This window comes from Gossypium raimondii, chromosome 7 (assembly GCF_025698545.1).
Source record: "Gossypium raimondii isolate GPD5lz chromosome 7, ASM2569854v1, whole genome shotgun sequence".
Taxonomy (NCBI): Eukaryota; Viridiplantae; Streptophyta; class Magnoliopsida; order Malvales; family Malvaceae; genus Gossypium; species Gossypium raimondii.
In genome coordinates, this window is record NC_068571.1 from 48,464,796 (window position 1) to 48,606,187 (window position 141,392).

Consider the following 141,392-nt stretch of genomic DNA (forward strand, 5'->3'; position numbering starts at 1 on the left):
TAAAATTTATAGAATTTTTGATTCAGCCAATTAGTACAGTTTATTAGTTAAAGTCTCCCCTGTTTCACCACCTGACTGCCCTGACCTCTAGTCACTAAAAATAAGTTTTCTCACTGTAGGATTTTCATATGAAGTTCTTACTTGTTTCTACAGAAAATAGACTCAATGAGAAATATATACATATAAACTATAACTCATAACCATTTTTGTACAATTTTTAATGATTTTCTAAACTCAAAACAGGGGACACCAAAAACTGTTCTGACCCTGTCTCACGAAAATTCACATATCTTAAAATATAAAATTCCTTTCGCTACACCGTTATTTTTCCATGAAAATAGACTCAACAAGCTTTAATTCCATATATTATTCACCCTATAATTCATTTTATACTATCTTGGGTGATTTTTCAAAGTCACGTCACTGTTGCTGCCTGAATTCTGTTTCTTTGCAAAATTTCATCCTTTCATGATTTCCATACATAATTTATCACCTAGACTCTTAGAACAACAAATACCTTCATACTTAACCATTTTAATAACCATACATCATCAAATACTTACACACCATTCTTTAGCAAAATCATAATCACAAACATTCAAAATAACTAAATCACTATACATGCCATAACTCAAACGTGTTTCGATATAAAATACCGAGCAGTTGTGGTTGATAGTGTGGACGATCTCCGACTTCTTTAGGATCCTTGAAGTAGCTTTGCAATACTATAAGAGAAAGAGAAATAAAAGAAGTAAGCATAAAGCTTAGTAAGTTTACTAGCAAATAAATAACAATATTTAACTTAAATAATTAAACTCAAATATCTATATCTCTAGTTTACTCTTTAGTTAATCTCATACTAGTTCTCTTGCTTGTTTACTTAGAATACTTGTGTACATAACTTACTCAACTCTTGCTGCATCGTTGAACATCAATTGATAGTATAATAAGTTCTTAACTCTTATAACTTACCTGAGCTTGCCATTTATGCTTTAAACTGAACTTTCATGAACATAATTCGTTTACAAGCCCGTTGAGCTACATTGGAATAATAAGGATACTCGGGTCTCTTCGATAATAACATGCCAAAGCCATGTCCTGACATGGTCTTACATGGGATGTTCTCATGTTAGTGCCCATGCCATGTCCCGGACATGGTCTTATAGGGACATCTCATCTCGGTGCAACGCCATGTCCCGCACATGGTCTTACATGGGACCTCTCGTCTCGGTGCCCATGCCATGTCCCAGACATGGTCTTACAGGGGACCTCTCATGATCTTAAGGATGCCAATGCCATGTCCCAGACATTGTCTTACATAGGATCTCTTTACCCAAATGTCATGACATTCGTATCCAGTACCATCCTTATGTATCAACGGGACTTTTAAATTTTAATTCTCCATCATTTCATGCTTGGATCATCATCAAATAAATTCATAAAATAAATTCATAATTGCTGGAAATTAACAGCATTAATAATAAATATTGAAATATTGCATTTATTTACCGTAAACTTACATCGGTATCAAATATAGTCCAATTCAACAACTTAGTCTTCAACTTTATTCTTCCCTTTGTCTAACCTCGAGTTTCGTTCTTCTTGATCTAAAATAGCAAATTTAACTTATTTAATACTCACATTCAACAAAACAACCCTTGACTCTAACTTTTTCAAAATTACAATTTTGCCCCTAAACTTTTACATAATTACATTTTTGACCCAAGGCTCGGAAATTAAACTTCATCCCTTATTCTTATGTTTTATGACATGATGAACATTTTTCTCTTCTATGCCAACATCAAATTCCCACTCTAACATGTACTTATGAACATTAGGTATTTTTACCGATTATGTCGTTTTACTTGTTTTTGCTTAAAATCGGCTAACAAAAGTTGTTTAACATAATTTCTAGCTTCATATTCTATCATAAAACATCAAAATAAACACTTTTCACCTATGGGTATTTTTCTAAATATAAACTCTAGGTTAAATTATTGCTAGAATCAGCTAAATTAAGCTACCGGGATCTCAAAAACGTAAAGAACATTAAAAACGGGGCTTGGGATCACTTACTATCGAGCTTGGAAGCTTGAAAACCCTAACTATGGCTTCCCCCTTGCTGATTTCGTTCACCATGAAGAAGATGATGATTTTTGTCATCTTTTTCCCTTTTAATTCTTTTTATTACTAGATTACCAAATTGCCCCTAACTTAAAAATTTTCTATTTCACTTATCTCATGTCCATTTTTGTCTACTAAGTTACCAATGGTCTAATTACCATATAAGGACCTCCAATTTAAAGTTTCATAACAATTGGACACCTCTAACATGTAGAACTCAACTTTTGCACTTTTTACAATTTAGTCCTTTTGACTAAATTGAGTGCCCAAACGTCGAAATTTTCGAACGAAATTTTCACGAAATCATTTTGTGAAATCATAGACCATAAAAATATAAGAAAAATAAATTTTTCCTCATCGGATTTGTGGTCCCGAAACCACTGTTCCGATAACCTCAAATTTGGGCCATTACAAGAATTAACTGAACTTGCCGCAAGAAACTTCTAAGAACTTGAACTGAAGCATGCCGGATACTATATACTAATGTCAAACATATATGCAGCCTCTAACAGATGGCCAGAAGTAGTGAAGTTGAGACAAAATATGAAAGATATAAAATTGAGAATTCAACATTCAGCGTGGTTGAGCTCGGTAATGAGGTTCACGGCTTCCATTCAGCTGATTGAGTGAATCCATACTGGCAAGAAGTTTATAGGAAAGTAGAGAGCTTGGCAGCTGAGATTAAGATGGTAGGGTATGTTCTGAACCTTTCATGAGTCCTGCACGATGTGGACGATGAAGATAAAGAGCATATTCTAAACTGTCACAGTAAAAAGCTAGCTATGGCATTTGGAATCATGAAGATTGATCCAGAAATGAGCGTTCAAGTTACAAATAATCTACGCATCTGCAATGATTGATACTCAGCATTCAAGTTTGTCTCTTATGTTTATGGGAGGAAGGTGGTTGTTAGAGATGCATATAGGTTCCATCAGTTTCAAGATGGAACTTGCTCATGCAATGATTATTGGTAGCAACCAAGGCTGAACTCATGGGCGAAGACATAGGGGTAGGCAGACGCCTTGGTCCCTCAAAAATGGTAGATTTACCATTTAACTCTTTAAAATTTTTATGAAATTACATATTAGTATAATGGTAAAATTACACTTTAGCCTCCTAATAATTTATGATTCTTGTCTGGCCCTCTACAGTAATTTTCTAGCCTCGTCCTTGGCTGAATGGAGACGAAGACAAAAGGGGCAGGTAGAAGCCTTGGCCCCTCAAAAATGGTAGATTTGTCATTTAACTTCTTAAATTTTTATGAAATTATATGTTAGTATAATGATAAAATTACACTTTGAACCCCCAATAATTTATGATTCTTCTCTGGGTCCTTTGCTGAACCCTGCATCTTAGCTTTTTGAGTTTTCAATGTTTTAAAAGGTGCACTTTTGAGTGAACTTGAACAGGCAATTTAATCCCTTAACTTCCTTGAAGAGCTGATTCTTGGAGAGGATGAACTGGTTGAGCTGAATTTCATCACTACTCAATTTGGTGCTTAGTTCAGAAAGACCTTAGCCTATATAAGTTGGCGATATTATGGTTCTATTCTTGGAAATGAATTGTGAAAATCTTACTTGAGTGATAATTTATGTTAGGAATAATAATGAATTTAGCCCTCAATATTTATTTATTTTGTTAATTTGGTATTTATTTTTTTAGCTAAACTTAATCATTAACCTTTAAAAAAAATAGCTGTAATAATCCCAATTGTCCAGGCCTGCATACGAGCCCAACACAACAAAAGTAATGGCTGGATACGTTAATAATGACCAGCTATTAATACATTGCTTCCAAGACAGCCTTGCAGGGGCAGCATCCAAGTGGTACAATCAGTTGAGTCGTGCCACGATTGGTTCATGGAGAGACTTGGCGCAAGCATTCATGAAACAATATAGTCATGTGACAGACATGGCTCCTGATAGAATCACCCTTCAGAATATGGAGAAGAAGCCGAGCGAAAGCTTTAGGCAGTACGCGCAGAGATGGAGGGAAGTCGCAGCCCAAGTTCAGCCACCGCTCTTAGAAAAAGAAACAACCATGCTGTTCATTAACACACTGAAAGCCCCATTCATTACACATATGTTGGGGAGTGCCACAAAAAGCTTTCCCGACATAATCATGAATGGCGAGATGATCGAAAATGCCATAAGAAATGGAAAGATCGATGCTGGAGAGAGTAACAAGAGGTCAGTCTCAAGGAGAAGAGAAGATGAGGTGAACAACATGGGTTACTTTAAATCGATTCATTGTAAGTCACCAAGAAAGGTGGTCGCTAACCAAAGAAGGTTCATCGAGACAGAAGTGATGCAGGACAAAACTGAGAGGCCCGATTCACGCCAATTCCAGTACCATATAGGAAACTGTATCAAAATTTGTTTGATGCCCATGTTGTTTCTCCTTTTCCTGTGAAGCCTCTACAACCTCCGTATCCCAAATGGTATGATGCGAACGCGCAATGTGAATACCATGCGGGAATTACGGGACACTTGATTGAGAATTGCACTGCCTTCAAGAAGCAAGTTGAAAGACTCATTGACATGGGTGTTGTCAAGTTTGGTGACTCATCAAGTGCAGAAAATCCATTACCCAATCATGATTGATAATGAGGGAATGCAATGCTTTCTGGTCAGATATTCGCCTGGGAGGTGTTAAAAATAATGGGACTGCAGAGGAAACCCCTATATTATTTAGAGTCTGTTAGAGTAATGTTCAGAACACACTTGTTGCTTTTAGCCTAGAAGCAATAAGAACTTCTTTGTGAAATGGGCTCATGTCTGAACATTATTATTTTAATGAAACATTATCACAATCATCTTTTTCCATTCTTTTGGATTTTTTTTCTACCAAACCATTCATTCATATTATTCATACATTCTTGTGTACATTTTTTGGTACCTACTGTGGGTCCTTAGATATCAATGACTTGAGTGACGCTGTTACAAGCTCAGAAATCTCCTTTTCAGCGAGACATGGGTTAGAGAGATCTCATGACTTTGAAGATGTCATAGATCGTAGCTTATCTTCTGATTTGTTAAGGATGATAAAGCAGTTTTACCTCAGGAAGAGACAATGAAGACTGTGACCTTGAGGGAACATGTATGACTGAAGAAACAAAGCAAGACCTTATGAGTTACCCTAGGAATTCAATGATATCTTCACATGGTCATACCCGGATATGCTCAGAGAAATTCCTTTACTGGGGCAATGTCTTTCACTTTGGTTTATCATAGTTTTGCTCATTGAAGTCGAATTGTCATTTCTCTACATTTTTATCCCAAGAGGAAGATCCAAAGGCTCGTCTTAGAAAATTTCACAAGGGGGAGCAAATCCTTCCTATACAAAAGGATTTTAGAGGAAGATGAATGCCAAATTAAGAGGGTCCATATGTCATAAAGAAAGCCTTTTCTGGGGAAAATTTTGATCCTGAGTAAGATGGATGGTAAAGATTTGCCAAGCTCTGTAGACTCAAATTCCATTCGGAAGTACTTTTCTTAAAAGGTGGGACCAAGGTGAAACCCTACAAAGGGGCTCTTTGAGTCAAAAAAAACCGGTGAAACCTACAAAGGGAGCCTTGAGTAAAAAATAGAGAGGCTAAGGTGAAAACTCGCAAAGGCGCCTTAGACCAAAGGGATTTGAGTTGAAAACCGAAAAGGCGGCTCAAATATTGATCGAATGGGGCATGAAGTAATCGAGCAGCTCAAATCTTGATCGAATGGGATATCTGATGGTCTTGCTATACCAGAATCAGCAGGAAAGGGTATGCGACATCTTGGGGCATCGATAGAGTATGGTAGATCTCCTAAACACATGTCAAACCCAGAAGGGTCTTCAGCAAGTTTGTCCAGAGGAGTTCAAGCTACGATATCTGGGGCACCTAATCCTTATACCATTTTTGTTATTCTTGGAACACTTCATTCATTTCCAAGATACACATTTCTTTGTCATTTATCTTTATTATCTTTGATCACTTATTCATTTCAAGCTATGCTCAGAACCAACTCTATTCTTATCCATAATCTTTTTTGCAAGCATGTTGCATTAGAATAATGATTAATGGACTAATAAAATTTTCACAAGGGAAGTTTTGCATATTACTCTAGAAGTTTCTGAATAATATAGGAACCTCAAACAGGACTATTGTTTAGAACGCACTAGGTTGGAAATCTGATAAAGAAGAGTCTAAATTAAGACTATCCCTTTGAATTTTCTTGTCCAACAAATGGCAAGATGTCGTGTTGGTGACAAAGCTTCAATGAACAAGCAAGCAATGATCACCGAATAATAAGAAGAAGTTGTTCTTGGAGAAGAATTCTTCATTTGTGCATGGGCATTTGGTATGACACCCTGGGAATGGTATAAGAGACCAAAAAGTTTCGCATTCTGTATCCTTGAATTGTGATGGCAGAGGATTGAGAAAAGACCGAATCTTTTTACTCTTGGGTTACAACAGGAGAAAGATGGTACATATTTTGCATCCCAGTGGATCAAACTTGGAGGTTTACAGTGGGGGCAATCTGGTTAAGTGTTTTTCGGAGATGCTAGCTGAGCAAGAATGTGTTATAGCTCATTAGTGAGGAAACCTTAATAAACTTGGAGTAATAATAACTCAAACGTTAAAATATCATCATCGAAAATGACATTCTGCATTCATTCAAATGTCATTCATACATGTCTAGTTAGGAGCATTTGATTCATTATGTTCATGACATCCTAATCATTAGGCATAATTAGGTTCATAAAGTGAATTATACAGGTCATGTTCCACACAGAACAGATCGGTGAAATCATAAAGCATTGTCTCCCTGAGCAACAGCAGAGCAGGTTGAAAAGTGGCAGATCCTGTCTTCCTATATTGGTAGCGAAGTGGATCGAATATACAGATCTTGTCTTCCCATACTGGTGGCGAAGTAGATCGAAGAAAACAGATCATATCTTCATGTACTAGCGTGAAGTAGATCAAAGATACCAGATCTTGTCTTTCCATACTGGTGGCGAAGTAGATCAAAGAAAACAGATCTTGTCTTCATGTACTGGCGTGAAGTAGATCAAAGATACCAGATCTTGTCTTCCCATACTGGTGGCGAAGCAGATCGAAAAAAATAGATCTTGTCTTCATGTATCGGCGTGAAGTAGATCAAACACAATAGATATTGTCTCCCCATACTGGTGGTGGAGTAGATTGAAGAAAGCAGATCTTGTCTTCCCATACTGGTGGCGAAGTAGATCCAAGAAAGCAAATCTTGTCTTCATGTATTGGCGTGAAGTAGATCAAAGATAGCAGATCTTATCTTCCCATACTGGTGGCGAAGTAGATCCAAGAAAGCAGATCTTGTCTTCATGTATTGGCGTGAAGTAGATCAAAGATAGTAGGTCTTGTCTTCCCATACTGGTGGCGAAGTAGATCCAAGAAAGCAGATCTTGTCTTCATGTATTGGCGTGAAGTAGATCAAAGATAGCAGATCTTGTCTTCCCATACTGGTGGCGAAGTAGATCCAAGAAAGCAGATCTTGTCTTCATGTATTGGCGTGAAGTAGATCAAAGATAGTAGATCTTGTCTTCCCATACTGGTGGCGAAGTAGATCGAAGAAAGCAGATCAAAGATGGTGGATTTTACCTCCCTGAGGTTGCAGTGGAGTACATTGAAGCCAGTAATTCTATCGCCCTGGGCAATAGTGGAATAGATTGAAGATTACAGATCTTATCTCCCTAAGCAGTAGTGGAGCAGATCAAAGATGGTGGATTTTACCTCCCTGAGGTTACAGTGGAGTACATTGAAGCCAGTAATTCTATCTCCCGGGGCAACAGTGAAATAGACAGAAGAAATCAATCATATCTCCCTGAAGTTGCAGTGGAGTGGATTAAAACCGCAGATCTCATCTCTCTGAAGTTGCAGTAGAGCAAATTGTGTCAAGTTTTATCCTAAAATTGTAGCAGAACAAGTTGAAGCTATAAGACTTATCTCCCTGAAGTTGCAGTGGAGTAGATCAAAGATGATAAATTTTGTTCTTTCGAGAAGCTACAAAGTATGAATCCTATCTCCCTGGCATTTCAGTGGAATTGATTGAAGCACTAAGTTCCTATACCTCTGAAGATGCAGTAGGAAGGAATGAAGCTACTTAAAGAATAGAAGCACTGGAGAAGTCAAGGCTCAGTAAGACCAAGCACAATTGGGCTCTTGGTCTTTGCTCTATTCCCGTTACACGGCAACGAGCAAAGAGGGGCGGCTGTAATAAGCCCAATTGTCCAGGCCTGCATACGAGCCCAACACAACAAAAGTAATAGCAGGCCCAATAAACGAGCCCAATACTTTTCAACCCAATAATCCTAAGCCTAGCCCACAAAAAAAATAGAATAGCAGAAGCCCTAGCTTCGCCCAAGACTGCAAAGAATCGGCACAGCAACGGCTTCCGCGCATCACGCCCGTTGATCCCGTACATCGTGCCCCTCACCGCCGCGAATCTTGCGGCTTCCACATACGCATTACCTGCAGCAACGAACACAAATACGCCAACAAAAACAGAATAGAGATTCTTTTTAGATTTGGGGGTTCATTTGTTTTCCATTTTCGGCTATAAAAGACCGAGATAAATCTGTAAATGAGGGGGATTTTTAAGCTTAAACAGAGACAGAAATAGAGAGAAAAAGAATATGCAAAGAAAATCAATAGAGAATAAATCAACATCGTTTTCTTTTTAAGGTGTTTATTAGTTTTTTTTAATATTTTAGAGTTATTTTCCTTTTCCGATTTGGTGTTTAAATTTACAAAAAGGAAATAGGAAGGTGAGGGCCTACTTTGCCTTCGAATCGGCTCCGAAGAGGGTTAAAAAACCCAGTCCGGCGAGCCTCCGACCACTGGTTGCGGCGAAACCACGGCGAACGGACGGCGGCGCAAGGGATTGGGACAAAACCCTAGCAGAGAGCATTTGAAATTTTTTATTTTCTTTATTTTTTCATTCAGTTTCAAATGTCTTTTTGGAAGAAAAAAAACTGTTTTTATAACAGCACAAAACGGCGCCGTTTAGGTAGCCATGACCCGCGCGGTGACCCGACCCGGAGGGGAGGATCCGCGCGTCCTGGCCTTGAGTGGGAAATTTGCGTGTTTAGTCCCTCTCTTCTGCAACGCGTTTCGATTAACCCTTTTCACATGTTTTAAATTTGGGGCCGCATATTTTAATTTTGTTTTAATACGGTCCTGTGCTGCACAGCGTTTTGGGAAGGTGGGAATAATTTCCCTTTCGATCCTCCTACTGCTGCGCGCATCTTAATTTGGTCCTTATTTAATTCCCATCTTTAAATTTGGTTTCAAAACTTCGTTTATTTCTAATTTAATCCTTAATTTGTTATTTTTCTTTTTATATTTTTTTAATTATGTTATATATTATTATTATTATTATTATTATTATTATTCTTACTATAGTTATTATTACCATTACTATATATATACACATATGTATACTCTCTACAATAATATATACATACATTTTTTAAAATGATTTTATAAACCCATGCACCTTACATATATATATTTTTATTATTATTCTACTTGCATAACTTTTACATATTTTCATATGCATTTATATTTTATATAGATATGCATTGTTGTAACATATTTATTTCCTATATTTTATAATTTAAAGCATACATGCATTCTCCGTTACATATACGTACACATTTTTCTTTATTATTTTATATATTTCATTATTTTATATACATATTGTGCATATACAAGTATTTAAATTCCAATACATACGTATTTCCATGACTTACCAATACATGTACTTATACTTTTTCTTTTTTGTAAATATATACACATGTACATTTTAAATTAAAGTATTTGTACCATTTTTGTACGTGAACCTTTAAACATAACTTTTGGGAAATATATTTTGGTTTTGTCAAAGCATTAAAATCGTTTTTATTTTTTAAATATTTGGCATTCATGATTCTCAAGAAGGATCGTGTCCTAACTTAGTGGATTGCGATTATTTTTCGATGAATTTAGAAAGCCAAGTATTTGTTTTGTAATAAATTCGCAAATTTTAAATAAAAGCTTATTCTCGGGAATTCAAAATGTTGGGTCCTAACTTACTGGTCATGACATTTTCTTCTCGAGATAAGAATTTTCAAAAGCAAAGACAATATTCGGTATTTTGAAGATTTAAAAATATTGTGCCCTAACTCACTGGGTGTGGTGTTTTATTTCTTTGAAATAAGAATGTCTTATCGTTTTAATCCATTCATGAAATAAAAAGATTCCTTTTAAAATCTTTTCAAATTTTCGACACCAAGGCATTTAAAAAATCAATTTGGTACCAATTTTGGGCGTTACGAGGGTGCTAATCCTTCCTCGTGCGTAACTGACTCCCGAACCTGTTTTCTCAAATTTCGCAGACCAAAATTATTTTTAAGGTGGGCCGATCATACCTTAATAAAGGATCGGTGGCGACTCCAGTTTTTATTTTTTCGAAACTAAAATTTTTATTTAAAAAAAAAAGCGGTTTCGACAATAGTCAAATCGTAATTGTTAATAGAAATGCTAACTAAAATATGAATTTTTTAACGATGTTGGTGTGACAATCTGTATGATAGTTCACATATACTTCATGTTGACATGATACTATTTATTTTATATGCCAAGTCAACAAAAAACTTTTAATTTATAAAAACTTCAAAAAAAAGTTGCATTAAGAACACATGATTGTCATGCGGATTGTTATGTTTAAAATTTAACATTTTAATTACTATTTCTATTAAAAACAAATATATAGATGTTAAAATTTAACTCTTTTTAAAATTGATGATCAAATTTGACTCTTTTAAAAAGTAAATGATCAAATTTAACTAAAAATTTTAAAAGTCAAATTGATAAAATATATAGATGTTAAAAGATAAATTTGTCATTGTATTTTAATATTCTATTGAATGGTAATGAATAACCAATAAGACTTATTGATCTAGTAACAATAACTTAAATAGAATATATGTTCGTATATAAATGCCTAATAACTTAAATAAAAATTTTAAATAATCTAATAATTTTTAAAATTATTTTTAGTCCAATTTGATACTTATATTTGACAAAAATATATTTGGGTATTCAAAAGTAATGGTGTTAACTTTTAATATTTAATTCGATTTTTAAGGTTGATTTAGTAAACTTAATTGCTAATATTATTAGGTTTGAATTTTAATAATTTTAATAATAGAATAAATTTAGTATCAATTGTGAATTTGTTTAATTTTAATATGTAGGTAGTTTAATTCAGACTTTAAGGTTGATTAAGAAAATTAATTGGTAATATTATTAGTTAATTATAAAGTTTTATCAAATTAACTCTAAAACCTAAAGTAAATAATAAAAGATAATATTATTATTTTCATGTTCCAAAATAAATAACTCTTCCCAAATATAAATATCATAAATTAAATAAAAAAATTAACTTTCATAAATCGAAAGATTGGTACAAAGTTGACTTCAAGGAAGATTCTGAGCCCAAAACCAACCTCAACGGTGCACCTTGCGCCGATTCTCGACGGTGCCAAAAGTTTTTGGCTATGTCAGGCAAGTACTTTGGCACTTTTGTCTCTAAACAAAACAACCTTTGGAAGATATATTCTTTGCTTGTTTTACTTCGGTGGGGTGACTTGTCCTAAACCAAAGGCTTTTACTAAAAAGCAGGACTTTTTTATTTTCTAAAAAAAGTTAAATTCTGCTATTATTCTTTATTTTGTAAAATTATAGATTTAGTCTTTATATTTTAATTTGATTAAATTTAGTTATTGTATTTCTTGGATCGGTCAATTTTAGTCTTTGTATTTCTCAAATTTTAAAATTTTAGTATTGATCCAAAGCAGAGTTATTAAACCTATTTGTTTAAATTTAGCCACTAGTTTTGTACTATGCGTACAATTATAAATTTAGTCTACATTCTTCGATGAATCGTTCTAAGTTTTGAAATTTGAAATTTTAATTTTAACTTAAATGATGGTCGTTAATCTACTAATTAAATTTTTAATGAGTAATATGTAAAAATAACAAACTGACATAATGTTATATATATGATATTATGTTTGCTGTATCAAATTTTAATGAATTTAATGTTTATCATCTGGTGGGGACTAAAATTTTAAATTTTGAAAAGTATAAAGAATAATCAAATTAAATTATGAAGCTAAATCCAAAACTTTCGTAAAGTACAGGGACTAATAACAGAATTTAACCTCTAAAAACACCCATTTTTTGACCAAAAAAGAAATGGTGGTTTGACGTGTCAAGCCTACACTTCCACTCCATCCCTTTCTTCCTCCTCTCTTTCCTTCGGCAGCACAGCCAAGAAAATATCCTTCAATTTCGATTGGACGTCATCTCAAACTCAACCTATATTTTCTCCTTTCTTCTCTTCCCTTTTATCCTTAATGAAACTCGTGTAGCTTAAGACAAAACTACCCACAATTTTTTGTCTGGAAAAAGATATGGATGTCTTATGTTCTTCTTCATTAGCAATTCATTTACATTCACGTTCCATATTTCCTTCATCACCTCCACGTTTCCCTTTTCGTTTCCATCGAACTTTTTATTACAACAATTCAATTTATTCTTCTTCTTCAAGTTCTTGTTTTGGTCTCTCAATCTCTCGTTGTAATAACTTTGTTCATCATGTTAAACACCCTCATTCTTTTAAAAGAAGAAAAGCCATTCAAATTTCTGCTGTTTTTGAGCGTTTTACAGAACGAGCAATCAAAGCCGTGATCTTGTCTCAAAGAGAAGCCAAATCTCTTGGTAAAGACATGGTTTTTACCCAACATCTTTTGCTGGGTTTGATTGGTGAAGATCGTGACCCTAATGGTTTTTTAGGGTCAGGTTTGAAAATTGAGAATGCTCGTGATGCTGTTCGTAGCATTTGGCAAAGTAGTAACCATGGTGAGGATTTGGGTAATAAACAACAAGGGTCTATTGTTTCTTCAACGGATGTACCGTTTTCCATAAGCACAAAACGGGTTTTTGAAGCTGCTGTGGAGTATTCAAGGACTATGGGTTATAATTTTATTGCCCCTGAACATATTGCTATTGGTTTATTCACCGTTGATGATGGAAGTGCTAGTCGTGTCCTAAAAAGGTTTGTTTTTTTTTTCCCTTTTAAAATGAACAATTTTTATTTTTATTTGTTAATGGAACATATATATATATATATATATATATATATATATATATATATATCATTAACATGTGCTGTATTGCTCATGAAAAGCATGGATTCCGTTGTTTCATTATGATATTCATGCAAAGGGGCATAGTTCTTACAATTTAAAGAACACATTTGACTTTGTTTAGATTTTTTATGTCATTAATTTTGTATAAAATTTGATTCTGGAGACAAGTTATTTGCTTGGTTTCTGCCAAGTGATCAAATATGCATGAGCATTTTCATTTTGGTCTGAAAGACGCTGCAAGTTTCATGTCATTAACTTTTGTGCTGAAAATCTCAGATTGGGAGCAAATATAAGCTTCATAGTATTTGATAGTTAATTCAGAAGCTCATGAAAAAGCATGAATTTTGTTGTTTCATCATGATATTCATACAAAAAGAGCATAAGTTCTTACAATTTAAAGAAATTTATGTCATTAATTTTATATAACATTTGATTATAGAGACGAGTTATTTTTGCTTGGTTTTTCTGCCAAGTGATGCACATCTGCATGAGCATTTTGGTCTAAAAGACAAAACAAGTTTCATGTCATTAACTTATGTGCTAAAAATCTCAGATTGGGAGCAAATATAAATCACTTGGCAGCTGAAGCAGTCACCAGATTACAAGGGGAGCTTGCAAAAGATGGTAGGGAACCTTCATTATCATCAAAAAAGATGAGTGAAAAATCTTCATCTGGTAATGCTGCTGTTTTGAGGTCCCCTGACAAGACAAAAGGTAGAAATTTGATCTAATCCTTATCTTTTTGTATAGTTATGTTTTCTTTTAGAATAACAGAAGGTAATGCTTTGTTCCTCATATGTAATTGTCAGGGAAAAGTGCTTTAGCTCAATTCTGTATCGATCTTACAGCCCGTGCAAGTGAGGGACTTATTGACCCTGTTATTGGCAGAGAGACTGAAGTTCAAAGAATTGTACAGATACTTTGTCGCCGAACTAAGAATAACCCGATTCTTCTTGGTGAAAGTGGGGTTGGTAAAACAGCCATTGCTGAAGGACTTGCGATTAGTATCGCACAAGCAGAAATCCCAGCATTTCTTTTGGTCCGCCTCTTCACAAATCAATCCAAATGCTTCTTGTCATACTTCTATTGAGGTTGTGTCTTCGAAGTGTATTGATTTATTGCTCTTACTGTGCACAGAATAAAAAAATAATGTCCTTGGACATAGGACTGCTCATGGCCGGTGCGAAGGAGAGGGGAGAATTAGAGGCACGTGTTACTGCTTTGCTAAGTGAGACAAAAAAATCAGGTGCCTACAATGAGGAGTTGCTTTTCCGAGAGCTGGAATCTATTTTATTGTTTCTCTCATACTTGGTATATCTGTTCTTCAGGTAATATCATTCTTTTTATCGATGAAGTCCACACGCTTATTGGATCTGGTACGGTTGGCCGTGGAAACAAGGGATCTGGTCTTGACATTGCGAATCTATTGAAGCCTGCACTTGGTAGGGGTGAATTACAGGTAATTATTTCTCAAATTGTAATTTTCACATAGAACCTAATATGCCAAAAACATAGGCATGATGTTTACTGCAGTTATTGAAGATGACATATAAATTGGTAAAAGTACCATGGAGGTTCCTATATTAGAAGTTAGATTGCATTTTACCTCATTTACTCAGAAAATGGGCAAGTTAGCCCTTCTATGTTAGATCAAAGAGTAAATTGGTCCTTTTAGTTAAAATTTTCATTCATTTGACCAGTTTTTAACAACAGAAATGAATGAAATTTTTAATAGAAGGACTAGTTTGCTCTTTGATCTAGCGTATAGAGACTATTTTGCCCAATTTTTATGTAGAGGGGCCTCCATGGTACTTTACCCATATAAATCAAACAATAACGTCTTTAACACATCTGGATTACTTCTTGGAATGAAAAGGTGGGACCCTTTTTCCTTCTAACGGAGTCCGATCCCTTTTCTCGTAGAAGGCTTTTTTATAGGAGTAGACATTGTTTTCTTCTTATTATGGTGCATTTCTTTATCAAGCACTAATAAACATCTTTTGCAGTGCATCGCATCAACAACTATAGGGGAATATAGGACCCAATTTGAAAAGGATAAAGCATTAGCACGAAGATTTCAGCCAGTATGGATCAACGAGCCAAGTCAGGTTGTTTTTAATCCAATCTATACTAAAAGTTACTATCTATTTCCCTCTTTCCTTATTTGGATGTAATGTGCTACCTGATAGGAGGATGCAGTCGGGATACTGCTTGGTCTACGCGAAAAATACGAATCTCATCACCACTGCAGATACACTCTAGAAGCAATCAATGCTGCTGTGTACCTATCAGCAAGATATATTCCTGACAGGTATCTTCCTGATAAAGCAATTGACCTCATTGATGAAGCTGGTAGCCGAGCTCGTATTGAAGCATTTAGGAGGAAAAGAGAGCAAGAAACTGATATTCTCTCAAAAGCACCTAACGATTATTGGGAAGAAATTAGAACTGTTCAAGCCATGCATGAAGTGGTAATATCTTTGACCTTGTGTGTACGTTAGCTTCTGATGTGCTTTAAGACCCTAACCTCCTTTCGACAATTCTGTCATGAATAGGTCATCGCCAGTAGGTTGAAAAACGATGCTGGTGCTTCCGGTGTGGATGATTCCAGTGAACTCCTAGAATCTGAATCTCCTTTGCCTTCTACTTCAGAGAACGATGAGTATGTTCCTTTTTTTTTCTCTTGCCGGGTCATGTTGAAGGTTAGATATATTAGCTTCTTGGTCGTCTAGGCTTCGTCCGGTTTCTAACTAATTTTTTTCGAGGTGATTCTTTCAGACCTATAATGGTGGGACCTGAAGAAATTGCGGCAGTTGCTTCGATTTGGTCAGGGATACCAGTGCAGCAGCTCACTGCAGATGAAAGAATGCTTCTAATTGGCCTTGATGAGATGCTTAAGAAAAGGGTTATTGGTCAGGACGAAGCTGTTGCTGCCATTTCTCGAGCTGTTAAGAGATCCCGCGTTGGCCTAAAGGATCTTGATAGACCAATTGCTGCAATGATCTTCTGTGGTCCAACCGGGGTCGGCAAAACCGAATTAACAAAAGCCTTAGCAGCATGCTATTTTGGGTCGGTAAGGCTTCATGCTATTCATTCCTTTTCTTTATTTGTCCCATTAATTTACTTATGAGCTGTGTAATTTTAATATGTCCTAGATGGTAATGTCTAAGGTGAGATCTTGTTATAGTGGGATATTGTGGAATCCTTTTAAAATCAATGGTTGAAATAAACAGGTAGAAAAAGATATACCAATCCATTGTTGATCATGCCATGGAGGATTTGCATTGAGAAATGTGAATTGACCTTTTAATGCATTCAACCGATTTCAACACTAAAGAAAGAGAAAAACTGATTTCCAGAGAAAAACTAACATATTCGGCAACCGATTTAACAGGTTCCAGGTCACCAATACAATTTTTTAGTTTTTGACATGGTTTGATCAAACAGTTACAGTCTTTTCATTTCTGTCTTTTAACCAAAACTGTTGATTTTAAAAGGATTCCACTGGAATCCGCTATAATGGAATTAAAGATTCCACCATCCTAGATACTAGGCATGATAGGATACCCGTTTATTTGAAAATGTTATGTAAGGTTTGTTTTTTGGGCCCCATAACACTAAGCTATCTTTTCTTCCGTCCTCTAATGCCATCATTGCAGGAGGATGCCATGCTTCGATTGGACATGAGCGAATACATGGAGCGACATACAGTGAGTAAATTAATAGGATCACCCCCTGGTTATGTCGGTTATGAAGAGGGAGGTATGCTTACGGAAGCTATTAGAAGACGACCGTTCATGTTGTTATTGCTCGATGAAATAGAGAAAGCCCATCCTGATATATTCAACATCCTTCTCCAACTGTTTGAAGATGGTCACCTCACAGATTCACAGGTTCGTTCGTTGTAAATTGAACTTGTTTGCGACATTATCATCATCTATACGCGGCTGATATTAGTTGGTTATCGATGTCTCTCATTTGAGATTCTGTTAATCAGGGTCGAAGAGTTTCTTTCAAGAATGCATTGGTAGTTATGACGTCGAATGTGGGTTCTTCTGCGATTGCAAAGGGTAGACGTGGCTCCATTGGTTTCTTGCTCGAGAATGATGAATCTTCTTCGTATGCTGGAATGAAGGCTCTGGTAATGGAGGAACTGAAAGCATATTTCCGTCCCGAGTTACTCAACAGGATTGATGAAGTAGTTGTCTTTCGATCTCTCGAGAAACTTCAGGTTTGTGCTTTTTGTTGATTAAAGTAAAAGTACCCTGAAGGCCTTCAGATTGCATTTTGCTTCCTCTATTTAAAAAATAAGCAAATTAGTCCCTGCACATTAGATTAAAGAGCAAACTGATCATTCTGTTAAAATTCATCCATTTCTACCTTTAAAAATTGGTCCTGTATGTTAGCATGAGGTACATGTAGCATGCCATGTGTTACTCTCTAGTTATTCCGTCAGCTACATTATTTTTTAACCGTATAAATGGATGGAATTTATAACAGAAAGGACCAATTTACTCTTTAAACTAATGTACAGGGATTAATTTACTCATTTTTTGAGTAAAGGGTTAAAATGCAATTTGACTCCTAGTCATATTCTGTGTGCCCCTGAGATCCATGCTACATAAATCTCTATCACTTCGAACTTGAAAATTTACCGGGATCTCGGATTATGTTATACCAATATGCTGTTGGTCACATCTATCCGGTTTCTTTTCAGATGCTCGAGATTGTAAACCTGATGTTGCAAGAGGTTAATGCTAGACTCGTGTCACTGGGAATCGGTTTAGAGGTGTCTGAATCAATCAAGGACCTCATTTGTCAGCAAGGCTACGACCAGACCTACGGTGCACGGCCCCTCAGGAGGGCGGTTACCGCAATAGTCGAAGATCCCCTAAGTGAAGCCCTCCTGGCTGGAAATTACAGTCCCGGTGAAACAGCCGTTATCGATCTTGATGCTTTAGGAAACCCCATTGTTACAAGTCGATCAGATCGGAACATCAGCTTGTCTGATACAGCATCCATCTTCTAGTTGCTTATTCCTAGTACTGTACAATTCCCCGAATCTAATCCGAAATTCGGGAATTCATGTAATTAGGTTTCGAGTTTCAATATCTGCAACTCATTTCTCTATTCTCTGGTTACAATATATTATTTGATGATGTAAATAATGTAGGAAGATTTTTTGGGCAGTTTATGGTATATATTTGTACACAAATAAACCTTCAAGTTGTTAAACTATACATATGGAGAATATATTTCATTTTCTCATCACTCTTTGAACTTATTCAATTTTTAAATATTTATAAATAATAAATAATAAATAATAAATAATAAATGTGCATTTTATGATTGCATTTCACATAACAAGTATTATATTATTTTTATTGTTTCTATATTTTGTCATTATAATAGAAAATATCTTCCACAAATGATGTATGGACCATGATCTTAAATAATTTTTCATTTAAAATAAAATTATTTTCATTTATATTTCAACAAATTAATTGTAGATTTAATAATATAATATTTACTTTTTATATGGATTTGTCCTTATTCTCCTACTTTTCCTATATTCAGAATTTAATTTGTTTTATTTTTAATTTTAAGAATTTAATTTCTCTATTTTTTAGATTCAAAATTTAAATTCAATTGTTAATATTGTTAAAATTCATCCATTAAATTTGCTATTATGACATTTTAAAATGATATTGTAATAAATATTAATTTAACAAAAGAATTTTAATAGTATTAAGGATTGAAGTTGTTGCATTTTAAATCTAAAAGTAGGATTAAATTCCTTAAAATAAAAGTAAATGGATTAAATTCCAAATTTACCAAGTGTACATAAACTTGAGCATATTTTAACCTTTAATGAGGGAATAGTAATTTGTTTTGGATTTGGTTAACTTGAGATCAAACTTTCTTTATCCAAGCTTGGTTTAGGTTCGATAGAGTGCATTTAGTTGGACGATTAATATTAAAAATTAAAATTTATAAATAAAATTATTTTTTAATAAAAATGTTTCTTTCATAAAATTAAAACTTTATGTTAATTTAAGTTTTAATATTATAAGTTAAGCAGATAATAATTTAATTGTGAGAGAAAGAAACAAAAATTCTAAAATGATATATTAGTAAATTTATTAAGTAATTTAATTAAAATAAAAATAAAATACTACTTCTAAAAGGTTTAATATATAGATTGGATAACTTTTCTCACATTGGCCCATAAACTTTTTAAAAAATTATTTTATTTAAAATAAAAATAAAATACGATTTTTGAATATATTTTATTTTTTGTAATTTTAACTTTTTGGATTTTTTGAATTTTTATAATTTAGAATATTTCTTAAAAATTTAAAATTTTTTGAATTTATTTCAAAAATTTAAGGTTTTTAAAATATTTTAAGAATGATTAAAGATGAATCCATGTCACCAACAAAAAAATGAATCCATGTGTTGTCTCTTTATTTCTTTACATGTCATCCCATACTTGTCTACATCAACAGATTCTTTAAAAAAACTATGTTAGTATAGAGACCAATATGTGTAATGAATGTCAACATTAGAGATCAATATGATCTAAAAAGAAGATTATGGGTCAATGTGAAAATATTTATCAAGTTCAATGGTCAATTTATATATTATGCCTTAAAAAACTAACGGTATTAATTATAAGGACCGAATTGTATAACGGATACCAACCTTAAAACCGATTAAAAAAATTAGGAGCCAATAAAAAAAAGGGCTAAATTTAAGGGTATATTAAACTTTTTTAAAATAATTATCTACTTTTAAAATAATATTCCATCACTATTAAATTAACAAAATTTGACAAAGGATAACCTAAAATTCTATAAAGGATGAGTAACAATAAATTTTAAACCTAATTTTTATATTATAGGGTAAACTATAAATAGAAACGCCGCTGGGTTTTTAGTTTGTGAAGTCGTAATGGCCAAACCTTCATTGCCTTCAATCAAACTCAATTACACCGCCATCAAGCAAGATCCACTTGATTCCCCGCCGCCGTCCCTACCTCCCCGGTTACCGATTCCGCCGCCGTTAGCGGTGGTCAAAACCGAACCAGAACAGCAACAACCACAGCAAGAACAACTACAACTACAACTGCAAGAACAAGAACAAGAAGAACGACAACCCCATTTATTAAAATCCATTGACGACCTCACCTCCTTCTCCACTGCAATCCAAGCTTTCAAATATAGATTCGACGAATTAACCAAACACCTCGATTTCGTTAACCAAGCCATTGGCTCCAAATTCAATGAACAAAGCACTCAAATTGAACCCCAACCTTCTCCCAAATCAACGCAAAAAGTACCCAAAACAGTTTCTCCTTCGGTATCCTCGCGTTATGGAATTGGAAACCTTTGCGAAAGGATGCGTAGCAAAAGAGTACGTAAATATATTATTACCCATTTATCAGATATCCCAAAGCTTCGAGAAGAAGTCCCTGCGGCCCTAAAGCTTGCACCAGGACCAGCCCAATTGGTTTTAGATTGCATTGGGAGGTTCTTTCTATTAGGCAAAAAGGCTCAAATCAAGGTTCCTTATATACCTTTGGCAAGGCAAGCCTCTGTTTTGGTTTTGGAATTTTTCCTTTTGATGATGAGAGGTGAAGGTGGGTTTCTAATTGCTGCAAATGTTAACGTAGAAGCACGGAAAAGAGCTGTTGAATGGCGAAAGAGGTTGATTGGAGAGGGTGGTTTGGATAAAGCCAATGAAACTGATGCAAAGGGTTTGTTGCTTTTTGTTGCTTGTTTTGGGATTCCTGAAGTGTTCAGTAATGAGGATTTGGGGGTTTTGTTTAAGTTGGCTAATCTCAGTGGCATCTCGGATGCAGTAAAGTGCTCTACTTTTCTTCCTGGGAAAATTCCAGGTAATTGCTTTTCAGGTTCCATTGATATGAATTGCTTATAAGTTTATGAATTTTTTTGGATGCTACCAATGTCATCATTAATATGGAGTGACATTGTTCTTATATGGTAGTTAACACTGTTTAGATTAAGGTTGGTAGAGCTCCGCTCAAGCTTGATAGAATGAAATTGAACTATTTGAGTTCACTTGCACGATTTATATACTTGTTGAGGGGCTGACATTTTCAGAAGAAGTCTTTGAAGTTTGAAATATTGTTCTTCAGGCAGGTGGCCGAACTTCCAACAATAGTAGCTCTTGTCCTGTGTCAGGGTCTTCTGTCTTTTTTTTTTTTCTTTTTTTTTTGTCTTTTTATTGTTGAGGGTGCCTAGACTCCTTCAGGGAAGTCTTAAAAGTGTCTCCACTGGGCAGTCAGCTCAACCCCCAAAAATGGTAGGTGTTGTCCAAGTGTCAGGTTTTGTCTCCCTTCTTTGTCGAGAGCCCTGAAGGGTTTGCAAAGAGGAATGCCTTGGTTGGTGAAGATACGACTTACAAGGCTCACGAGTGAGGTATCAGTATAGTGCGTAACATTAATTATGTAAATCAAATGCACGGGGTACTTGAACCATCAACCTAAGGGATATACACCACATACTAAGTATGCTACCATTTGAGCTATGTAGCTCAAGTGGTACCATTGTTGGGGATTCGGCCAACACTTCGAAGATTTTTTCCAAAGAAGTTGGCCCCTCAACAGTAAATGGGGCCCCAACAATGATAGGTATTATCCCCGTGTTGGAGGAGGCAGACAAAACCTTGAGACGAGGACAATACCTACCATTGTTGGGGGTTTGGTTGGCTGTCCAGCAGACGACACTTCGAACACTTCTCCCAAAGAAGTCGATCCCCTCAACAATACTCAAACTTGAGTTTGAGCTCAAGTCCATTCCATATACAATTTCATTATTCCTAAGTATTGTCTATCCTAGTTTCAAATTCTAACTATCCTTCTCATGATAATTACCCTTGTTTTCTTTGCGGTTAAAATCAGTTTAGGTAAGATTATGACCCTGTGGATTTTACAAACTTCACAAATTAGTTTAAAATTATATTGCTACTATGGTAAATACAAATAGGGAAATCAATATGGGTAGTTTCACTTACTATGTAACCTTATAACTATTCTCTAGCTCAAAAGTGGAATGCCATAGAGAAGGTGGCTTACAAATGACAAGAACAGTACAAAAATGAAGAATAGCCTTTCTTGGTGTGCTTTAGAATCTGTTTTTGTCAATTAGTCGGCTCTGAGTCACCCTTTGATTTCATTATATTCCTGCCTGCCTGGAGATCAGTAATTAGTGTCTTTCTTATTTCAATCTCCTTGATTTAGGAGAGGTTTGTGATATCAAGTGAAAGTAGAAAAAAAAGTCACAAAGACTGTAATTAATCGTTTGAAAACATTGTTTCTGCCCCACCTTTGTAAGTGTCCATAACAAGAATTCTCACAGAAATCGGACAAATATTAATGGCGAACTAAATATGATTGCATCTGATTAATGTAAGACACTTTTGTATGCTACAGATATCATAGAGAGTATGGTGAAGAATGGGATGCCTTTCGAAGCTGTTGAGGTTGCTTCGATCTTTGGGCTTGAGGATAAATTCTCCTCTAAGACAATGTTGACTTCATTCTTGCAAGAGTCTACAAAAGCATTCGAGAGGGCAAAACGAGAAGCGAATAAGTCCCACGTGGCGCTGGTATGGTCCTTTTTAATCTCTTGTTCACACAAATGATCTTACATGTTTTCCCATCCTTAAACATTGCATTTACTGTATTATGGCCTTTTGCAGAAAAAGGCTAATGAAAAGCAATTAGATGCTCTAAAATCGATAGTCCATTATTCGGAAAATCGTAGTATTGATGCAACCGAGCTTCTTGGTTCATGGCAAATTAAAGAGAAGATAGTGACGTTGGAAGAAGGAATTGTTGAGCTAAAAAAAAGGATTGAGGAGAAAAAAATGAAGAAAAGAAAACGGAACGAAAAGGGGTCATCAAGTACAGTTAAGAGCCAAGAAGTGAAGCGATCACGGTTGGCAACCGAAGGGTCCCCTTTGCCAAAATCTGAAGCAAATCAGTTGTGTGAGCAACCGACCACTATTCTTTCCGAAGGCGATGCTTTGGTCCCTATTTCTAGTAATGCCAACAATTCTCCTGTTACCTCAGCTGCCCCACATGGATCAACCTGTTGTTTTCCTGAAAATGAGATAGCCCAGATGGGAAAGGCTAATGAAAAGCAATTAGATGCTCTTGAATCGATAGTCCAGTATCCGGAAAATCGTAGTAATGATGTAACGGAGCTTCTTGGTTCAATTCAATTTGAAAAGAAGATAGTCAAGTTGGAAGAAAGAGTTGCAGAGCTACATAAAAGGCTTGAGGATAAAAAAATAAAGCCAAACAGAAAACTGGATGAAATGGGAGCAGTTAAGAGCAAAGAAATGAAGCAAACACGATTTGCAACCAAAGGGTCCCCTTTGCCAAAATCTCATGTAAATCAGTCACATGAGCAACCGTCTGCTATTCTTGCCGAAGGCATGAAGTTATATGATGGTTTGGTCCCTAATTCTTGTCATGCCGACGACTATCCTGTTGCCTCTGCTGCACCACATGGATCAACCAATTCTTTTCCAAAAACTGAGATGGACCAGATAGGAGGAACCACCAATGTACGAAGCGGCGGTATCAGTGGCAATGGTCTGCCATATAGATGGCAACAAGGCTATGTTGCACAATCTACATCCAAGTGGTTTGCTGATTTATTTGGGTCATCACCATCTATAGAAGGCTTTGTTGGTCTGCCAGATAGAACTATTAGGACATTGGCAGATCTATATCGGTTTGCCGATTCTTTAGGGTAAAAAACAAGTCTTATATCAGTAGATCTCACAGGACCGGTACGTTGTCGATTGTCACCCTTGCTATATGATTGCCTAGTTGTGCAGTTCAGTTTTACTTTCATAGATGGTTTCTATAGGTATGATCTCAATGAAGGCATTTTCTCTCTGTTTGATAGCCATTCTCTCGAGTCTGCCTTTTCCACTTGCTTCAAAGTCAATTAGATGGGTTTGGATTGGTTAGATTGATTCCGGTTTGATCAATTTAGATGGTGTCAATTTGAGTTTTAAACGTCTGTTTCAAGTTTGGTTTTTTTATTTTTTTTTTTTTTTTTTTGTGAATTACAATAATAAGGCCAAGCCCAAACAACTAACCTGACTTGAATTCAGGTCACACCTAAAGCGGTGAACATTCTTGACCATCATGCTATCACATGGGGTTCTAAGTTTGGGTATTTTTAGGTTGAAGTTATTTTGAGTTTGAATTATTCGTATTTTTCAATTGGGCCATTTCAGGCGTGATTCTCAAATTCATATTATTTTAGATATTTATTTGAGTCATTTTAGTTTCGGGTCATTTCGAATTTAAGTAGTTTTGGGTTTGAGTCTTTTTGGATTGAAGCCATATATGATTTGGGTATTTTATAATTAGATTGAATTAAGTTGAGTTTGAATCCAAAACTGATTCCAAATTTTGGTCAAAATTGACAAATCTAATTATAAGACACTAACATAAACATAATTAAGTAGAATCATAATACAAAATGATATGAACAAGACAAGAATTCAATTCAAGTGCAAGAATATTAAAGGGTAAATGTCAAAATCAGTCCTTAAACTTTTATATAATGTGCAATATAATACCTTTGCAAAGAAAATATCTAATTTGATACATGGATTATATTCTGTGAAGTATCAGTGTACCCCCGAAGCTTTAAAATCGTTTTAATAAATAATTCCATTTGTCGTTATAACTTATGTGATTGATTTTGGGTTTTGAATATGATTTTTACAGGTTGATTAAATTATTTGATATTTTCATCTTATAAAACTCAAAACTAATCATATGATGACACGTATTTTTTTATTCGGTATGGGATGAGTTATCTTTATACATATATCACATTGCACATTAAATGAAAGTTCAGGGGTAAACTGTGACGTTAACCCATTATTAACAAATTCAAACCTATTTTCGACCCAGACCTTTGAACCATATCAACGGTTCTTCCTTTTGGCGGGATTCAGAGAAAGGTTCAAAAGCCTTGTTGCGTTTCTTACTTACTTATGCAGTAATTCCATTTTCCTCTATTTTCCGCAAATTACTACAAATCTTCAAGGGTTTGCAGTAATTTTATTTTCCTCCATTCTCTTTCTTTCTTCTCCACAATTGTGTTTCTTGGAAACCCTTGAAAATGGATCAAAGCGATAAGCTGAGACTCCTTCAATCTTATTGGTATTCTCCAAGAAGACTCCATGACAGTCCCACTCGATACGATTTTCCGGTACAAATGAATTTCATCTTTCTTCTTTTCTGGGTTTTCTCCATTATGTTCTGTAAGTTTCTTGAATTCATTTGTTCTTCATTAAGGGGGATCGGTTTTTACCCAACAGAAGTTTGATGGATCTTGATAGAGCTCACACTCTGTTGACCAACAAAACCACCGACTTCAAATCTTCTAAATGCAATGTACGTTCTTCACCATTCCTTTGTGTTTCTGAAAATGAAATTTATTGATTTAGAAATGGCAAAAATCTGGAGATGAAAACTTATGGGTTTTTTTAGTTTTCTCTTCATTGATGGCAGGAAGTGTATCAACAGAAACTGATTGAGAGTCAGTCTTTAAATTCTGAAGGGAAAAGGATTATGGTTTTAAGAGGAAGCTCAAAATCAAGCACAAAATCCATTCGTTTCGTTGATGAGTTGAGACAAGAAATGGCTGCCATATCGGATAACAAGAGCAAACAGGCTCCATATCGGTCCATCCCCAAGGTTTTTCCTAGAGCTTCTATATGTAGCACAAAATCCCTTATTTTTTTCCCGAACTCTTCATTTTTCCTAGAGCTTCTATGTGTAGCACGTCTGACACGTATAAGGAGTATCATCCAGAATACCTAGAAAAACTTAAACAATCAAGTTCATATTTTCTTCAATCTACGGGCTATCTTTTAACTTTAGGAGGAACTCTCTCTCTCTCTCAGTAAACTCGTCACATTTTAACTTTTAGTGGTTCAAAATTTTCAACTTTTGACATCTTATTCTTTAAAATTTATTATAGATAAAAAAACTGAAAAAACATATTATAAAGACTTTCAATGGAGTAGTTTTTAAATATGTTTTTACAAAAAATAGTGAAAGTTCAAAAAATTTGACTCCAAAATTATCAACTGTGACATTTTTATCATTTTGTTTGTTTCCCTATAGTAGAATGGAGTAAGCTCCAATGTTGGGATTTATAAAAGTTGATGGTTAGGTTGGTTTTCTTGAAAAGATGATCCTTTCATGAAATGATCTATGTTGCTTAGGCTCTTTAGAACTCGTGTGTGCAAATATGTATATGAAGTTTGATCCACCAATTAATGGGGAAAAAAGGCACCCGTATGGAACACATCTGTATTTGAAACGAACCTTTGAGTATCGATGACATAGGAAATGATAGGACTGAGCTTATTCCATTCGTTGTTCGATCCGGTGTGTGGTGCAGGCAGAAATGATAGTTTTCGATGCACCGGGGCTTATGGATGACTACTATGTGAACATCATGAGTTGGGGCAAAAACAACGTTCTAGCTGTTGGTTTGGGTCCAACACTGTACTTATGGAACTCAGTAGACCAGAGGACACACAAGTTGTTCCATGTTCGTGAAGAGGACAATTGGCCTACAAGCATAACCTGGTCCGAGGAAACCCAAACTCTAGCTGTTGGATATACATGCTCCAACCTACAGCTCTGGGATGCTGAATCTTCGAAACTCGTCTCTTCTCTCTTTCTCTATTCATTTACCGTATCAGAGCTCTTAGAAGGTTGCTTCAAAGCATTCATCATGTATCTGTTTACCTGCAGATTAGGAGCCTTCAAGGTCATAGTGGAAGGATAGCATCCACCGCATGGAACGGCCACATTTTAACATCGGGAAGCCGTGACAAGTCCATTATCAATCACGACAGTAGATATTCTAACTATCGAAAACTAGATATTTGAATAGTTTGTAAAAATATCCATCATACATTATCTTATTTGCAGTTAGAGCACGGAATCATTTAGCTTCCTGCATTAAAAAGCACTCCGATGAGGTGTGCGGTTTGAAATGGTCGAATGAAGGTGATAGGTTGGCAAGTGGAGGCAGTGAAAAGCAGTTATACATATGGGAAGCTTCCAAAATGAGTTCATCGAAGTTTCTCCATCGATTCACAGATCATTGCGCTGCAGTCAAGGCCCTTGCTTGGTGCCCATATCAGCATAATGTTCTTGCATCAGGAGGAGGCTGGAATGATAGGTGTATTAGGATATGGAATACACAGAAAGGAATCTGCATTCACAGTATTGAAACTAAAGCACAGGTAAAAATCCATCTGCATTATTCGGTTCTTTTATTCAACTATTAGTAATTTTCTGTAAAATGAGCAGATTTCTGGACTGGAATGGAACAGACATCACAGGGAGATATTGAGTAGCCATGGATACAGCACAGGGGAGGATCAAAACAAACTATGCCTCTGGAAGTACCCTTCGATGACAAAAGTGGGGGAGTTTGGGAACCATGAGCCCCGAATTATCAACCTATGCCAGGTTTTTAACTATTCAAACTTTTAAGAATCCAGTAGGAAATTTGCATGAAAAGAAATTTGAAGTTTCTTGTATTTTCCTGTTGTAGAGCCCTGATGGAGTAACTGTTGTATCGGCTGTGGCAGATGAGACTCTTCGGTTTTGGGATGTTTTTGGACCCCCTACCACTGGAACTTCAATGGCTTCGGATCTTCAAGGTCTTTTCTCTTCGAGGAATTCTCTGATAAGATAGGAATAGCATCGGAGCAACAGTTCACAACGTGCTGGTATGTAAATTATTCTGTTAATAAATAGATATAATCAAACAGCATGCTTAACATTTTTACAATCAAGCAAGCAATGAAACTCTAGTATTTTGACTGATAACAATACATCCTCAAGCATATGAAAAAACATTTGGAAAATACGGTGAATACCTGAAACTGAATGTCAAAATTCAGTCATGTGGAAAAGATGCATGATCAATGCCAATGTACGACACCAAACACAACAAATCTAATGATCAAGATAAAAATGTAATAAACATGACATGACATTTCAAACACATGACATGTTCAATTAACATATTTGTGTTTAGGATTTCGGCACACTGGTGATTGAACATTGCTGACCTAAAAAAATTACGCAGGAATTTCACAAAAATGGCAGTACTTTATTGAAACATTACTTGATTTTCTACATCAGGGTTTAGCCATCCAGTATAGATACAAAAAAAAAGAAAAGGATTTCTATTCTGTTGGCGGCACAAACTAACCTCTACATAAATTTCGAGCATATTATAAAGACGTACTCACATGGTGTCCTAATACCATTGTTGTATGTTAAATTCATTCAGCCTCTGAATCATCATTGTCATTATCTACGTACATCTCTAAATCATCATCATCTTCTTCTTCATTAGTCGGTTTGCCCTCTTCTTCTTCTTTTCTCCTCCTCTCTTCCTCCATTTCCCTCTCGGCAGCTCGAGCCTTTGCTTTTTCAAGTCTAGTATTAACTGTTTCCCAAGATACAAGCTTCTCCATGAACACTGATATATAATCTGGTCGTCGATTCTGCCAGTAGAAAAGATTTACGAAGTTTTACTCACTTGACAACATTACATTAGAAACCAACAAATAAATTCTTCATTGGACAAGTCCAAGCAATTAAAAACTAATGAAAATATTACCTGAAAGTCAAGGTAATAAGCATGCTGTTGACATAGAGCATATCACACCAATAAAATTAGTCTTTAGTTAAACAAAGAATTTGGGAATAATTTAAAAATCGAATCAGTAGGGAAAAGTAAAATTAAACATGTAGTACCTCCCAGACATCAATAGTGAGGAGTGGCTGTAGAAAAGAAATAGATGATAATGTTAGATGCATTGAACTAACAAATATAATAGCCTCCCCAGATTGCTTTCTATATTAGCTAATATAGAGTAAAAGTACCACCGAGGCCCTTGTACTAAGAATTGGATTGCATTTTGCCCCCTCTACTCAAAAAATGGGCAAATTAGTCCCTGCATGTTAAATCAAAGAGCAAACTGGTCCTTCTGTTAAAAATTTTATCAATTTTTATTGTCTGCTCTTGTACGTCAGCATAAGATGCATGTGGCAATCACACCAGCTTTTATCAGTATAAATGGATGAAATTTAATAGAAAGGACCAATTTGCTCTTTGATCTAACGTACAAAGACTAATTTGCCCATTTTTTGAGTAAATGAGACAAAATGCAATCTGACTTCTAACCATGGTACTTTTACCGCTAATATACATATACAGTTGTAACATGAATTATGAGTGTAGAGCAAGGATACTCACAAAGTAGTCCCAAACAAGGGGATTCACAGCATTTGGACTTTTCACTATTACAAGCTCTTTATCCTTCTCTGATGGCCAAGGATTTACTGCATTTTCCACATCAAGCCTATTTGCTTTGTCTGCATCAACGCATTACGGTCCAAATTACATTAAGAACTAGAGAATTTTAATGGAAATAAGTAAAGATGCCATTCTAAGTAGTCACCTACATGCAAGCCAAGCCCAGCCAGAACCAAACTGAGTAGCTGCAGCGGCCTTAAACTCTTCAATGAATCTTTCAAATGAACCAAAATCTCTTTCGATCAGATCTAGAAGATCCCCAGATGGCTTTCCTCCACCACCTGGTTTCATTGATTCCCAGAAAAAATCATGGTTCCAGGCCTGCAAACGGGTTGTAAAACTTAAAAAGAAAAACATAATATGAAATTTGAGATTCACTAATGCTTATGACATAAACCTGTGCAGCATTGTTGAATGCAGGGAGTATATCACCCTTGTTGTATGTAACAATGATAATGTCTTCCAAAGACAACCCTTCTAGATCTGTTCCTACAACTTGCTTGTTTAGGTTCTCCACATAGGTTCTGTGATGTTTTCCCCAATGATACGCCAGGGTTTCTCGGCTCATATGGGGTTCCAATGCATTCTGAGAATATGAAGAAATAACAAAATTTTTAACATTCTTTGCATTATTCTTTTCATATTTGAATTGAAGTTGGGAAATGAACATTGACAAATGTTCTAGATGCCTCTAAACAAAGTAGCAGATAATGTCTCCAGCAGGCAGTAACAAGCTTAGCAATGGGGTCCTTTTTTGTATTTTGAGATTGCAACTAAAAAGAAAGTTCCAATAAAAACAATATTAGTTGATACATGATGGAGGAGATGGTGGTGGAGGACAGTTCACCTGGCAGATAGAACCATAGGTGGTCAAGTATGGTGGTAAAGAGGAAGAAGCAGAAGGTATCAGTCGAGAGAGCGAGGGGGCAAGAGAGAATATAGTGAGTGTCTTGGCTGATTCCTGGGCTCCGAGGCCTTATAAGGAGTGTTGTCAGCCCCTTCTCGAGGTTACACGTATCTTTATGCTAATGGTTCGATCCTATTGATATTCCTCATCCTAGGTGAAGGCTACCCTATCAGGATAATAAGTAAACGCAGTGTACGGCCGTAGGCAAGCCACCTTTGTCAGGGGTATGGTCCCCGGACATGTGCTCGTCTTACTCTAGGCCCGTGAGGTAGGGGATCCAAGTTCTTGGTTGGTGGGATCTAGTTTTCACTGTTGGCCTAAACTTGTAGGGGGTTTAGCGAGTTCTTCGAGTGCTAGCGAGTGCGGGTGTAAGAATATTAATAAGAAGTAAAAGTTTTGAGATGTTTACCAAGGGATATGGAGGTGCCTTCAACTCATATGTTGCCGTTATAACATTTGAAGCAGCCTTCCTCACTAAACGTCTCTGTAAACAAACAAACAGCGTCTTTAGCTAAGAATGAGACCATGGGGAGAAAACAAATGACGTATAACTAATGCATCTCTTTCAAAAAACTAGAAACCTCTTTTATCATTGAAACATTTCATCGAACATGAAGGATACATCACTCCACATTCCATTTTCACAACTCAAAACTTCACTAAACAGAAAACAAAAGAAAGGAAATACAGTAGAAAGAAACAGGGAAAGCAATGAAGCAAAGCAAAACCTGGGGTTTTAGACATGGGTAGCTACGAGTGGGTAGGCGAAGCCCTGCTTTTTAGCAAGTTCCAAGATTAGTTAACATTAACAGAGGAAGATTGTTAATAGAAAAAGAAGCGGATAACAATGGTGGGAAAGTAGTAGGACCGACTAACCTAGCGAAGGAATTGTGAAGGTTAATGAAGTAACCATGGAAGTAGTTGCCGCCATTCTTCGAATGAGTTTCGTCGGGTTTCTTTTGTTTTTAAGGAAAACTCATACAATGTAAGTAGAGAAGAGCGAAGCGAGATACGAAAGCTTGAAAGTTTAACTGCGATATCAGCAGCAGTTTATCATGACCGCCACGTCACGTGGTGTTTCGGACATGCTTTGTCTGGTTGTACATCCACTACTTTGAAGAGCAGGACGTAGTTGTACTAAATTTATATAGTACTGTACTGCCTAACAAAATAGTACCGTACTGCCTAACAAAATTCCATTCAATTCAAAAAACAATTTAAAATTAAAGTAATCGAAAAGAAAAAATCAGTTTTTTTAATTAACTTAAATTAATAATTTAATTTTTTAATTAGAGTAATACTTGAATTTTATAACTTGAATAATTTTAAAAATAAATTGATAAAATTCAACTCCCAAATTAATCGAAGGGAGTTATTCGATTTTTTAATTAATTTAAATTAATAATTAAAATTTTAAATTAGAATCATACTTGAATTTTACAACTTAAATAATTTAAGTAATTTAAAAATAAATTGATGTAAATATCTCTTGAGTCCCTAACAATTTCATAGCACGCTATTATTTTGTTTATCATACTTATTATATATGCTATTAAATTTATGTTTTTTTAATTTAGAATTTAGTTATATCGTCAACAAGATTTTAATATAGCTAGTTTAATTTGTTTTAATTCAACCTTAACAAACTTATTCAACGCGACTTTAATTTCAAGTCACTCAAATCAATTTGAAAATAATTCAAATCGAGTTAGAATGGTAAAATAATACTCATCAATTCGACTAAGTCAAAAAAATTATTCAATTCAAACAAACACTTACCCTTAATTATTATACTACCAATATGTATGATTGGAAATGGATTGAATCATTTGGACCAAAAATTGATTGGTATATTAATCAAGACAAAGGGATTATATCGATTAAATTAAGAACCACTCAACAAAAACCGAAAGTCGAAAAAATTAACTATTGAACTAGTTGAATAAATTTTATAAAACTATTAATATTTATTTTTATTTTTATAATTTTCATAATTTTATAATTATTTATTTAATTACTATTAAATCGTCAATTGAACAGTCCAGCTAAAACCTCTTATTAATATAAACCAAATGGAATTATTAACAAAAATTAGGAACCAATTTGAATAGGCATAATTACTTATTTGGCCCTCCAACTTTATAAAAAAGAAGTCATTTTACCCCTTCATTTAATTTTTCGCTTCTTTTAGCCTCGAAATTACATTTTTTGTAAAATCACCTCAAAATAAATTCTATGTCGTAGTTCACGACGTCACGTGTACGCCATGTTAGCAATTAATTAATCTTTAAAAATTTAAAATAAAAAATATTTTTATACTTTTAATAATTTTAATAAATTTCAAATTTTTAAATTTCTAAATTTTAAAAATTAATCAATTCTTGAGGTGGCATCCACTTGTATGTCATGTTAATGAAATTAACAGACTTTAACTTTTCATTTATTTTGAGGTAATCTAACAAATAACATAAGTTCAAGGGCTAAAAGAGTGAAAATTTAAATGAATTGTTAAAATGATTTTTTTATGTAAAGTTGGAGTGCCAAAATAAGGAATTATGCCAATCTAATATTACTGTTGAACTCTGATTTTGATTTTTCCAGGTTTTTTGTTACCTTTGACCACACATTTTGATAGAATCACCATTTTATTGTTAAAAAATGATGTTACTAACAACAAATAATTCCATATACAAAAGCTTAGAAGGATAAAAAAGGAGTGTATGTGTCAAAAAATGTTCGAATCTTTCATCAAAAGCATTGAAGTTCCCTGAGTCTTATGACTTCCATGGTTTCATCGGATATGCTCCGATAACTTGCCGGAAAAAAGAAAATCAGTGCTCCGATTTATGCCCAAATCCGTTTACGAGGCGCAAGATCCGATGTTTTTATTTCATCTATCTTGGCAGCTACAATGAAATCATTCATGCTCAACCCTCCTGCAATTCAAGCAAATAATAAGTTGACTTAAATTGCTAGAAGGTAATTAAAGGAGAGACAGACAGTAAGTCGGAGAGTTCGGTTTTACCAATCGAAGCAGTCCACAGTTCAGCTCGGACTTGATTCGGTCCTTCCAAATGGAGGCTCGGGAAATGATCGGTAGCTTCCGTAACCTTATAAATCCGATTGATGAGTTCAACTCCGGATTTGAAATCTCGTAATTTCCATAAACACTGCAGTTTAAGTCCACCTTCTTCATCTAACAGCCTCCATCCAACAACCTACGAGAAAAAACATTCCTATTTTTCAACACCGATACAAACAACTAAAGATGCTTATACAAGATGTTACCATTAGCATCTTTCGGTCGTCTTCCCCGAATTAAAAACTTGCTTTAAAACGATGTAAGATAGATCACCGGAGAAATTTCTTTTCCTACAAATAAATCGGAGTTTTCAAGCAACTACTATAAAACTTTATAACATGAGTTTTCGATCCGGAATTGTATATAGCTATACAATAACTAAAGATCCTTATACAAGATGTTACCATTAGCATCTTTCCCGGATTAAAAAACCTTGATTTAAAACGATGCATGATCGATCAGTGGAGAAATTTCTTTTCCTTTCACTAAATCAGACTTTTCGAGCAACTAATATACGACTTTATAACACAAGTTTTCGATCCGGATTTGTTCATAGCTAAACAAACAACTAAAGATGCTTATACAAGATGTTACCATTAACATCTTTCAATCGTCTTCCCCGGATTAAGAAAACTAGCTTCAAAACGATGTATGATCGATCACCAGAGAAATTTCTTTTCCTTTCACTAAATCAGAGTTTTCGAGCAACTAATATACGACTTTATAGCCCAAGTTTTCGATCCAGATTTTTACATTAGCATCTTTATACAAGATGCTTATACAAGTTTCCGGTCCGGATTTGCTTTAAAGGATGCACTGTTCGATCTCGGTCGAAAACTGTTTAAAAGGAGTATTAGACTCTAGCAGGAGATTTGCAGCACTAGAGAAACATGTTATAAGCCATGAATTTCCTTTTTACTAAATCAAAAGTCTTCAAGCTACTAATATAAGACATGAATTAAGGTTTTCTAAGAGCTTTTCTTGGATCATAAGATTGCATTGGGTAAAAACACCTCTTCGGTATCTCTCAATTTCGATATTGAGCAAATATATCCCTTTAAAAAAAAAATCAAAGCAATTTAATCATTGTCAATTTCAAAAATGAGTAACTAAGGACAATTAATCACAACAATTAATGCTTTCCTCGGTTGTACAATATTTTAATTGATATATTAACACATTAAACTCTCAACGTTTACATATTCTATTAATTCGATCCTAATCCAAAAATTATCTGAAAAAATATAAAATTTTAAATATATAAAAATTCAAAAGAATATTTAAAAAGGTTAGCTTCAAAATATATAGAAATAGACAGAAAATTTTGAAGGTTAAATTTGTTATTATATCAATCAAAATTATGTAAAATTGAAGAAAATCATTAATATTGTGATTAATTGTCTCACTTTTAAGATTGATAGGGATTAAATTGCTTCAATATTTTTTAGAGGGACCGAAATTGAGAGTGACTAGATTGCATAGCAGAATTTTGACATTATGAAACATGAAAAGAAGAAACATAAAAGTTCTTATGAATTCGTTTGTTTCACTGAAAACAGCTTCAAGAAAATAATTTCTGAAAAATAGATTGATTTTCTAGAAACCTTGATATTTTCTGGCATTTAGATGATTCTGAGTAAAATATTTTTGTTTTTTAGTAAATTTTCCTAAAATCATTTTCTAAAATTGTTCTTAGTAAAACAAATACAACATAAATATATTTGTTACTAAATGTTATAGTAGCATCTACTTTTGACAATAAAAAATTATTTTACAATAACTAATACCATATATAACTTTAATAATAAACAATGCCTAATTAAAACTTAATTTAAATTAATATATATTACATATACGATAGTGGATAGTGACACACTAGAGTTGGAAGGATAATTAAAGCTAGCATAATTTAAATAAATACTTATTTTTTATATAATTAAAATATTTATATTCTATACTATAAAACATTTATTATTAAATATTTATAAATTGTAATATATATTTATTACTAAAATATTAATATTAATATTTTCAATAATAATTAAGAATATTATTTAAAATTTAAATTTACTATTCTCAAGTTTTAATATTAAATAATTTATTGAAGTGTTGAATTATATTAGTAAATAGAAATAATTAAATATGTATGTTTAATAATATTGAACAGATTTTAATATTTTAAATATTTTTTAAAAATTATTAATATGATAATATTAAGTTTGATTTAAGTTAGATTTAAGTTAATTTTATATAAAATAAAATTACTCATAAATGAGTTTTTTTAAAAAAATCTTGTGTTTCTGAAAATGATAAATTAATTTATAAGAAAAAGATTTATTAACTTGTAAGTTATTTTCCATTAATCAATCTATTTTTCATAAACCAAACACAAAAATTGCAAAATACATTTTCCATAAGCCATTTTGAGTGAAACAAACTCGGACTAAATTTCAAATTCTAAATCAGATTGCTGCTAATAAAGAAGATAACACTTAGAGCTAAAGCATGAACAAAGCTTACAACAAAAACTAAGTAAAAAATCAAGGTTAAAATATACCATAACTCTCTATACTTTTCAAAATTTAATATTTAATATTTGGTATTTTTATTTTATTTTATTTTTATTTTTATTTCCAATAATTTAATTCTCTAAGTATAACAAAATAGTTTTAATAATATTAATATTAACCTAAATTTGAAAAATAGTAAAATTAAAATACTAGAAATAAAAGTATAGGACTGATTTCCAAATTTACGAAGAGTTAAAGAAACTTATTATACATTTTTACCAAAAAAACAATTCAATCCCATTGACCTCAATTCAGAACATGATGAAAAGCATTTGAAAAGAGGGTAAATTGCAAAAAATCACCTTCTTCATTAGAGCCTTAGCTTCATCCACCGACAAGGGAGGCTGTAAAGGAGAAATAGGAGAGCAATCTTGCTTAGCAAGAGAGAGAGCTGATGCATTAGGGATAAGAATCTTATGCTCTGTGTCGACGTTTCCCAACACTTTCTCAGCAAATCCACTAGCTATCTCCGCTGGGAAAGGGTCACGTGCCCCGAAATCACCCAAAAAGTCAGGACCTAAAGCTCGAGTTCTGAGGGAGACTCGACTCTGATTCTGACTCTGAGTGGTTGGGTAAGGAAAAGCAGTTACTGGGCGGTGGCCTGGAGAAGAGAAAGGCGGAAAGGGAAGGCTGAAGGAAAGGTGTGCGGCGGCGGAGGCCATCGGAAGTTGACTGTCAGCCTGTGAGACTGTTTGTGGCGCAGGCTTATCCGGTCGTTCAAACTGATTGCCAACCAATCAATGTGTTAGTGGCTAGTTGCGCGTGTTATAATCGTGTCCCTGGGTCCTTTTCTTTAAATTTATGGATAAACTACATCAAAGTCACTGAACTATTAATAAGTTTGCATTTTGGTTATTAACTTTAAAAAGTTAAAAAAATAGTCACTAAACTATTTGGAAGTTTTCATTTAAGTTACTGGGCTGTAGACTTGCTCATGGGAAGCCACCCACCCAAGCTTGAAAGCCCGCCCAAAAAATGTGAGGATTTGGATAAAATACGAGGCTTGAAAAATGGGCTTGGATAAAATTTAAGGCCCGCTTTCTATAAGGGTCAGGCCTTGGTTAAGATTTTTTTCCCGAGCTTGGCCTGATCCAGCCCGAATATATTATGTTATAAATAATGTCATATTAATTATATATGTTAAATAATATTTTTATATATTTATATTAAATCACTAACCAAATAGCAATTAAAACTCATTATCCAAAACCTAAAAAAAAACTTACCCAACTAAATACCCCTAACCCAAATTATAAAATTTTATAAATTATATCTAATACAATAAAATATTTATTTGATTTTGTTAATATTATAAAATATTTATTATTTTTATGGAACCTCTTTTTTAATATAAATACTTTTTAATGTATTTTTAATGCGTTAGAAAAAAATTAGCTTTTTTTAGTACATTTAGTGTAACATATTTTTTAAAAATTTATTTTTAAGCAAAAATTAATCTTAAAAAACTAAATATGACTGGACTAGGTTAGGCCCGAATTTACTTTTCTTAAATTGGGCCGAGCTTGGGCAAAAAAGTAAGTATATTTTTCGTGTAGGGCCTTGGTTTGGAAATTGGTCTAGATACATTGCATGAACCTGACCCGACCTGGCCCATGAGCACCTCTACTGGGCTGTTAAAATCATTGTTGTATGGCGTTTTCTATTCGCACCACCTGCATCAACCGAAAGCTTTTATTCCCCTTCTCTTCTACGATTAAGTTTTTTTTCTATGAAACAACTTTGAACTTCACAAATTTGAAAACCAAAATTCAAGCAACTTTCTTCTCTAATCTCCAACACTAACCAAAAATGAAAATAATCGAATAGTTAAGTGACTATTTTGTAACTTTTCATAGTTAAGTGACCAAAAAAGAAATTTACTAATAGTTAGGTGACTACTAATATAGTTTATCCTTTTTTATAACATATTATAATTATTTCTTATTATTTTTGCTGGTTTTTAATATTGACATATTTGATATTATCGTGAGGTTGGGGACCGCGACCCACTCTTTTCCTTTTTCTACCACAATTTTCTTTTTTTGTTCGTTTGTGACTACCATTTTCTGATTTTTTTTTCAATTAATATTTTAGAGTAAAAATAGTGGTAAGCATATTTAATAAGTTCGAGTATGAGAGTAAAATATTAAACAAATACAATATATTTTATAAATATAAAAATAATGTTTAATATAATTATTAATGATATTGTTACAACAATAAAGTTAAAAGAAAGCATTTGGGTAGATTATGGGAAGGTTCATATTGTATACAATGTGGAGAGTCACATAAGATGAAACTTTAGAATACGTAAAGAAGTTAGTTGAAAGTTTTTGTATGGTGATTGTATAATAAGTAGTTAAATTGTTATGTCCCTTTACTTTGGTGCTCAATGAAGGTATTTGTAAAGGGAAGTTGACTTGGCATGGGTCTCAATCATCTCTATAAAAACAAATGATAGAGTAGCAGGTTGTCAGTTAGGAACGTTGATGGAGTCGATATGAGATGACTAGATATAGAGATGTTACGCTCAAGAAAGTGATGGATTGATGGGTGTTGATAGGTGCTCTTCCTTATATTTTTTTTTTTGTTTTTTGAGGATTGCATGGGCCCACTTTATATGATATGACGCTCGGTGAGGTTGAGCTTCGCCAAAAATTCTATCGTCAGGTGTTGGATGATGTAGATTGGGTGAGGTTGATTTTATATTGGTGTCTTAGTAATTGTGTTTGGCCCTGAGAAGATTCTTCTTATTTCTTTCTTGTTTATTTATTGTCCTTCAAGGTATATTATTGAGCATACTTATAAAGTTAAACTTAAAAAAACTCGTTCTAAGCTTGCAACTCTTTATACTGTCGAATTATAAGCTTGAAATATTGTATAACTCATAAGTCTTGACAATACCCTTCATCGTGATGATTCTCAATGTATTAGAAGAAAATTGGAAGTGCATGCTTGTTTCACCATCGTTGAAAATGTAGAAAGGATGGATGATAAGCTTTTACAATGCTCTTGGTGTCCAGAATTGCCTTGGTGTTGATAATGGATGGCTTTTTGGTATTCTTATTCTTGACGATGAAAGCTCCTTAAGAGTAGAGGCATAGTTTTTTGTTTGTTTCCACCGACGACGCCAATTATTTTAACATTTAAGTTATACAAAATATTTGGATAGATTATAGTGATAGTTCACGTTGTATATATGATGTGAAAAATCACTAAATATGAAGGTTTAGGATATATAAAGAATTTGAGAAAAAAGCTTTTGCAAAGTGATCATATAATAATCGACTTACTTCTTATGTTCCCTTTACTTTGGTGTTGGAGGAAGGCATTTATTAGAGAGAGGTTGTGTAACGACTCAATTTTTATTGGTGTCGAAAAATTCGAAAGCCAAATTTAATGAATCAAATTATTAAATAATTACGTGTAAAATACGGAGTTGAGAGGTCGAATTTGTGAGTGAGAGTGAATAAAATCGATAGTACAAGGATTAAGTTGCTAAAATGTGAAAAATGAAAAGATTTTGATTTAAGCTTTATGACTGTCCTTGCTTGGTAATTAGAGATGCCCTTGGAATTAATTACTCCATTATAATAGTATGATAGTGGGATTTAATGGTTTTCTTTCATCGTTATCTATAGCCATCATTTGAAAAGAAAAATTGTATATGTATGAATATTGATGGATTAATGGCTTAAATAATTTAGTTAAACTACTAATTTATATACATTTTTATATATACATATATATTGCCGTGAGCGGAAGTGTGGCGAAGCCTGGAATTTTTTTTTTGAGTTGGAATTAGATTATATATTTTTACGATAGTAAAAATATAATTTTATTATTTTAATAATCACTACACCAAAACAGGCCTTTGGCGGCATCTTTTGTGGCGTTTGATAGACAAACGCTACTAAAAATCGACTATTAGCGGCGCTAATCCTAAAACGCCGCAAAAACCTGAACACCTAGTGGCGTTTTCTAAAAAACGCCGTAAAAGAACATCATTAGTGGCGTTTATATGTAAGCGCCGCAAAAATACCTTAACCAAAACGCAGCGTTTGGTTTTGAGGTATATTAGTATTAGTGGCGTTTACGAGAAAACGCCGCTAAAGAACAGTATTAGCGGCGTATTACAAAAAGCGCCGCCAACATCTTAACCAAAACGCACTGTTTGGTCTTGAGATAGATTAGAGTTCGTGGCGCTTATTATAAAGCGCCGCAAAATATTGGGATATGGCGGCGTTTTGAGAGAAATGTCGGTAGAGGTAAGAAATCTGAGGAAAAAATTTCAGCAAAACTGTACCGTTTTATTTTTTCCTATTATTGCTTTAGTGGCGCTCAGTAAAAAACGCCACAAAAGATACGGATTTCGTGGCTGTTGTTAACTATAAGTAACTAATTTGCGGCGTTTCCTTTATAAACGCCGGAACAAAAATAAGCAAAACGGCTTCGTTTTGTTTCATTGTATTGCTTTAGTGGCGCTTTGTAGTAAACGCCGCAATAGATAGGCTTTAGCGGCGTTTCTTTTAAAAACGCCGCAAATAAATTTGCAAAACGGCTTCGTTCTACTTTCACTATATTCCTTTACTGGCGTTTTATGATAAAACGCCGCAAATATGTCTGCAATACGACGACAAAACGACGTCGCTTTTGATTGGATCTACTGGTATTAGCGGCGTTTTTTGAAAAAGCGCCGCAAAAAAGAAATAATATATTGCCATTTCCGTATTAATATTTATAAATAATTGTATGTGGTTTGGGATTTTAGGGTTCGTTACACAATGTTTATTATTTTAGGATTACAGTTTTGACGATATGGGTTTAGAGTTTAGGTTTACAGCTCGGGGATTTGTGTTCAAGGTTTAGAGTTTACATTTCAGTGTTAATATCAGGTTAGGCAATTTCCGGCTTATAAGACAATGAAATTTAATGTTTTAGGGCTTCATGTTTATGGTTTATGATTTAGCGTTAATTATTTATGGGTTATGATGTTGATTATTGCGTTTTAGATTTAGGGTTTGTACGATTTACAGTTTAGGGTTTAATGTTGTGGCGGTTTTAGGGTTTTATACTATTTTGATACAAAAGGCAAAAAAAATTCGAATACCATGTTTTTTACTTCTTATTATGTCATTATTAGGTTCAGAACCGACAGGGTTTAGGGAAACATATATATATTCATGGCACGATATCATGTATGATGAAACAATTTAATATTGTGTATGAGGTAGCGTACGTTATCAAGATTTCCATAACTGAGAGCATAAAACTAAAATTGTAAGACATTATTGGGATGGTGTCAATAATTTATAAATTGGAATGTTGATAGTATTTAAATCATACATATATACTTACATATATAAAATGGATTTTTTTTTTAAATTTGTAGAAAAAAAAAAGAATATGTTAAATCTGAGTCATAATTTTAAACTATTTTAATTGAAATGAAATTAATAATTTCATATGCATCAATTTAAAAAAATGTCATAACATTTATCCAATTTGAAAATCCACTAAAAAAAGAAATAGTTATAAATATAGACATATAAAATATTATTAAAATTGAATAACTAGTGGCGTTTTAACTCAAAACGCCGCAATAGGTAGGCTTTAGAGGCGTTTATTTTAAAAACGCCGCAAATAAATTTGCAAAACGGCTTCGTTCTGCTTTCACTATATTCCTTTAGTGGCGTTTTCTGGTAAAACGCCGCAAACTTATTTATCAATTTCAATATTGATAGTATTTAAATTGAGAGTATTTATAAATTTGAATATTTATTAAATATGTATAATTGAAAAACATGTATTAAATCTGTGCCATATTTTAAAATAATAGTATTGAAAAAATTTAATAATTTCATATTAATGTTTCAATTTAAAAGAATGTCCAAACATTTAACCAATTTAAAAATCAATTAAAATTCAAAATGCTTAAAAATGAGGTGAATATTTAGTGGCGTTTTTAACCAAAATAGCGCAAACGGTAATTAATTATTGAACGACAAGTGGCCTTTTCACGGACGCGTTTAGGGTTCAGTGGCGTTTTTGCTCAACGCGCCGCAAATCCGTAAGATTAGTGGCATTTTTTTTAAGCGCCACAAAAAAAATTTAATTAAAACGGTGTCGTTTTGAGGGGATATCAGATTTGGGGTATACCCCCGCAGCCAGCCCCAAATCCCTTTTCAGCCAAATCCCTAAGTCTTTCTGCGATTTCCCCTCATCCTTCCAAATCCCTAAGTCTTTCTTCGATTTCCCCTCATCCTTTCTTCATCTCTTTCACACTTCTGTTATTAAGTTTCGATTCCTAGCAAAAAAAACCATTAAAAAGGGTCATTACATCGTATTTGTTGAAATCATTTAACATTATTTGCGGCAAAGAGGAGGGAGAACGTGGAGGAACATCATTTAAGGTTCGAATGTCTGATTGTGGTCTTTATACATTGGGTTTTGTCTTATTTTTTACTTTTATTTTGCTTTTTTATTGTTTGGGGATACTGGAATTTAAAAAATTTTATTTTTCGTGTTTAGGGCTTTCGGTCTTCGACTGTTTCGTTCATCTTCCTGGAGGTACATTACTGCTTCGATTGTTTAGATCTCGTGTGAACGGTTTCATTGGTTTCATCGGTCTTCAACGGTTTCAGATTTCTTCATCCTGCTGAAGGTACAGAACTCATGCTTTTTTTATTTCAGATGCTTTCATTATCAGTGTAACGGGTTAAATGGGTTGGACTAAATGTCAATATTCCATTTATTCTCTGTTGGTTTCAGTGAAATAATTTGGTGCTATTTTTTAGTATGAAATTTTGATGTCTACTTTAGGGTTTACTTTAATAATTTATAAAATTGTTCTGTTAAATGTGATGCAGCCGATTACATTCCCATGTAATGAATTGGATATATATTGTTAAATCTTTTTAGGCCATGTTGTTATTTAGTCTGATGAAACAGTAGTGTTCCATGTACAGCAGCTTCTGTTTGTTTGTTATACTTGTGTTTCATCCATTTTCTTAATGTACTGTTGGAATATATATATAAAGTACATTGGATTGGGAACTGTCATTTACCTTCTTATACTTGTGTTTTTGAAATTATATAGATGCGTTTCACCGAACCCATTTCTCTCTAAGTATAGTTTAATTTGCCGAATGAAAATATGTATTCTGTTCTAGAACCAGTGTTATGATTTACTACATATTCTTGTTTTAAATTGTAATCCATCCATACTATGTTGCTATGGTATTGTATCCCATTGTGTTGATTTAACATGTTCAATTTCAAAATTAGGCCAGCATGGAACACATAATTTTGAATTATTGTTTTGAGTTATTATGATGGTTTTTTATCTTAATTTTCATATGGATTAAATCCAACCTCTAATTTACGTTTTAATATTTTACTTAATTGTCTATTTTCATATGTTTTTCTCGAGTTACTTACTATGACTATTTATTAATTTAATAATGTGTGTTAGAATATAATGTTGGGTTCTGATTTCATTTTGTGGTTTGTAAACTAGTAATTGCTTTTTAAACTTTCAATTTATGGTTTGTAAGTTGATTCATAATCAGTCCGTTCTGATTTGCTTAAATCGCAAGATGTACCTCATGTGTTAGGTTTTATTTTCCATGTTAATATTTTCCAGCAGCAACTTAGAAAGGAATATGTAATATGTTCGTGCAAAAACGCAATCATTTGTGCAAGTAACATAAAAAATTTTGGACGGAAATATATATATCATAAATACGATAATTTATATTCTTTTACATATTACATATATTAATATGGACATGTAAACTGTATTTAAATTTTGACATAATAATAACATTTTAAATTTTAAAAAGCTTGTAAATGATAATTTAATATCTATTAAAACCAATAATTATAAGTATTGTTTTATTTTCTATATAAGTTTTCTAAATTTATAAGTTTTGTAAATAATTATTCTAAATTTATTAGTATAAAAATTTAGTAGTATTAAATTTATAAGTTTTCTAAAAAGTGTTCTAGATTTATTATTAATAAAATTTGTAAGTATCAATTTTACACGTTTTGTAAATAATTATATTTTTTTAAAAATTTAAATATTTTATTTATTTAAGATATATATTGTTTTAATATACATAACCAAAATAACTCCAATTTAACAATCATACGATAACTTATAAATAATTTTACAGCATACATAACATTATATATAATAACATAATATATTACATAATACATAATAACATAATACATAACTTATATATAAGCTTGTATAACTTACATAATAACTTTCATAACTTTTATATAATCGATAATACATTACATAATACATAATAACATAATACATAACTTATATTATAATCTTGCATAACTTACATAACAACTTCCATAGCTTAATACACCACTTAAATAACTTACACGTACATAGCTTACATAATATATAAACATATATAGAAATGACATAAATTAAATAACTTACATAACTTACATAAATTAAATAACTTACATAACTTACATAAACTTGCATAAATTAAATAACTTACATAACTTACATAACCTACATAAATTAAATAACTTACATAACTAACATAAATTAAATAACTTACATAACTTACATAAATTAAATAACTTACATAACTTACATAACTTACATAAATTCCGTGGACTTACATAACCTACATAAATTAAATAACTTACATAACTTACATAACCTACATAAAGTAAATAACTTACGTAACTTACATAAATTAAATAACTTACATAACTTACATAACCTACACAAATTAAATAACTTACATAACTTACATAACTTACATAAATTAAATAACTTACATAAATTAAATAACTTACATAACTTACATAACCTACATAAATTAAATAACTTACATAACTAACATAAATTAAATAACTTACATAACTTACATAAATTAAATAACTTACATAACTTACATAACTTACATAAATTCCATGGACTTACATAACCTACATAAATTAAATAACTTACATAACTTACATAACCTACATAAATTAAATAACTTACGTAACTTACATAAATTAAATAACTTACATAACTTACATAACCTACACAAATTAAATAACCTACATAACTTACATAACCTACATAAATTAAATAACTTACATAACTTACATAAAATAAATAACTTACATAAATTAAATAACTTAAATAACTTACATAACTCACATAACCTACACAAATTAAATAACTTACATAACTTGCATAAATTAAATAACTTACATAACTTACATAAATTAAATTACTTACATAACTTACATTATACATAACCTTCTTAACTTACATTATACACGACTCACATAATTAATATTATACACAACTTACATAATAACTTTCTTACATAACTTACATTACTTACAGTACTTACATAATACATAATACATAACTTACATAACTTACATAATACATAAAAATATATCATATCACAAATTTTCGTAATTCTGCTATGGTTATAACTGGCGTTTTAACTTACTCGTCTTGTATCATTGTCAACGTCAGACTTCAAGAATTAAGAAATGGACCGGTCTTGGATGAATTTGTCAAGGGTTAGCAACGATTATCGAAATGGAGTACAGTATTTTCTAAATTTTGCATTTAAATATGCAAGCCAAGAGAACATGATTCTTTGCCCCTGTAAGAAGTGTGTCAACATATACTGGCATTATCGTGAGGTTGTATACGAGCATCTAATTGTTGATGGGTTTGTTTGGGGTTATAAACAATGGTTATTTCATGGAGAATGCCCGCCTAGTACTTCCTCTTCAACGATGGATGTATCTTATTCTGGTACTGCTTACCATCAGTCTGATAAAGGGGATGATATGGAAGGTATGTTGCGGGATGCATTTAATATGCACAATCATGGTGTCCAGTCGTTCCCATCGGACTTTGTGGCTTCTGATGATTGTAATATTGGGAGAATTGCTTTTACCGAACTGGGAAGTAGTGTACGTCACGAAGAGCCGAACGAAGAAGCGGCGAAGTTCTACGCGCTACTTAATGACATGAACGACGAACTGTATGAGGGATCAAAATTTTCAAAAATGTCTTTCTGTGTTCGTCTTTTTCAATTACAATGTTTGAGAGGGTGGACCGGAAACTCTTTGACAATGCTGTTAGAGTTCTTGAGAGAAATGTTTCCTTTTGCAAAAATCCCTCAGTCATTCAAAGATATGAAGAAATTGATAAAAGATTTAGGCCTTGGGTACAACAAAATCCATAGTTGCCCAAATGACTGCATGTTGTATTGAGGCGATCGGAGAAATCAACAGTGCTGTCATGTATGCGGCCACTCCCGTTGGATAAGTAAAAACGCAGAAGGTGGGAACGACGATGAAAATGATGCACAGTCAATAAAGAAGCCAGTCAAGATTTTACGGTATTTTTCGCTGATACCGAGGCTTCAAAGGCTTTTCATGTCGTCGAAGACTGCAGAGTCTATGACGTGGCACCATGATGGACGAACCGATGATGGATTATTAAGGCATCCGACAGATTCTTTAGCTTGGAAATCATTTGACAATAAATTTCCAGGCTTTGCAAGCGATCCTAGGAGTGTGAGGCTTGGGCTAGCATCTGATGGATTTAATCCTTTCAATATCATGAGCACTGCGTACAATACTTGGCCAGTAGTGCTTGTTCCTTACAATCTGCCTCCGTGGATTTGCATGAAGCAATCTTCCCTTATCTTATCTATGATTATCCCTAGAGAGAAAGGGCTCGGGAATGATATCGACATTTATTTACAGCCACTTATTGAAGAGTTAAAACCATTGTGGGCTGGTGTTGAGACATACGATGTGCTGAGAAAGGAGAACTTTAATTTACGTACAGCTTTGATGTGGACCGTTAATGACTTTCCCGCTTATGCTAATTTATCCGGTTTGAGTACCAAGGGTCGTTATGCGTGTCCTTGTTGTGCTGTACAAACATGTTCGCAATGGTTGTACAATGGGAAGAAGTTCTCTTACATAGGACATCGTCGGTGGTGGCCGGAAAATCATAGATTTAGATTTCAGAGTTCTGTATTTAATGGTACTGAAGAGTTTAGAGAAGCTCCTTCGCAGACTAGTGGCTCTGAAATCTTGTTCATGTTGGAAGATATGAATTTCATTTATGGGAAGATGAACCAACCGCTAAACACGCAAAGAAATAGAAAATCAAATGATGAAGCTGATGATGACTCTGATGAAGATGACGATCCTAATGAGGTAGACTTGTGGAAAAAAAAGAAGTATTTTTTTTAGTTGCCTTATTGGGAGCATCACCTTTTACGATACAATCTTGATGATATGCACATTGAGAAAAATGTCTGCGAGAACATTGTGGGTACAATTTTGAATGTCGACGGAAAATCAAAAGACAATCTTCAGAGTCGACTTGATTTAGTCCAAATGGGAATCCGACCTGATCTTCATCCCAATCCACTTCCAAATGGGAAATATCGGTTGCCGCCTTCTATTTTTTAAATGTCGAAGACGGAAAAAGAAATGTTCTGCACGGTGTTGAAGGATATAAAGGTTCCAGATGCGTATGCATCAAATATATCTCGATGTGTTAGTGTTAAAGATCGAAGATTATATTCGCTAAAATCACATGACTATCACATCTTGATGCAAGATTTACTGCCAGTGGCTCTACGATGTTGTATGTCCAAGAAGGTGACGTCTTGTATAATTGAACTATCCAACATAATGAAAGTCATTTGTGGCAAAGTTTTGGATGTTCAAGAACTTCAGAAGGTACAGGATCGAGCCGCTTTGACTTTATGCAACATGGAGAAAATCTTCCCACCTTCCTTCTTCACCATTATGGTTCACTTGATAATCCATCTCCCGCACGAAGTAATTCTTGGCGGACCCGTTTTCTATCGATGGATGTATCCCATAGAAAGGTGTTAATTAAAATTTTTAAAATTTTCCTTCATTCACCTCTATGCCTTTAGTTTCAATAATTAAGAAATGTTGTATATTGTGTTTAGGTTCCTATCCAAATTAAAGTCTTACTGCCGCAACAAGCGATATCCAGAAGGATCGATTGCTGAAGGCTACTTGGTAGAGGAATGTATGACCTTCTGCTCAAGATATTTGGAAGATGTTGAAACAAGGTTAAACAGACCAAATAGGAATGTTGGACTCACGGACCATAACTTAGCCGATACTTCCAAAGTTTTGGAGAACCAATCGGCAAAGTTGAAATTGCAGAATTAGATCATTTATCATGGGTACAAGCACATCGATATGTTCTGTTTCACCACGAATCATTAGAACCTTTACGGAAGTAAGTTCTACAAATTTGATAAATATTTATCAAACTAATAACTATTTATCTTCTAACAATGTGAAGATTTTTTTAACATAGTGAGTACAAACAAATATTGAGATCTCGTTCGCGCTCCTGAAGAACACAACATCGAGATATCAATAAGATGTTTACAGAATCTTTTTATGAATGGTTAAGCCAAACGGTATACAGTTGGAGCTTCCGCTTACAAATAATAATGTTTTCTCATAACATTTTTAATTACTCAGTTTACTTTCCGTTCAATAGGTTTGGAGTGGGAAGAACGTAAACGACGAAGTTAAATGGCTCTCCCAAGGTCCAAATCGAGTGGTTAAAAGATATAGTGCGTTCCTCATCAATGATTGATTTCATACAAAATATCGCGAGAGGTTGAGGAGAACACAAAATTGTGGAATAGTTGTCAATTTCGCAATTACAAGTTATGCTAGTGCTAGGGACAATAATCCTGCCGAGGAAATGTGGAATATTTCGGACATCTTCTCGACATAATTGAGTTGGATTACTACGGCAAATGGAAAGTTGTCTTATTTCGAGGTGATTGGGCCGATGTTAATACAGCTCATGGAATTAAGCAAGATCAATTTGGTTTTACAATGGTGAATTTTGACCGATTGATTCACACAGGACAACAACTGATAGATGAGCCGTATGTATTCTCATCTCAAGTCAAACAAGTTTTTTACTCAAAAGATCCAACTGATGAGGGTTGGTACGTTGTACTCCGTAACATCCCTAGAGACTTGTTTGACATGGGCAGTGGAAGTAGACATAACATCGACGACAGATCAGAAACTTTGCCCTTTCCAGAACAAAACTTAAACGACAATATCCCTAGTACTAGTGCACAATTTCAATGGGTTCGTCAGGATACCGATGAAGATATTTACGAATAATGATGTAGTAAGATTTTACGATTGTTTATTTATATGTAATATATTATAATTTAAATCTTGGTCTTATTATATATTTGAACTGTTTTATATGTGCTGATATTGTTGTAATTAGTTATTAAGTTGTCAACTATTTTATGTGTATTGCAGATAAAATGCCTAGAAGAAAAATTCTAAGGGGAAGCATTACGAGGAATGATCCTAACTCGACAGAGACAAATAGTACTGAACAGCAGACAGCAATTGGATCTTCGAATGTTCCGATTACAGCTGAGGATCCTACAGAAGTTGTAACACCCCTTACCCGAGACCGTCGCCGGAATCGAGTACGAGATGTTATCCAATTTAACTTACCAATTCGGAGTATAAAAAAAATTGCTTTTAAAATTAAATTCACTGTTCATAACAAAACTGTCTACCTGCGTGACTTTCCCTAATTTAATTATAGCTCGAGTTACAGAACTCGAAATTTAAATCGGTAATTTTTCCCTGAAACTAGACTCATATTCCTACTTACCATAAAATTTTCAGAATTTTTTACTTAGCCAATTAGTACAGTTTATTCATTAAAGTATCCCCTGTTTCACAGCTCAACAGATCTGACCTCTTGGCACTAAAAATCAATTATCTCTTTGTACAGAATACATATAAGGTTATCGTTTGTTTATTTTGAAAATAGACTCACTAAGAAATCTACACATATAAATTATGACCCATAATTCTTTCTGTACAATTTATAATGATTTTTCAAAGTCAGAACAGGGGACTTCAAAAACCATTCTGACCCTATCTCACTAAAATTCAAATATCTCAAAATACAGAATTCCTTTGCCTACACCGTTTCTTTCATATAAAAATAGACTTGATAAGATTTAATTCCATATATAATTCACTCTCTAATTCCATTTCTACTATTTATGGTGATTTTTCACATTCACGTCACTGCTGCTGTCAAAGAAACTGCTTCTTTGAATTAGTTACCATTTTAACATACATAACACCAAAACATATTCTTTAATAGCTACTTCAATAGCTAATATTAGCTATATCATTTGAACATGCTCAAAATGATCAAGACTCTATACATGCCATAGTTTAAACATTTTGAAAAGCACATAATACCGAGATGATTATGATAGTGTGATACGAGCTCCGACGATCCCCAATTCGATCAAGTTCAAATCACTATAAAACAAAGGAAAAGAAGAAAGGTGTAAGCTATAAATAGCTTAGTAAGTTACATGTAAACAATAATTACTCATTTAATAATTAACACTTTTAACATATAACTAATCAAAACATTTCTTAGCAATTTCAATCACTTACACATGCACAATCTTACCAATTCACTTGCATATACATTTTCACACTTAACATTTATCACATATGCTCAATTCTTTCAATTGTACCTGCATACACACTTCATTTCATATTCACTTTAACCCATCATTAATCCCGTTGAACACTCGGAATATACACAGATACATAGAGATTTAGCACATAAGTGCAACACTAATATGTAGCCAAAGCTACCACTGTTATGTAGCCGAAGCTACCACTGAAACGTAGCCGAAGCTACCACTGATCAATAACACTGGAAATGTCCACGGGCCTGCTCACACAAGCTGTCAGGTGTCTGCAACACATGCTAGATCACCCAGCACCCGGGACTCACTGTAACACTGTAACACTGATCTCTAGTGACATGTCACTTGTATCCACTTCTATTCCTAAGTTCAACCGGAAATTTACACTTAACACTTTATTTTCAACACTTTATCACTTGAATAATTCATGAACAATTTTCCTTCCACATTCAATATTAATTCACATATCAAATATAATTCACAATTTATAAAAATATAACTATTATTTACACGTAACTTACCTCGGATGCAAAACGACTATTTTTGTAATTTAGTCGATAACTTTCTCTTTTCCCCGATCACTTGCACTATTTCTTCTTTCTTGATCTATATTAACACAATTTAATACATTTTATCAACATTTCATTCAAATACAATTCATACACAACATTTTGGCAAATTTACATTTTTCCCCAAAACTTTTCAAAAATTCCACTTTTGTCCCTAAGCTCGTAAAAATAAAATTCACTAAATTCTTAAATTTCAAACTTCACTAAATCATATTTCATGCTCATAACAGCCCTCAATTTCACAAAATCACAATTTTATGCACACTTTACCATCTTTCAAAATTTAGCCATTTTTCAACATTTTCGTTGAAATTCATCTAGTAAAACTTGTAATTAACACTTCAAACATTCATTATCTAACATCACTAATCAATTTACAATTATATCATGAATGGGTTAATTTTTAAACTTCAATTTCATTTAAATTAAATGGTAGAAACATGAAATTCAAGCATCAATAAGCATAAAAATACGAAAATAATTAAAAACGGGGCAAGAAATCACTTACAATTGAGCTTAGAAAAATCAAGAACCTTAGCTATGGTAACATGAAACTTTCGGCAGCAAGCTTCTGATTTTGAAGAAGATGGACACTTATTTTCTCTTTATTTTGTCTTTTTCCCAATTTGGACAAAAATGCCCTTGACCCATTACTTAGATATTTTTCTAGAAATACCCTTTTGTGTCCATAACACTAATTTATGGTCTAATTGCCACATAAACACTTCCAATTTCATGCAATAATTCAATTAAGTCATTTAATCACTAATTAGACATACTTTGCATTTTTCTCGATTTAGTCCTAAAAATTCAATTAGGCACTAAATCATTAAAATTTTCTATCCATATTTTCACACAATATTTCAATCAATCAGTAATTAATAAAAATTTATAAAATTAAATTATTTCACTTCGGATTTGTGGTTACGAAACCACTATTCCGATTAGGCCCTATTTCGAGCTATCACAGAAGTTCAAAGTAATTTTACGTTTAATTTACATGCGTGTGTTTCTGTTATAGTTGATTTATTTTTCAAATTCTTATATTATAATATACCATTTGTAGCTGAAAATGGTGGGACGCGCAGAGGTCGAGGACGTACGCTACTTAGAAAGTTATACGAGTTAGATCCAGTCGAGCGTGTCAAAGTTGGACGAAACAGTTTTGGTCAGCCTGTTGGATCAGAAGCTCGACTTTTAGCAGGATACATGGGCATTTTAGCACGAAATCCAAATATGTTGCCTATCAACTACGAGTCATGGCATGAAATGCCCGAAAGCAACAAAAACCAAACCCTCAATAATATTAAGGTAACAAAATGTTAATGACATCTGTAATGCTTGGGAAATAGTTTCATTTATATTTACTTTATTAACTTGTGTTTTTTGTTTTTTGTAGGCGAGGTTTGCTTTAGAGGTCTCGGATGCTTACGTAAAGAAGGCATTGGGAAAAAGATGGAGAGACAATAAAAGTACTTTGAAGAAAAATTATTATAAAACAAAAACAACCCTAGATGAGAAATTGCAAAATGTCCCGCCGGGTATGTTGAGGTACCAATGGGAAGATGCGGTTAGATTTTGGCATTCGAAGAAAGGCGAGGTATGACGTACTTCCAAACTATTGTAATTATTTTGGTTTATAGTATTTTCTATTTACGTACTAAAAATTTCATAACGTAGGATCGTGAACAAGTTGGAAAAAAGTGCAGAAACAAAAATTCACCCACACAACCGGGTCGAGAAGTTTTGCATGTGTAGCTCAGACGGAGGTATTTTTAATTTTTTTAATATTGTCGAATATGTATAACTTTCTGTTAAATAATATTTATACTACCATATTGTAGGAATCGTAAATGCGGTCAAAAGTTGGACGCCTTCAACTTTTGAAATTACATAGGAAGAAAGATGGATCTCCCATGACTCAAGTCGGTGAAATAATGGTACGTTTACTTAATAAGATTTGACTTATTTTAGTTATTTTAGTGTTTATTTTCTAATGGTTTAATTCATTGCTTGTAATGCGACTATTGTTATGTTGCATATGTTTTTAATATATAATATTGCGTTCCTAACTATGTAATTTATTTATTAGGAAAAACTAAAGGATAAAAAGGAGGAGTACGAAGCAATTGCTTCTAGTGATAGTTCTGTTCATCTTGAAGACATTGATAACCGGATTATTACTGAAGTTTTGGGTCCTGAAAGGTATGGTCGGGTTCGATTTCAAGGATCTTTTGTTAGCCCAACCCAATATTTTGGATCCAGCTCCCACCAATACATGGCTTCGGGGAGTCAGGCTCAAGCTGAAGTTCAGAGGTTGAAAGACCAGATGGCTGAAATGCAAGCGACCATAGTTGAGGTTCAAAGGAAATATGAAGAACTCCAGCTACAACTTAAAGCAGAGGCGGCAGCGAGGGAAGCAGAAGCTGCAGCAAGAGAAGCGAAGCGAGCCAAAAGTATGATTGAACTCCAAGAATGACTTCAGTTGTGATGAAGATGTTTCAGTCGCAACTTCCGCCTTCATAGTGTATGACATAAATATTTTTATCATTTTAACATTTAACATTTTTGCAAAAATACTATGAATTCACTTTTATTTATTGATATTAATATTATTTTATTCGTTTAATTTGAAATATTATATAAATTTATTGCTTTTGGCTGGTTTAAATCTGGTTACTTTTGATTTGTTGCTACAAGAGGGCTGAAAAAATGAAAAATTTAATATAAAAAAATCTCAAAAATAGTGGCATTTTTGTATAAAAGCGCCGCTAAAGAACATGATCTTTAGCGGCGTTTTTTTCTAAGCGCCGCTAAAGTACATGGTCTTTAGCGGCGTTTTTTTCTAAGCACCGCTAAAGAACATTGTTTTTAGCGGTGTTTTTTCCTAAGCGCCGCTAAAAAACATGGTCTTTAGAGTCGTTTTTTCTAAGCGCCGCTAAAGAACATGGTCTTTAGCGGCGTTTTTGTTTGTAAACGCTGCAAACGTTTGCGACGTTTTCGTTAGAGGCCTTTTCTGCGGCGCTTCTGGAAGCGCCGCAAATACCTTTAGTGGCGTTAAAAAGCGCCGCTAAAGGCCTAAAAAAACGCCGCTAAAGACTTGTTTTGGTGTAGTGAATTTATGTTTTTATAATTTTTAAAGGGTTAGGTTAAATATTTTTATCATTTTTTTAGAGACTAAAATATAATTTTATCATTACTAATTTAAAATTTTATAAATTATAAAAAATTAAAATTAAAATTTTACCATTTCAGAAAAATCGTAGTCCTGGACTACGGTACTGAGTGGAAGAGAGAAAAGGAAAGAAAATTCAATTTTTCTTGGTCTGGACATAAATTCCAAGACAAACAATACATTTTCTTTGAAATTTTTATGGAATCTTAATTATCTAAACTTAGTCCACAAGTGTTAGATTTTAATTATTATTGAGTTTTATTTAAGTTGGGGATGTTAATGAAATTTGGCTTGGATAGAGATGGATTCTTGAATAATGAGTTTAGATTGAGTTAGGATTAAGTTAGAAAATTAAGGAATGTGTTGGTTCAAGTTGAAAGTTTGTTTAAGAAATTGGTTAAGTTTATGTAATAGGGACTCGATTGTTAAAAATAAAAATTTTGGGTTTGTTAATAAATAATGGTTATAGGAGCTTCTTGTACTATATTTATGAAATTGACTTTAAATTCGACCGGGTAAATCATGAGATATGAGCTTTTTAGACATTAGGAATTTTGAAAGAATAAATTGTAACAAATACATTCATGTTTAAATTATCGTACATTATTTTTGAATCGTAATTAATGAATTTTGTATTTAAATTTAATTTTATAGCTAAAGACAACGTAAGACTAAAACAAAAAGAAAAGCCAAAGTTATTGACGAATAATCGTTTTTGGTTTATGCTTCTATAATTCATTTTCATCAACTTATTTATAAATTAACTGGTGACTATAGATGCATATGAAATAAATACCGAGGTAACAATATTTTTCCCCAAAAACTTTGAATTAATTGTTCTGTGATTGTACTCGAATTATGAATGGTTGATGGTGCTTAATAAATATATATATACACATGTATATACTTGATAGATACAAGTATTTGTTCTTGGCACCATGTTGATATTAGTTATATTGATAATAATAACGATCATGTCCCGTTAAATGATGTTAGACGTAGTTCAGTTATAGCTGGTATGTCATAGGATTACTGGTATAGTGATTTACTAGTCATTAGTATTGGGCAATCCGAAATGACAAAATAAACAGTACAGACAAATATTAAAATGTGGGATGATAGAATAAACAAATACTAAAAGTCATCATTGTCGGGCAATCTAAGATAGCAAAATAAACCAGTCTCATTTCCCAGAGGGTCGTGAACCATTCGTTATATAGATCCGAGTGTTTGTCTTAATGTCTATTGTCAGATAATAAAGACCGAAATTAATAAGTAATAAAAGTGAAGATAAATGACATGTTGGATATTGAGTACATAATTATATGAAATTTTGAACCGTTGAAGAAATATTGAATGAAAAAAATGTGGAGAAATTAAATGATTATCGATATAATGATGAAAAAGAAAAAAAGTGTAATATAGTAGAATTTGATGTTTGTTTTGCATATTTGATTTAGCTCAATATTATTGTATTGAATTTGAATTATATTAGCACTATTAAGTATTCAATACTTAGTGTGTGGTTATGCTTGTTTTCATGTGCAAGTTTCGGACGAGAGTTGTCATAGAATAGAAATTGTACAGCATTCCACTCGACAACTCAACTTAGAAATCAATTTGTTGTCTACTTGTAGGTATATTTCCATTTTTTATTTTTGGCATGTACCTAGATTGATTTTTGGCTTGTTGTTTAGGTTGATAATTCAATGTATTGAGTGTTTGTAGGATTTCATTTTGTGATTAGTAGACAATTATGTTAGTTGATATGAGGTTTGCTACACAGAGTATTTAGTTAAGCATGGATTGCTATGATTTGAAGAAGTTAAATTGTGTCTGCATGTGCCAATTTGAGGATTAAGTATCGGTGAAATGTTAGGATAAGTTTTAGGTGTAAATAGGAATGGTTTAAAAACGTGTGGTTTAAGTTAGATTGCCATTTAACCTCAAGATAGAAAGATCATATCTCAGAGATCGTTTGAATAAAATTGATCTTACTATTAAATCTAAAGCTTGATGTCTCAAGACTTACTAAGCTAGTCTCAAGACAACCTCATTTATGTCCCGAGATAGAGTGGCCTCTACCTTGAGACGAGAACTCATTGAAGCTAAAATAAGAAAACAGGGGAGGTTGGTATCAATACCCAATCTCGAGGCATAAGGGGCATTGTCTCGAGACACAACTTTTAGTATCTCGAGACATATTAACATCAAAATTAAATTTTCAAAAATAAAATAAGACCCTGTCTCGAAACACTACATTGAAATTTGACAATTGAGTTGGATTGGAGTCCTAACTTTAAATTTGACACTTCATAACCCCGTAATATAATTAATTGAATTCTAAACATGATGAATGCATATGTGTGAGTATGATAAATGTTTAAATTGAATTGACTGATAATTATGAATTAAAATTTGTGGTTATGTAATAAGATAGCCTAAGATGCTTCTGCAACATAATATGACATCACACATTCGGATCAGGTGTGGGGTGTTACAGGTTGGCTTGTTGTGGGTCCTAGTCATCAAGCACTTTACCTCATAGATACAGATGGTAAAGTGACAAGTTATCAACTAAGAACAGTACTATTGGAGTCGATGTGAGATACTTGGAAACACTATATTTTGGGATTACATAGGTCCACTTAATGTGATATGGCGCTTAGCAAGGATGATATTAGGTTTCTAACAAGACCAAGTTTCGCCAAATTCTACCTTAAAGCATTAGGTGATGTATACTTAGGGATGGCAGCGAGGTGAGGCGGATTTTTGCCCGCCTCGACCCGACGCCAACTCTTAAGAAAAAATTTTGCCATAAAACCAAAATTTAATAAGAGGCCCAACTCCGACCAACTCAACCCAAATTTAATTCAATTTTTTTTTTATTTTGAAGCAAATAAAATTATATTTTTTAATTGTTTTATTTTTTTTATGTTGAAGTAAGTTTTTTTTTATTGTTTTTGAGTTTAGACTTAAAACTTAATAAATATGCATATTGAAAGCAATATATATATCAAATGCATTTTTGTAAATATCTTGGCGGCCTGGATTTACCTCAAACCCGATTTACCTATTTTTCTAATTTAACTTGCTTCGACCGCCTCAAATTCGATTTTTCAAAAAAATAATTTGACTCTAACAAATTGAGTCGGGTCAAAATCCATCGAATTTGGATTTTTTTGCCATCCTTATCTATTCTAGGTAATATAATGAAGGTCGGACTTGGATGTAACAAATATAATTAGGGTCACCAATAGTCGCCAAATTATTGATAAGTTTTTTTTTTTGTCACTCGATTATGAAAAGTTACAAAATAGTCACTCAACTATTCGATTTTGTCTTTTTGGTCACTTGTCATTAAATTGCTAATGGGAATATGATGTGCCAATTTTTAAAATAGGCATAATAGTAATTTTAATCCTTAACATTTATACATTGTGTCAATTTAGTCTTGGTTCTTAATCCTTGACATTTAAGCATTGTGTAATATGGTATTTTTTGGAGTTTTGTTTTCTTTGTGACCCTTTCACCTAAAAAACTAAAAAAACAAATTTATCAGCTAATTTTGATGGAAATATATAAAAAAAATGGAAACACCAAAAATTTAAAACCCTCAATGTCACAAAGAAAAAACGCAAAAAATATCAAATTACACAAGATGTAAATGTTTAGGGTTAATTTTTTAAAATCAAGACTAAATTGATAAAAATTTATAAATATTAAAAATTAAAGTTACTATTATGCTAATTTTATATATTATCTTTTATCTTCTCTTTAGTAATTTAATGGCTAATAAAAAATAATTAAATAATTGAATCATTATTTTATAACTTTTTATAATAACAGAAAAACAAATTTACTTTGGTACGGGTGTTAGTTTACCATATAATTTCCCTATAACTAATAGGGTAAACTATAAAAATAGTCACTTTTATTTCTTTTAGGTTACATGTCACTTATGTTTGAAATATTACGTTTTAGTTACTTACGTTAACGCGTTGTAACATTTTAGTCATTGAGCCATAAATTTCCATTAACGATGTAACGGTAAGCTGATGTGGCACGTTAAATCATCATTTCAAACAAAAATTTCAGGTTAAATTATACAATTGATCTCCATATTTTTTTCGTTTTGAGCAGTTTTTTTTTTCTTTTATGTTCTTTCAACTTTCTCTTTTTTTTCTTCTCCATTTTCTAGTCTTTTATGCTTCTCCCTCTATTTTCCTTCTTTTTCCATCTCTTTTAACATAAAAAAAATTAAATTGCTCAAAACGAAAAAATATAGAGACCAATTGTATAATTTAACCTAAAATTTTTGTTTGAAATGATAATTTAACGTGTCACGTCAGCTTACCATTACATCATTAACAACAATTAATGACTCAGTGACTAAAATGTTATAACACGTTAACATAAGTGATTAAAACGTAATATTTTAAACATAAATGACTAAAATGTAACCTAAAGGAAACAAAATTGACTATTTTAGTAGTTTACTTTAACTAATATTGCATATGATGTCTTTATCTAACAAAAGCTAAAAATTGATAAACTATAAGAAGAGGTCAGAGACAATGGACTCTAGGATTGGGCCTCATGAAAGTGAAGCCCAAACCTACCCTCAATGATTACTGAAAACTACAAAATTTACCTTCTTTCTCCATTATCATCCGTCGATCTTCGTATTGAAAATTAATCGAAGGCACACGCCGGCGCCGAATCTCAGGCTCACCGTTGTTTTCTTTAATTTCTTTTAATTCCATTGAAAAAGCAAAAACCTAAATTCAAAACCCTAATTTGACAAACTTTCACTCTCAACACCCGAAAGAGTGAGAGCATGGAGCAACATGAAGAGCAAGAGCACGAGGTGTACGGAGGGGAGATTCCCGATGAGGAAGGAGAGGTGGACGCTGACATGTCTGGTGGAGCTGAAGACTACGAAGGCAACGAACATGATCTTGAGCACGATCCTAATTCCAACTCCAAGGTCACTCCCTTGTTTCTTGATTTTCTTTTCTTTTTTTTAAAAAAATTTAGCTCTAGCTGAGCTTTTTGTCTAATCAAAAGCGCTTTTTATTAAAATAATAATATTTTTAGGATTTGGAGGACATGAAAAAGAGACTTAAAGAGATCGAGGATGAGGCCGGAGCTTTACGTGAAATGCAAGCTAAAGTCGAGAAGGAAATGGGCGCTGTCCAAGGTTTTTTATCTGAATTTTTGGGTTTTTTTTTAACAACTTCGACATAAATTGATGAAAAAAATTAACTTGTTAATTTTGAAAATAAAATTGAACTTCTCTGTTATAGATTTGAATGTTTATTTTTGGATTATGGAATATTGTGTGTGTGAATTGTTATGTCTAATGAACTGTTATTTCTAATAAACTGATTTGGTTTTACTTTCATTTTCTTGGATGCATATGAAGATTCCTCAGGTGCTTCTGCAACTCAAGCTGAAAAGGAGGAAGTCGATTCGCGCTCGATTTATGTTGGTAATGTGAGGTTTATCAACCCTTTCCAATGTCTTTTTAAATTCTGAATCTTCTTTATTTGTTTATTTGGCTAAATCGTGACGATTACCTTATCTGCTATCTAATTAATGTCTTGATGAATGATGATGAGATTTACTTATAAGCAAAACTGAAATTATGAATCTGCTTTAAGTGTGACTAATAAGGATGTAGGATGAGTTTTACCAGTTTGATCCCTTCAACCTAATTCAGTTTTATGCTTGTGCATATTTTGTGGCTTGAAATGCTTTGTTATGCTATATTGCTTTGACTCTTTACTTGTTTTGAAGAACCCATCTCCATCATTCGTGTCCAACAGATGAATATGGGGATGTGACCTTCATGGATCCTCTAAACACATGGAAAACTAGAAAAATCTGATTTTATCCGTGTTGGACACATACCTTTATCCGATACTCACACCCGAGTTCAAGTAACATAGTTGTTATGTGCATATCCATGGATAATATGACAAGTGATAAACGTACCATAGAGGCCTTTGTACTAAGAGTCCATTTGCATTTTATCCCCTCTACTAAAAAACGGGTAGATTAGTCCTTGTACGTTAAATCAAAGAGCAAACTGGTCCTTTTGTTAAAAATTCCATCCTTTTTTGCTGTTAAAACTGGTCCCTGAATGTCAGCATGAGGTACACGTGACATGTCACATATAACTGTCTGGTTATTTTGTTTGCCACGCTAGTTTCTAATAGTAGAAATGGATGGAATTTTTAACAAAATGGACCAGTTTGCTCTTTGATCTAATGGACAAGGATTAATTTGCCCATTTTTTTAGTAAAGGTGTCAAAACGTAATCTGACTCCTAGTACATGGACCTCCATGGTATTTTACCTATAACAAGTCAATGTGATTTAAACAAATTTGACTGATGTGAACTTATTTTGAGGAATACTGATGCTGCTTTTCATATGCTGTTTTATGTTGTTTGGCTTTTTTAGGCAACTTCTGGATTGTTGAGGTGTACAATTAATAAATGATTCCGATGTAACGTAGTGTAACTCAATGTGCGCTAACCCTTTGTTTCTTTCTATATATCGTTTTAACAACAGGTAGACTACTCATGTACACCTGAGGAAGTTCAGCAGCATTTCCAATCCTGTGGAACAGTTAACAGAGTGACAATTTTGACCGACAAGTTTGGTCAACCTAAAGGATTCGCCTACGTTGAATTTGTTGAAATCGACGCTGTTCAAAATGCTCTGCTGTTAAATGAAACAGAATTGCATGGTCGTCAGTTGAAGGTTTATAACTTGATTTGGATTATTACTTCATTAACTAAACTGCATGTTGATAAAAGTGTGTTTGGTTTGCTCACAGGTCTCTGCAAAGAGGACAAATGTTCCTGGAATGAAACAATATCGAGGAAGGCGACCCAACCCATATTTCCGCTCCCGAAGACCGTTTATGCCTGGTCCTGTTTTCTATCCTCCATATAGCTATGGGTAAGCGTGGAAATATGTTTCTTTGTTTGGTTGTAGCATAAGAAAAAAGATAACTTGATATGTTCAGTAACTCTGCATGCCTTTTTTAGCTAGTGCTGTTGGTTTTTCTATAACCCTCTGTTTTTTCCGCATTAGACGCATGGAAGTGAAACGATCTCCCGTTGCTCAGAAATTATGCCTATTATGATCTCTGCTATCCTGCATTTGCTATGCCTCTAATGTTTAAGCTTTAAGCTTTTTTGCTATAGGGGTTCCAAACCACCTTCCTGACAGTAATTTGATTTGCTTGGTGTCTAGCATTTTTGAATCTTCTATCTGATCTTTGTAATTGTTGAAGGGGCTGATTCCTTCGGGATAAATCTTCGAAATGTCATCTGCCGGGCAGCCGGCCAAACCCCCAATGATGGTAAGATATTTTTCCTGTGTTGGGGTTTGTCTCCCTCTTCTGTTAAGAGCACTGTAGGGTTCATGGAGGGAAAGGCCTCGGTTGGTGGAGATACAACCTGCAAGGCTCAGAGGAGAGGTATCAATATAATGAGTAACAATAATTATGTTAGTCACCTATGTGTGGGAGGATTCTAACCAACCTAAGGGAGGGATATAAGCCACATACTTTCAAGTCTGGTACCACTTGAGCTCGGCTGTCGGACGGATGACACTTTGAAGATTTTTCCTGAAAAAGTTACTCTGCTCAACAGTAATCTGTTGAGACTTGAAAGAATTGAATGCGATTTTTTCCTCTTGATAACCTTGTTATCGAATATATCAACTTTGTTAACCTCATTTTCAGGAGGGTTCCAAGGTTTAGGCGGCCAACCAGATACAGGCCATATTAGGATGGATCTCACGTTGTTGGATGTTGCAAATTTTGAGAAGAGCATTACTTCTAGTTTATAATGGTCGTAGCGTTGGTATGTAGCACAGAGGGAGAAAGTCGAACTGCGATTTACTTACCGAAGGGCAAATATGTAACATGGAGGGATCCGTTCATTTGACCTTGCATATGATTTGATTCATCAGGGAGAAATGAGGCAAACATGCAAATGTTGTAGTGAAATATTTCGAGAGTTTTTAATTTTCTGGGTGTTGATGTGTTTATGTTGGAGATTCTTGTTTGCTAAAGTAACACGACTTTCGCATAGACATTATAAATGCAGAGAAAGGTTAGCAGTTTGCAGTTGCTTGTTGCTATAGTTTCCAATGAATTACTGGAAGTTGAGGGCTTTAAGGGATAAAACGCTTTTGGGGCTCTAAATATGTGCCTCAAATTTTGTCTTAGCTCCTCAATCTTTTTGTCATTGGCTAATTCAAGTTTTTTTTTTTTTGTTTTTTTAGTTTTGAAAAATGATATATGTTTTTTAATTTAAATTTTAATAATTTAATATGCTTTTATTAAATTTAAGAGTAAATATTTTTAATATTTTTATTTTTATATTATTATATGTTTAATTCTTATATGATATAAATATATAGTATAAAAATAAAAATAAATAAGTCTGGCAGGCTTGAGTTGGATTTAGTTTTTTCACAGCTTATATTTTAGATAATATTTTGGCATAATAAATTTAGCTTTTGATATTTATATTTTTTATCAATTTAGCCATTATTCTTTTTTAGTTAAATTTATCCATTAATCGTTCAAAAGAATTTGGCATAATGATGTCGATTAGCGTTTGTATAACAATTCACATGTAATTTATGTTGACGTAACATTATATCTTATATTCTATGTTAAATAACTTAAATTTCATAAAATATTCAAAATTTAAAAAATAGTATTTTAATAAATATATAAAAGTTGATAATTTTTTAAAAAAACATGAGTTACTTGTGGATTAACGTGCAGGCTTTCATGTTTAGAAATTTAATTTTTTTAGTTCATATTTCTAATAAAAATGTAATCTGGCTCTTTTTAAAAAGTTGAATGTTAAATTTAACCCATTTTATACGGTTGAGGGCAAAACTTAGCTCAAAAAGGATTAAAGACTAAATTGACAAAAAAATATAAATTTTTAGAGCTAATTTTATCTTTGTATCAATATTTTTGTTCAAACTTTCTTTTCAAGTATTAGTCTTATTTCAAGCTTGAGAGGATAATTTAGGGTGGGTTTGGAGTGGAGTATAAAAATAGCGGTGGCGATGAGATTAGATATTATAGCGATACTGTAACGTGAGACAAAAAATAAGTTAAACGAACCGTACCGTACCCGCCTATCTAAACTCACCATTAGTTGAATTAAGTGAAACACTTTAACTAGATTGATTTAAATAATGATAATTATTTCATTTAAAAAAATAATTTTTTATACAAATCTTAAACTAATCAACTCACGTTATGATTGTTACAAGAGCAACTGTATTAACTAGATAATAATAATATAATTTCTATTAATTTTGTTGACACCGTTACAGCAACAATAGTTCTTAAAATAGATAAAAGGGTAAATTACACCAACAATCTTTAAATTTTATTTGAAATTTCGTAATAATCATTAATGATATTGAGTTATTATATTTTGATCACTACACATTAACTCAAAGGTTAATAACTAATTTGGCCCTTAAAATTTGTTGAAATATTATTTTAATACATTTAGCATTTTCTTATCAATAATTCTAAAAATTAGAAAAATCTAAAATTATCATAAAATATTAAAATCTTAAAATTATAATATTTGAAATTATAACTAATATTTTTATAATTATTTTAAAAATATGAATTTAAGTTTTTATTAGAATTTGTTGATATTTTTAGAATTATTATTAAGACAAATTCTTAATGTATTCAAATGATATTTTAATAATAATTCAAGGATCAAATTAGTTATTAATCCTTTCGATTAACGTGTCACATTATCGTAGTAACATATGTTAATGCATCAGTGATTAAAATGTAATAATCTAATACCATTATTACCTACTACATAACTTTCAAAAGTTTAGCTAAATGACCAAAATGTAATTTTAAACAAAAATTAGGGACTGTTGAAAAATAATATAATTTGTTAATACGTAACGGGCTTGGACCGATCAGACTTTACTTGACGAATTCCTTAAAAGGGAACCATTGTTTCTCCCTTAGCTTCGCTCCAATCTCCGATTCCCTCCGAATCCAGTTTTTAAGCCATTTTGTTTGTATTGAAACAATTGAATTTCTAAGATTTAATTGTTTTGTTATATCTAGGGTTGGGGTTTTGAAATCATTGAGAGATTCATTGAACTTCACTGTATGGCATTGATCGACTGATCAACCGTAGCTAAAATTGAATCACCGCCTTTTCTCTGTTTTTCATATTTGAGTGAAGGTTGTTGTATCAATGGCTTCCACTAAAGAAAGTGACAACGCTTCCGATACTCCTTCCTCGTAAGCTTATATCTCTTTTGCTTTCATTTCCTCGTCTCGTTTAACAGAATTTGTGAGAGGAATATGTAACATTACCTGCTTTTTGTTTTTTTTCTTTTTGGAATAAATGGATGATTTTTTAGGCCCAAAAACGTGTACAAGGATCCAGACGATGGGCGGCAACGATTCTTACTCGAATTGGAGTTCCTGCAGTGCCTTGCCAACCCTACTTATATCCACTGTAAGTACCAAATTCCTTGTAAATTAGGGTTAACCTGCGAAATTTGTCAAAATTGAGTTCTTTTGCTGTTTGTGTTGTTAAATTCATCAAAGGAGAAGAATTTTTATCAGCTTTATATATATATATATATATAGAAAAAGAACCCTAGACATATCAATTCCGATTCGAACTCCTGACCTGATCATCCCGAACCCCAAACAATTTGACCCAGCTCACCCGATTGACAGGTCGAATGCAACCTGAACTAATGCTTGACCTCATTCCCACATTGGATAGATTTGGCTGTTCATTGTGTCAAAATTTTAGTTAATCTTATTCATTAGTTGTGTTGTTGACTTGTCTGTGCTTCATTCTTTTTTAATTGCTTCAGCTTGAACCCAAAATTGAACTCACACAAAATGACTCTAAAATTTTAAAATCAGAATGGACTTGATTCAGATTGACTGAACTCAAAACCAAGGCAACCCACCAATTGTCAGGTCAAATGCAACCTGAATTAATACTCAAACACGCCGACACATTGGGTAGATTGGGCCGTTCATTGTGTCAAAATTTAATTAATCTTATTCATTTGATGTATTTTTGCCTATGCTTCATTCCTTTTTACTTGTTTTGTATTCATTTGTTGATTTCAGAAAATGGATGCATTCTTCATTGATACTTGCTCATTAATTTGTGATGTAGATTTGGCTCAAAACCGCTATTTTGAAGATGAGGCATTTATTGGATACTTGAAATATCTTCAATACTGGCAACGACCGGAGTACATAAAATTTATCATGTCAGCAACTTGAAAGCTCTCCTTGTGATACTTTAGGCTTGAATTCCTTTAAACTAAAATACGTTTTACTACATGATAAATGATGAGTAATAGCTCCATAATTTATAGTTTCCTCTTTTGGGGTTTTTTATGTGACACATGAACTTAAGTAAAAAGATGATTGCAGGTATCCTCATTGTCTATATTTCCTTGAACTTCTTCAAAATGCAAATTTCCGAAATGCAATGGCACATCCTGCCAACAAGGTTCGGCTCTAATGCTTCTTGCTCATGCTATTAGCCTAATAATTGTTATCACATTGAAATTCATGTTTGTATCGTTTGTATTAAAGGTCTTAGGGGTCCCCTAGTTAAGACCATGAGCTCATGCAAAAAAAGAAAAAAGATTATTATTGACCTGATGCCGACAGTGATAATCATAAAGTAATGCAGTTGTTTTTATAAGGCTCTAAAGTTATTTTTCGTTATATGCTTTGCATCAAACAAGTTGTAGATGTTAAGTGGGATATTTTAGTAAAAAGACCTCTCTAGTCTCTCTCAATTTCGAAATTGAGCAAATTGGTCCCTTTAAAAGAAACCAAAGCAATTTAATCCCTGTCAATTTCGAAAGTGATCAATTAAGGACAATTAATTTTGATTGCTTTTCTTCCAATTGTACATAATTTTGATTGGTATAATAACAAATTTAGCCTTTAAAGTTTACACATTCTGTTAATTTGGTAATGATTTAACAAATTTAGCTTGTAATATTTATGTAAATGTGCAAATGTGTAAATGTTGAGGTTAAATTTATTGAATTTTTTAAAATCTAGACCAAATTGACAAAACATGTCAAGAGCTATATTTGTTGTTATACCAATCAATGTACAATTGACCAAAGACATTAATGTTGTGATTAATTATCCTTAATTGCTCACTTTTGAAATTGAGAGATTAAATTGCTACAATTTTTTTGAGAGGGACCAGTTTTCTCAATTTCAAAATTGAGAAAGACTGTAGAGGTCTTTTTACCGGATATTTTCTGGCATAACACAACAGTATGATTTGATTAACTGGATATTGTCTAGTAAACTATATGCACAATAAAAATTTAATATGTACTACTATTTGATATCAATCTGGTTTCGCATCTACTTTTGGGATGTCTTTTCATTTTTGTACCAAAATTTTATAGGAAGTGGCACATAGACAGCAATTTTTCTTCTGGAAGAACTACCGAAACAATCGGTTGAAGTTCATTTTGCCTAAGCCTCCTCCCGAAGAAGTTCCTACACCTGCACCCCTGCCTCCTGCTAGTGCTCCACCTCAGCAGTCTTTGCCAGCTAGCAATATCGCTATGACTACTGCTCCTCCAGCTCCTGCTTCAACTCATTCTCCAATGCCTTATGGTCTTCCCTCCGGATCTGCTCTTGCAAAAAATGATATGAGAAATAGTGGAATCGATCGAAGAAAAAGGAAGCATGTAAGTTTGTACCTCTAAAATTCTTAACTTATTAGTTCATTTGAGAACTTTTAATGAATAAATGCATATTATATATATATATATTGATCCTTCCATGGAGGACCTTAAAGACCCTGATTCTGATGAATATCACTTTGATTATCACAGGAAAGAAGCTTAAATTGACCAACCATCTATGTTGAAAGTAGCAGGATGTATATTTCATGAGGTAACAGTCTTATGTTCTTATATTTCATAAAGTCAAAGCCCTACTATACTGATTAATATCTAAATTATGTTTTAGTGACTTATAACATTCACATTAGCTATTATGAACTTTTGGTAAAAGTACCATGGAGGCCCTTGTACTAGGAGTGAGATTGGATTTTGCCTCCTTTACTCAAAAAATGGGCAAATTAGTCCCTGTATGTAAGATTAAAGAGCTTCTATAAAAAATTTCACCTATTTCTACTGTTAAAAATTGCCCCCTGTACATAGCATGAGGTATACACTACACGTAATTGTTTAGTTATTTCGTTAGCCACTCAATTTTTAACAATAGAAATGGATAAATTTTTTAACAAAAAGGATCAGTTTGCACTTTGATCTAATGTAAATGGAGTAATTTGCTCTTTTTTTTTTTAGTAAAGGGAGCAAAATGTAATTTGGTTCCTAGTACAGAGCTCTCCATGGTACTTTTACCTGAACTTTTACATTACACCAAGGGCTTGTCACTATGTATGCTTGATTTCTGCGATATATTGACACTGATCAATGTTCAAGTGAAACACAGAAGGCTATTTGTTATATCCCTGCTTTTGCTGCTGTTGGTATTATCACATCAGATCTGTAATAACATAGAACCATTGTGCAGGTTCATTGACCATTACTCGGGGAGCCATTTGCGGATGAACAGTAACACATAGGAAACGGTGGAATCATCTTATTATTGTGGCATTATTGTTAGAGATCATCGCTATACCACCGTAAAAGACCGATTTAGTATTGGGGTAGCCATCGGCATTTAAATCCTTTTCGACTTATTTTGTAGTGGTTACCACAAAGTATAAACTATGATGCTAGATTGAATTTTTAGTGCCCTTTGTCATGCCTTCTAAAAGCTACTATTATTGTTTAAATGCATTGCTTCTTATCATGCCATTGAAAGCTTTGAAGATCATTTCAACTATTACTAAATCAAATATAATTTCGCTTATACATTTTATATTTTGGCATAAATTATATTTTTACTGGATAAATTCATTACCCTATTAGAGCAAAAATAGACCAAAAAAAAAAAGGTAAAATAAAACCAAAACATTCCCGTAACTCTTCTGACAGAAAGTTATGGGAAGATGATATTGCTTTTTTATTAAAGTATGGGCAGGTTGTCTACCTTTTTCCCCCACAAGAGCTTCTGAGAACATCAAAGAAGCAAAGGGGGGAAAAACATTATCTTAGAACAACAATGGCTTCCATTGCCATGTCTGCTTCCTTACAAAGAGCTTGCAGTTCACATCATGTTACCAAGAAGCAACATGCACAAACCAAACCAGCTTATTCTCTAGGGACAAAGCAAGCTATCGATGCTGTCACCATTGATGTTGAAGGTCAGAAAGGCTTTAAAATCGACGAAAAAGATAAACCATCTCCACAAATTAAAAACTCAGAGGGTCTTGAAGATAAGTCAGCGAACAAGTTCGAGATTGAATCCTCTGCTCGGAAGTTCAGTGACGAACGGTGGAAGAACGGGACATGGGATTTGAATATGTTTGTTAGAAATGGTAGGATGGATTGGGATAGTGTGATTGTTGCAGGTAAGCTTTTCCATTAATATTTGTTACTGATTTTGATATGTTTACGAGACTCCATTAATGCAAGCTTTTTGCTGGTTTTTATAGAAGCAAAGAGGAGAAAATACTTGGAGATGTACCCAGAAACTTGTTCAAACCAAGAACCAGTCCAGTTTAGAAGCTCAATCATACCCTGGTGGGCATGGTTCATGAGAACTCATCTTCCAGAGGCTGAATTGCTCAATGGTATTTTTGTTGATAAAAGTATCTTGGAGGCTTGTAGTTGGAGTTAGATTGCATTTTACTTATGTTACTAAAAAATGGACAAATTAATACTTTTACATTAGATCAAATAGCCTGACGAAATAATCAAACAGTTACATGTAGCGTACCACATGTACCTTATGCTAACATGGGACCAGCTTTTAACAGAAAACATATGGATGGAATTTTTAACAGAAAAACCAATTTGCTTTTTTATTTAACTTATAAAGATTAATTTATTCTTTTTTTGAGTAGAGGAGACAAAATGCAATCGATCTCCTAGTACAATGACCTTTATGGTACTTTCACCTATTTTTGTTACTTTTTTCAAAGTTATATAATCATCTCTCTTCATCTTCTTCCATTGAAATTAATCATTGCAGGTCGAGCTGCGATGATAGGGTTCTTCTCTGCATATGTCGTGGACGGTTTAACGGGGATGGATTTAATCGGCCAAACAGGAAACTTCATTTGCAAAACAGCATTGTTTATGACAGTGATTGGTATCGTTTTATTGAGGAAAACCCGAGATTTTGATAACCTGAGGAAGCTTGCTGATGAAGTTACTTACTACGATAAACAATGGCAAGCGTCCTGGAAAGATGAAACTGCAAGTTCTTCAGACAAAACTGGAAACTCTTAAAAAGGTTTACAAATAATTTGGTTAAATTTTTATTTTGTGATTGCCAAATTTGATATGATTTGCAGCCAGAGATGCTTATTTGTTATAAATGGGAATTATGGGAGTTTTAGTTTGGTTGCTTACAATGTTGTAAAACAGCTTTTATTTGGTTAAGTTTCTTTTTACGCAATCAGTGTCTGCATTGTGATTTAATCTTTGACTAAAGAGTCAAATCTTTTTCTTAATAGAAATGTTAATTGAAATATTAACTTTTTAATAACGTTGTTGTGTGTGACAACACACGTTGACAGTATAAATAATTAAAAATTATAAAAATAATAGTATAAAGTATACGCGGATTGTCATGTTCAAAATTTTAACATTTTAACATTTTATTCAATATTCTTGTTAAAAAGATTACAAGGTCAAATTTAGCTAAAATAAATAAAGGCCGAATTGATAAAAATGTAAACATTAAAAAGTTAAATTTATTATTGTGTCAAAAAATACTATAATAATTTGAATCTAGATTACAACCAATTAGATGGTCCAAGTTGGTTTTGGATCAAACCAACTTAAGTTGATTCATTTTGAATTAGGTCATTTTGGGTTCGGGGTCTTCAAATTGAGTTATTTCGATTACTTGTTTAGGTGGTTTGGGTCATTTTAGGTTTAAATCTTTTTTTATTCAAATGAGCCTTGTATCCTATTAAATGGGAAATTTTTCTTAATCCCTCTAAAAAATGATTAATTTTTGGTGCGCTTCAAGTCTATTTTATTGTTTATATTTGAGGTTCAAAGCTATCCATCCTAATAATATAATTTTCAAGGTTTAAACCTACAATCTTTCCTTAGAAGTGCCATGCGTTTTACTATTGAACCCAACGTCAAGGGTGACGCTAGACACTAGACCCCTTAAAATGTAGAATTTCGATTTTGTTCTATAAAAATTATAAAGATATAAATTAATTATAATCTCGTGAAATTACATTTTAACTCTCGTAAAAATATATTACATAAATCCAACCTCTCAAACAAAATTTTGACTTCGTCCTAACATTTATATTTATTGGTAAAAATGTTTTTACCTTAAAAATTAATAATAATATAATTTTAGTAACATGTAATTTTATTTTTATCTGTCAAATTTTATATTTTATCTCCATCTTACTTATGTCCTAGTTTTCGAGTTTGAGTTAAAAAGTGAGTTATTAATACTAAGCTTTTATGATAAGTTTTCAAATCTGACTTAGAATCGAAGGTATTAGATAATTTGTTTGAAGGGCAACCAAAAACATTTAATTTCACGTGAATTAAAGTAAAAGAAAAGGCAAAGGCAAACACTCGTAAAAACAAAATATATTAATGTTTTTATTTATCAAAAGGCGACATTTTTAGATCAATTTAGATTTTTTTTTCAAATAATTTTATTATAGATTTTAATTATATGGCTTTTTCTATACAATGTTTAGAATTATCTAAAGTCCTTCTCCAACCTAAAAATAAGAGGATAATGCACTTCACGCACTCAAACCTACGTCTTGCTGTATTGGTTACAATGACCATACCAAGCTCGTTCTTAACATTTTTGAGCCCCAGACAAAACAATAAAATAGGGTTTTAAGTTCCTTAAAAGTTGGAGAAAATTTTTTTTAGACCCTTTAAAAGTTGTTAACAAAAATTTTGAACCCTTAAAAAGCTAATTTTTTTAGACCCCTTAAAAATTGAAAAACAATATTTTTGTAACAGCCCAATTTTCAGTAGTGTCAGAATAGTGATTTGAGATCACTAAATCTGATGAAAACGTTAGAAAAATTTATTAATTAATAATTATAAGTTCAGTGTGATTTTAGAAATATTTTTAAATTAGTGAATTTTGTGATTTAAAAGAAATTATTAGGCAAATTGGGTCAAAAACAAGGTATCGAGACCTCGATAATATAAACTGAGTTGTAAATATTTTTATAAATATTTACGGAGTGTCATTAGGGTAGTATTAAAGTTTCGTTAAGTATTTTAATGTTCGATGGTTAATTGATTAAAAGGACTAAATTGCAACAAGGGTAAAAGTTTAATTATAGATTAAAGAAAAGTTAAAAGGACTAAATAGGTAAATATGCAAAGTCCCATAAATGAGGCGGCATATGCATGATAAAATTGAGATTTTTTGAAGTATATTATTATTTATTATATTGTAAATTATATTAATTATATTAAATTATTATATTTCAAATAAATAAAATTGTTGACAAATGCATGGTGTATATGATGACATGTGGAAGAATGAAATACATACATATTAGTAATGATTACATATTTACTTATTATTTAAGTAAGAAATATTATATTATTATTTTATTGTTATTATATTAAACTAATTTAATAAAAGAAATAAAAGATAGAAAAGAGAAATGGAAACAGAACAGGCAAACGAAAACAGGGAGAAAGGAAAGAAAAGAAAAGGGAAGGAAAGAAAGAAAATTTGGAGTTTCAAGGTTTCAAGCTCAATTGGTAAGTCAAATTAAGTTATTTTCTTATAATTTTGAGTTTTGGAGTTCTAGAACAAAATATTTCATGGTTTATGTTGAAATTTGGGAAGATGTTATATTTCTAGACATTGATTATGTTGAATAAATGAAAGAATTAGGGGTTAAATTGATTGAATTTCAAGTTAGAATTTAGTAAAGGATTTAATTGTAAAATAAAGTGTAAGTTTTGAATAGTAGGGACTAAATTGAAAGAATCCCGAAATTAGGGATTTATGGTGAAAATGAAGAGTTAAAATGAGTTTTAGTAAGAATTAAGAGAGAATATGGAGTTAGATTGGGAAAATAAAATTAGTATTGATAAGGGATTAAATTAGAATTTAGGTAAAGCTTAGGTATAAATGGAAATGTTTTGATGAAATTGTGTATTAATAATTTTAATTGTTTAATTACGTAGCTAATGTCGTGCAAGAGTCATTGCCGAGAAAGGAAAGGGGAAGGTGATCAAGGAGTGACTCGAGAAAATTTACGGTTAGTATTACCATAATTCGAATTTAATTATTAATTGTTAAAATTTAAATTAATATACATGATAAGAAAATTGAGGTGAGTATCATGATTGAATCGAATGAAATATATATATATATATATACATATTGATATTGAATTTATTGATAGTAATTGTTGAATTTTGAATAATATGTTTAGTAAATAAAAATAAGGAGAATATCGATATTTAATTGAATGAATTAAAAATATGAATTGAATAAAAGTGAATTAAATTATGAATAAGTGTGAATACGTGAATTGAGTATTGACTGAAAAGTGGTTTGATTCGAATCGAGGTATGATTTGTGAAATATGTATTGGTGCTGAATTGTATATTGATTTGAAAGTGGGAAGTGAATTTGAAATAGAAAAATATATTGAATCAAATGGTGATTAAATTGTATAATGATTTGAATTGAAAGTATGAGAAAGTGATTGAATTGAAATGTGATTCGGAAACCCTATTAACTAGTCGGGCTGAGTCGGATATAGTTGGCATGCCATAGGATTGGAAGTGTTCAGGGATACTTCGACCTTGAGTCGATGAGACACTGGGTGTCATACTGTTACTTCGGATAGATTCGATGAGGTACTGGGTACCAACTTACTTCGGCTTTGCCGATGAGACACTGGGTGTCAACTATTGCTTCGAACTATCCGATGAGGCACTGGGTGCCGTACTGGTGTGTTTGGTTGGATCCGTGTATCCGCCAAAGTCCGAGTCATGTTAATAGGGGGAAAATAAAAGAATTGAAGTAAGAAATGATATTGAATTATGAATTATGTGAATATTTGAAGGTATATGGATTGGAAATTAAAAGCAATTTGAATTGAAGTAAATTGATTTGAAATAAGACATTGAATTGAGATGTGAAAATGGAATGTGAGAATTATGGTTCAAGAAACAAATAATGATAAATTTTATGAAATAGTTTTTGGTAATATGAAATGATGTAAAAATGACAAGTGAAAATAAAATGATTTGAAATAGTGAAATAATATGTGAATTTAATTGAATACAAGTTATTGAATTTTATTTATGGATTTAATGTGTAAATTGAGTGTTAAAAGATTATAAGTGTAAAATTGAATATAAATAGAAATGATAATGATTGAGTTGATGAAATGATTGAGTTTGTATGGATTGGAATGAGTTATTAGAATGAGATGTTGAAAATCCAATAAAATTTAGATAGTGAAACAAGGTATGAATACAATTAAATATAAGATTGAAATATTGCTTATTGTTATTAATGATCAAGTTGATTTAAAGTATGAGGCAATTAACGAATAATTGTAGACATAAATTAAATGTATATAAATTATCGATTAAAGTTATTAATTTGAATTATGGTAATACCACTGAGTATTCCCATACTCAGCGTACGGTTGTTTCCGTGCGCAAGTTAGTAGAAAACCAGTGTTCGGTCCAGCATCCAGAGTAATCCCGACCTCAGAGAAATTTAGCGATGTATTTTTTTTTTTATAACGTGGCATGTACCTAAGTAATGTTTATACCTAAGTGACGTATAGGGATTAGTCAATTTGAATGTTTGTATCTATGATATTGCTAAAGGAAGATGTGTGAGTATGTGATAATGTTTGGCTTTTAAAATGGTTAAGTATGGATATGTTTGGTAATATGTATGTTTAGATGATAAATCATGCATGGAAATCATGAAAGAGTAAAAATTTGTAAAGAAACAGATTTCAAGCAGCTACAGTGATGTGAATTTGAAAAATCACCTAGGATAGTATAAAATTAATTAGAGGGTGAATGATATATGGAATTAAAGCTTGTTGAGTCTATTTTCATGGAAAAATAACGGTTTAACAAAAGAAATTTTATATTTTGAGATATGAGAACTTTAGTGAGACAGGGTCAGAACTGTTTTTGGAGTCCTCTGTTCTAAGTTTAGAAAATCATTATAAATTGCACAAAAATGGTTATGAGTTGTAGTTTATATCTATAGATTCCTTATTGAGTATATTTTCTGTAGAAACGAGTAATAACTTCATATGAAAATCCTATAGTGAGAAAATTTATTTTTAGTGGCAAGAGGTCAGGACAGTCAAGTGGTGAAATAGGGGAGACTTTAACTAATAAACTGTACTAATTGGCTGAACCAAAAATTCTGAAAATTTTATAGTAGGAAGATATATGAGTCTAGTTTCAGGAAAAATTTTCGGAATTAAATTTCGAGTCCCCTAACTTGATTTATAATTAATTTAGTAAATGCTGCGCGATTAGACAGATTGCTGTAAATAGTGAAATTAATTTTCAAAACAAGTTTTTATGCTTCGAATTAGTAAGATAAGCTAAGTAATGCCTCGTACTCGACTCCGGAAACGGTCTTGGGTAAGGGGTGTTACAATTTTGGACTCTAGTCTTGAGTCTTGGACGACTGCACCTCCAGACGAACCCTAGGGCGAAGTTATATCAGTTGAGTTAAGACTCAATCAGTAATTTAGATTTTTTTAAAAATTGACAAAAAGTATAGTTTTAATTTTCTTTTAGAAAATAAACTCTTATCTTTTTTTAAGAGTATGTCCATAATGAGAGCTAAGAGTTAAATTAAACGTTTAAAACAAGAGTTTATATCTAGGAAACTCAATCCAATTTATTTATTTATTTTCATTTTATTGGATTTTCTTCTTATTTTAATTATGGAAAGTCAAAGCAAAGAGATCACACACCATACCCAAAATCCAACTTAAAAATAAGAATTAATATTTCACCCAAAAAATAAATTAAAATTTTATATCATGAATTTAATATTTTAATATCTATTTTAATTTGACATTGAATTAATTTTAAGAGTCAATATATATGAAATTATAAAAATTCAAATTTTAAAATAAAAAATATGATAATAAAGACATTTACATTTCTTTGGCATTTTAGAATAAAAAAAGTTATAATATTTTTAACCACCCATAATGATTAACCATTAGATTTTCTCATATATTATTAATATAATTTTTTACTAACAAGTATGCACTGCATTTTCAAAGAGAAAATATAAATTGAATCTTGAATAAAATATTATTAAAAGAATACCCACAATTTCGGAATATAGACAATAATAATGATTTTTTTAAAAATTCTTGATATAACATTGAAAAGATTATTAGTAATTACATTATCTAAAAATAAAATTTCCACAATAATATTAAAAGACACTATCCATCAAATAATTATCCACATTAAAATACCTTTTTATTTTCAATTTATATTAATTTTTTATTTTATATCGAAATAATATTTAAACATTAATTTACCTAAACAAATCTTAAATTTATTTAAAATAAAGAAAAATCATCAAATTTTGGATATACTAAAGGTATAAAATTTTCTTTAAAAGTATAAAATTTTTCTTATATAGTTTAAGCAAAAAAGAAAGAAAAAAACCAATAATTTGAAAAGAAAACTATTTATAGTTTTATATTTCTCTTTTTATACTTTCTTCTCTCTTTCTTCACTATGCCTTTGGTTCTTTCTTTTTTCGGTTACCTCTTTACTTTCAGATGCCAAAACAAACTCCATTATTGAATCCCAAATGCCGCTCCTCTCCGATAATTCCACTTCCTCGGCACGGTTATCGGCCGAGAACGCCGAGGCTGAGCGGCGCCTTCGTGAGGCGGAGGAGCGTTTAAGGGAAGCCATGGAAGAGCTTCATAGACGTCAAAGGAAGGCCGCTTGTGGCGATTCCCCGCCGTGTGACCATGCTGATGACTCTTGTGTGGCCAATGCCATTGGCAATCTTTGTCAAAGCTTTCTCCTTTCTTATGGTGTTAGAGTAGGTATCGGGATTCTTCTTCGTGGTTTCAAACTCGCTAGAGGAAAGTCTTATTCTTCGCTTCTTGATCTCAAGGTTAGGGTTTCTTTTTTATGAAAAAAAATGGATTTTTCTTTGGCTTGTTTTGTGAATTTATGAAATGTTTAGTCGAAATGTATTTGTATTTCAGTTTAATATATGTAAAATGATTGATTAAATGGGTTTAATGTATGATTTATGTACACTGTCTTGTTTGGAGGTTGGAATTTCGTCATTGTGGTTTCCTTAGTTGGTAGACAAATATTAACTATTATTTTGGATTATATTTTGAGGCTATGTATTGTAAAATGTGATTAGATGATTGTTTGGGAAAATTGACTAACAAAATGAGCAAATTAGTCTCTGTAGATAGATTAAAAGTAAACTGGTTGTTCTGTTAAAAGCTTCATCCATTTTCCCCATATGGCACGCCATGTATAATTGTATGGTTATTCCATTAGTCAAGCCAGTTTTTAACAGTAGATTTGGATGAAAATTTGAACTGAAAGGACCAAATTGCTCTTTGATTTAACATAGGACTAATTTGCTCATTTTTTTAGTAAAGGGGCAGAATGCAATATAACTCCTAGTAGAGGGGCCTCCATGATGCTTTTACCGAAAATTGCTCAGATTTTGGGTTTTATAATTTGTCTTTGCTAGGAATGTGATATTAAGAAATGTTGAATTTTTGTTTTCCAGCAACTTGTCTCAGAGAAAGATTTGATTGTGAGAGAGGAAGCATGCCGCATTGGTTTACTTTTTGGTGGCTTTACTGGTTCATACCATGCGCTCCGATGTTTACTGAGAAAACGGAGAAAGAAAGAGACACCATTGAATGCGTAAGTTTGCTATAAATGGCTGATTTGCATTAGATGGGTATCCAATCATGGTTAGTTGAATAATTGAATACTTTTGATTCATGATATTTGACATTGTTTAAGGTGGTGATGGAACAGAATTTTAGCAGGTTGCATTGCAGGATTGTCGATTTTAGCTCTAGATGATCCCAATCGAAGGCGAACACTTTCATTGTATCTTTTGGCTAGAGTAGCTCAGGTACATGAATGTATTTTGAAGTAATAAATTTGCAAAGTGATCTGAGATCATAATTCCAGTTCTCTGATTTACTGTCTAATATTTTGCTTTACTCATCAGTGTGCTTATAATTCTGCGAAATCGAAAAATAAGTTTCATTTATGGGGAAGCCATTGGAGGCATGGTGATTCTCTACTCTTTTCTTTAGCTTGTGCCCAGGTAATATAAAGCTCATTAACTTTTGTGGCTAGATGTTTGTGTTATACATTTTGACCAGATATTTTATCTTTGTACATCAGTTGATAATAAAACATTCATAACTCTAGGAACTGCTTAAGCTAAATTTTAGAGAACTACTAGACATAACTTTTTATATGTGTTCTAGAAATGTAACTAATTCTGTTTTGTTCTTGTGAGATAATGTGAAGTTACCTCCAATTCATTTGCTTCAGAGTACTTTTTTTTTTCCAATTAAAAGTTAGGGTTTGAACTCTTTTTGTCCAATTTAAGCCCTGAACTTGGCAATTGTTCTTGCATTGGGGCTTGAACTTTTTTTTTGTCCAAGTTAGTCCGTGATATTTCCTTGAAAACCCTAAAGTTCAGACTCAATATGGGAACAATTGCCAAGTTCAAGGACCAACATAGACGCAAAAAAAGTTCAAGCCCTAATGTGGAACAATTGCTGAGTTCATGCCCCAACATGGGAACAATTGCCAAGTTCAGAATCTAACTTGGACAAAAAAAAGTTCAAGCCCCAAATAGTGATCCCTAAAATTTAATCTTTTGTGAAGGTTTCTATTGTCTAATGAATCGGAGTTTGCTTCTAAATGATTGGGGAATATATTGCGGTTTCATATCTTTTTTTTTCACTTAATAGTGTTTCGTTGATGCATTTTTCATCATCCTCATTTGTTTTTACCTCATCCCATTTTGCTGATTGATGGTCATGCCAGGTTATGTACGCCTTTGTGATGCGTCCTGAAAGCTTGCCAAAATCATATAAAGATTTTATTCAGAAGACTGGTCCTGTTGCAGCTCCTGTATATAAGGCTGTACGGGAGAGTTGTAGAGGTGGTCCAGTCGATGTTGAATCTATATCAGCCTACTTAAATAGTCGAGGGAAGTCTGATACCGTGAAGGTGGAAGAGTTCCCGTCAATAATTCCTTGTTCTATTATTCATCCGGACACAAATTCTTGTCTAGGCCATAATGCTAAGGCAGCGTCAGCTACATTCAGGAAAACATTCCCTCTATACTTCTCTTTGACTTTTGTGCCATTCGTTGTTCTGCACTTACAAAAGGTATATCTTGCATCCTTGAATGTGGAGGGATCTTGAAGTTGTTTTTGCCTTAATGCGGTTTTAGCTCTATATCGAAGAAGCAAACGTAACAAGACAATAATGGGCTTACCTTCCTGTGTGTGCTTTCCCAAGAAAGAAAACCATTTTCTGAAAAATGATGACTAAATGTGACACCCACACCCGTTCCAGTCACCGGATCTAAATACGTGACATCACATTATGTTGCTGGAGCAACTGCAGATTAACTCACTTCATTTATTACGAATTTAGCTTAAAATTTGCAAACATATCAAATCAACCATCATTCATAAGCATATGCATGCATTATATGTATTGAATATCTTTAATTATCGAATCTCAAGATTACGTGAGTTCAAAATCAGAGTTAGGACTCAAATCCAACTCAAAATGCCAAAGTTCAACAATGTGTCTCGAGACAGTAGAATCTTGTCTCGAGACCAGTCTTCTTTTTTTTTTTTTTGCTTCGAAGTAATTATGTCTCGAGACAAAAGGTTAATGTCTCGAGATCGATCTCAAGACATGCTTTCCCTCCCTGTTTTCTTAATTTAGCTTCGATGTTTGGATGTCTCGAGATAAAGGTCAAGCTGGTTTAATTAATATTGTAGTACTTAAATGTCTGGTATAGTAATGTTGGTGAGTGGTTTTGTTCTCGGTTAATCTTCCTATAGTTGAGTAGTTGAGTAAAAGCAGTTATGCCGTATAAAATCGAAGAATCAATTGACAGTTTTGTAACCGAGACAAAATCTCTTGTAGTTGATTTTACAGGTTTCTTTTGGTCCTCTTTGAGCATATGTTACAAATATATACAGTTACATATTTTCTAGCTATGCGTAGATGTCGTTACAATGAAATTTCATTTGTTGGAATTTATCTTTGTTTGTCACTTTTTAATTTTGCATCATCATGATACACTTCTAGTTCATGGATACACCTGGTCGTGCCTGTTGGCTTGCCGTTAAAGGTGCTGTTCAATCAACATCTTTCTTGTCTGCATTTGTTGGAATCTTTCAGGTAGCTGGTTTCCTACGTCTCATTCACTTTTTTCCCATTGTTAAAATTGGTATTATATATTAAACATTTTTGCATGTGCAATTCAAGGCGGTTATATGCTTGCATAGAAAGATTGCATTGCAAGACCACAAGCTTGTATATTGGGTTGCTGGTGCTATGTCGGGTCTTTCTGTATTACTGGAGAAAAAAGCTAGACGTGGTGAACTTGCTCTCTATGTTCTTCCTCGAGCTGGAGAATCATGGTGGTATATTTTAGTAAACCGGCATCTGCTTCCTGATGTTAAAAATGCTGAGGTAGTTTTCTTTCTCACGAGAGCTTCTATGTTGGTCTAAGTGATAACCAACGTTTGCCCATATGCATCATTACACTGATAACTGAGTTGATTGTTTCTTATAAATTCGGTTCCTGACTTTATGCTTCGAAACTATCACAGGTGGCATTATTTTGTGCATGCATGGGAGGAATCATGTACTACCTCGAATATGAGCCAGATACCATGGCCCCATTCCTCAGAGGTCTTATCCGTCGCTTCTTGACTAGCAGAATAAGCAATCCTGGCCCTTCAGTTAGTCGAACAGCTTCCTATGCCTGCTTGCAGAATTTCGAGGCCATGAACAAGCCAAAAGTTCAGGACAACCAGCAAGTCGAAACTTCAACTTCTAAACAATACAACCTTGAATCCATACCGGGGCTCTAAGCACAATTTTGTTGCTTGTTATATCATCCCAGAAATTTCAGTCAACCAAGCATTCTTTGCAATTTATATTCACTTTGTCACTAAATATATTAGTAGATCATTAGACAAAGATTCAACTCCTCTTTAGGGCCAATAACTAAAATACAGGGGTCTATTTGTATTCCCGGAGTAGGATCAGTCGCAAAATCATGTGTATTTGGTAGTGCGCCATGGGAACAGTCATTGTTATTCAAGAAATGATTGAACCAGAAGAAATAATTTGATAGTAAATGTAAGATTTGCTCAAAAGGGTGAGCATTTGCCCTATAAGTTGCAGTCTATTCCATGTTTCATCTTGCCCCCATGTTATGTATGTATGTGAAGAAAAAAAAGATGTAACCATCATTGCAGGTTATAGAATTGTTACTCGAAAATAGCAGTTCAGGCTTGTTGGGTGCAAACGCTGTGAATGAAACCGATCTCTCAGCCCTTAATATGCTGTTGATGTTCCCAAGTGAAGGTGGCCATGGAGAAATCATGGACATTCTTTCTGGTGCCAGAGCTTTAAGGGCAAGAGATATGAGCCTCTCTGCAACGCCCTTGGAGGAGGTTTCTCACAACGGAAGAATTGGTGAACTTCAAGGTTAAGAAGGGCAAAATTTTGTCAAGCGAAGCACACAAGATGCTCTTAATCGTAGCCGGTTTGGTGGCAGCTAAACCAAAACAATAGTACTAGGAGTGTCATCAGCAAGATGCATCTTGCAGGTTGGTCTATTGCGGGCACTTCTAATGGAGTTTCATTTTCTCTCTTTGCGCTTTTCAACTTGGTAGGTTTCGGAATCTCACTTTATACGATCAAGCTCGCCAGAAAATTCCCACTGCATTTCAAGCTCGAAATGTTGTATATGTTGTGCTTTATATGATGCATTTTGTAGGTCGGGTTGGGTTGCTAAGTTTAAACCCAAGCTCTCGTGCTTCACAAGTCTCTTCGCAAAAGTTTACTGTTACAGTTTGTACTAGGAAATATTGTTGGTATGCCTTGATTGCCTTGTAAAAGAGCATTTCTTACCCACTTCTGTTTTTTTTTTTATAAAAAAAAACTATAAATAACTAAATTAAGAGGTTTGACCGTAAGAATGATCAATTGCTTCAACTACACGCATCAAGAACCTGTGCAGCCATTACATCATCCAAGATAAAAACATGGCAGACTTGTCATCTGCAGAATATAGTTTATTCCAATGAAAATCCTTTACATATTGCTTCAGTTCAAGGGCATGTTGATTTCATTAGAGAGGTTTTGAGACTAAAGCCCGAGTATGCAAAAGAAGTAAAAAGATGGTTTAACCCTCTTCATATGGCTGCTGCAAATGGGCATATTGAGGTTGTAAAAGAGCTTATGAATGTTGACCCAGAATTATGGTCTGGCGTCGAGGGTAAGGGGAACAAGACTCCTTTCCATTTTGCAATCATGAAAGGGAGGATCAATGTCATCAACGAAATGCTTTCGAGATATGAAGGGTGTATTCAGTGTGCGACAGTTCAAAGGGAGAGTGCTCTGCAGCTTGCTGTTAAGGACAGCAGTTTGAAGCAACTTAATCTATTTTTATGGTTAAAATTTTATGTCGCTGACTAAATAATCAAACAATTACATATGAACATATAGGGGCCAATTTTTAATAGTAAAACTGGATAATACTTGGTAGTAGAGCAACTACTTTAGGCTTGTAGGAAATAAATGCAGTAAACAAAACTGGTTTCACTGCCCTGGATGTCCATCAGATGTTTCCTAGTGAGGCAGGTGACAGAAATCACGGAGATTCTTCGACAAGCTGGAGCAGTGAGTGCTAGAGATGTTATAATCCTCCTATTCCTTCCCGTGAATCTCATGATCAAGAACCAGACCACCCAAGAACACGACAGAGATGTCAACGGCTGACTGATAACTTGGTAGAGTATTTCAAGTTTAAGAAAGGCCGAGACTCTCCCAGCAAAGCTCACGGCTCTTTATTAATCATCGCTGTTCTGGTCACCACTGCGACCTTTCAGGTTGGACTCAGCCCTTCAGGGGGAACTTGTCAAGATAGTTATTTTCCGAACCCGAACAATGGGACCAGAGGCGGTGAAGCACACATAGCAGGGACCTCCATCATGGGGACTAACAGTGAAGTTACTTTTGCATTATTCATGGTTTTCAACTCGATGGATTTTTCAATGTCGCTTTCCATGATCAACATCCTCACAAGCAAATTCCCCCTGCAATTTGAGCTTCAGATTTGTATGGTTGCACTGTTTTTCACATACAACACCGCAATGACTTGCATTGCACCGAGTAGCGTAAGAGACTTCACCATTATAATGAAATCAGTGCTTTTGTCAATCATACTGACATTAACATCTGCCGAAAAATATTTTGGAAATTATCCTCAAAGCTCAGCCTGGCCCGGCCCAAGTACACATCTAAGCACACTGCAAACTCGAGCAGAACCCGTGGAAAACCTGAAAACAACATAGAAGGAAAGACAAAGACTAATGCAAATGACATCTGTTACCATTCTTGAGGATCACATTTGCAAACATATCCCATTTGGCCACACATAATACAGAGAGGTTACTTTTCCTACATCAGTTTCAGGCATTAGATTGCATCCTTCGGATACATGACTGTATATGTAACTTTCATATGCATGGTAGTATGTATACCTTTCACATACATGAACAGTGTATAAATAAGAAAAACTCTGATGTGGAAGATCCTGGTAGACATATGCAGCTTCCATTGATATTGCAGAAGCTTGTCAACCTTTTTTTAGGCTAGTCTACTAGACTTGTTATAAAGCTCCAAGTAGGACCAAAACCGCACACAAATGAACAGTTCAGAACATCATAAAGGAGGCCAAACTATCAAGAGTGTTTGTACTGCTTCCTCCACCAAGAAAAATAAAGTCTAATCAATGTGTCGCAAACCAAAAAGGAAGATATTTTGTAAGACAAGGGTAATGATTACAGTGTCAAGATTACAAGCAAAGCACCTGTTAAGCAAACATACAGAGGGAAAACGTTTATGATGATCCATGAGGACCTAATAGCAAATCCTATATCCGGACTTTCATAAATAAAAGATAAAGTAACATAAAGAAACTAAGACCGCTGCATCTTGAGAGTTTGAAGAGATTCTATCATTGATCGGGAGATTTACATATTATATGTGTTCTATTACCAATTTTACACTCAATGCCACCAACTTTACTTGTACAAATACGACTCTGTAAGGAACCTCTAAAGACGGATGACTTTGTTTCCTGCTCGACCACTTTCTTAAGGGAACCACTAACGTCACCTAGTGCCCAAGCCAATGATATATGAGGCCTTGGATCCTGTAGGTTGACAAATACTATGATATAAGAATAAAATCATTGCTCTGCATTTTATGAAGTATTGATTAGACTTGGCAATTAATTATAACGGCACAGACCTTATAGAACTCGGGAAGATTGTGAAGCTTGTAAACCTCGTTAACAGCCTGAATTTGCTTAGTTATCTGCGAGTAAATTGCAACCAAGTAAATGCCATTTATTTGGAAATAAAAGAACAGTGGAATATAGAGGGAAAAGGAAAAGAACTGCAAGATGAGCATCCCGATTTGTTCTACATAAGATATCCATCCTACTGAGAGCAGATACGACTTAAATACTTGATTGTCAGGAAATGAGAATAGAACAAATACCCGACCAGTATGACAAACCAGTGCAAAATAAACATTATTTAGAAGTTTTTACTCCAATTGAAGCATCAATCTCTAAATTATATACCACTTTTAGAAACATAACTTGGAAACCCAAGCATCTCTATACAAAATAAGATAGGCACTAAAGCTCTGGTATATCATCCTCTTTCTTTAGCTTTTCTTTTTCACTTGAGATGTCCATATATATAAACAATGAAAGCAAGCTCAATATGCAAAAGAATTACAATTTCAGTAAAAGAAAAAAGGAAAACTCCAGCACACTTACCTCGGGTAATCCTCCCGTAACGACTTCGAGTGAAAGAAAGGTGCGCGTTCGATCATCATTGATAAAAACCTCCCATTTGTTAAAATCAATCCAATACCTACTTGCAATAAGAACAAAGATCCAAACCATATCCTTGAATCATAAGGAAGAAAACCCAAAGATTATTTATTTAACAATGGAACTAAGCATAATAATAGTAAAGAATAACATCAAACCGCTTTTGAAATTGAAGTTTCTGGCGAAGCATTGTTACAATAGAGTCAATCTGGTGAACTCTAATAGGAACTGTCCTTCCTAAACTTATATGGAATTCCCTTCCCAATGCCACTTGTTCAAGTTTATGTTCTTCTTTACACAGTGTATTCAATGGAACATCAATATCCACAACATGGAGATTGGAAACCACGGATGAAACTCTCTTCAAAAATTGACCCATCTCTTTCTTTGATATAGACGGTATAAAAACTGAAATAATTAACAGAGTAAATAAAAAAAAAAAAAGGCAATTCATTCAATTCAATATTATCGATAAAGAACTGTGGCCATTCAAAAAAGTACCTGGAATGTAAACGTGCAAAGCATAGTTGCCTTCGACGTGAGGGAAGCTTCTCACTCTACTAGGCTGACCAGTTTGTAAGTAATCCAAAGATCCTTTTTTCATTATCAAGAAAAAAAATAGTTGATGAGCAAAAAGAGTAAAATATTTTAGTAAAAGAAAGTTATGGGAAATTTGTTGTAGTTTGAATTACCAAGGGAATTGGGAGGGTGAAGGAGAGAAACAGGAGGCGGAGGGAGAGGAGACGACAGCGTCTCCTTGGATTGGGGATTGGAATTGGCGGGAAGAGACAGCGTAGGGGAGTGGTCGGAGTCGAAGTCCGATGAGTCGTCGTCTCCATATGTTGCTCTTAGCGCTTCCATATGGAATGGATACTTTGGGAAAGGTGGCTCTTTGTTTTCGAGGCTTTCCTTTCCTCTTCTACGGAACCGCTGCCACTTCCAGTTCGTATGTACGCTAAGTGCTTGATTTATTTCCGAAAAGACTAAACTTTTATTCCTTTAATCAAATTTGGGAGATTTTGATGTTTTAGCCAGTGGTTCGTCAAATTCACCGTTTATTCTTAAACAAATTATTAAAAATATTTAAATTAATTCATCCAATCAACCAATTTGATTTAATTGTAATTTTAGTTCCGAATTTACTAATGTGAAATTGGACTCGGTCATTAAAATTGATTAAAAGAAACAGCTTCATAAATCCATATTCCCCTTAGAACTTTTTCCTTTTTATGTATATTGGTTTTTTACAACTAATTAAATTATACTAAAAGAATTAACTGTGAACAATGTAACATTTCTTTCCTATTAAAAGCTCTTTTTAGAGAAGTATTCCAGTGCCTATTTTCAATATTCCTCAAGAAATAGTGAATACACCTAATTATCATTAATTTCAAAAGTGTTGAATCCAATTTGTAGATAACTTCAATAATTTCCAAACTTCCAAACTGTCTATTTACGTCAACACTTCATTTCTTTAGTTTTCCTACCATCTAATATACTAATTTTGTGTGTAACAGTAAAAAAGAATCAATTTATATATCATCAATATCTCTTCAACTGTTATAGACTTCTATTCATCGTTTAATAACTCTAATTAAATTATATTTAATCATTCTCAAAACTCATACTCATTATCCAAATTTATTTTTCCACATGTGACAATAGTTCATCAATCTAAGACAAGGTATCAATACCAATGGCTATGGTACATTGACCGACAAAAAATCCAGTTTAAAAATTGATTTGGGTCAGTATCAAAAACTTCATAAAAGAGGTAGCCTCAAAACACATTTAAATCATCCTCTCAAAGCCATAAAAACATCATCAATTCACTTCTAAACACATGTAGACTTCCTCATGCAAAATATAACATGCATTGGCATCAAACTACTACCTTCTAACTCAAGTAAGCTTCACTTGCCTTTCAAGTCACTTGTTTTAGCTTACAGTTGCCAACTTATAACCAATGTTGACTTCACATTTCTTCCTTCCCCAACCAAAAGTCTTTATACTTAAACTTAGTATTAAACTAACCTTTAATTCATCTTTCATTATTTACTTAAATGATATGCCGCACTCTACAATAGCACAGTGTGTTAGTAATCAAATAAGGAATGATGATACTCAAATATCAAATAGCCTCCATAACACCATATTGAACATCGTGCAATAATAAATGTATATAAACATCAATTCCATAATCCCCATACCATTGCACATTGTATATAAACACGATATTACAAGACAATATGTTACATGAACGTATTAAGTTTGTGAAAGGAAATGGATAAATTTAGTGGTGATTATAAGACACTATATTATAATGTGCCTAATCAAATATTTCATAAGACACTTTAATATCAAGTCTTATAATCACTAACAAATTTATCCATTCCTTTTGACAAACTTAATACATGCATATATCATTTCAACTCAAAGTAATAGCAATTCTACTCAAATAAGTTCAATACAAAAATGTAAACTAACAGTTACCTTATTAGCAATACATTTAGAGAACAAAATAAAACATACTAACAATTTAGTAACTAGTTTACCTAATGGGTTTTAACCATTAAAACTCAATTAAAAAATATTAGCACCGACAACACGTAGTCGTACAACAAGGGATCGAATGAAGAACATTAAACTAGGTTTTAATTACTCTTAGAGTTTCAAAATCTAAAAAGTAATACACAATTCCATTGACTAATATTAATTAGATTGAAGAAAAAAGGGGGGGTTTAAGAATTATCTTGAGATGAATCCGAAGATGCTTTCTCAGATATGTTAGGGAATCTTGGAGGAAGTTTCGTTAATGGTTCATCATTTGAAACTACACCTTGGTAAGCTAACCCCAGGGCATACCCTAATGCCCTTGAAACTGGCACTGCTACAGCATTTCCAACTTGAATGTACCTATTATACATAGGCCACGCCAAAAAGATTATCATAATATGACTCAATTTTGCAACACTAATTATTAAATTTTGTTTAAACTAGAATATGATATGAAAAATAGCCAAGATACAAGACTGATCTCTATCACTAATTGTAGAGTGTACTTAAACCGGAGGAAAGACCATGAATTTTGGTTTTCATGCTTGAAAGCACTGTTGTTGGAACCATCCAAACAAAAGATTGAACATATTTCTAAAAAAACCACTCGTAAAAAACCTAAAACCGATATAAAAAAAAAAAAAAAAGCAATTGAACCAATTCATATATATTTAAATTTTTAATTATTTATTTAATTGTCATTGAACCAACAATCAAACTGAAAGGTAAAAACCAATGACATGATCAATTTGATAACCATTCTAATTTTTAAAACATAACCTAAAAGTTGAAAGAAATGTTAACAAAACCAAACTAATAATCCAACCATTTAAATCATTGGCTCTTGATTCAATCAATTCAATTAAATTAATTACTAAAAATTCATTTTTTTAAACATACTTGGTTAAATCTATTCTCAGTGTTTCATGGATCATCCAACATAGCCTTTTTTATGAACTAAAACTCCAACCGGTTCTCATTCAACAAATCCTATTGATTGATCTGATTTAAATAACATTGCTTGAAACCAAATAATTGCAAAAGGATGTGATCAAAACAACATAATTGGAAAAAGGCATCGCTTATACAAGTACCTTTCCTTGACGGGGCCAAAAAGCTTGTAGTAATCAGGGAAGCCTTGCAACCTTGCGTTCTCGCGAATTGAGAGAACTCGGTCTTGTACAGGATGCAATATCGCCTATCAAAGACATACCAGATCATTGCAACTCATGAATGCTATGGTACAAAAACACATATAGTTACAAAAATTAAAATATGAAAATAAACTAAAACACTATAACGTATAATGTGTGGATAAATTATAACCTGATTATGAGGTTCTGCCCTAGTGACCACTGTGGGTACAGTTTCATCCCACCATAGACGAGCAAATGGTCTACAAAATCTCATAACAGTAAGGTTATGTGATCAAAAAGTTTCTTTCTTATTATCAGAGACATGTGACAGACAAAATACTCACTTGCTTGATGAGCCGCCGACAAAAGACATGGCATAATCAGGGACCTGTAATTGTTTTTATAAAAATGTTATGCAGTGCACCTTCATGGAAGCAGATTAAGAAGAATATCAACAATAACAAAATGAAAAAGAGTACCAATGGTTTTCCGGATTCCAAATAAACCCTCTCAACGTTAGGATCCCACTCGACTTTATTACCACTATTAACTATAACACCTGGAAAGTCTCTAAAATTTGCCCCCTAAAGTTGATAAAATGAGAAATGAGATGAAAGAAATTAGCAAGTCAAGAAGCATCTAGCAGAACACAAAGCCGATTGGCTTGAGATGGGGAGAAGTGATGTACCTTCCTTTTGGGAACCCGGCAAACACGTTGGTAATCATCGGTGTTGAGTTGAAGTGGACGATGATCATAGAGCAAATGTTTTGTTGGTTTTGCATTTAGTGAAGAAAAACCTGGCATCTCTACAAGACATATAAAGAAATCGATCATAAAATATTCATGTCGGACACACTTGAATAACGCCCATCCAAAACAATTTCATTAACATGGACTTCAGAGAATGTATATAAATAATTAGCAAATATGAAAAGTATACATACCCTCTCTTCTTAACCTGATGAATCTCTGAAACTCTGTTTTAGGATCTTTGTCATAGTCCATTTCATCTTTATCCTCATAATTTCCAACCTATAAGAATAATTGAGTTACATAAAGGTACATGTAACTGATAAATGAACTAGCCAAGCAGTGAAAAAAAAGAGGGAAAATCTTCAAGTACTCTTAAAACATACTGATGGAAGGTCAGAAATGGCATCTTCTAGTAGAAGTTTCTTTTCCAACTCTATCTTTTTACCTTCTTCCCAGCCTACAGTGTTCATCTGCAATTTACTAAGTATTGTGAGAATATAGAAGCATTTAAAAATTAAAATCAAAGAAAGGTTTTTGTACCTCAAACTCAACAGGTATGACACCTCTCAGGACAAGATCATGCGTAGGAAGTGGATATTGTGGCAATTTCTGAGAACAGTGTTAAGAATTTATTAGTGAAAAACTTAATCAACACAAGATCAACATATTCCAAAAGGTTAACACAACATCAAGTGACTCAAGAGTTACAATTTTTTGTATTCACAGGAAAAAAACTCACTTGATTAGGACGAGCACCCCAAAAGAAAGCACGCATACGAAATTGGGGAAGACCATAAGCACCAGCTGCCATCATTCCCATTCGGACTTGGTAATTTAAATGAATTAGCTTACTCAAAGCATATCGTCCAAGATATCCCTCTGCAAACTTTACTATGTCAACAACATTCTCCATCAAAACAAACTTTGGCTTCAAGTACTCCACTATCTCCATGAAAACCTGAAGTTGTTTGTTCTTTTCATCTTGCAAGGGGTTATCCTTGTTTCTAAACCTATTAAAGCCACTGATGCCTTGGCATGGAGGCCCTCCACAAACCACATCAACATCACCCTATAGGACAATGTAAAAAAATACAGAACATACTAAGAATTTGTGATTGTAACAAAAACAAGGCAAATTTATGTTGTGAATTCAGGAAATATTCTATGATTTAATAACTATCTTGTCCTTCCCTAGAGACGCTACTTTGTTGTGATAAAAAGCAAGGGCTAATGTTATAGGTTATATATAATTCAGATTTGGGTTTATACATATGTATGTACAATTTTTTTAATTTTTTTCTATGTATTTGAAAAGTTAATGAAAGATCATGTCTATACACTCGTATCCAAATATGTCAAACATGAGTAATTCAAACAAAATAAAGAAAAAATACAGCATAAATAATGTATGAATATCATTTAAAGAAATACACTTTTTTAAAAAGTAACATTAGAAAGTACAAGAGAAACTTACAGGTAAGGGCAGAATTTTTGCTTTGAAGCCACTTGTAACAAAATCCTTCAAGCATTCTCGACAATCACTGTTAAAAAGAAGAAACTGTTAACAGACAAGTTTGCATATTTAAGTACGAAATAATCAATCATAAATACAGTTGATATACCCCAATCCATCTAAAGGTTCCCATGTATCTTCTTCTGGCCCATAATTCTTCCAACGAACCTACAAAAGGGGATAGAAGTCATGGTGGAGTTCCCCAAAGTAAAAAGAACAAAGCTAACACGCGAAACATAAAGCTAAAAAATCAGTGCTAGAATTGAAGTTGTAAAATTAGTTCCGTAGCTAGGATTTCAGAACAACGTTCTAAAGAGAATAAATGAAAGAAGAAAAAAGAATTGGCCACATGAGATAAATAGAGCTATTACAGGCCAACAAACATCAAGGTTATAAAGCTCAAATACCTTTAAGTACAACCCACGTTCCCCTTTCTCTTTCGGATCACCGTAACATATAGCAAGAAATTTCTCTACTTCAAACACTTCACCATCACCATCTTCATTTTCATCTTCCTCTTCCTCTTCATCATTTACATTATCTTCATTTACACTTGAATTGAATGACTGCCTCTCCAAATTCTCAGATTTTGACGATGAAAATGAAGCACACAGCCGTTCCCATTCTTTTAATAATGCTAAAAAATCTTCAGCAGATTCATTCCTGACCTGAGAAACCGAGTATTGCACCAAGGTTATTACATGATTTAAACAACAACAATAAATAACAAAATAAATTATAAATAAATTTTACCGTTGTTTCCGGATGATTCCATTGGAGACTTTCACAAGCATATTTATTTATATCCACAGCCCATTTCTAAACTCATTCAACAAAAACCCAATAAATAACTAAATTTATAAGAATTTACCAATTACAAAAAACTTAAAACGCACAATTATTTAAATATTGTAAACTAACTCACAGTCACTAGCCTTAGTCCGGCCATATTTGCCCCAAGGCACAAGCCGGTTGACATTGCTCCACAACCAGAATACAGGTCCAGCAATGAAGCATCCTCGGAACCACTGTTAGCTCCATTTACTGTATCTGGGCTGTCATCAGAAATTGTAGATGAAGCTTCTTCGCTAGCATTTGTTTTCCCTTCTTTGATTAGGAAAAGAAATTATTAGACGTTGAAGCAAATTAGTAAATTTTAAATGTTCATTGACGTACACTCAAAAAAAGGGTTAGCAAATCAGAGGAATAACAGCTACCTGGGGGCAAGTTAGTGAAAGACGAATATTCCAATGTGTATAACATGTCACAATAATAATCACAACTTGGAATCTCTTTATTCTTTGCCTCCAAATCAACCTAAAAAACCATAATAATTATACAGCATGGTGAAACAGTGAAAGACATTAAAATGAAGTGCAAGAAACGGAAAACGTACGTTCAAAGATACTTTTGCAATATTAAGCTTTGCAACAAGACAATCCAAGGGATTGTCGTCTTGAATTTGTGAAAAGAATACACGCTTCTTGTCAATAAGGTGGCCTAACGTTTTAAGTACCTGGAAAAGGAATGATATTTAACGTCAAATTAAAAGGTTCAAAACTAATGGAAATAGTACAAAAGAATCATCTTACTGTGTCTTGAGCCCTGTAAAACCATTGAGCTGTAAAGTACAAATCTCCATCAACTGCTTCAAACATCTCAACAATTTTACATATATAGCAATCTTCTCCATCTTCAGCCTATATATATGCAAAACAAAAATAATATAATTAGTTACCACTATGACTAAATCCATAGACCATTTACTCGAATTCCTCTCTGCTTATCAGAGAGGATCCAGAATAATTAGTGCTAGAAATCCTAAATATGTACTGTAAATCAGTTATTGAATAACATCAAGCATATTGTATATTTTCATGTGGAGAAAAACATTCATCCTAACAAAGTCTAAACAATATCCAATTCAGGGGATGATAAATTTGAGAAGGTTTGTAAACAATCAAATGAATAAAATATGACTGAAAGTTTAACTACCAATCAAGCAAATGCAAAAGATCAATATGACCAACAAATAAACAAGACTACTATGATTTTAAATATGGTAAAAGAACATATAAGGACAAAATAATAGATGAGAAAGTAATACTGACTTTAACATGAGCATCATCATAAAGATTAAATATCATACAACCATCAACTTTTGCCTGGGTATAGTGCCGTCGAGCTTGAATGATCTCTTCAGAGTCACTGTACCAAATAAATTGGAAAATTAAGGTTGCACATCTTTAAAAATACAACAAAGGGTTTACTTGATCTTTAACAAAAATATATAATGTTGGGAAAAAAGTTATTCACTTGTTTTTTCCCAATAAAACTTTTTTTTCGTTATTGTTCACCCAAAACAGTCAAATGCTTCTACGTTGATCTTATGTAAAGTTGAACTCAGAATCCAAACCTTAGCCCCTTTAAACTCATTACACCATATGTATTTAGCATCCCTTTTTACTTTCTAAATACATTTATTCCACAGCAAAAGCAATACTAATTAGAAGGCTGTTATCAAAATCTTTTTAGCCCCAAACTAAAATGCTGGATGATGGATTTAAAAAACAATCATTTACATTTTTCAAAAACGATTTTTAAGATACTAACCGAGCTCTCAGTCATTTTAACAAAAAATGCTAAATTGAAAAGGGAAAAAAAACTTGAAAGCTTAAAAAATAAATATAAAAAACTTTGAAAACAATAACAAACACCCACTAATTCAATTAAACAATAAATGCAATGTAAATAAATAGTATAAGTGAAATTGATTTATGGGAAAAAAATGTTTACTTACCCATTCGAACTCTTTGAAATGACCTTTTTTGCTCCCTAATGACAAAAGTAGTAAATATCAATAAAAAGGTAAAAGAAAAGGACTATTCAAAATTCTATTGCATGACTTAAGAAAATTTAAAACTTTAAGAGAACTTTCAAAAGATTAAACTTTTTTCCCCAGAAAATAAAAAGATACGATATGCACACCTTTCCTTGATAGCGTTTTGGCCATCGCCGTCTGGCTTCCTCGTCATCAACAGGTTCCCCTAAAAACTTTGTTTCCTCCTTGTCTTCATTAACAGCTACATCCGTTTTCGTCTTTTTCGAATTTTTTGGTGTCGTTTTGCTGCCGTTCTCAGTACCGTCAACGACCATAGCTTCACCATTCTCGGTATCCAAAGGCGTCATTTTAGCTACACTTGGTTTTGACTTCTTAGCGTTGTTGCCCGCTCCAGAGGCAGAGCTTTCCTTCCGCTTACCACCACGAGAGACTTCACTGTTCTCTCCTTCACTGACAACGATGACTTCATCATTTTCAGGCTCCAACACTGTCTTCCGATTACGCTGGCTCGAGCGAGTCGGATTCTTGGTCGAATCAGTGTCCTTCATAGGATTAGAAGCTCTTCGCGTGCTCGGCATTATCGATTTAGACAAGAGAAAAGAAACCCTTGACCCGAAACAAAGGTAATTTTATGGATTCTGACCAGTCGGCGATGATTGTTCAGAGAGCCGGATAAACAACGATGGCCGAACTGGCGCCGAATCCGAAGTGAGGAATTGAGCTGATTTGGACGGCGGGAAATGTAGGAAAGGGTTTTGGGAAGTGGGAGGGAAATAAAAAGGAATGGGGGAAAATGAAGGGTTTAATAATAAATGGAGTGGCTCCAAAATCAAAGGGGGAATGAAATTTTCAAATTAATTGATAAAGCGGGAAAACAAATATATATATCGGGATTTGTGCCGACCATAATGGCCGAGGCCCAAAACCAATTTACAGAGCATTATTCCTTCTTCTTTTTTTTTTGTATTTTAAGGAGGAATAGAGATTTTCATACATGAATACATACTAGTGTTTGGAATATTTGTGGAAAAAAAATTAAAGATATTATAAAAATAATAATCCATGTAAATTTTGTAAAGTTGGAACAAAAATTATATTATTTAAAGTTTAATTTTTTCTAAAATTATGGTCAAAAGTATCTTATAAAATATAATTTACGTGTAAAATATTAAAAGAATTATTATTTATTTATTTATAAAAATTTATGATAAAAATATAAATATAACTTATTTACATGTCAATGTTATGTATTATAAAAATAATAATATATTTATTTATAAAAAATATTTCTCCCATAAACTTTTTAATTTGACACATTCAAAATGTGGTTGAAATAAAGACTTGTAAAAATATTAATTACTCTAATTTATTATAGTAACTAGTTTTTCGGCCTCATGCATTGCACATGGATATACGCGTTTATTTATAAAATTAAAAATTTATATAATATATTTAATTTAATTAATACTTAAATAAATTATATTTTGTAAGTAATAGTATAATATTATAAAATGTTATTTGTGTACAATATGGCTATTTTACCCAAATGACTTCAAAAAATAATTATTTACATAAATGATCATTATTCAAAAATAATCACCTAAATGAGCTGAAATGAACAGTAAAATTAGGTTATGGGATTAGATGGTCGGCACCTATGTATTTTTTCTGTTAAAAAATAATTTTTGGGATTCCGAACACTAGATGGCCGACACCCATATATTTTTTTCAAATCGTATCATACTGGTATATATTTATATCAATATTAAAAAAAAATTGGGGGTGCTAGTGTCACGAGCCAAAGTGCAAAGCCCGTGACCATGGCACAAGATGCGCCCTATGGAGGTCTATCGATTAGATGGGGAACATTTAATCCACGAGAACTGGCCCGATTCAAGGAATTGTTGGAGAAGTCTGTCAGATTAAAGCCTGGTTGGCCCGATAATGAAGACATGGCAACTTAAACTAATTTTGGTAACTAATCTTAGAATATAGAGGGAATCATATATTGTAAAGATTATGTTAGATTTGATATGACATATCTTGTAAATCACTAAAATCAAGGGATATGGTTAATCTCGTCTGTCGATGTAAATGTATCTTGACCATAGATTTTGGGGAGCTCAACTATAAATAGAGAGCATCCCCCTCATTTGTACTCATCCATTGTAAGCTGAATTCTTAAGAGTAATAGAATTCTCTGAGCATTTACTCAAACACTTTGTGTGCATTCTTTTATTTGACTTTTTGTTGTTCACTTGTAATTTCTTTTGGCACAATCGCTTCCGCTATACAAATTGATGTTTTGGGGGAGTTTTAAAGAATCCTCACTTTTGGGCGTAAATGCTGACTTAAGCGATTTTGAGCAAACAGATCACCTAAGGCCGCACGGATTGCGAGACGAATAGTCTAGCTCACTGATGGCCGGCACCCCATTATCTAATTAAAAATATATATTTTTAACATAAAAAAATACATAGGCGTTGTCCATCTAGTGTCTAAAACCTCAAAAATTATTTTTTTAACAGAAAAAATAGTGGTACCAACCATCTAATCCCATTAATCCAATTTTATTGTTCATTTCAGATAATTTGAGTGATTGTTTTTGAACCAATGTCATTTACGTAAATAATTGTTTTTTTAGGTCATTTAGGTAAAATAGCCAAAGTTTAAAAATAAATATTATAGAATCAGAATTTCACTTTTCAATCCTCATTGCTTTGATGACTGCAAAATCGATATAAATAAATTAATTATATTATAGATGTAAATAATAATGATGGATTTTCATTATAAAATAAATACTTTATATGTACCTTTCTTGTAATAATACCTTCTCGTAAATCATATTTTTCGTGCTTTTCTTGTCCGACTTGAGAATAATTTATAGTGTATTGTAATATCAAATTGGAATAGCGAACTTTTCTGCTAGAAAATAATTTCAAGGTAGAATAATCGAATCCTACAAATGTATAAGAAATATATAAATATATTATATTATCAATATATTTATGAATTACGTAGAATAAATTTGACAAACTTAAAAAGTCCCTGCATATTAATATGAATTGGGATGAATATTTTTATAAAAAACATTTAAATCTTAATTAACTATTTTGAATTAAATTTAATTGTATTTATATGTCAATTTAGTAATAGATGAAAATATATTTTCTCGTTAATTTAAAAATTTTTTAAACTCATGATTTTATGTATATTATAGATAAATATTTTCTAAAAATATAATTTATGTAACCGTGTAATTACAACTTGTACTACTAAACATGACATATGAGATTACGATGTAATTACACGATGCTCAAACATGTCTAGAGAATTACAATTCTTAGTAATTGCAAGAGAGTGTAATTCCTATCATACTAATTACACTTTCATCCAATTACTTTGTGTTGTCCAAATAAACCAAAAAAAAAAAGCTTTTTACTTTTAGGAAAATCACTTTTATTTATAATATAATATATTTTACGTAATATTTATTTTGGGTATACAATTATTTTTATTGAAAATTATTTTAAATATATAATATTATATATGACTAAAAGAAATTGTTTTAATTATTCGTGACGATTTTTCATTATTTTAGCTTAGTATGGAAGATTTAAGATAATATAATTAAAATTTTGTGAGTTTGTAGGCAATTATTAAATACATATTATTTAAGTTTATTTTAATTTGAAAATATAAAATAAAATTTTATATTTTAGAATGAGAATAATTTAAATATTCTAGCAATAAATTGATTGGCACTATCAAAGATAAATAAAATTTTTAATTGAATATCGATGTTTTGAAATTTAAAATTTCAACATTGAAAATAAAAATTAAAACTTTCAGCAATGAGGTAAACAAGTTTAATTTAACAAAATTTTAATGCATTGTTTTTGTTTCTACCGCCTTTTCACTTTAATCTTTATATTTTTTACCTCATTTAATGCTTAGAAACAAAATTGGATGACTAAAATATAAGCGACTTAAAAGTTGAGTGACTAAAATAATAGTGTAAACATAATGTGGTGTGTACAGTCAACCGTTGTTAGAAAAATTAACTATTGAACAACTAAAATGAAAGCGCTCTAAAAAATAGATAACCAATAGGGTAATTTACCCTAAACTAAACCAAACCTAGAACAGCTTACAACTTGAAACAAGCTGAGACAACATCAACCTAGAACAGAAAATAATTTGAACTCAGATGTCAAGAAGAACAAATTATTGGATTAGAGAATCGAAATCAATAAGAAAAAGAACCCATAGGTGAAGGGGGTCTTGTATTAGATGCACAAAAATAAGGAAATTTTAAATCCGTACTCTCAAACCAAGAAAAAGATGTTGAAGAATATTATGATAAATCAGACAAAAAAATGTAGAAAGAAAAAGCAATACAAGAGCAACACGGAAAGCAGAGCTTGATTTTTTCCTAAAAAGGGTATTTGCGTTTTCAATTAAAATGAGATGATTCATTAAATCAAAGAATAATCAATAATATCAAAATATATTGCCTCCTGCTTAGACTGATTAGTCAGTTACATATTCAAATGAATCATCTTATCCACGGAAGTAAATCCTTGCCTGCTAGGCAAGAGGATAGCAAGTTACAAGTTCTGTTTCGGTAGGAAATGTATTTCTATTACTATGAAATTCATAAATGAAGTAATTAATTGTGAGGTTACCATTATCCTGTTTGTAGTGATGAATCTTTTATGTATTCTTAAGAAAAGAAAAAAAATCAAATAAATAACCTAAAATGACACAAACTTAAAACGATCAAAACTTAAAATGATTCGACCCAAAAATTTTAACCTTCAAACTTAAATAATTCAAACCTTAAAAATAGATTAAGGTCATCTTCACATCCACCAAAATAAGCCCAACCCACTTAATTGATAGTTGTACCCATACCCATATGTCTCTTCGAATCAAGGAACGCAGTAAACTCCAATGATGTCATTATGAGAGCAAATGACAGCTCAATTAGAACAATCCATTCTCTTAAAAATGCAAAATTAGTATCCATTAGCCGTGTTTAAATGTTTAATATTTAGCTCAAAACTCCTGATTATTATATATAAGCAATCATAGCAGTTTGCTCCCACTGTTTGACTAACTTTCTAACTTTACTCATAAGTCATAAGCAAATAGTAAACCCTTTAAGTTTGGGGTTTTAGGTATTACAATAATGCCTACCATGCCAAAGTGGGAGGAATTAGCGAAGAAGAGATGAGCCTTCTTCAATTAGTTTGGTCTCCAGTTAAAAGTGAAACTTTGGAATGGGGTTGAGTAATAAGAAGTTTGATGTTATTTAAGTAAATTATTAAATTTGATTTTTTAGTCTTTGAATGGCGAAATTAGTGTTTAAACTTGTTAATTTTAGAGATCAAACTCAACTCGACTCTAAATTTAATCAAAGTCTAATGTGATTGCTAAATACCAAACAGATTTGATACAAAAATAAAAAATAAAAATTCAGAAGAGCATTGAAAATCCACTATTGTTTCAATAATGATAAATTCACTCACAGCAAATTGATATTTGTTATACATTAATATCTCACATAAAATTACAGTCACTTTTCCACGGGCTCCTTCAAACCATTTATTTTATGGAAAAACCATTGTTGATACCTACTTTTAGAGATTAAACACAACTCGACTCTAAATTTAGTCAAAACCCAATGTAACTACTAGATACCAAACAAATTTCAAACAAAAAAAAAAGTCACCAAAGATTATTTAAACATCGAGAGAGCCTTGAAAATCCACTATTATTTCAATGACGATGAATCCACCCCTTACAAGTAACTTGATGTTTGTTACATATTAATAACTTAAATATTCTATAGTCATTTTTCCATCGACTCCTTCAACCCATTTTCTTTTATGGAAAGATTATTGTTAGTATCCACTTTTAAGGATCAAACACAACTCGACTCAAAATCTAATAAAGACCCAATGTGATTATTGGATACCATACTGATTTCAAATAAAAAAAATTACAAAAGATTGTTTAAACATTAAAAATGTCTTAAAAATCCACTATTGTTTTAAATGATGATAGACCCACCCATCATCATGCTTGTTATACTTAATATCTTACATACCCTATAGTCACCATAACATCATTACATGGGCTCCAAAGAAAGACCCCATACATACTCTCAAAAGACAAAAAAGAAAAAAAAAAAAAAAACTCTCACTACTTCTCCATCAGCTCCTTCAATCTATTTTCGGATTTAATGAACACCCATGTTTTATGTTGGTAAGAAAGATATCGAGGTTTCAATCTCAAATTTATCAAAATGTCATCTCTTTACATTTCGGTTAATATATTTTGCCTTGTTTATTCTAAAAAGAGTCACCAAATTTTAACTCTAGTGTCAACCATGCAAACAACAACAATATTTGCATTTAAAAACCATAGTATTATCAATTGAATAATAGAAAAACCATATAATATTATTCTATTCGACTTTAATGTTGTATATTCTAAAATCGGAAAATATAGTTCACTTTGATACCTCAAAATTTCATGTCTAAAAATAATTATTTTCTTCATCACATTATACACCGTCGTAATTAATTGATTATACACCGTCGTAATTAATTGTTTCAATTAAATCATGAGTAAGATGATAAAATTTTACTATCTCAATTCTACCATTGATATCAATCTCAAGTTGAATTCTAAAACGATTTATGTTTGTTAAAAAGATATATGAGAAAAAAAGTATTAACTAGGTAAAACACATTACGCTCCAACTTGAACATGAAAACTTAAAATATAAAAAAATTATAGCATGAAATGGAAATAAACATGGCCTTAAAAGCTCAAATTATATAATCAAGCACATAAAAGGTACATAGTTTTTTTTTTTAACTTAGAAAACTAACATAGATTCAAAATATATAATATATATTACACACCATGTATTTTATATTACACACTAACCATTGTCACCTGACAAAGCAAACCTCAAAACCTCCTTGTTTTTAACCATGGTGATTAGGGTTCGGGTTCCTTGATGGCCAGCGGTTACCATTTCCATTTTCAGTCGAACCACCACCACCACTTCCACCACCAGAACCACCACCACCACCGGTTCCACTTCCAGCACCATATCCACCACCATGAGCACCACCACTCCCATAACCATAACCAGAACCAGAACCTGAACCAGTACCAGACCCAAACCCGAACCCGTAACCCCTCCCGAACCCATTAGGTGACCTCCCTGAACCAGAACCATAACCCCATCCACTACCAGGGCTTGAACCCCATCCCCAACTGTAGTCCCAGTTAGGACCATGGGCTGAACCAGTAGCACCATTGGAACCACCGTTTGGTGCATTAGAGCCTTCCATGGATAGTGTTTTCCTAGTACCAAAAGCACCCACAATATTAAATGCAAACAATAAGAAGAAAAGGAAGAAGAGGCTGAAATGAAAGGACTTCAGTTGCAATTTTTTCTCCATTTTAGTGGGATGATATATATGAAGTGAATTGTTGATTGGGGGGGTGTATGTGGGGGGGTGGTATTTATAATGGGGGGTTGGATTTTGACATTTAAAGGCCACTTGTTGTGATGGTATTTTACTTTTTATATGGGTGCACATGTATGTAATGGATCGAATTTTTTTGCCCACAAAGATAGAAGCACTACCACGCCTGAATCCCACCACCGCCCTTTTTAACTTAAACTAAAAAGGTCAATTTCTTCTGTTAGTCCCCTAAGTTATGGATTTAGTACTTAAACTTTAATTTGATTATTTTATTTTTTGGTACAATGATGATTCGAACCCAGGCTATTCATGGAAAGATGAACATCTGACCAATAGGCCACCACAACAAGGGTTTTTGAATTTGTCAAATTTAACATCTGTAATTTTTTAATTTTGAAATTTTAGTCATCACTAAACGATAACGGTTAAATTTACTTGGTAAAAGGCTGCTATTAATTTTGTATTATATGTGTAAAGTTTTAAATTTATCCATGTTCTCTAGTTGGATCATCCTTAGTTACTATATGCTTTAAAAATTTTAAAATTTAGTATTAATGTAAACGAAAATTGTTAAATCTATTAATCGGGCTCTTTTTTTGTATTTATGTGAATAATATGTGAGAATAACAAACTTATATAGAATTACATACGTGACAAAATGTCTGCCACATCAAAATTTGAAAATAGTATAACTTAATAGCTATCTTTTGGCCATGACTAAAACCTTCAAATTCTAAAAGTACCTGTTACCGAAATTGACCAAAATAAAGTACATGGACTACATCCATAACTTGTGCATGGTACAGGGACTAATAGCAAAATTTAACCAAATTAAAAACATAAAAACTCATTGTACATCAATATTTTACACTCATGATATGTTTCATTGTCTTGTCTTTCATGCCTTTAAAATGCATGAAACTAAAAAAAAAAAAAAAAAAAAAAGTTCCAAGCCACTAACTTTGTTATTTGGTTATCCATATTAATGGAGAAGATGTAATTAAACGTTGAAGAAACTTCATGATTATGTCAATTCTTTTTTAATGCTAAGCTCGAGCAGTGAACCTCAACATGGGTTATATTACCTGAGAAGTCCTTATACTATAGGATGAAGTGTAAATCAATCACTCTACGTATAAAAACAAGTAATGTAATTTTTGTACATTTAAATTTTAAGCTTCGGGGACCTTGAACATTAGAAAATGTTGATTTTTCATGTTTTCATCTGAAAAATAACCAAATTTTTTTAGCATATTATGGGCGTAGTTAGAACGGGCAATTAGTGGACTTGTCTCCTTTTAGCTACGAGGTATAATATTTATTTTAGTCCCTTTTATTTATGAGGTATTTAAATTAAGTTCCTTTTAAATAATTTTTTTAGTTTTTAGCCCCTCAAACTTTTAAAATTTTATTTTATCTCCCTGATGGATTGCTGGCTTCGACTTTTTTTTTTAAAAAGAGTTAAGAAACTGAAGTATCGAATTATATGCCTAAATTAGGCATGGGTTGCCCCATGGGTCCAACAGGCCTTAGGGTCTCATTGCAAAAACTAGCAAAAGAAAGAAGATATTTGGTGAAACGAAAGATATTTTTAGGGGTTTGAATTTCATGGATGTAAAATATCAACTAAGAGAGAGGTATGGGGTTTGGGTGATGCTCAGGCAAAGTTGGTAAAGGTGCAGGCAATTGAGTCGGTTGTATCTTTAACAGACCAAGCCAACAAGGCCACATGGAGATACGTACGTACGTACGTACATATAGATAGATATACATGCACACATACAAGAAGAAATTAAAATTTTTCTGTTTGAGACGATGTTAGGTTATATATTTTTATGAAAGTTAAATTATAATTTTCTCATATATTTTTATAATTATTATAAGGGTTAATCAAAATTTTATTATTTTTAAGGGTTAAACTATAACTTCATCATATATTTTATTTTATAAATTTATAATTTTGAAGTGATTAAAACATAATTATCCCATTTTTGGTTGGCCAAGCCCTTCTGAATGCATATGCATACACATACATACATACATAAATAATCACAAGCCAAATAGTAACCATCCCAATTCCCAATCCATTACTCTCTTTTTTTCTCAACTATGATGGCAACAGGGAAGGATGGCTCGAGTTTTTTTCCGGTCTCGGTTTGACTTGACACAGGAGTGCATCTAAGAGGGTTGTTAGGAATCCCGGTTCCCTGATTTTTTTTTTCATTTAAGTTTTTTTATATTTTATAAAATTTTAAATTAATAATAATAAATTATACGTTAGCCTTCAAAAATGATAAACATTTTATTTAATATTCTAAAAATTATAAAGATATAAACCATTAAAATAATAAAATTATATTTTTATTATCATAAAATATAAAATTTAGTTTCGCCCCAAAAATTTTCTAACTTCGCTCTGTCTCGTAAATCATATTTCTGGATCCGCCACTAACTTGACCCATATATTGGATGTATAACATGATAAACAATTCCATCTTAATTTTAGAACAATTCAAGACCCAAACCTGATTCTGAAAATAAACAGATAAAAAATACAAAAGAGATTCATACAAAACAAGCATAAATGTTTTTTTTTTAAGAAAAAAGAATGATTTAATACCTTCGCAGAGAATGAACCGAAATAACCCCACAAATCCTTAGGAATGGAGAGGCCGCAAGGAGAATTGTAAAAAGAAAATAAATTAAATATATAAAAGGTTTGGGAAAATAAATAATAATAATAATAATAATAATTTGTAAAACTTGCCTACAGATTTGCAAAATATGGGCAAGAGACTAAGCGAGGCGGCAAGAAACCATAGAAAAACCTTTGGTAAAATAATGGTTTAATTCTAAATTTCATCCTTTACTTTACAAAAATTAAAAATAGTCCTCTACTTTAATGTGTCAAAAGTCTCTCCATTTTACATAAACTAATGATTTTTTATTTTAATTTTTTGCATATAAATTGTTTTTTCCCTTAAGGATGTATATCGTTAATTCCAACCATATATATATATATATATATTTGTTAAATTGCTGATTTCGAGATCAATAGCTTAGTGGTAATGTTTAACAATATTACTCAATTGGACTAACTTGTCATTTTTCTTAAAATATAAGAATCAAATTCTAAAAATTAAAATAAAAGGACTAATTTCTCAACTTTATAAAGAGAAGGATGAAAATTAAATTAAACCTAAATAATATATAATATACAGTAGCATTTTGTAATAATCCTAGTCTAAGCCATGCAGCTTTTATATATATATATATATATATATATATTAATTTCATCTGATTTTTATGATATTTCAATTTGTCTCAAAATTTTATATTATTTTATATATATTAACTTTTATTATATTAAATCAAATATATATTATAAAATTTTATAAAATAAGATATTATAAAAATACATGAAAATTTTTAAGAAATAAAAATATAGTTATTATAAAACTATATATTAAAATAAAATAAAATAATTAATAAAATTGAAAAAGAACATTTTAGTAAATACATCAATAGAAATGATATGAAAATTTTACTTAAATTGGATCTTAATCGACTCTGAAATAGTAATATAGAAATAAAACCCCATCCATTTTTAAATTCGATTTTCAAAACGAAAAACTCATCCTATAAAATTAAATTAGATCAAATCCGATAATTTTGAGAATTCTTTTTACCATCCCTATAACCGGTCAAAATTGGAGGAAATGTCGGTTTTAAAAAATATTTAAGAAAATAGATCAATTTTGGAGAGAGAAATAGAAAACGCGTTTTATAGGCACGCTTTCTAACTTTTTGAATACATTAGTTTATTTAGTTAGATAGTTAAATGCTAGTGGTTTTGTCATTGAGTCTTAAGTTAAATAATAATGATTTTATATCCTTTAGTCGCAGGTTCGATTCAATGTGTTTTTTATTTCTTTCTTCATAATCGACCTATTTTCCTATCGAAAAGGTGGTACATTTCCCTAAATATTTTTTAAAATCAACATTTTCTCCAATTTTAACCCCAATAATCCTATGTTTTTTTTTTTACCAAAGTAGTTGTAATAATTAGTTACTTGAGAGGAGGAAAAGAAAAGGTACTTTTTGCTTGTGGTGTAATGGGAGGAGATAACAACTTTTGACTTCCACATTTTTATTTTATTAGGGGATCTAAATTTTCATCCCTTTCACGAAAATGATATGATCTTGACACGTGATATCTCTTCTTTTTCTTTCATGATTTTCCATTTTCTTTTTTTTTTTTTATTGTTTGAAGTCTGAGAAAAATAAAAATCTGAGGGACTTTGTGGTTTTAGACCACATTTTAGTTTGATTAAAATTTGATATTAGTCCATGTGTTGTTGGTAAGTTGTGATATCTATTAAATTTATTAAGTTAAGTTTTATTATTTCTTATGATATAAATTTATTATCGTATGTGTAATATCATCCGACATGTATTATTCACAAAAAACCGGTTAATGGATTTAACAACTATTATTTGTATTAAAATTGAAATTTCAAATTGATAAATAGAATAATTAAAATTTATGCATGGTATAAGACTAGTTCTAAAATTTAACTGAATATATTTAACTGCTACTATTTTGTCAAGGCTAAAATTTTAAAATTTAAAAAGTACAATGATTAAAATTAATTGAATGAATAAGTACATGAAATAAAATTGTTCGGATTGAAGTATAAAGGACTAGATCTACAAGTTTTATAAAATGTAAAGACTAATAGCATAATTTTACCTTTCAATTTCACGTGAGCAAACCATCCACAGAATCTGCAGAAACGTAGCAGCAATTATAGACATTTTTAAAACATAAAACAAAGGCAGGCCCCTAGGTTCGATTTTTCTATGCCACAACTTGCACATAAACATAACAAAATTAGTATTATAATTAGATGAAATATATACAATGGGCAAAGGTAAATGTATCAGGGAAGCCCCCATACTTAGAGGTGGATTGCATTTCACCTCTCTATTGGAAAATGCTCAAATTAGCCCTTATACATTTCGAAACATGTAAATTAGTCCATTCGCTAAATTTTTTCTGTTAAATAATGACATGGACATGCTGGAAATTATTTTTATGGGTAAGCTATAACTATGCATTTTGTTCTATTTTGGTCACTCAACTATTAATTTTTAAAATTTTAAAGTTAGGACTAAATTGACAAATTTTGTAAATATTGAGAGCTAAATTTATTTATTTTTTATATTTAGGATTAAATTGATAGAATATGTAAATATTAGAGGGCTAATTTTGTTACTAAACAAACAAACAAAAAAGTCGACAAAAGCTCGAGTAACTAAAATATTTTCGTAAAGTTTAGTGACTAATTTGAAAAAAAAATAATTAGGTGACCAAAATAGAACAAAGTTTAGTGACCAGCATGTCCACATCATCATTTAACATAAAAATTAATAGAATGACTAACTTAGAAGTTTCAAAATGTATAAAAACTAATTTACTTATTTTTTCAATAAAAAAATTTGACATCCAATCCACTAATACTTTTACCAAACACTTTGCTTAGACTCGATTATTGCCAATGGGTTGTAATTGCACCTGCACTAAATTTTTATTAGGGTTTTCAATGGCTTAAATCACTTACTTAACCACTTTCAATTTTAATTGATTAATCGACCCATCGACTTCATATCGGTCTATTGACGTACTTGTTTTTTTTTTATTTGTTATGTTTCATTAATTAATTTAATTTTAAATAAAAATTAATAAACTACGAGATTATTTTATTATGTGTTGTATTGTATTATAAAAATTATATAGAATTTCGAGTAATACAATAATGGAGATTTACACCGTAAGGAACACGAAAAGTCGCTAAAAGTGGTTGCTTAAGACTCAAGAGAGTTGAGATCATACTTTAGTGTATGCGTACAGAGACATCCCAAAGCTTGGTTCCAAAATAAATTCTAGTCTTGATTCATTTTTGGGTTATCCCGTCCTATCTAAAAAGCTCGTTTTACTATTTAAAATTAATACAATATTGAATATATATATTTATAATTAAATTTAAATTTAAAAATCAAGCCCAACCCAAAAATCAAGCCGAGCCAAGCCAACTACTTAACTCATGAACAAGTGTAATGGTCACTATATTTTCTGACCCCTTCATCTCCTTCTGGAAGAAAGAGTATTCGTAGATGGAGGAAGGCTTGAATTGAGGTTTTTTTTGTTACCTCTCTAGCGGAGTCAAAATTAGGATTAAGGTATGTGTCAAATGTGGTCACCTCTGAAATTGGTAAATTTGAGAAATCGAAAACATTGATAAGATCAGATCTGATATGATGGCAATCATTGGTGGCACAATGCTCCTTCCATATAATGCATCCCCAATAGCGTGGGGTGCCTAAATGCGAGAGGTATTGAGGGTGGGAGGTGCGTAGATATGCAGAGAGAGTAAGGATGGGTTTGGATGGACAATTGGGTGCGGTGCGGTGCGTTTAGTTTACTTTTTATCTCACGCTACAGGATTGCTATAGTATCTAGTCTCACCGCCACCATTATTTTTACACTAACCGCAGGTAAACACACCGCCCATCCAAACCCACCCTAAGTTTTATTAAAGAAACGAGATAATTCTTGATTATGAAGTTGAGTCAAAATTATTTGAATTTAGTTTAAATTATATATTATGATTGGTTGGGTTTGATCGGTTTAGATTAAAAATAATCCAGTTAGATTAATTTAAACTATTTTTATATTTTTAAATAATTATTTAAATTTTGATTGAGTTAGAGTTATAAATAAATCGACACCAATTCAGTTAGATAAATTACAAAAGATAACCATATGTATTTATAAAAGTTATATTATTCCAGTCTACTTTAGCTTTTTTAATCAATAAAATTTTGCATATGATAGAATTTGAACTCATAACATTTGTACCGATGAAATTTTAACTTTACCATTCAACCAAAGCTTTATTCTAAAATGTTTTGTACATTTTAATTTTATTATGCACATTTTATCACCTTCGTCAATTATCTATACTATTATTTAAGCACTCGACTAAGTTAATGTCACAAGTCAACCGAGAACCAACTCAATTAGAGAAATTTCGAAATTATCCTTTCATCATTAAAATATGGTTATATTATCGAGGGTATTTTAGTCATTTTCATTTTAAAAATCAATAAAAATATGCCTAACGTAAATTTTGAACCCTTGCCAATTAAGTTAGTAAAACTTAAATTTACCGGTCAATTGAAGTTTTACTTTAATTTTTTATACAATTTTATTTTAATATGTACATTTTATTACTTCCATCAATTATATATCTATACTTCTATTTAAACATTTGACTGAGTTAGTGTCACGAGTCAACCGGACACCAACACGATTAGAGAAATTATGGAAATATCTTTACATAATTAAATTTAGATTTAATAATATTGTTGATTGAGTTGGTGTCATAAATTAACTCGACACCAACTTAGGATTGATAACAACACCATGTTAAGCAATTGTACTAATTTAGTATTCTTAATCTGCTGTATCGTGTGTTTAAATTTCATTTTACTTATAATTCAAAATTTTTATTTAAATATTGTACATATTTCATGTGTCATTATTAATTAGTTTCAAACCATACATTTCATTATTTAATGTATATTATTTTTAATCATGTATCTATGTTCTAAATACGTGATTTTCACACGCATATGCGTGTGAAAGAATTTCTAGTATATATTAATAATATTATTGATCAAGTTTGTTTAATAAGTTAACTCGATATCAACTCAAGATTGACGACAACACCATAATAAACACTTATAGTACATTTAATATTTTTAATTTGATGTATTTAAATTTCGCTTTTACTCACAAATTATTTATTTTTCATTTTAATATTGTATTATTATTAATTAGTTTCAAACCATATATTTCATCAATTATTGTCTAAACACATCACTATTTTGTAAAAATCAAAGTTTTAAACCAAAAGTGTCAATTTAATAGTGTTTTCTTTAAACCTGGAAAAAACATAATTGTCATTAAAAGGGTGAATGGAGTTTTAAATGTAGTTTTATTATAGGGATCAAATTAAATTAGTCTCGTTATTATTAAATAGATTAATTTAGTCATTTTATAATTTAAAAGAATCAAATAAAGCCAAATTAAAATAGATTTAACATTTATTGTATAAAAAATCATTTACTATTTAACAAAGTTAATACTTTTAAAATAAATTTTGTTCGTAAATGAAATATTTTGTTTGAATTGATTGTAATTGAAAAATATTTTTCAAAATATTTTTATTTGGTTAATGTCAACTCTATTACAATTTAGACTTATTTAATTCTTTTAATAGTATAGAGACTAAATTGATCCATTTAATAATAGATGAACCAATTTGATATGATATTTATAGGACAAGACCTTTCAAATACTTTAACCTCATTAAAAGTTCTACGGTATAAGTAAATCGCACGATGTCATTTGCTAATAAATTTATTTAATTATATTTTTTATTTCATGTATGCATAAATGTTTTAGGATATTAATTGGATTGTGGATTAAGATAATATTCAATTTAGATTTTAAAATTATTATCCACTATGAGTGTAAATAGATATTCCTAATATCTGAATCTACTGGTTATAAAAATGGTTATTGTTTTGAATTTATATATATGAAAAGAAGTTTAGCATATTTGAATTAAAATTTTTTCAGATTTGGATATCTATTTTTTTAAATTTGAAATTATCATTTTCTTTATGGATTGGCCAAATTCAGATTGAAGTTATCAAAATTTTAGTTATGATTGTGAAATGTGCCCATTTTTATTAGATTCGTTGACTTTTTTAAATATAAATTTATTGATATTCGATAATCACAATGGACCCAAATTAAATTTAAAATCAAATTAAGTTAAACTCTTAAACGAAGAGCAAGACTCCTCCAAAATTATTTTCTTCATTTATTTGACTCGACCTTGAAATCTCGTTTAAAAAATATCAAACTTTTTATCATTCAATCGAAAAAGTAATTAGTTATCCAGTTATGAATTATGATTGCTGAGGGCGGAAGGAAAGGCATAATTACAGGTATATAGATTGAAGTAGAGATTGGAAAAACCTTTTGGTAGTGGAAGTAATTGGGCAAGGACCTAACTAAATTTCAACATGTCTAGAATCTAGGGTACATAGGTGGTTCCACAACTAGAATATTTTCCAATTTACTGGGCCATTCACCCACGAAAATTCATGTTTAATATTAGGACAAAGAGCCCCCATTTTCAATGGAGCACACCAAATCTATAAGCTCAACTTGTAAACTTCACCTTCAATTGGCTCAACTCGTGCGGGAATGTTTGCCTAAAATGGTATGACAGGGATGGCAGTAGGGTGGAATAAAAGGGGTATTAAGAATAAATTTTTAAGGGTTTTATCACGATAGATTATAATAATAGTGATAGATTTAAGATAATGAGGAGGAAGATAATTCATATGAGATTTAGTTTTTTGTGTATCACTGATGCAACGGGTTTTTAAAGATTTTTGACAATTTTTCTTGGTTGATGGTATTTATCGTCCGGTTAATTTGATGATTGCGAGACTAGGATGTAAAATTCAGTAATTTGAATAAATTGATCCATCTCTAATTTGTTTCTGAATTATTTCAGTATTGCGATTACTTTTAACTTGTCCTTCTCTTTTTGAAATTATTTTGCAAATATGACATTTCTGCTTTAACTTGTAGGGATTTATTTATTGTTTGTACGATATGCTATACCTTTGTATTATTATTGTTTATAATTCTTATCAATAATAATATTTTCTTTAAAAAACATACTAATGTTAAGAAAAAATTTAAATTGATTTTTAAAATTTTCCGTCCTTATTTTTACATAATTATTTTATAAAAACAATCATCTTATTACAAAATCATTGTAATCAATTATTTCGTTTCCTTTTCACTTATTGGCAAAGATGGTTAAGATTATTTTCTTTTCCAGTGTCCTTTCATTAATCTTCTTCTCTTTTCTTTTCTTTTTTTAATACTATAAATCAGAATTTAGTGTACGAAAACCCTTTTCTAAATATTAAAATTAAAAAAAGTTTTTCTTTTATAACTCACTCATGTATGAATAAATCATTGCTATGCACATGCCACAAGCCGATAATCTTTAAGGTGAAGTAAAATTTTTTTTGATGGGTTGGATTTTAATTGTATATTTTTATGAGAATTAGTAAAATAATTTTTTTTTATTTTGGAGGTTGAGGCCTTTGCTAGCTCCTTGACGTTGTCCCTGGTAATTCCTACGACTTGAACCCATAATGTGGGTTGTGAGATGAACGTCTTTGACCTATATAACACATATGGGTAAAAGTATCATAGAGGCTCATGTATCAGAAGTCAAATTGCATTTGCTCCTCTACAAAAAAATGAACAAATTAGTCCTTTTGCATTAGATCAAATAATAAATTGATCATTTCTATTATAAATTTCATCCATTTATACTATTAAAAACTAGCGTGGCTAATGGAATAATTAGACAGTGACACTTAGCGTGCAACATGTACCTCAGACTAACATATAAGGACTAGTTTTTAACTGTAAAAATTTAGAATTTTTAACAGAGTGCCTAATCTGCTATTTGATCTAATGCAAATGGACTAATTTACCCAATTTTAAAGTAAAATAAAATAAAATACAATTCTACTCTTATTATAAAAGACTCTATGATATTTTTACCAATAATTACAATATTCAAATTTGAAATGAGTTAGAAACCTTGCAGATTCGAAAAATTCGGCCACCCTATGGTCGGACCACCTCACATGCAATGCGATGCGACACCCCTCCATTTCCCCAATCCAAGTTGCCTCATAAAATTGGACCCAAGTTCCCATTACTTCAACGCTGAAACTTGAGTATCCCTTTTGGCCCAACTTTCAACTATATTTAATTTATTTATATACAATAATGTCAATTCTCAATAGTGAATGGTGCAGTGAAGGAATTGACCCATCACTAAAACAGTCCCATAATAATTTATATACATATATTTGGTTGGATTTGCTAACGATTTAGAAGGCTGAAAACACTTGCAAGATATTTTCATCCAAATTTGGCTATCTTTTGATGATTTATGATACCACTTAGCTCCCCCACCCTTCCCTACTTAGACGTGGAGAGCAAATTTCAGTGAGTGAGGCTGTGAACGTTATCTACAACTAGAAAATAATATCTTAAAAAGATCATGTAGTGTTAGGCAGTAATTTTTACATAGATATAGTGTTGATGTGATTTATATCTGTTTTCAATTACATGATTATGTAGTGTTGGACAATATTTACACTAACGAGAGTGGTCCCATGGAGGGAAAAATAATATTAGATGGTGTAGGATTTGGATCTTCACGAAGCTTCTTACGTGTAAGGTTAATACAAGAAATGAAAGAAATGGAGTAGAGCAAAGGGGATAGGTAAAAGTATTATAAAGTTGTTTATATCAGGCGCCGGATTTCAATTTGTTCTCTCTACTAAAAAAATAGATAAATTAGTACATGTGTGTTAGATCAAAGAGTAAATTTGTCGTTCTATAAAAAAGATTCATCCAGTTCTATTGTAAAAACTGGTCCTTGTACATCAGTATAAGTATATGCGGCGTAACTTTTTTGTTATTCCGTCAATCATGCCAATTTTAACAGAACGGAACAATTTATCATTTGATTTAACGTATATTGACTAATTTATCTATTTTTTGAGTAATAAGTATAAAATGCAAATTGACTCCTAATATAAGAGCTCCAAAGATCTTTTACCTGGGATACATGCTCATTGTTGACAAATCTCTCTTAATATCATTCAAGTACAACTCACACACCCATATGCCTACACAATTACACTATCATACATGTTAAACTTACACATCATTCCAAAAACTTGGGGAAGGAATAAACACCCTTGACTAATAGGTTTTATGTTGAGGTTCATTGTTGATGAATCTCAAAAGAGATTGTTTATATAGATGGATTTGGATGATCTTATAGGTTTCATGAATTAATCTATTGTTGGTGATCAGTTGTGTTGATGGGCCTACCAACACCAAAATATTTATGGTCTAAATCTAATTATGGTTCCACTCCTATACAATGCAAATTAGAATTTAATATTTTTAATAATATTAAATGTAGATTTAAATTAACAATACTGTTAGTTATTTTACATTAAAAGTGATGATTTTAAACCAACCTTAATGATAATTCTAATATTTAGAGTTACTTTACTCTATTTTTCAAAGGTCTTAAGCAATACTAGAATCTAAACTAACTATAAAAAGGAGGCAATAGCAAAAATCTCAGTACCAAAAATATATGCAAATTTTAAAGACATCCCAAAAAACCAAACTAACAAAATGAGCTAACAAAGGAAACATTTGCAAAACATACTACAATTAGATAGTCAAGGATAAATGATACTAATAAAAAAAATGCAAAATTTGGATTATTAGCATCAACTATCAAAAGCATTGTTTGATGTTTCCTTGTGTTTAGGTAACTTATATGTTTAGGTTGGTGGTTCGAGTTCCTTTTGTACGCAACTGATTTAATGTTACGCACTATAATGACATTTTTCTTGGAAGCTTTATTGGTTATATCTTCATCAATTGAGGCGTTTCTTCTCCGAAAACTAGCTCTCGATGGAAGAAAGAGACAAAACTTCAATACGAGACAATACCTACTATTGTTGAGGGTTCTGTCAACTGCTCCACAGACAATACTTAAAAAAAAAATTCTTGAAAAAACTGACTTCCTAATAAAAAGTATGCCACTCGAACTTCCCAAAGTATAAACATTACTAGCATATATGCACCAACAATAAGCTAAATCTACTTTCTTTAAACTTGTCTCAATTTTCAGTTACAATCAAAATAGAGATTACACAATTAATTGAACAAATCGAGGGACGAAGACAAAGAGCAAGCAATAGCATTGGCTCTTCCTCGATCAAATGGGATAATTGGTGGAAACAAGTTAAAAGGCAGACAGTGGAAACATACTTAGCACCAACCCATGCATTGTTTTCTCAGTCAAATTGAATAATGCCACTAATATCATTGGCATGGCCACAGGAAAACTAGAAAAAGGTTAGTCATATGAACTAATTTAGGTTTTTTTTTAATAAATATTTTAAAACACTTTTTTATATTTTTTGAATTTCTTTTGAGAATTTTAATATTTTACTACTTTTTGAATTTTTATAATTGGATTTTTATAGTTTTACATTCTTTAAAACTTGTTAGAATATTTTTTTCAAACATGGTAATGTCACGTCAACAATCGTTTACATATGAATTACCAAGTCGACATGATAATAATTGAGCCAGGTGCTATTAACGACCATGACAACAATTTTTTGATAAAAGAAAAGGTTATCTATCTATCTATAATATTATTTAAGCACTTTATTAAGTTGGTATCTATAACAGCTTAATTTTCAATGGTTTCGAAAAATGTGGTTCGAGATCACTAAATCCGACGAGTGAGTTCAAAAATTTTATTATTTATTATGTACGAGTTAAGTGTGATTTTAGAAAGATTTTTGAATTAGTGATTTGTGTTTTAAAAGAATTTATTAGGTTAAGTGGTTCTGAAAACGAGATATCAAGACCTCGATTTCATAAACCGAGCCATAAATATTTTTATAAATATTTACAGAGTGTCATTAAGTTAGTATTAAAGTTTCATTAGAAAATTTTAACGTTTTGACAGTTAATTAATTAAAAAGGACTACATTGAAAAATGTGCAAAACTTGCCAGAGTGATAAAATAGCCTAAATGTTAAATAAGGAAGGACTTGAAGGGTAAATAAGCCTAAAATAAGAGGCTTGACGGCATGGGTGTAGAAAAATCATGAAATTAGTGTGAACAGGAGGTAAAATTGGAAATGAAATAAAACTTAATAGTTAAAAATAGGATTTAATTTAATATATAGACACTTCTTCATAATTCTCAGCCAAAAACACCATTGAAGAACCCTTAAGAAGCTGGTTTTCATATTTTTCTACATATGAGTTCAATTCTTGCTCTTTTCTTGAATTTTTTTGTGTTTTAAGACTTTTGTAATTAGGTCCAACTATCTAATTCATTAGTTTTTGATTTTATGGGTAATTTTGAAAGTTATAAATGATGAGTGCTAGATTTTTATGATGAATTAACATGGAATTGAGGCTTTAATTTTGTTATATGATGATTTTATCAAGCAATTTTAATAGAAATTGATTATAGGACTAAATTGTGAAAAAGATTAAATCTTAGGGTTTGATATTAGGTTAAGTTTATCAAAGGCTGTGAGATAGCCTAGAATAGTTAGATAAATTTTCAATTGAGAAAATTACTCAATTGATAGGATAATTGGTGAGGACTAAATTGTAAAAAGTGTAAAAGTTGGGGTAATTGTGTAATTTAAAAATTGAAGGGTATTAATTGTGAAGTGAATTAGAATTGAAAAATATACTAATGAATAAACAATTTTATATTTTAGATCAAGATCCCGTAGATTAACGAGAAAAAGGGAAATTAGTAGAACAGTCTCTGACTACTACAAACTTACAATTTAACCCAGGTAAGTTCGTATGGTTTAATTTTAATGTTATAAATTAAATTGATGTATAGTAATGTGTATTTATTTATATCATTTGTGAAAATAAAATTATTGTTAAAGTTATGAAATTAAATTGAGTGTTCGTAAAGAATGGAATGCATGATTGAGTACAGTTGTTCAGTGCGAAATAGGAATTACCAGCAAATTACCTAAGTAAACCAGAGTTTAGCATTTGTTGCGAACTTCCGTGTTTGCTTTCCATTTAGCTATTGTGAGCTTCAGTCAACTCATATGAGTTTCAGTTTAACCCTTCTGGGTTTCAGTTCAACTATTTTGAGCTTTAGTTTTACCCTAATGGGTTTCAATTTAGCTATTTTGAGCTTCAAATTAACCTTTATGGGTTTCCGTTTAGCTCTTATGAGCTTCCGTTTAACCCTTACGGGTTTCTGTGTAGCACTTATGTGCTTCATTGCAGCATTCGGGCTTCTGTTTACGATGTACACAAATCCGTAAGACGTTCTCTGATTTGACAAGGATTGGTAAGTGCCATATGGAATTAATGTGGAAGAATTTAAGTTATTATTGATATTGAGCTCGAATAAGTGAATTCATCAATCGAAGTTGTGATTGGCAAGAAACGTTTGTGAAATGATTTACCTAAATGAAATATTATACTATGTTCGGTAAGATTTATATTTAAAGCCAAGGAACTTACTAAGCTTCATTAAGCTTACTGTGTTGTTTAATGTTCTTTGCAGATTTTCTAGAAGTTCGGAGGATCGGATCAATACATCGAGTCACACTATCAAGTTCGCTCCGGTAGAGTTTGTTATACATTTTATGGTTTATATAGCATGTATAGGGCTGGATTGGAAAATAGCTAAATTTGAAGTATGGTTGTGAATGACATATATATATATATGTATATATGTTAGTATGCATGTCTTTAGTAGTAAATTTTGGTAAATCAATGAATGGAGTTATTTTGGTAAGTTTAGGCAATTGAGTTTTGTGATGATATATTATGTTTAAAACATGATTTTTGGCTTGTGTTGATTGTTTGATTGGGGCTCTTTGATGTACTGAAATGTTGTGTATAGGTTGATATAAAAAAAAAAGGAGATAAAAGTTACACAACCTAGCACACGGGTGTGTGGCTTAGCTGTGTGACCCCTACACCTTGCACACGGCCTAGTACACGGACGTATGGTTGGCTGTGTGACCCAAGTCAAAAAGTTACACAGGTAAGGACACAGGTTGGGACACGGCCGTGTGCATCATATCGAATGCCCACACGGCCTAAGACACGGGTGTGTGTCCCCTGCTCCTAAGAATTTTTTTGAGATTTTGGGAAAAATTCCCAGAGTATCCGATTTAGTCTCGATTCACTTCTAAGATGTATATTGGGCCTCGAGGGCGCATCTAAGGGACAATATGGGTGTTATATAATTGATTCTTAATATGTGTAACAAATTTTATGAAATGTTTGTATTTAATTTGTAAAGTTCGGTAATACTCCGTAACCCTATTTCGGTGACGGATGAAGGTTATGGGTGTTACAGCATCACTCTTAATCGAGTTACCAACTCAATTATAAAATTATAGAAATATCCCTTTAAAAAAATCATAAATAATATTATTGTAGTGACACTTTTGATTTTTTATACTTTTATATCATCTTTAAATAAAATAATTACAAATCTAAGGATCGAGCACTTATTCAATAGTATTAAATATAAAATTAATTCTATCTATATTCATAATTAAACAAATTTTAATAAAATATTTTCTTTCACCCACATAATGGGTGTGAAAAAATCTAGTGTTAGTTAAAAAGTTTATAATAAAAAAGGGGTAAAAATATCCTTGAGGCCCTTGTACTAGGAGTCAGATTGCATTTTGCCCCATTTACTAAAAAAAAGGGCAAATTAGTCCCTGTATGTTAGATCAAAGAGCAAACTGGTCATTCTATTAAAAATTTCATCTATTTCTATTGTTATAAATTGGACAGCATGAGGTATAAGTGGCACGCCATGTGTCACTGTCTAGTTATTCTGTCAACTATATCCATTTTCAACAATACAAATAGATAAAAAATTTAACAAAAAATACCAGTTTGCTCTTTGATCTAATGTACAAGGACTAATTTGTCTATTTTTTACTAGATGGGGCAAAATACAATTCGACTTCTAGGACAAGGGCTTCTATGGTATTTTTACCAAAAAAACTTCTATTATATTTTTTTGAGTAAACTACCAAAATAGTCACTTTTGTTTCCCTTAGGTTACATTTTAGTCACTTATGTTTGAAATGTTACGTTTTAATCACTTATGTTAATGTGTTGTAACATTTTAGTCACTGAGCCGTTAATTGTTGTTAATGATGTAATGGTAAGCTGATGTGGCACATTAAATCATCATTTTAAACAAAAATTTTAGGTTAAATTATACAAGTAGTCTCCATATTTTTTTTTCGTTTTGAGCAATTTAAATTTTTTCTTTTATGTTAAAAGAGATGGAAAAAGAAGGAAAATAGAGGGAGGAAGCATAAAAGACTAGAAAATGGGGAAGAAAAAAAAAAGAGAAAGTTGAAAGAACATAAAAGAAAAAAAACTGCTCAAAACGAAAAAAATATGGGGATCAATTGTATAATTTAACCTGAAATTTTTGTTTGAAATGATGATTTAACGTGCCACATCAGCTTACCATTACATCGTTAATGGAAATTTACGGCTCAATGACTAAAATGTTACAACGCGTTAACGTAAGTGACTAAAACGTAATATTTTAAACATAAGTGACTAAAATGTAACCTAAGAGAAACAAAAGTGACTATTTTTGTAGTTTACCCTATTTCTTTAATATACTCAGGCCGTTGTTCTGGCCCAAAAGTTTTCCTTGGGCTTATTTAATAAACAAAACCCACTCTCCAATGGCCTAAAAGAAAATCATAATTTTCATTTTCTTGATGTATCCCCAAATAATAATAAAAACAAGAGAAACAGATTGGATAATGTTTTGTTATTGTTATTTTATTTTCTTATCCTAGACGGAAAATCATAGGATTAAATTGAACAAAGTTACAAAAATGGATGTCATTTTCCGGGAAAATAAAAATATCCAAAAATGAAAAAGCAGGTAAACATTATTATTTATTATTCCAGTTGCTTGGCAGCATTAGCGCCCTTCAAAAGATCTTCGCCATTCACGTTTGCATCATTATTTAATGCTTCCGCTTTGTCTTCGTCAATCTAAGCCCCACTCACTCACCTTCTCTGTTCCACAATCAAATTGGGATGGTTTAATTTTGACCCCAGTCCCTGTCCTTTCTCAGTTTTAAAAATTTGTCTCTCTACTTTTAATTTCAAAATTTTTATTTAACTTAGAATATGTCACCTTGAGTGACCAGGTTCAAATCTCACTTTATGTAAATAATGTGTAAATTTTCTTTAAATTTTATTCGTATTTTGAATCTCATTAGTCCCATCTAAATTTATTTTAGTTTAAGTCTAGATATATTCCAATTTTTAGTCCAACTATGTTTGTAATGATTAATTCTAATTATAACTCTTTAGATTAATAAAAAATATGCGACATTTTTATTTATACTATTATTTAACATATTGACTTTTATACCCTTACTCTTCAGATACTCACTTCTCCAAACTACCACTCAGAGTAATCTTTTTAAAACAACTTCTTGGGTACGAATTCACATGAGACCCACACAATAGCCACTATTCATATGAAGTGATTGACAACATGTCCAATACTCACCCTAGCCACCCTACTTAGGTCAACAACGGTAGGTCACTTGACAAGCTTGCCTTAAGATCGCCAATGAAAAAGTGACATATGGCACATCAAGATCATGGCTAAGGATATATAAACCTTTAGCCTCGAGCATGATTGCTCTCTCTCAGCCATCCTTTGAACCTCAACCATTGCATACCCTTGAACTTTGATCACCGTCTACGATGGCTCTTCCCCTTGCCTCAAGTAAGGTGAACCACCTTGCATCATCATTATCTCTATCTTGTTTGATTCAAGCATCAACACTGATTGGGTTGATGTCACAACTCGCGAGTTAACCAAACACTAATTCAATTATAAAATGACTAAAATTTTATTATTATTTTTTATCTTTTTATAGCTGTATATAAAATAAATTTATAAAAAAGTTTCAAAAAAATAATTTTTATAAAATATTACTATGATGATATTAAAACTAAAACATTGTGTTTATTAAAACTTTAAATTAACCATTTAACCAAAGTTTTTAGATAAACCTTTTATAAATAAATATTTATATTTTTTTACACTTATATTAAAGTGCAATTAATAATAGGTTCAAATTTAGCAAAAGCGAGTAACAACGGTATTGAATTTTAATAACTAAGGTGACTGAACTCATTAAATTAAATGTAGAGGACTAAATTTCAAATGTCCCAAGAGTATAAGAACCTGAGGCAAAATTAGACCAATAGAGTCGTCGGTTGATTAATTTGTTTCAGCATCAAACAATAAAATCACAGCAATGAACTTACATTTTTTTTCTTTTTTTGGAAAAACAACGCTGAAATGAAATTTTATTGAGAAAAAAAAAGAGAGAGACTTATTGAGATTGAAGAATTTTGTTCTTCTTGAGGATGGTTTGTTTGAGTCGAGTGTTGACGATTTCTTGTACGGTAAAGCCTTCGCCCCCATACAAGCCTCCTTCTTTGAGCTCTAGATTTGTTCATACGAAATGCGAATTGAAATCGAGATGGCGATCTATGGCTACCGAGCCGGATTCATCTTCCTCCGCGCAGTCTGTTGAATCCGATTCTTCCGCCGATAAAACTGCCGCCGGGTAATTTCTCTGTTGCTAATGAATTTGAAAATTTCGAATTTCATTTGTTATATGAATTGTGAGAATTAAATTTTAATCTAGTTAAGTTTGAATTTTGATTATGTATTTGAAAAAGTATAAAATAAATAAATTTCGAAAGCTTAGGAATTTATGATTTTATAAGGTATGAGAAGCTAGATTTGGATTTTCATTTGTTATATTAATTTTGAGCTATGAAAAGCAAATTTGTTAAGGTTGAACTTTGATTATGAATTTTGAAATGTATTAGAAAACACAAATTTCGAAAGCTTAGGAATTTTGAGATTTATGATTTTGAGCTCTGAAAAAGCCAAATTTAGTTAAGGTTGAACTTTGATTCTGTATTTGAATTGTATAAGAAAACATGAATGTCAAAATCTTAGGAATTTAGGATTTTATAAGGTATGAGAAGCTAAATTTAGATTTTTCATTTGTTATATTGATTTTGAGCTTGAAAAAGCCAAATTAGTTGAGGTTGAACTTTGACTATGTATTTGAAATATATTAAAAAACATGAATTTCAAAATCTTAGGAATTTATGATTTTATAAGGTATGAGAAGCTAAATTTGGATATTTCACTTGTTATATTGATTTTGAGCTTGAAAAAGCCAAATTACTCAAGGTTGAACTTTGACTATGTATTTGAAATATATTAAAAAACATGAATTTCAAAATCTTAGGAATTTATGATTTTATAAGGTATGAGAAGTTTAATTTGGATATTTCATTTGTTATATTGATTTTGAGCTTGAAAAAGCCAAATTGGTTAAGGTTGAACTTTGATCATGTATTTGAAATGTATAAGAAAACAAGAATTTCAAAATCTTAGGAATTTATGATTTTATAAGCTATGAAAAGCTGAATTTGGATTTTCATTTCTTTTATTAATTTTGAGCTATGAAAAGGCCAAATTAGTTAAGGTTGAACGCTGATTATGTATTTGAAATGTATTAAGAAAAACATAAATTTCAAAATCTTAAGAATTTATGATTTTGTAAGCTATGAAAAGCTGAATTTGGATTTTTTATTTGTTATATTAACTATGAGCTATGAAAAGACAAATTAGTTAAGGTTGAACTTTGATTATGTATTTGAAATGTATAGAAAAACATGAATTTCAAAATCTTGGGAATTTATGATTACAAAATGTGCAGATTTTGCATCATAGAAGGGCCTGAAACAGTCCAGGATTTCGCTAAGATGGAACTTCAAGAAATTGAGGATAATATTCGAAGTCGGCGAAACAAAATCTTTCTCCAAATGGAAGAGGTGAATCCACTGCTTTTCTTTTAATTAGATTTTTGAGTTGTCGATGTCAATAGGGGAAGTTTCTGCATGCATTTATACTGAGAAAACCATATGATTGCTTAATCAAATGATACACCCCTCAAATAATATTCTTGTAGGTTCGGAGGCTAAGGATACAACAGAGAATTAAAAGTGCTGAACTAGGTATTTTCAAGGAAGAGCAAGAAAGTGAACTTCCTAATTTTCCATCATTCATCCCATTCCTGCCTCCATTGGTGAGATTTTCTTAAAATGATTTGTTTTTATTCCATCAGCCTATTGTTTTTACTTGTTAATAAATGAAATTAAATCCAAGTTGTAATAAATGAAATTAAATCCAAGTTGATCTATTTACAATCATATATCTTTGACCGGGTATTTCACTTGCAGACCTCAGCAAATCTCAAGGTTTATTATGTGACTTGTTATTCTCTTATTGCTGGAATTATTATTTTTGGTGGACTTCTAGCACCCACTGTAAGTCATTCATGCTCTCAACATTTGGAATCTAGTCTCTCTCTAGTTGGTTTGTTCTTTTAAGAATAGAATGAATGGAACGTGTTCCTGAGAGGATAAATCATTTGAAGGGAAATAGTCCATTATATATACGAAAATTAGTAAGGAGATGATCACTTTTAATAAACATCTGATTTTAACGTGAAAATACACATGATAGAATTAGATATTGTTTTTGGAATCATATTCTATTTCCTTACATGTCTTATTTCTTCTTCCCATACCCTAGCTGGAGCTTAAGCTAGGACTGGGGGGCACATCATATGCAGATTTCATCCGTAGTGTACATCTGCCAATGCAGTTGAGGTATGATTGATCCTCTTGGTTTGTAGTGGATGTTTATTATTAGGTATAGCTTAAGCTCGCTTGAATGCTACCTTTTTAACCACGAAGAAGTTGATGTCCTTTTGGTTTCAGTGTAACACTTACCGCAATTGTTGCAAGCCAGCTTATATTTACTTAGAAATATTAGTGGGGAATTAATTTCTTAGACAAGTTTGGCTTCTAAAGAGAAGTGGCATCTGTCTTGGTTACCAAATCTTAAACGGCGCATGCAATTTTGTTTCATTGTGGTATTATTTAACGTGGTTCCATTGGTGGTAAATGCAGTCAGGTTGATCCTATAGTGGCATCCTTCTCTGGAGGAGCAGTAGGGGTTATCTCAGCCTTGATGGTAGTCGAAATAAACAATGTTAAACAGCAAGAGCATAAACGATGCAAGTATTGTCTTGGAACAGGTATATTCCTGAAACTTTCTGTTTACCTAGGGTTCCAAGTTCCCAGGTTCTAGACCCAAGTGCAATTATATGCATAGGTTTTAGTTCGGTTAGTCAATATTAGTTTGGATTGTTTCAGGTTTTAGTTCGTCTATACTGTAATAGTTAAGGGTGATATCGGTTCAATTTAGTTCTGTTAGGTATTTTAGATTTTTTGAACCGTCCGTCATAATTCGGTTTGGCTCAGTTCTCAATTTTTCTATATTAGTTTTTTGTTTTGGATTTTTAGACTTATTTTAACAAAATGAACTTTGCTCTATAGCTTTTGAATATTATTTGACAAAAATTCAAAGCCTTTTTTATAAATATTTCTAAAAAAAATAAAATTTTAATAACTTTTAAATTATTTTCACTATTTTAAATATAAAATATTTATTTTTATATCATAAAAAAAATTAAAATCAATTATATATTAAATAAAAAATAAATTTTGATTTGGTTTGGTTTTGGATAACCGTGTTTTTTAAACTTGTATTCCATTAACCATCCAAACACCTCTGTTCGGATCGGTTTTTCTTGCTCAGTGCTAGTAATAGTTTGATTCTACACTTTTTGGTAGCTCTTGCTCAGCCCTAGTAATAGTTTGATTCTACAGTCTACACTTTCTGGTAGCTCAGACATGTACTTGTATTTGTACTCTGATTGTACTTGTAAAGTTTCAAAAAAAAGATACTGTATTTTATCCTCCTCCGGTAAATGCAGGATATCTTGCTTGTGCTCGCTGCTCAAGTACTGGATCACTTGTTCTTACCGAACCAGTCTCGACACTAAATGGTAGAGACCGTCCTTTATCAACCCCCAAAACGGAAAGATGTTCAAACTGTTTGGGATCCGGAAAGGTTTGTCATCTAAAAATTTATGGTCTCAGTGGTGTGTTGTTTACTTGTGCATATATCAACCGGGAAATTTGATGGCTTTCATTATTTACCTTTCTTTTCCAGATATAGCATTATTTCGCATCATTCATTTGTTCACTCGTGACCCTTTTTTGGTAACTTTGGCAGGTTATGTGCCCTACGTGTCTTTGCACCGGAATGGCAATGGCAAGCGAACACGACCCACGAATTGATCCATTTGATTAGAGGTGACATTCTCATTCTCTTTATTATTGGTTTTCAAATGTAGATACAAACAAGATAACCAATCCTTTGTATATATACAAACATCCTAATAGTCTTCCCTTGCTGCAACAAAAATCGTATTTGTATTTGTACTATTTTCCAAAACAATCCCTGTTTTTGAAATGAAAAACTTCAATCCTCCTTTCACTTCTTCCAATCATTATACTTTGATAAGTTTTTAGATTTGACAAACAAGGTTAGTAACATGATTTGTACCGAAACTTGTAGTTCATATAAAAAGGAAACCTGGATTTGGTAAAATCATATCATACATACAAGTATGCAGCTGGATCTAGGTGTCTCGGTAGGGAAATTACTTAAACCATTTCGGACTTGTAGCTGCTCCTCTTAACAATGTCGTTTTTTAGATTTAAACATGTGTCTACCATTGGGAATGCAATATGACTCATAATTGCACCCAAATCTTGTTGATTATTTGTAAATACTTTACCACTTTGTTTATGATTGAATTATTGAATAAGGTTTTTTTTTTTATAAATATAATTTTAATATTAATTTTTTTTCACCCAAGTCGCGTGTGACAAAATCTAATATAGATAAAAGGTTTTTGTAAAGTTTGATTTTATCTTAACTTAGTTGGCGCCATTGTTGCAACAACTTGGTAGGTGTGGGTTCTAGTGCATAGTATTTTTCAATTTAAGAGTTTGACGAGATTTATGAATAATTTAAAAATTATATAAAAAATTTTGTAAAGATGAGATTGAAGAGTGATTAGGTAGAGTCAAGACAGTGCTTCCAAAGTCATTAATAGTTTAAAGAGCAATAATATTGGTATCATGTTGCTCGATTTTGGATAACATATATTTCTTATCCTAAGATCCATATGAATATACAGTCTTCAAATATTAAAAAGAATTAAGTATACTCATATTCAACTCTTGCCTTCAAATCTTGAATCGAGATATCATAAGTTTGTTGTATTATTATTTTTACTGGTTAATATCGAGTGAAGAAGTAAGATATTAAATTATTGGTGTGTCAACAAAGAATTTTAATTATAATCATATCAGTTCTTTTTGAGATAAAGCATAGAACTATTCATAGCCCTTTTCTAACCCATAAATAGGAAGATAGTGTGCTTCAGTGCATTTGAGCCTGCGCCCTCTTGCATTAGGAACGAGGCCCATGCCAATCGAGCTAAGATTTAATCGGCATCGACTAATAGAGACTTGAAATGTGAATTTTATCGAGAACAATTTTTTTCTTAAAATTTTGTTAACAAAAACAATAATCAGGTGGTAGTAAGGAATACATGAGCATTATCATATTTATGCTTGATTGTTGGTAATAAAAAGCCAACAATCTTAAAAATTAACTTGAACTTAAAATGATATCAAATATAAAAAGATCCTAGCAAGTAATTCGGATTGACCAAAGCTGAATGTCAAACAAGAATGACAAAACCTAAAATGACCCGATTTGTAACAAACTTAAACGACCATAATCTAAATTTGAAATAATCCAAATCTAAAATGACTCGAAAATATTAAAACTTAAATTGATACACCCAAATTAACCTAATCTACCCATTTATCATATTTAGTCAATAATATATCAATTAGCTTCAACTCAATTACCAATTAAAGTTATCTAAATTTTTCATTTTTCGAATTTAATATTCAAACTACTTGAATTTTTAGATAAAATTGGATTAATTTAGACTCAATTTCAATTCCAAGTTCATATAAATCTTAAATTCATCAAACGGGTGAAAAAATTGGAACCGGTTCATTGCAACATAAAACGCGGTGGCATACAAGTTACACCCAATATGTTGAGTGTCGTTTAGCCGTAAAGTGCTGTTTTGTTTTTCAGCTACCATTTATTAACCTGGATAAACATGATGATCGCAAACATTGCAAAATCTCAAATTTAAAAACATATAATTATATCCACCTCTTGTCATCCATAGTTTATATCCACAAACCCATACCTTAAACATTTAAATATACATACATGTATGAATGAATGTCAATATGTAAAGTTATATTTTGGAATGTTGTGCTTTAAAACAACTTTTAATGATCTGCATTTCAAGCATTCATGATTTGAGTTTAAATCGTCACAGCTGACCCAACTTTTTCTCACTATATATATTTGCATGTTTTTAGCATCCCACAACGTGTATTTCTTTTCATTTTCTTGCTCTGTTTTCTGGGGTTTTTTTTTCTCCTTGAAGTCCAAACAGAATGTCTGGAGACAAAAATCCGAGTTCGTTTACTATTGGAAACACAGCACAAGAGAAGGGTTTGGATTATGTTCCGGAATGTTACGTCGTTTCGCCTTCGAAATCTTCAAGTTCGGGCACTGAGAAAGCTCGAATTCCGACCATCGATATGTCTCGGTTAAGAATGAATGGCAATAAACGCTCAATCGCCATTGAAGAACTTGGTGAAGCTTGTCGCCATAGGGGCTTCTTTCAAGTGAGTATTTTTTTCCCTTGGTTTTGCTTTGACTCTAACTTCTGGTTTCTATATTTAGTTCAAGCTTAATCAAATATTATTTTCTAAGTTCGAGTTCAACTCAAAAATATAGTCGAATTACTTTAACTTTATATTCGAACTCCATTAGGCTAATTAAGTACTAAAAGTTTTTTTCCAAAACTAAAAGTGGTAGTTATTGTTAGTTTTGATTCCCAAACATTTATAATTCAACCCGATCTTTTAATATAAATTTATGCCTCTATTCTTGAATATAAAGATGCTTGAATTTGGTTGACTCGATAATTATCGAATTGAATTCGAATATTTTTTAGTTTAAGTTGAATATACTTGTGTATATTAACAAAGGAGGTATGTTCATTTTTTTTTTTTGGATTAGGTTGTGAACCATGGGATTAGCCAATCTATTCTCGATGAAGCACTCGCAATGGCGCTCGGTTTCTTCGATCTGCCAAGTGAAGAGAAGCTTAAATTCAAGTCAAATGACGTTTACAACCCGGTACGGTACGGCACAAGCTTGAAAGACGGTGCTGACAAGGTCCAATTTTGGAGAGTTTTCCTCAAGCATTATGCACATCCCTTGGATGCCTGGATTGATTCATGGCCCCATAACCCTCCTCAATACAGGTAGGTTCCCAATTATGTATATGGTAAAAAGTATTGTTGGAAGTTTTTATATTAAGAGTTTGATTACATTTTGTCTCTTTTATTCAAAAAATAGGTAAAATAGTCTTTATATAATGATCAAAGAGCAAATTAGTCTTTCTGTTAGAAACTCTATCCACTTCTACTAAAAATTGATTATTGCATGTCTGCTAGTTTTTAATAGTAGAAATGGATGAAATTTTTAATAGTACGAGAACTAAATTGTCATTTTTTGAATAAAAATAACAAAATGCAATTTGACAACTAATATAGATATACGCAATATATCTAACTCATCATGCTTATTTAAATTTGTGATGTGTTTTCAGGGAGAAAATGGGTAAATATTGTGCACAAGTTCGAAACCTCGCCCTCGAACTAATGGGAATGATCATTGAAAGTCTCAGGATATCCCCGAATCGACTAACCCCGAAAATGGACCGTGGCATGCAAATCATGGCAGTAAACTGTTACCCGCCATGTCCTAAACCAGAAATGGCATTAGGGTTACCACCACATTCAGACTACACTTGTTTAACCATTATCTTACAAAGCTCAACAGGTCTTGAAATATTGGACACTGATGATGGAAATTGGAAAATGGTCCCTGAACTTCATGGTGCATTACAAGTTCATATAGGTGACCATTTTGAAGTGATGAGCAATGGGGTATACAAAAGTGTGGTTCATAGGGCTACATTGAACAGTGAAAAAACTAGGATTTCCATTGCAAGTTTACATAGTTTGGGGATGGATGATAAAATGGAAACCGCTAATGAACTTATCGATGAACAAAATCCAAAGAGGTATAAAGAAAGTAGTTTTAGGGATTTCTTGGATTTTCTTGCAAATAATGATATTGCTGATGGGAAACACTTCATTGATACACTTAAAATTTAAAAATATAAAAAATAGGTTTTTTTTTTTTTGGTATTGGGAAAAATGGGTTTACTGTTTAGTTTCTGGGTTTTTATGATATTAAGAGGTCTGTTTGTTTCGTGGGAAAAGTTGTAGTTTTTTTGGGGAACTTTTATTTTCACTCTGTTCTTTTTGGGGATCCCCTGTTTCTCTGTAATTTGATATTATTAATGAATAACTTTTTTTTAGTCATCCTTTTTATATGGACTTGAGTTTGTCTTCGGAATGTTTGGGATGTTACCGTAAGATCCAAACATTTTGGTGGTGTCCTGTCGGCAAGACAAGATTTTCTGTGTCTTTGTCTTAACTTCAGATCCAAAATATATAACAAACAAAAATTGTTCTCCCCTGTGTCAACAACAAAGAACAAAATCAGAGCTTTTACATTGGAACAATTTGATTTAATTTTGGTAATTACTGTTAATGGAACAAAAAACTTCATAAATGTATTTTAAAAAATATCAATTGTGGAGTCTTTTTACTTCATTAGCTGTGTATAGGATAATAATATGTATCTTTTGACAGTTTGATTCTTATAAAGTTAAATTTGGCCATTAACATTTGAAGAAAAATATTTTTAGCAGAGATATCGACCAAAATATTAATTTTTAATGATATTGATATGACAATCTATGTGTACATTATGTTACATGTCACTATTAAAAATATAAAAAGTTTATAATTTTTAAAAAATTAGTGAGAATGACATATATATTGTTATTTAAAATTTATTGTTTTACTCAATATTAAAAGAAAGTAATTTTATTTTATTAATTTAAAATTTTAAAATTTTAAATACACTATATGAAAAAATTTCTATAGTAGAGGACTGGAGTCCTACGAACCCCTGTGTGAATTTTTTTTCAATAAATAAATAAATCTTTTAAGAAAAAACTTAAAAAAAATAAAACTGAACAAATTTAATCCTAAATCCCGAAATAAATCAAATTTCTAAACAAGCGAAGAAGAGTGCAAGTAGATTACATGTTTTCCTTCCATGGGCTGCTTTCATGAATCTATCCATTAGACAAAAACCCATCATCATCTTCCTCAACCACCAGGTCCACCACCATTGTTGTTTTAATTTTCTCCAGTATTATGGGACCGTAAATTCCCCATTCAAGCCTTTCTTCATCAAATTTTCATCCATGGCAACAACAACAGCTATGTTCACACCAAATAGCTTAACACCACTTCCTTTTCCATTTCATGTTCTTGAATTATCGCCATTATGTCCACAATGTTAATACTTTCTTATTGTTTCTTTCACCATTTTCTCTCTCTCTCCTTTTGACCTTTAGAAATTTTATAAATCAAGCTCTATTACAAGAATATGTATAGTTGATCGAGTCTTAGTTTCATTTGTATTAGTATTGTTGTCAATATAAGAGAATGTAAGTTTGAGTACAATCAAACATATTATCCTTCTATTTAAAAGTTTTGAAGAGACTATGGATAGTTCTAAGTATAAAAATAAAATTTGAATAGATTTATGGTTTAATTTCTTTTTTTCAGCTCACCTATCCAATTTTTTAAATTTTATATTAGTATTATTTATAGAGCTCTCTTTATTGATTGCATTGGTAGAATGGCTAAAAAAGTTTTCTTTATCATGCATATTGATGTCCTTTATATTATTGGAAGGTTTTGTTTAATTTTGCGGTTGCTTCAATAAGCTAATAGTGTTTTAATATATGCCTTGCTCATACTTGTTTCGTATCACTTCAATAGATAGTTCTATCTCGTCAGTTTTTATTATCTAACAAATGATAAGAACCCAACCATGTATCATTTGTAAATTATATCAATTCAACATCATTGAGGTTTAGAAAGTCTTGTTGGGTGACACGTATTTTCAAATCTCACTATATGACACTCTCGACCTTTAAGAGAAAAAAACCTTTATACAGCTAAACATAGATCTTTAACATCGTGGATGACTTAAATCAAACATGTGTAATGAAAACCCAGACATTTCTTATGAAAATTCAATCAAACCAAAAAACTAAGGACTAGAAAAATCAAATCGTTACGACTCGAGCTCCATAGATATCACTAAGTAAAGCCAAAGCATGGTCTAACACTTGGACGAAAAAACTTTATTATTTCGAAAAAATAACTGATGATTGGTATCATGGTCGAAGCAGGAGTAGCAAAGATGGGTGACGACTAATTGTTGAATGGCTAAGCAACTGGCTGCCAAAGAGACTTGAGAAACTCTAAATCTCTTGTTCAAAATCTGTCATTGTAGTTAAAATTGAATTAATCGACTGAATCGATCTAATTTAGTTAGTCGGTCGGTTAATCGATCTAGTTTCGTTGGAGTTCAGTTAAAAGTTTTTTAAAATTTCGGTTAACAGTTAATTCAATTCAAAATTAAGTAATTAACTTGATTAACTGAACTTAATAAATAATATTATATATAATATGTATTAGGCTATTAGTTGTTGGGTTAATTCAGTTAATCCAGTCAAATGAACTTTATAAATTTATTTTTTATATGTTTTATATTTGTTTTAACAAAAAAAACATATAAATTTCAGTTAATTCAGTTAACTGACCGAAGTAATCGAAATATTTTGATTCGATTAACAGTTAAAGGATTAAAAAATTTGATTGATTCGATTAATACAAATTCAGTTTGGTTAACCGATCGGTTACCCGTTTGAACACCTCTAATCGTTCAAGATCTATATTTGAAGTTTAAATAATCTATACTAAAATTCAATACTTAATTTTTTTAATTTATGAAATACGTACTTAATTTTTAAACAAACAACACCTAAATTAAAATACCTGACTCAAATAAAAAAATAAAAAATATATTTTTTGTTTTATTACTAAATTTAAATTTCATATCTTAAATAAATTTATTAAAATATAATTATACCTTAAAACATATATATAAATATAACAAAACTATATTAGATACCCGGACCAAATCCTGACTCGATAATATTGTGGAAAGAAGCATGCAGCAGCAGCAGCTTCAAGCCCGCCTTATGAAGTGTCTCTCCTGTTCTCACTCTCACCTCCCACTACCACCGCCACCGCCACCGCCGTTCTCTTCCCTTCAGCGTTTTGCTTCTTCTCAACCCAAAGGTACGTCGGTTTCTTCCAAAGACAAACTTTCTGCGACCAATTACTTGTTTCTGATTAATTTCAAGCTACAATGCTTTCATCTTTTAGGCATTTCATTTTCTTGAGAGGCAGGTTCTTCATTCTTCCCTTATTTTCTGTTTGCTGATGCTTCCGTTTCGTTTTTACCAGTGCTTTCTTTGTTCTTCGACTATTTGTAAAGCTATCAGGTTTGGATTGCTCTAGCTGTTTTGATTGACTTAGAGGAGATTGATTAAATTTTCGGTGCATTGTTCTTCCTTCTTTTTTTGCTATTTTTTCTGATGCAAAAGAAAAAAAAAAAAAGACTTTGGATGGTAAAGATTAAACGAATAGTAATTTTAGCTTGTTATGGATCTATTATGTTCGAACTTCCAATGTCTTAGATTTTGACCAATTTCCTGGTTTAATCAAATACCCTCTACAATTTTGGTTTTTTACTGTTTACACTTCATTGTTTTAACACATTTGAAGGGGATGGGGGGCAAGTTGAGTAGCAAACAAAACGAGAAAATTTGCAGTGAGATATTAAATTTATGTTGCTTGGACTCTTATTTTTTAGTGGAGTCTTCCAGTTGACACTTGGGTATGGGGATGTGACCTCCAAGGATCTTCAAAAACATGGAGAAACTTAGAAAAATCTAACCACACCCGTGTTGGATACATATTGATATCTGTATCCGCACTCATACCCGAATCCGAGTAACATAGTATTAAATCCAAATTTGCAATATGAATTGATTGAATTGCTTTGTCTTTCACTTGCTTTGAACATTTCCTTTTAACTTTTTCTTGTATTCTTTTTCTTATTGAAAATTACATTTCTTTGACTGGCTTAAGAAAAATCAGTGCGCTTGGTTGCATGTCAGCATTTTTGTATCTTTAACTTTCTTGAAGAAAAAAAGGAGCAAGTGCAAGTCCAAATCCATGTTTGGAAGTTTCGATATAATGTAGAAAACAACTTGCCTCATTCGTGCTTTTTTGCATTATCTTTTTATGAAATCCATGGACCATCGTATTTATTAGGGTCTATTGTGGGGAATGTCCATTTTGCAATCATGCATTTCTTTTGACAATATAAGAAGGGTCTCTGATGTTTCTTCAGTCTGGTTCTAATTGCATGTAAGAGATAAATGCCACATAAAAAAGGGTAAAGCAGACTATAAGTTCGTCAGGCATTCTTTTCCTTATCTTATTTGCCAAGTCAATATAAAATTGATTAAGAATCTCCAAGGATCATTAACAATGGTAGCATAAACAAAGTCTGCTGCCCGAACAAAATACATAGAACTTTTCCTCAATTTTTTTGTCCTTTTTCTTTTTATCTTAAGCTTAAAGAAAAGAAAACTAAAATAATGTATATGTTTCTAGGTTTGCATGAAGTAGTAAATAAAAAAGGCTACTTAAAAAAAACTTCACAAGCGGGTTTAGGATGATGCCAAGTGTCCTTTTTAATTATTATTTTATTACATCCCAAAAACAAATGGCATCATCCTATACCCGCTTGTGGAGTTTTTTTACTCCACTGGCAGTGTATGGGATAAGAATCCAATAAAAAATAGTAACAAAAACTGTTTGCATGAAATAGGAAATATCATTATAAATTAATATAGTTCAGCTAAGAAAAAGGAAGGTAATTTGTGCTGCAAAAAAGTTGTAAAATACATCTCAATCCTAAAAAACTGTGTTTAGCTGAAATCACAATAGGATTACAAAATGACTATTGAATATGAGACTATGCCATCATCAATGTAAATAAATAATGTAAAATACATCAAGAATATGACTATTGAATATCCAAATTAAAAAGTAAGGATTTATAAAATAAATAATGTAAATAATTAAATAGCATGGATATATGCATTGAAAATAGTAAATAAAAAAAATAAAATAAAACTTGAGCATTTTGACATCACCTTGTTAGTCAGATTCAGCGAAATACTTAATTTACTAGACAACAGTGAAGTATGGTAAGAAGTTGTCCAATATAGATAATATTATCTTCCTTTGTGATTCTTCCTATGCGATGAAGGTGGTTAGATTAGATTGTGTCAATTTTTCATCACTAATATCATTTTCATTATGAATCAATCATTGTAGGACAATGGCAGGAAACAGAAACCAAAATGGAGCTATGTAATAAAAAACTGATACTCAAGTGATTTCATGAGTCTTGTGTTGGATTGTTGTCTCATTGTTTATGCTCTTCCTTAGTCCTTGAGAAAGCTGACGTGTACAGAACTTGTAGTAAGGGCTTGTTAATTGATTTAAATTTCCTACTCTTATTGTATTTTGTTTGGCTTTAATAGGTGTTGCAAAGGTTATTCTAAAGAAGGGTAAGACACAACTATTCAAGGATGGAAGCCCAATGGTTTATAGTGGAGCAATTGATAGAATAATTGGTAGACCACCACCTAAGACTGGAGATATTGTGTTGGTAGCAGATGGGGCAGAGAAACCTATTGGATGGGGTTTGTATAATTCGGTTTCCATGTTCTGTGTTCGGCTCATGCAACTAGAAGAGGAAGCAACAAGGTAGTTAATCAAAAAAGGGCAGGGTTTTGTAGTTAGGTTTTACTTACACCCAAAGGCGATTAACTTCCTTAAATTATGTCATATAGAGATCCTTCTTGTGCACTTGACATGGAGAAACTTCTTGAAACAAGAATCAATGCAGCTGTAGAGTTACGTCGTGGATTAGGGCTTCCTTCGGCCACTACGAATGCATATCGTCTTGTCAATAGTGAAGGAGACAGGTAACTATAACTTTGAATTATACTTTTTGATTCAAGATTTAAAGGGGAATGACATTTAATAAAATGCTGTTGGTAACAACATATGCATGCTCGACAGTTGCGTATATAATTTTTCTCTTAGAGTTTGGATATAAAAAACGGCTCCATGTTACCATTGCATAGCAGTGAGTGTTGAATATAGTTATAAATTCGAAGTGTGTACTCTTTTCTATAGGGGTGTGTAGTTAGTTATTTTGTTGGAAAACCCAACTTAACCAACATCCCATAGAATCTTTGTTGTGGATGTTTAGTAGAAGTTATTTGGTAGTAATCTTTGAATGGAAGAAGTTTTTGGTAGGACTTTATGTAGATTGATATGACTTCCTTTAATTACTGTAATAAGCATTTTGTATTTAAAGAGATGATGAATAAAATAAAGGCGAGCTGAATTTTATCAAAACCTAAAAAGAGATATGGGTGTCTCTCTAATGAATCCTAAGGCTACAAGCTCTTTTTCATTAGTTTGTGAAAATTGAAAAGAGATAGAAGGGAAGAAAGAGAGAAGAGACTGTCAAGAGGCTGTTTCAGCAGTGAGAAAAAACAGAGGAAGAAAGAAAAGAAAAAGAAATAGAGAAAAGGAGAACAGAAGGGTCAAAGTAACTCAGATATCAACCGTTATTTCTCATATTCATTTCTGATTCCTACCAAACTGTTTCTGGAGGCTTAACATCTCATTTGCAAATTGGATGTGACTGCTTCACTGTAGATTGTCAGGATTAATTGTCGATGTCTTTGGAGATTTAGCAGTGGTAGCATCATCTGCTGCTTGGGTTGAGAAATACAAATCAAAAGTTAAAGCATGCATCAGTAGCATTGATGAGATTAATCATATACATTGGAGACCTTCTGTTGAAATTTTAAAAGAAGAAGGAATGGATGCAGCAGATCTGAAAGAATTGCATCCATCCACTTGTCCCCAGAGAACTAAGGTAGAAATCTCTTGAAATATTGCACACTGCACATTAATAATAAGTTTGTGATGCACATTCTACATCCATGGTGATTGAAAAGCTATAAAGTCTGAGCTTGAAGTTATGCTTTCATATCATGAAAGTTCATATACTTGTGTCCTTGCTAATAAAATATTATATAAGAATTGACGAGATTAATCATATGCATTGGAGACCTTCTGTTGAAAATTTAAAAGTAGGGATAGAAGCAGCAGATCTGAAAGAATTGCATCCATCCACTTGTCCCCAGAGAACAAAGGTAGAAATCCCTTGAAATATTGCACCCTGCACATTTTAATTGGTTTCTGATGCACATCTTCCATAGTGATTGAAAAACTAGAAAATTTGAGCTTGAAGTCACGCTTACCATGAAAGTTCTCCATGTACTTGTCTTCTTGCTAATAAAATATGTGTACTTCATTTAAGATTTAGCTATGACTGACAACAAGCATAAGAAGAATTATTCCCTTTGTACATATTCCAATTGACTGCTATCATCATGCATAGATTGCAAGGACAAACTGTGGTTTGTTATGCCATTGAGTTGGCTCTTTTATGCCTTTGCTGTTGTTATATACTTTATCTGAAAGAAGCTACCAACTTCTGGAAGTCCCATGCCATAATTGTGATAGCCGGAGCTGGAGCCAATATGAGGATATTGTTTATTGAATTATTTATTCATGCTAGATAACTACAACATTAATTCTTTGTTTTTTTATTAATACTATGTGACCTCATGAAATTTCAAATTATAAAGCTTTTTATTGGCATTAATCTGCACTTGTAGATTTTCTGAACGTTCTCATTTGAGGATTCTCCATCCAGGATTGCATCTCTCATTTATAAAATGAAGACAATCATTAGACTTCAGTTTTTCTCATTTGTTGAAATGTCATTTTTCTAGATAAGTGACTGTGGTCACCCTTTTTGCTTTGGATTTTTGAAATGCTTCATACAGCTATTGCTCTTTGTCCTTCAGTTTTTGTTTTAGTGCCATAGTTTAACATGAGTCTTATAAGGTGTCTGTTACATTTATATATTAGGTTATAGAAAATGGAATATCTTATGCAATCTCATTGGAGGGTCAAAAGACAGGATTTTATGCTGATCAGCGGGAAAATCGAATGTTCTTGTCAACGATTTCCCATGGTCAGAGAGTTCTAGATGTTTGCTGCTATAGTGGTGGTTTTGCCCTAAATGCCGCAAAAGGAGGTGCTATGAGTATTACCGGTACGTGACTGCCGAGATTTTTGTTAATTGTTTGCTAAATGCCTACTTGTACTGAATGTTTTTGCTTAATTAAGAGTTGTCAAGGATGCCTGGCATGATTATTTAGAAATTGCAGCCAACTAATAATAGTGCAAGGCCAATTTATTTAGAAATTTGTAAAGTAGAACTATCATAACCTAGTATTATGGTAATATAATTTCTTACTCAAATTTGGTCATTTTCACTATCTGCTCGAAATTATGTATTTGATCCAGTAGTGCCAAAATCCGGTCATAGTCTATCTCCTAGACTTTGGATTTGCCGCTTTTCTTTGCCAAATAGCTGAATTTCTTAAAATTTGAAGAAGACGGCCACGAAAATCCTTATAGTAGAATCCAACTGGTATGGAATCGAAGTATAGCTAAGTTGAATTGAGTTAGTTTTTGACCTTAAGTTGCTTCCATATTAACCATCTTGATATTCCTTGTCATAAGGTACATCTACGTAGATACTTCAAAACTCTTTCTCAATGATTGCAGATATTTTCTGGGACTGTTAATGTGATTCTGTCTGATATTCTTTTAGGTGTTGATACATCATTGCCTGCACTAGAGCTAGCCAGAGAAAATATTGCTCTCAACAATCTGGACCCTGAAAAGACTTCTTTTTTGAGAGAAGATGCAACTGTATTTATGAAGGGTGCTCTTTCTAGAAATGACTCATGGGATATAGTTATTCTTGATCCTCCAAAACTTGCACCAAGCAGAAAGGTATTACTAATATATATATATATCATTTAGCACTATCTAATATCCCTTTAGATAACATTGGAACGTGACCAGACTTCTGGTTTACACGTTCAGGCATATTCATGCAGACAGACTAATCTGTATGCCTGCTGATTAATCTAGGTTGAAATATGTTACAGTTCCCTTCACTCTTTCTAAATTTGGAATTTAGTCCCTTTATTTTTATTTTTAGGAATTTAATTCCTCTACTTTTCAGATTTAAAAATACAAGTCCAATTATTAACATCGTTAAATTTAAGTTCCTTATAACGTCATTTTTTACACGGCCATCAAGTGAGGGTTTTTTTTTGTTTAAATTTCAAAATGTCACACCGGTAAATTTAATAGAAAATTTTAACTGTGCTAATAATTGGACCTGAATTTTGAAATCTAAAATGTTGAGGGACTAAATTCCAAATGTAGGAAGAGTATAGAGATTTAGAGTATATTTTAACCATTTATCTCCTATCTAGTAATTTATATTTGAAATATTATACAAATATCATCAAGTGCATGAGTAGCTCAAGGCAGCTTATGTTTAGTCGAAATTAATTTCTTATTCTTTGTTTTAGGAGGAAATCAAATAAATTTTTCTTTGCTGTTTTTCGAATTAATTAATAAACAAGAATATGCTACATTTTCACTTATACTGTCACACAAATGAACATGTAAAACTTCTCATGCATCCTGAATCCGGCATCTCTCATATATGAATATTAAGCTGTGACTATAAGTCTAATAATACATCATATATGCTTTTCATGTTTCTCTTGGATGCTAATAATACCCAGGTTCTCCAAAGTGCTTCAGGCATGTATAGAAACTTAAACTCACTAGCAATGAAAATAACTAGAAGAGGTGGCCTTCTCATGACCTGTTCTTGTTCAGGAGCGATGACTCAAAGTGGGGCATTCTTGCGCACTCTTCAGGTAAATGATTTTTCTGTGTACTTTCTTGAGCACTAGAAACCATCTGACAATGCCTTGAATATATATTGTATGCGTAACTCTACAAAATTTGCATTGTTACAAGAAAAGAAATTGGTTTGATTTGTTACCATTCACATTGCCTTGTCACTATTTTAGTAATACCTTAAAAAGGCACTTTCTTCCACTTGAGGATAGGTAATGCAAGTTTTCTGCTTTATCTTTTTACTATTTTTGTTTCCCTTTTGAACATAGCGAGATTTTATATACCTTCCATAACCCAAGATCTTTATAAATAAAAATTTTATTTGTTAAACTGAAAAATGAGACATTGGCGCTCACAAACTATTTGAGTTTGATTTGAAAAGAATTCGAACTCGATTTGGTAATTATCGGGCCGAGCTCGAGCTTGATCTCGAGCGCTAGCTATCAATCGAGTTGACTTCAAGCTTAGTAATACTCGGCTTGCTAGCCTTACGATCTTCTCATTTTTAACATATGTTTTAAATATTATTAAATTACATTATTGCCCTTAGTATATTATTAACCGTAAGCATTATTATTGAGCCGGGCTCGAACATACGATCTTAATTGAGCTCAAGTTCAAGCTTGAGTACAAAAATTGATAAACGAGCTTGCTCGAGCTTGAGTAGCTTGATTATATCTCGAGCCAAATTCGAGCTTAAGAATAGATGTTCGGTCGAGTTCAGTTGGAATATCGAGTTTCGAGCTTTGAGTGAAGCTCGAGCTTGCTAGTATTCAGGCTCAGCTTGGCTTGACTCGATTACACCCCTACATATGAATTTAATCCAATTAAGAGCCAGATCGAAGCAGGTTTCAAGACTAGATAGTTGGAAATTTATTATCATCTAATATTTGTTCTCGGAAGCAATGAAGCAAGAACTAGCTTTTGATAGCCTTCATTTTTATATAAACAATGATAAATCTAGAAACACAAAAGTTGAGAAATATGTGCTCTACAGAAGTAGGAATATGGATGAAGAGCTCCTAAATTCCTAGTTTGTTCTCTAAACCAGGGCGCCGCCTCGATGGCCGAGAGAAAAATCACAGTCCTAAGGCAGAGCGGAGCCGGCTGTGATCATCCCATTGACCCATCCTACCCAGAGGGTGCATACCTTTCGAATATCCTGCTTCGAGTACTTTGACATTTCATTCTTTCAGAAGCATTGCATGATGATGATGATGATCATGGTGGTGATGATTTTGTGCTGTTAATTAAAAATTCTATTACTGTGTATTGAGATGTTGCTGAAATTATACATGGAATTTACTGATAGAAGCTAGCTATCCCAGGCTTCAAATTAGAATGATTTACTATATGAATTAGTCATTTCAGTACACACATGCACACTAGTAATTTAATTCGAGTCCGTTAAAACACCTTCGGACCCTCCATGATACACATCACCCTTAAATGCACCATCAACATTGAATTTCAACGAACCTTCCACGGGTGGACTCCATATTTTGATCTTCGCACAATCCTTCTTGGAAGCCTTCGAATCCGAAACATACATCGCAGCTTCATCTGTGTTACCGGTTACTAATGAATTATCAAAGGTGTTCTTAACATTTTGTTTGTAATAACTAGTCTTTTCATCGCATTATTTGTCATTTTATTTCAATGAGTTGAAATCTAAAAATCGTGTATGTTTTGAATTACTGGATGGCAGGTTAAGGCATGCTGCAAATAATGTTTTTCATATAGCAATTAGATTTGTTTTCCTCATTTGATTTTCTCTAAGATATAAATATTATATGAAAATTTTTATCTAATAAATCATTAATTGAACATACAAAACCTTCCATTGCTTGCATTTAATGAATAGCCCAAATTAGCCATTTTGATGGGGTAACAATGCATACCACACTTGCACATAAGCATTCCTAAACCTAACTCCTAATATATTGAACTATGTTCATTTCATTGTCATTTTAGCATTAATGTACCAATTTTGCCATCAATGATGAGCTTTATATTAGATTGGATTTATATTGTTATAAATGAAAGAATATTTGTTGTAATGGCTAGTACTGTCCAAGAACTCATCAATTAAAAAGAGGAGAAAAATACTCTGGAAAGGCAGAGGATATTTATAGGTACCATACAGTGAAACTCAGTTATTTGTTGATATAAATAAAGATTATCTGGTCAAGGGCCAGTTTTACAAAAGTGCTTTAGAACAGTGAGACAAAAAAGTACGAAAAGATGTAGTTTGTTAATATAAATAAAAATATTTTAATAATTTTTACTTTCAAATGTAAAAACTAAAAACACTTAAATCTCGGCTTTTCAGCTTTTGTGTTTAGATGAAAAAACATTTTTCGACCGCACTTCTAACTTTCTTCATTGCTTTTGCTTCTGCGGTGGTAATAACCAGCAACCCAGAAGTACAAGTACACAGGAATTTAGATGCGATGGTAGTAGTATGATTTCAATATCTCCAAAGTGTATATATATGTTTAAATTATAGATACTTGATACCTAATTCTTTTTAAATATCAAATAAATAATTATAAGAACATTAAGAAAATAAAAGTATCATGAATTATACCTGCTGATTGTACAAAATAAGTAAAGCAATTACTTGGCTTAATGACATGTAAAGAACTTTAGAGTCGACCACCGTTATACAAAAGTGTTGGGGTGGGGCTGAGAGCACCATTTCAGCATCACGATTGTTTACCAATGGTCTCTTTAGCCTTTTATCAAATCCGAACCATTCTTTTTGTGCTGTTGTAGAATGATATTACAATTATTCATGGTTCGTGCATCGAGGAGACCGTGATTCCACAACTTGGTCATGAATAACCTCCAACACCTGCCAATTCAACATAGGTAGGTAATACGTTTATTATGATCTTCGAATTTAAGCATACATCCGATGTTATGTTGAAAACGGGACAACAAAAGTGCAATCTCATAAACATTATTAATGTAAGAATAGTTAAACTGCCACCGTTATGAGGTATTGTTTGTTTTTTGAGGTCTAAAGATCGCCCACTAGGTTTTT

The 141,392-nt window shown here is 32.3% G+C and overlaps 16 protein-coding genes and 1 long non-coding RNA gene across 27 annotated transcripts in view; 10 read left to right on the forward strand and 7 right to left on the reverse strand.

The window, feature by feature from the left end:
* Positions 1–12,398: 12,398 nt before the first annotated feature.
* On the forward strand, positions 12,399–18,609 carry LOC105785588 (chaperone protein ClpD, chloroplastic). The gene is made up of 12 exons (XM_012611701.2): positions 12,399–13,244; positions 13,892–14,052; positions 14,148–14,377; positions 14,476–14,584; positions 14,667–14,797; positions 15,345–15,446; positions 15,528–15,809; positions 15,894–16,000; positions 16,117–16,411; positions 16,998–17,231; positions 17,336–17,569; positions 18,056–18,609. Exons 1-12 carry the CDS (start codon positions 12,601–12,603, stop codon positions 18,365–18,367), a joined length of 2,841 nt encoding a protein of 946 aa, XP_012467155.1. The 5' UTR covers positions 12,399–12,600; the 3' UTR covers positions 18,368–18,609.
* A 1,646-nt stretch (positions 18,610–20,255) lies between these two features.
* On the forward strand, positions 20,256–24,283 carry LOC105785577 (protein FRIGIDA). The gene is made up of 3 exons (XM_012611691.2): positions 20,256–21,238; positions 22,796–22,971; positions 23,065–24,283. Exons 1-3 carry the CDS (start codon positions 20,293–20,295, stop codon positions 24,127–24,129), a joined length of 2,187 nt encoding a protein of 728 aa, XP_012467145.1. The 5' UTR covers positions 20,256–20,292; the 3' UTR covers positions 24,130–24,283.
* Positions 24,284–25,059: 776 nt separating this feature from the next.
* LOC105803407 (uncharacterized) lies at positions 25,060–28,237 on the forward strand. Of its 2 annotated transcripts, none has more exons than XM_012635571.2 (8): positions 25,060–25,610; positions 25,697–25,795; positions 25,913–26,098; positions 26,811–27,080; positions 27,170–27,272; positions 27,350–27,666; positions 27,734–27,895; positions 27,981–28,237. In XM_012635571.2, exons 1-8 carry the CDS (start codon positions 25,521–25,523, stop codon positions 28,122–28,124), a joined length of 1,371 nt encoding a protein of 456 aa, XP_012491025.1. In that variant the 5' UTR covers positions 25,060–25,520; the 3' UTR covers positions 28,125–28,237. The 2 variants fall into 2 exon arrangements, with proteins under 2 accessions (XP_012491025.1, XP_052489319.1); XM_052633359.1 differs by having other exon boundaries at positions 25,573–25,610; positions 25,892–26,098.
* On the reverse strand, positions 27,680–31,754 carry LOC105785559 (superoxide dismutase [Fe], chloroplastic). Of its 4 annotated transcripts, none has more exons than XM_012611682.2 (10): positions 31,543–31,754; positions 31,395–31,438; positions 31,076–31,150; positions 30,157–30,345; positions 29,909–30,080; positions 29,700–29,818; positions 29,198–29,224; positions 29,061–29,084; positions 28,687–28,944; positions 27,680–28,112 (listed from the first exon to the last, which is right to left on the reverse strand). In XM_012611682.2, exons 1-9 carry the CDS (start codon positions 31,595–31,597, stop codon positions 28,720–28,722), a joined length of 930 nt encoding a protein of 309 aa, XP_012467136.1. In that variant the 5' UTR covers positions 31,598–31,754; the 3' UTR covers positions 27,680–28,112; positions 28,687–28,719. The 4 variants fall into 4 exon arrangements, with proteins under 4 accessions (XP_012467136.1, XP_052489320.1, XP_012467128.1 ...); XM_052633360.1 differs by having other exon boundaries at positions 27,680–28,155; XM_012611674.2 differs by having other exon boundaries at positions 27,680–28,172.
* Positions 31,755–33,292: 1,538 nt separating this feature from the next.
* Positions 33,293–37,070, reverse strand: LOC105785549 (probable pterin-4-alpha-carbinolamine dehydratase, chloroplastic). Its single transcript, XM_012611659.2, has 3 exons — positions 36,621–37,070; positions 33,692–33,884; positions 33,293–33,602 (listed from the first exon to the last, which is right to left on the reverse strand). Exons 1-3 carry the CDS (start codon positions 36,978–36,980, stop codon positions 33,511–33,513), a joined length of 645 nt encoding a protein of 214 aa, XP_012467113.1. The 5' UTR covers positions 36,981–37,070; the 3' UTR covers positions 33,293–33,510.
* Positions 37,071–50,365: 13,295 nt separating this feature from the next.
* LOC128042300 (uncharacterized) lies at positions 50,366–52,042 on the reverse strand. The gene is made up of 3 exons (XR_008197468.1): positions 51,978–52,042; positions 51,422–51,506; positions 50,366–50,718 (listed from the first exon to the last, which is right to left on the reverse strand). It is a non-coding gene; the product is annotated as an uncharacterized LOC128042300 (long non-coding RNA).
* A 7,249-nt stretch (positions 52,043–59,291) lies between these two features.
* LOC105785530 (polyadenylate-binding protein 1) lies at positions 59,292–62,795 on the forward strand. 2 transcript variants are annotated; one of them, XM_012611627.2, is made up of 6 exons: positions 59,292–59,634; positions 59,745–59,847; positions 60,073–60,143; positions 61,226–61,417; positions 61,494–61,618; positions 62,409–62,795. In XM_012611627.2, the coding sequence occupies exons 1-6, from the start codon at positions 59,485–59,487 to the stop codon at positions 62,452–62,454; spliced, it is 687 nt and encodes a 228-aa protein (XP_012467081.1). In that variant the 5' UTR covers positions 59,292–59,484; the 3' UTR covers positions 62,455–62,795. The 2 variants fall into 2 exon arrangements, with proteins under 2 accessions (XP_012467081.1, XP_052489944.1); XM_052633984.1 differs by having other exon boundaries at positions 59,485–59,634; positions 60,073–60,138.
* A 1,870-nt stretch (positions 62,796–64,665) lies between these two features.
* Positions 64,666–68,584, forward strand: LOC105785542 (mediator of RNA polymerase II transcription subunit 31). The gene is made up of 7 exons (XM_012611648.2): positions 64,666–64,982; positions 65,105–65,202; positions 65,887–65,983; positions 66,150–66,228; positions 67,157–67,444; positions 67,592–67,652; positions 68,298–68,584. The coding sequence occupies exons 1-6, from the start codon at positions 64,936–64,938 to the stop codon at positions 67,607–67,609; spliced, it is 627 nt and encodes a 208-aa protein (XP_012467102.1). The 5' UTR covers positions 64,666–64,935; the 3' UTR covers positions 67,610–67,652; positions 68,298–68,584.
* Positions 68,585–68,704: 120 nt separating this feature from the next.
* LOC105785521 (light-harvesting complex-like protein 3 isotype 1, chloroplastic) lies at positions 68,705–70,367 on the forward strand. Its single transcript, XM_012611621.2, has 3 exons — positions 68,705–69,240; positions 69,325–69,462; positions 69,864–70,367. Exons 1-3 carry the CDS (start codon positions 68,892–68,894, stop codon positions 70,121–70,123), a joined length of 747 nt encoding a protein of 248 aa, XP_012467075.1. The 5' UTR covers positions 68,705–68,891; the 3' UTR covers positions 70,124–70,367.
* A 2,175-nt stretch (positions 70,368–72,542) lies between these two features.
* On the forward strand, positions 72,543–81,330 carry LOC105785499 (uncharacterized). 2 transcript variants are annotated; one of them, XM_052633502.1, is made up of 10 exons: positions 72,543–72,613; positions 73,046–73,119; positions 76,666–77,012; positions 77,655–77,794; positions 77,912–78,011; positions 78,111–78,209; positions 78,944–79,291; positions 80,231–80,323; positions 80,411–80,617; positions 80,758–81,330. In XM_052633502.1, exons 3-10 carry the CDS (start codon positions 76,698–76,700, stop codon positions 81,019–81,021), a joined length of 1,566 nt encoding a protein of 521 aa, XP_052489462.1. In that variant the 5' UTR covers positions 72,543–72,613; positions 73,046–73,119; positions 76,666–76,697; the 3' UTR covers positions 81,022–81,330. The 2 variants fall into 2 exon arrangements, with proteins under 2 accessions (XP_052489462.1, XP_012467055.1); XM_012611601.2 differs by lacking the exons at positions 72,543–72,613; positions 73,046–73,119 and having other exon boundaries at positions 76,604–77,012.
* Positions 81,331–83,957: 2,627 nt separating this feature from the next.
* On the reverse strand, positions 83,958–86,087 carry LOC105785511 (uncharacterized). The gene is made up of 6 exons (XM_012611610.2): positions 85,763–86,087; positions 85,572–85,664; positions 85,229–85,478; positions 85,014–85,110; positions 84,476–84,541; positions 83,958–84,377 (listed from the first exon to the last, which is right to left on the reverse strand). Exons 1-6 carry the CDS (start codon positions 85,929–85,931, stop codon positions 84,180–84,182), a joined length of 873 nt encoding a protein of 290 aa, XP_012467064.1. The 5' UTR covers positions 85,932–86,087; the 3' UTR covers positions 83,958–84,179.
* A 1,521-nt stretch (positions 86,088–87,608) lies between these two features.
* On the reverse strand, positions 87,609–94,654 carry LOC105785483 (DNA (cytosine-5)-methyltransferase CMT3). 2 transcript variants are annotated; one of them, XM_012611594.2, is made up of 21 exons: positions 94,018–94,654; positions 93,830–93,864; positions 93,141–93,237; positions 92,622–92,729; positions 92,426–92,545; positions 92,247–92,346; positions 91,955–92,133; positions 91,783–91,848; positions 91,437–91,697; positions 91,139–91,197; positions 90,991–91,057; positions 90,256–90,585; positions 90,057–90,125; positions 89,900–89,986; positions 89,708–89,795; positions 89,451–89,569; positions 89,242–89,346; positions 89,107–89,150; positions 88,953–89,022; positions 88,721–88,824; positions 87,609–87,986 (listed from the first exon to the last, which is right to left on the reverse strand). In XM_012611594.2, the coding sequence occupies exons 1-21, from the start codon at positions 94,447–94,449 to the stop codon at positions 87,812–87,814; spliced, it is 2,715 nt and encodes a 904-aa protein (XP_012467048.1). In that variant the 5' UTR covers positions 94,450–94,654; the 3' UTR covers positions 87,609–87,811. The 2 variants fall into 2 exon arrangements, with proteins under 2 accessions (XP_012467048.1, XP_012467042.1); XM_012611588.2 differs by having other exon boundaries at positions 91,955–92,136.
* A 6,037-nt stretch (positions 94,655–100,691) lies between these two features.
* Positions 100,692–101,402, reverse strand: LOC105785478 (putative glycine-rich cell wall structural protein 1). The gene has a single exon (XM_012611582.2). It carries the CDS (start codon positions 101,359–101,361, stop codon positions 100,879–100,881), a length of 483 nt encoding a protein of 160 aa, XP_012467036.2. The 5' UTR covers positions 101,362–101,402; the 3' UTR covers positions 100,692–100,878.
* Positions 101,403–120,516: 19,114 nt separating this feature from the next.
* Positions 120,517–125,073, forward strand: LOC105785465 (protein ORANGE, chloroplastic). The gene is made up of 9 exons (XM_012611568.2): positions 120,517–120,828; positions 122,002–122,116; positions 122,254–122,370; positions 122,525–122,611; positions 122,880–122,956; positions 123,260–123,387; positions 124,129–124,265; positions 124,431–124,510; positions 124,776–125,073. Exons 1-8 carry the CDS (start codon positions 120,626–120,628, stop codon positions 124,506–124,508), a joined length of 942 nt encoding a protein of 313 aa, XP_012467022.1. The 5' UTR covers positions 120,517–120,625; the 3' UTR covers positions 124,509–124,510; positions 124,776–125,073.
* LOC105785457 (flavanone 3-dioxygenase 3) lies at positions 124,210–128,736 on the forward strand. 2 transcript variants are annotated; one of them, XM_012611556.2, is made up of 5 exons: positions 124,210–124,265; positions 124,431–124,510; positions 126,748–126,991; positions 127,389–127,636; positions 127,984–128,736. In XM_012611556.2, exons 3-5 carry the CDS (start codon positions 126,758–126,760, stop codon positions 128,552–128,554), a joined length of 1,053 nt encoding a protein of 350 aa, XP_012467010.1. In that variant the 5' UTR covers positions 124,210–124,265; positions 124,431–124,510; positions 126,748–126,757; the 3' UTR covers positions 128,555–128,736. The 2 variants fall into 2 exon arrangements, with proteins under 2 accessions (XP_012467010.1, XP_052489684.1); XM_052633724.1 differs by having other exon boundaries at positions 126,757–126,991.
* Positions 128,737–131,519: 2,783 nt separating this feature from the next.
* On the forward strand, positions 131,520–139,982 carry LOC105785451 (uncharacterized). 2 transcript variants are annotated; one of them, XM_012611547.2, is made up of 8 exons: positions 131,520–131,674; positions 133,999–134,224; positions 134,311–134,445; positions 135,191–135,413; positions 136,478–136,664; positions 137,229–137,413; positions 138,223–138,360; positions 139,395–139,982. In XM_012611547.2, exons 1-8 carry the CDS (start codon positions 131,545–131,547, stop codon positions 139,521–139,523), a joined length of 1,353 nt encoding a protein of 450 aa, XP_012467001.1. In that variant the 5' UTR covers positions 131,520–131,544; the 3' UTR covers positions 139,524–139,982. The 2 variants fall into 2 exon arrangements, with proteins under 2 accessions (XP_012467001.1, XP_052489030.1); XM_052633070.1 differs by having other exon boundaries at positions 138,320–138,360; positions 139,395–139,496.
* Positions 139,983–140,786: 804 nt separating this feature from the next.
* LOC105785417 (polycomb group protein EMBRYONIC FLOWER 2) overlaps positions 140,787–141,392 on the reverse strand; it is an 8,500-nt gene continuing 7,894 nt past the window's right edge. For both annotated transcript variants that reach the window (XM_012611538.2, XM_012611500.2), the window contains exon 21: positions 140,787–141,200. In XM_012611538.2, the coding sequence (XP_012466992.1) occupies positions 141,077–141,200 (124 nt within the window). In that variant the 3' untranslated portion in view covers positions 140,787–141,076. The remainder of the gene's footprint in view (positions 141,201–141,392) is intronic.

Bases quoted from the DNA above. Each gene is read 5' to 3' on its own strand.
- LOC105785588 (XM_012611701.2), top strand. From the start codon at position 12,601: ATGGATGTCTTATGTTCTTCTTCATTAGCAATTCATTTACATTCACGT. The intron at 14,053-14,147 runs GTAGAAATTTGA...TGTAATTGTCAG, and splicing joins GTCCCCTGACAAGACAAAAG to GGAAAAGTGCTTTAGCTCAA. The intron at 15,447-15,527 runs GTTGTTTTTAAT...GCTACCTGATAG, and splicing joins GGATCAACGAGCCAAGTCAG to GAGGATGCAGTCGGGATACT.
- LOC105785542 (XM_012611648.2), top strand. From the start codon at position 64,936: ATGGCTTCCACTAAAGAAAGTGACAACGCTTCCGATACTCCTTCCTC. The intron at 65,203-65,886 runs GTAAGTACCAAA...TTTGTGATGTAG, and splicing joins CAACCCTACTTATATCCACT to ATTTGGCTCAAAACCGCTAT. The intron at 66,229-67,156 runs GTTCGGCTCTAA...AAAATTTTATAG, and splicing joins TGGCACATCCTGCCAACAAG to GAAGTGGCACATAGACAGCA.
- LOC105785549 (XM_012611659.2), bottom strand. From the start codon at position 36,980: ATGGCCTCCGCCGCCGCACACCTTTCCTTCAGCCTTCCCTTTCCGCCT. The intron at 33,885-36,620 runs GTGATTTTTTGC...TTTTTCTCGTAG, and splicing joins CTAAGGCTCTAATGAAGAAG to GTTGTTGGATGGAGGCTGTT. The intron at 33,603-33,691 runs GTAAAACCGAAC...CTTGAATTGCAG, and splicing joins ACTGTGGACTGCTTCGATTG to GAGGGTTGAGCATGAATGAT.
- LOC105785457 (XM_012611556.2), top strand. From the start codon at position 126,758: ATGTCTGGAGACAAAAATCCGAGTTCGTTTACTATTGGAAACACAGCA. The intron at 126,992-127,388 runs GTGAGTATTTTT...TTTTTGGATTAG, and splicing joins GCCATAGGGGCTTCTTTCAA to GTTGTGAACCATGGGATTAG. The intron at 127,637-127,983 runs GTAGGTTCCCAA...ATGTGTTTTCAG, and splicing joins CATAACCCTCCTCAATACAG to GGAGAAAATGGGTAAATATT.
- LOC105785559 (XM_012611682.2), bottom strand. From the start codon at position 31,597: ATGGCGGCAACTACTTCCATGGTTACTTCATTAACCTTCACAATTCCT. The intron at 30,081-30,156 runs GTTTATGTCATA...ACCCGTTTGCAG, and splicing joins CATTCAACAATGCTGCACAG to GCCTGGAACCATGATTTTTT. The intron at 29,085-29,197 runs GTACTACATGTT...CTATGTCAACAG, and splicing joins TCACTATTGATGTCTGGGAG to CATGCTTATTACCTTGACTT.
- LOC105785521 (XM_012611621.2), top strand. From the start codon at position 68,892: ATGGCTTCCATTGCCATGTCTGCTTCCTTACAAAGAGCTTGCAGTTCA. The intron at 69,241-69,324 runs GTAAGCTTTTCC...TGGTTTTTATAG, and splicing joins GGATAGTGTGATTGTTGCAG to AAGCAAAGAGGAGAAAATAC. The intron at 69,463-69,863 runs GTATTTTTGTTG...TAATCATTGCAG, and splicing joins AGAGGCTGAATTGCTCAATG to GTCGAGCTGCGATGATAGGG.
- LOC105785451 (XM_012611547.2), top strand. From the start codon at position 131,545: ATGCAGCAGCAGCAGCTTCAAGCCCGCCTTATGAAGTGTCTCTCCTGT. The intron at 134,446-135,190 runs GTAACTATAACT...GCTTCACTGTAG, and splicing joins GTCAATAGTGAAGGAGACAG to ATTGTCAGGATTAATTGTCG. The intron at 136,665-137,228 runs GTACGTGACTGC...ATATTCTTTTAG, and splicing joins AGGTGCTATGAGTATTACCG to GTGTTGATACATCATTGCCT.
- LOC105785577 (XM_012611691.2), top strand. From the start codon at position 20,293: ATGGCCAAACCTTCATTGCCTTCAATCAAACTCAATTACACCGCCATC. The intron at 21,239-22,795 runs GTAATTGCTTTT...TGTATGCTACAG, and splicing joins TCTTCCTGGGAAAATTCCAG to ATATCATAGAGAGTATGGTG. The intron at 22,972-23,064 runs GTATGGTCCTTT...GGCCTTTTGCAG, and splicing joins ATAAGTCCCACGTGGCGCTG to AAAAAGGCTAATGAAAAGCA.
- LOC105785483 (XM_012611588.2), bottom strand. From the start codon at position 94,449: ATGCCGAGCACGCGAAGAGCTTCTAATCCTATGAAGGACACTGATTCG. The intron at 92,546-92,621 runs GTAAGATGATTC...TTCCTTTTCCAG, and splicing joins TTTACAGGGCTCAAGACACA to GTACTTAAAACGTTAGGCCA. The intron at 88,825-88,952 runs GTTATAATTTAT...TGTCTTTGATAG, and splicing joins GGGCAGAACCTCATAATCAG to GCGATATTGCATCCTGTACA.
- LOC105803407 (XM_012635571.2), top strand. From the start codon at position 25,521: ATGGATCAAAGCGATAAGCTGAGACTCCTTCAATCTTATTGGTATTCT. The intron at 25,611-25,696 runs GTACAAATGAAT...TTCTTCATTAAG, and splicing joins CCACTCGATACGATTTTCCG to GGGGATCGGTTTTTACCCAA. The intron at 27,667-27,733 runs GTAAAAATCCAT...TAAAATGAGCAG, and splicing joins GTATTGAAACTAAAGCACAG to ATTTCTGGACTGGAATGGAA.
- LOC105785465 (XM_012611568.2), top strand. From the start codon at position 120,626: ATGGTTTGTTTGAGTCGAGTGTTGACGATTTCTTGTACGGTAAAGCCT. The intron at 120,829-122,001 runs GTAATTTCTCTG...CAAAATGTGCAG, and splicing joins GCCGATAAAACTGCCGCCGG to ATTTTGCATCATAGAAGGGC. The intron at 122,957-123,259 runs GTATGATTGATC...TGGTAAATGCAG, and splicing joins CATCTGCCAATGCAGTTGAG to TCAGGTTGATCCTATAGTGG.
- LOC105785499 (XM_052633502.1), top strand. From the start codon at position 76,698: ATGCCGCTCCTCTCCGATAATTCCACTTCCTCGGCACGGTTATCGGCC. The intron at 78,210-78,943 runs GTAATATAAAGC...TGGTCATGCCAG, and splicing joins TTTCTTTAGCTTGTGCCCAG to GTTATGTACGCCTTTGTGAT. The intron at 80,324-80,410 runs GTAGCTGGTTTC...GTGCAATTCAAG, and splicing joins CATTTGTTGGAATCTTTCAG to GCGGTTATATGCTTGCATAG.
- LOC105785530 (XM_012611627.2), top strand. From the start codon at position 59,485: ATGGAGCAACATGAAGAGCAAGAGCACGAGGTGTACGGAGGGGAGATT. The intron at 59,635-59,744 runs GTCACTCCCTTG...TAATATTTTTAG, and splicing joins ATCCTAATTCCAACTCCAAG to GATTTGGAGGACATGAAAAA. The intron at 59,848-60,072 runs GTTTTTTATCTG...ATGCATATGAAG, and splicing joins GGAAATGGGCGCTGTCCAAG to ATTCCTCAGGTGCTTCTGCA.
- LOC105785511 (XM_012611610.2), bottom strand. From the start codon at position 85,931: ATGGAAGCGCTAAGAGCAACATATGGAGACGACGACTCATCGGACTTC. The intron at 85,111-85,228 runs GTTTGATGTTAT...TATTGCAAGTAG, and splicing joins AAACTTCAATTTCAAAAGCG to GTATTGGATTGATTTTAACA. The intron at 84,542-85,013 runs GTAAGTGTGCTG...ATTTACTCGCAG, and splicing joins TTACGGGAGGATTACCCGAG to ATAACTAAGCAAATTCAGGC.
- LOC105785478 (XM_012611582.2), bottom strand. From the start codon at position 101,361: ATGGAGAAAAAATTGCAACTGAAGTCCTTTCATTTCAGCCTCTTCTTC.